The following is a 144,179-nucleotide window of genomic DNA, read 5'->3' as shown; positions in this document are numbered from 1 at the left end:
TCTGCAATTGCATGAGTAAGTCTTTTGGTGGTCTCTTCCTCAGACACTTCGCCAGACCCTTACAAAAGTTCCATGGAAGAAATTTACATGGGGTAATTGCTTAGAGGGATTCAGTGCAGAAGGTAGTCAGGGGAAGTGAAATTTGAAACTCTGTGACCAGGAGCCAGACCTGAAAATACTTGGGACACTTTTCCACATAGAGAACATCACAATGCAAAGACCTTTGTTTGAAAATGATCATGGGGAGATCTCAGGGGAGAGAGGCCCAGGGTAGTTACAGCTCAAGACCAAAAGAGAGCAAACAAAATTAAGGCCAAAAGGGAGAGAGGAGCTAGATGGTGCAGGTCCCACAAAGAGTTTGAAAGTTATTTGGTTCTAAGTGTAGTGAGAAGGTGAAAGCTTTTCATCAGAGGACTGGCATGATCTAATTCATGTTTTAAAAAGAATTACTTGGACAGAAGAGCTCTTTTGAGAATAATGAGGCTTAATAAAAAGATCTAATTCCAGGTTATGATATAGTTTTTCACAGCTCCTTCCTCATGGTTAACTTTTTCTTCCTCTTACACACCCCTTGCCTCCTGCTTAATTCAGGGCAGCTCCTGAAGAACTGGACTATTTCCTGCCCATCTGTCTCTCCAGGGCTTTGCACAGGGCCAGACATTTGCACAGTGATTGATCAATATGGCTTGAACTGAACTGGACAGAAGCGAGTACTTTTCTCCAAGATCCGTGAGCTGCTGCATCAACTCACCCTCCACTCACAGTTTTTGGCTAGGTCAGTGGCTCTCAGCTGGGTGAGTTTGCCTTCAAGGAATATTTGGTAATATCTGCAGGCATATTTGGCTGTCATAACTAGAAAGAGAGTGGGGGAATGCTACTGGCCTATAGTAGGTATTGGCCAGGGACACTGAAGAACATTCTACAATGTGAAGGACACTCCATGACACAGAATTCTGTGGCCTCAAGTGCTAATAGTGCTGAGGCTGAGAAAATGTGGCTGATTTACATGTCTGCTTTTTTATTTCTCCAGTATTTTCCTTTAAATATTTTACTTTTAAAGTGAAATTTTAAAAGATACCATAAATTATTCACCAAAAGCAGAAACTCATGTCATTTTCTATAAATAGATGATAATTGGAAGATACATACTCAGAAAACTAAAATATATGGCATTCTAGCTGGATATTGTGATGAGTTGAAGACTCCAAACCTGAAGCTTGATTTCTCTTTGTTAAAAACAGGCTGTGATCAAGGTCCTAAGGATAAAGAAAGACTGAGGAACTATTCCAGGTTAAATGAAAAAATATGTATAATCTGATTCCTAAATGGTTGTGCATCAGAAAAAGAAATAAAATTATTGAAAATGACTTCATTGGGACAACCAGAAAACTTTGACTATAGATTATATGTTGGATAATATCATGGTGTCCATATTACATTCCTGAATTTGGTAACCATATTGTGGTTATACAAAGGAATGTCCCTGGTCTTAGGAAATACTTCAAATATTTATAACTAAAGATCCTAACATTGGAATCTCAATGCTTTAAAAAAATTGTGTGTGTGTTATATGCATGTGCATAAACACATACCTATACACATATAAATATGTACAGAAAGAGAGCCATGTGCACACAAGATCTTACAAGGTAAATTGGGAAGAAATATAAGCTGTCAAATCTAGTGTATAAAAGACTATTATGCTGTTCTTGTAACTCTTTCATAGCCTTGAATATTTCCAAAATAAAAATTAAACAAACAGAAACTCTCTTGAATTTACTTCTCATGGCACAAATCTCAAAAATTTTTTAGAGAACTGGTAGAGCACTTGCTAAGCATGTGTGAGATACTGAGTTCAATCCTAAGCACCACATAAAAATTAAATTTTTAAAAAGGTATTGTGTCCATCTACAACTAAAAAATAAGTAAAGTTTTTTTTTAAGTTTTTTAGGAGCTCAGAGGGCCTTCAGATGTTGAATGGTTTTTAATGAATTGAACGATTCATGTTTTATTCTCAAAATTATTAACAAAATTAAAATGTCTCATAAATAGAAAAAAAGTATCTACCCTGTCATTAAGTTTATGTAGATAAGACAGCCAAGTTACCTAAGGGGTGGGGGGTGGAGCAGGGTGTGCTATGATTGTGACATCACATATCTGCAGAGCTGTCATTATGCACATTCATGGGAGAATATGTTTGGTTGTATTCTGAGATTGTGATGCTCCTAGCATGTGTTGACTGATAATAAAGAGACACTAACAGTAAGAGAGAGGTGTTGCAGAAGGACTATGCCCAAGAGACTTTATCATCAGAAAGACTGAAAGCAAACAGATAGGATGCTGATTTTCCTCACTGCAGTTTCACTGTGTTCAATTCACCCAGAGGCCTCTGATGGCTCAGCAGCTGGCTGTTTCTCTCCAGTCTCATCAAAGTACTGTTGTGAGACTCAGTTTCCCCACATGCAAAATGGAGATAATACAGAGTAAGCTGACTTGGAGTAGGGTCATCCTGCCCTCTGAAGTCTTTAGCTATTACTGACTTGAAACTCCACACCCACCAGCATTCCAAGTGCCTGGGGGAAATTCCAATGCCTGTGCAAAAATGTCATTGAATTCATAGGACCTTACATTCTTATGATATCTAGGCCTCAATTTCCTCCTGTCTTGGCTGATGTCTTGTTGGTCCTCTGAGTCCTGTGACTTTGTATGTAAATTCATTGTCACAAGAAATTAGTCCTTTGCTGGGATTTCCAATACACACACATACACACACAAAGAAGACATACAGGCTCAAAAATATACACACACAGATGCACTCTTATGGATGGACTCAAACACATAGAAATAAAGACACACAAATGTACACAACAGATATGGACTGCCTCACAGAACTAAAAAAACATAAAAATATAGACATACATACTTATAGACACTGACATAGTTAGACATGTGCACACACATACAAATTGATAGACACACAGAGACCCATGGACACAGACACCAAGCTTGTTTGTGCAGCGGACTTTACAAAGATCTGGGGATATGGAAGGAGTCTTTAATGCAAACAACTTATACATGAATGTTAGGAATCTTCCTTCAAAGCTCCCTGAACTTCTGTCCATTTCCACCTTTTATATTTCCTGCCCTTCCCCAATATTCTCCTCCACTTTTTCCTTTACCAGAACAATTTGTGTCTTTTCAACTCCCTAATTTCAAAGTCTGCTCTGGACTTCTCTTTGCACCTCTGTCTTCTGATGATCTAGGTATGCTGAGAAACACCCTCTGATTTGGTCTCCTGCACTGACACCAGGTTTTGCCAGGGAAAAAATGCAGGAGAGATTTATTTGCACACTGATGTGAAGTATGCCACATGCCCTCACAGACCTAACCTAAAATGCTGGCATGGAGCTCACCTCTCGATTCTATCATTATTAACCAAGGGTTTTGTATTGGTACTGTTTAAAGTTTTTTTCCCCCTCTACAAAATCACAGAATATTCCCGAAGTCCCTTCACCCGGTTTCCTCTAATATTGACTCTTAAAAAGATTAACTAGGCTGGGCACAAGGGTGCATGCCTGTAATCCCAGAAACTCAGGGGGCTGAGGCAGGTGGATTGCAATCTTGAGGCTAGCCTCAGCATGTAAGCAAGGACCTAAGCAACTTAGCAAGACCTTGTCTCAAAATAAAAAAATAAATGAAATTAAAAGGGATAGGGATGTCTCTTAGTGGCCATGCACCCCTGGCTTCAATCCCCAATATAAATACATAAATAAATAGCTATAGTATAATGATCAAAACAAAGACAAAAACCTGGGTACAAAACTATCAACTAATCTACAGACTTTATTTGAATTTCACCAATTTTCCTTTAAGGTCTTGTTTCTGTCTGTGTTCTTGTGTTGCATTTAGTCATAATGACTCCTTAGTCTCTTCAAGTCTGTGACAATGCCTCAGTCTATCCTAGTCTTTTATGACCATTATCCTTTTAAAAGATGCTGGTCAGATGTTTTGCACAAGGTCTCTCCTCTTGGGTTTGGTGTTTACTTATGACTTGGCCAGGTTATGGGTTTTGTAGGGAGATGCCACAGAGGTGAAAGGTCCTTATGGGATTATTTGGTGGGAAGGGGAATACATCAACATGACTGGTTAGGAGTTATATTAATTTCAATCATGTGATGCTTCTTGAATTTCTTATTATAAACTTACTATTTCTCCCTTTGTGATTAATAAATATCTTGGGAAAGTGTCCTGATCACAGGACACATCAACGTGGGCAGCAAACCTAGATAGGGAGGAATGAAGGGACAAGAGACACGAAAGGTGACAGCAAGACAGGAGTCTGATCAAGCTGCAAATTTTTATTGTTCACACAGGGGTATTTATATGCTGGGAATGGGGAAGCTCTCTAATCAGCAACTGCTGGATGTGGGTGGTAAAACTGCCAGCTGCAAGATGTCTGATGATCCTGATTACCTCCGGATGTTCCAGGGAGATAGGTAGCTGCAGGATGCCTCCCAGGCAGGATGTCTCCCAGGGGGCTGTCAGGCTAATCTTTGAAGGAGAATTTCCTTCTAGTCCCCGACAGGAAAGATACCTTGAAAATATCTTATTTCTCCCTCAATTTTTACTTACTTAGGGGATGTGGCTCAGTGGTAGAACATTGGCCTGTCATGCATGAGGCCCTAGATTAAATTCCCAGTACTAGAGGAAAAATATTGTTTTTGCTCACTTATATTTTTGGCATCCATTCACAGATCTTACCCCTAACAATTATTATTATGTTTTCCTAAATGTTATTTTATTTTTATTTCACTCATCCTTTCTTTATTTATAAACTGTAATTGTCTTTAAGGAAACAGCTCTCTCTTTCTCTATACTTTTTTTCTTCTTATTATTTTTTTCTATCCATATGAGTTTATGGTTATCTATTTAATTCTATGACTTATAGTCCAATACTATCATTATTTATTTGCTCAAACTGTTCCAACTTTGGCTTTTGGGAACTCTTTCAGATTGGTTCCTGTATGCTTTCAGTGAGTTCCTTCAAATTAACCAAGTTATGCTGCATGCATTACAAATATGTCACAAGGAGTCCTCCTGATATATGCAATTATAATGTACCATTTGAAAAAAATAGTCCCTATTCCTTATTAAGTATCTCTCTATTTTCTGCCACTACAAGGTTTCAGGATTATTTTGCATTTTCCCTGCTCCAGTTCTGGGAGCAACCATATCTTCAAGAGCCCTGGTCTCTATTATTGGAGAATAGTATTTAGAAGCCAGATGTGGGTGGAGATATGTCCTGCTCATTTCTATGGAATGAGAGTTCTAAGCCCTCTTAGTGCTCAGAATTTGGAACTATGTTATGTCTATAAATGCATGCATACACATACATCTCTTTTTTATTAATTTTTTTCCTTTCATTAAAAAGCTTTAGTTTATAATGATACTACTAATTTCAATTCATCACCACAGTGTTCATCCTAATACCATCTTTTTTTCTTTCTTTCTTTTTTTTTTTTTTTTTTTTTTTTTTTTGGTACTCGGGATTGAACCCAGAAATATTCTACCACTGGGATAGCTCTCCAGCCTTTTTTATATTATTTTGGGACAGGGTCTCACTATGTTGTAGAGATTGGTCTCAAACTTTTGATCCTGCTACCTCAGCTTCCTGAATATTTGGAATCACAGACCTGCACTACTGCATCCAGCTAATTTTCTCTTTCCTAATTCATTCTTCCTTTTCTTTTTTAAATTAAAGGCTGTTGCTTACATATTGCTAAATTATGAAAAATGTTCCTCGATCATGCCTCCCCATCTTTTTTCTCCCCTAGAAATGGCTGACAAAAAATACAAGATAGGTTGCTATATATTGCTGTCAGAAGCTACATAAATGAGAAGCCAGCTGATTTCATGGTCCTTCTTCATGCAAAAAGCACTAATCACACCCTTTATGCTTTATCAGTAGTGGGGTGTAGGAAGTTCAGCCAAGGCTGTGGGATGTAAGCTGATTTTTCCAGCCAAATGAGTCAGATGAGATGGGAATGAACATTTATTGAAGCAGTTGTGCATCAACATGGTTCTGAAAAAAAAAGGCTATTTCTCATTCTATCCCTCTGGGGAAAATTCCCATTCTGAGGCCCTCTCACTTTGGTCATTGGCCTCCTGGAAGCAACTTGCCTCTTGGCCCACCTCTTTATCTCTTAATTGATTTCTGGTCTCTTCTCATTCCAACAATGCCAACATACCTGCTGTTTACTTTTCTTCCTACAAACAGGCATCTATTTTATTTTCCACAGACCCTCTGGGTATTCATCTCAGTGTGGGGTCTCAGCAAACTCCCCTCAAAGCTTGGGTCTTCAGAATATTTTCAATCAGAAAAGCCAAGATTCCATTTTCTTAATTTTGTAGCTTGAGCTTTGGTTTTCCTCAAAGGTTGCCTATTCTGATGACATTTGGGGTGTGGGGAAATGATCTGTTCTCCTGTCCTTTTATAATAGCTCAGAATCATTCAATAGGCAATCTCAACTGGAAATGCTCACCAAAACCTCAATTTTGCCTACTGTGCTTCAGATATGTGAAAGATGAGGAAGGAAGGGGGACAATATTAGATCACTCTGAGGGCATTATTATTCCCAACTAAAATCCCCATTATTTGGGTTCCTTCTAGTAAGAAAGAAAATAAGTTTGTGCAGGTATTATTCCTTTTAGAGTTATCAATGATTCCAGAATCCCACAGGCAGGTTTGACTGCCATCCTGATCCTACCATAGGGAGAGATGGGGGCCACCTCCACAGTGGACTGGGCTAACCATAAATAAATTGGAAACACCCATAGTGAGAAGAATGTCAGTGAAAGTGGGAGGCAAAAGAGGACCTATGTTTTCTTAGCCATATCTAGAAACCCTGAATGGAACTGTCTGGCAGTCACAGACTTCCTTAGGATGCACTGGACAGATTCCTGGAGGTACCAGGGAGATAATTTATGATTGAGACACAGAATCATTACAAGACTGTGAAGAACTCATTTTGAGGATTCTGAGAATACTATGCATTCTAGGAAGGAATGGTTAGCACAGTCACTTAGACTTGGTGGGAAGTATGAGTGATAATATTAATGATGACATCTATGTGAGTATGCTGAATAGGGATAATAGCAGTGTTGTAAAAAGAAGATACTCATAACAACCAAGGTGGTTGGGATTTAGTTCATGTCTCCCTTATAAACCAGGCAAGGCACTTAAGTTTACATCTTAATAAATTCTCACAACCATAAGGCAGGTACTCCCATTAGTTCATTTTACTTCTGACAACTGAGATTCACAAAGGTGGAGAATTATACAGTGGTCACAAAATTACCAGTAAACAAAGGCCTTTCATAAATATTTCACTGTGTGGTCTTATTGGAGGGATCTGTCTTGTGGGTTGTAGGAATGTGATTTAGCAGAGTTAAGCATTCATGGGGTTATGGCTGGTGCTTTAGCACAGTGTCCCCAGTGGTAGTTACATGACTCAGAGAAAGGAAACTGAGACCCAATGCAATCTAATGATGGAGGTGCTCAGTCAGCCAGTAAAGGAATGTGCTGTTGGGGGCAGTCATAGTATCAGGGATGGGGCCACCCAACCAAGTATTTAATGACCTGGCTGGGGTTCAGAAACAAGGTGGTGAGGATTGAGAGAAGACATGACAGACAGACACAATAGCAGAAGCCAAAGCACTGCAACATACTGTGGGCCTGCAGTGACAGGCAGTTTAATGCAGTCAGAATACATGGTTCAAGGTAAAGGGAGAAACAAGAGAGAAATCTGGAAGAGAAGCAGGGGCCTTAAATGAATCAGCCAAGGCCTTGGGCTGTAGATAGATAAAAGCCTGGAGTCCAATTCAGCCATATGCTAACTATTTTGACCCTGGGCCACATCTTTAGAGGTTTTCTAAACTTTGTTTTACATAACTGAAAAGCATAGTGACAGATAATAGTTTCCATGTTAAACTGACAGCTTGGGTACCTGGTCTGTGGTCACAGAGTTGATGAATGGATTTGCCAGGGCTGGAGAAAAGAACTTGAGGCTAAGCTTCAAAGGAAAATGCCCCAAACCACATGCAGGCTTGGCTACATGAACTAACGCCACTTCTCCCTTGCTTCCCTGGAGAGCCAGGTGCCAGAAGCCTATCCTTGGTTCAACTCCTGCTACTGTCAGCCCAGTGCTGCTTATCCTAACTGAAACAGAATTATCAGAGTAAATTAGTTAGTGAGTGGACAGCACTTGGAGCTGTGCTAGGCACCTTGTAGCTGTCCTTTTGATGTGATTTGCCTCCTTACCCACTCCTTCAGCTGGTGGATTGGGTTGGGTTGATATGAAGAAGGGGACTCATATTCTCTGGCTCATATAGCAGAATTATTTCCTGGAGAGTGGACAATCTTGGAGGGTGAGTGGACCTGCATTTTCTAACAGACATAACTATCATGTAACCTACGGTAGCCCAGGAAAACTCCAACAACGGGGTAAACTGAACCTTAAAGGCTCATGATTTTTCAGAAGCTGACCCAGAAGTAGAAAATGCTGTCTTGTGGAACAGGATCAAACTTAGACTCAGGTTCAAATTCTGACTAACTATGAACACCTATGCTAGTTTCTTCATCTCCAGGACTGGAAGAATATATGCCTTCAACAAATGTTAGCTCCTCTTCTTTAGAAACAATTATTATGATATCCCCTGGGAAAGTGTCATGTGTCTTTTCCCTAACATCATGTATATTCTATGTCCTGTATGTCATTCCATTGTACATCGTTTCAGCAAAATGTCAACCAAGGAGACTACAGAATTCAATATATTCTGGTCCTGCCCAAGAAATGTCACAGGGAGGCCTTAGAAAATTCATGCAATGAAGCTGAAACATTTTATTGATAACAATTTTATGGAGACCAGGGGTATTGTAGCAGATGACCTCCTAGGTGTGTCTCTTTTTACCTTGGTGAACATTGGGGCCAGGGATGGGGTGGGGAGTGAAGACTGGGGATAAAAGGCAGTGCCCTTGGTGCAAGCAGGGACAGGGCCTGGAGGTTGTCATGGAGGGGACTGGTTTGGGAACCAGAGGAGCCTGGATTCCAATGTGGGCTCTTGTCACTTCCTAGCTGTGTGACTTGGAGCCCATTGCTTAATTTTGCCACACCAATTTTTCCTCTGTGAAATAGGGAGGATGGTAGTACCCTCTTAGGGCAGTTGTGAGGATCCAAGGGGTGTCATTAAAGTTCTCAGGGGCTATGATTACTATTTTTACCATCGGGGCTGAGGCTGGGAGGTCCAGGGCCTGGGCAGGCGCATATGCAAAAACACCAGGGGGGGCAAATGAGACCCAGGTGCTGCCTAGCACCTGGGTTGCCTAGCACCTGGGTTTTAATCCTTTGGGGTCAGGGGGTGGGCGGAGTGGATTCAGGGGCGGGGATATGGAGAGAAGTTTGCAAGAACAGCTAGTACTGACCTTCAGGCCAGGTAGGCGGTGTAAAGAGGAGGGACCAAGCTAGTTCCAGGCTGGGTTTGCTCAGTGCTGAGGGCGGAGTAGTGAGGGGAGGACCAAAGTCTCCGGAGATCTCACAGCGTGGCTATAGCGGCCGTGGAGGAGGCAGCGTGAAAGGTGAGCGTCGGGCTGTCGGTGGCGTTGGCGGCCATTGGGACCTGAAGAGGGTGAAAGCAGCAGACTGCAGAGACCCAGCCCCTGGCGAGGGGAGCGGGGAGGGGGGAAGGCCAGTTTTTCGGAGGCAGTCCAGCAGGGCTTGCGGCTGAAGCGGCGCCGCCTGGTCATCGCCATCCTGGACCCCTGCGGGGTGGGGCGGCTGGCCCTTGGGCCAGTTCCCCCTGGCCAGTCAAACCTCACGCTCGCTGGGACCCAAGACCCGCCTCAGTCTCCCAGGGTGGCTGGGTTGGCACTGCTGGTCATGGCTGGTTCACTTTGCTGTATGCCAGGCACTTAACTTGTGCGCTTCCATGCTAGGGCTGCACAGAGAGGTGCAGCACCCTGCCCAAAGTTGCACTGTTGGGATGTGGTGGGATGGGGCTTCCAATACCTGCACAGGCCTGTGCCCCTTCCTTGCCTCCAGTCCTTCTCCCAGCAGTGCTTGCAGCTGGTTCCCTGGGCTCCTGGTGGGGCTTCAGAGGGTGTGTCTGGGACCTACTCTGAAACTGGATGCTGCATGGGATGTGAGTTTGTTGGGACAGGATTTTCCCTGCCTTTTGTCTGATTCCCAGAAGGTCTTCCACCCCTAAACTATCGTTTTTCCCTGTGTGAGAGAGCAGAGGTGGGATTAGAGTGACCTCTGTGTGCTAGGGGTGGGGTCAGTAGCCCAGTGAAAGTAGAATACTGGAGCCCAAGGCTTGCCTCAGGCAAAGGAATCTTTGATTCCCTTTGAAGCAAGTGATTCTAGTCTGGTACGGGTTGTTGTCAACCACAAAATCAAGGCTCCTCTCCTTGAACGTTTAAGGAGCCTACTTTGCTACTGAGCAGTGAGGTTCATGAATAACAGAACCTGCCTACACACATAAGTGAAAGTGTGTATGATACTTTCAGTTACATGTAGAAGAGAAATAAAGGGAGAACAATGTATGATGTGCAGTGCTGTCTCACTTATAACCAGAACTTTCAGCTGTGGTGGAAGACAGCATGCATTCAAGTGCTTGCACCTGCTGCTAATGAAGAAGTTTGAGTTGGTTAAAAAAAAAGTATTAGGATCTAGTTCAAACAAGAAAATCAAAGAGGGAGATGAAGATGGAAACTAGGGAGAAAACACTTAGTGTTGAGATAGCCTTATTTAAACTAATAAAAAGGAAAGGCTAGATTGAAGTAGGGATGACATGTCAAGGTCAATTACAGGCTGCCTCAGTCTACCCAAAGGTCATACTATGGCTCTTCCTTGGATCTCTTTTTCCACTATATCGCAGCACATCCTTTGTGTCTTGTGCTTTGAGGTACTGCTACTTGAAGGAACAGTAATGAGTTCCTTCAGTTGCTAGTAATAACAGTAAAATATTAACAAGACTGAAACTTTTGGATTCATTAAGGTGAGATTTATCTGCTATCTCATACTGTTAGCATATATACTAGTCTATGTATACTCGTTACAATTTTAAATTTATGTTGAGTTAATGTGTAGTGTGAAGAAATGAGCACTAATTTTCAGTTTCCTTATTCTGCTGAAGCATTTCTTACTACTTTGTCTTACATAATTAGAGGCAAGCTGTGGGGTTTCCTATAACAGATTTAAATATTATGTCTTAAAGAAATTCTCATTTAAAATTGGCTTGATTAAACCATTTTAAGATCAAAATTCTTGTGACCAGGATGAATCTTGATGATACAGATCCATCCCACCCAAGCATTGTATGAAGCCTAGATCCTGGCCCCCAAACACTAAATTCCCCAGGGTGTCCCCCCAAACTCTTTGATAACTAAAAATTTTTCTTAAGGACATTTCTGACTCTTTGAGAATACTATTAAGAACATATCCATTATCTACTTAATTTTAACAAGAAAGAGGTGACAAACAACTTTTTTTTGGGAAAATTGTTTTTTTTTTTTTCTTTCTGAAATGTCTGACATATAACAAAGACATGGTCTTGGTTAGTGACACTTTTGTCAATTATTCTAGAATCTTGGGAGGCAAGGTTATTTCCTGTCATAAAATTTTGTCTGTGTTTGATGGGAATTCACATTAGAAATGTTGACAACTAAACACTAGAATCATTTTAGCAGTTTGAAGTGAGAAAAGAGTTGGAAAGTGACAACAGTTTGTGTGTACTATAGCAGGTCTGAGTTGAGTAGAATATACATTCATGTCATCACTTAGGGGCTGGGTTACTTACAGGGATTAGATTGAACCCATAGGTGCTCTACCACTGAGTTATAGCCATTTTTCCCTTCTTGAAACGGGATCTTCTGAAGCTGTTGAAGCAGTCTCAAACTTGGGATCCTCCTGTTTCAGCCTCCCAAATTGTTGGGAATACAAGCAAGCAGCTCGATACCCAGCTGTAATCACTTTTAAAATAACCCTTTCTATTCACTGGTGTTCATATTAGCAAATTTGGAAAATGGAGATAGATGTACATATACCAGGCTTCATGGTATGACTCATTACAAATTATCTTTTCATTTGAAACACTAGCTATGACATAGAAAAATTAAAATAAAGTTCAGCTTAAACTAGCTACAGTGTAACAAAAATTTCATCAACTTGTTTAACTCTAAAAAGGATATTTATTTTGATTTTTTAAAATTTTTGTAAGGTGTATGTTGCTTATTACCATTGAAAGGTGTTGTGAAAACAAACATGTAAGTAAACACTTCTCGGAAGAGGATATATTTTCACTTGTCTAGAGATATATTGAATCTCTTTGACCTGAGAAGTCAGCCAAGTTGAAAATAATTATTTTTTAATTTTTTGAGCAGGTAAAATGTTCCATAGTAAAAGAGGTCAGTACTGTTAAAAAAATTCTGTTAAAAATCATTACTTTTTTTTCATATTCACATGTTCCTAAGTAAACTAAATAAATAATGAATTACAAAGATATTGAAAAAGTTCCAGTTTCTAAGCATAGAGGATATGTTTTCAATGGACAAAACATGCATGACTTTATGTTGTTTTCCATTTGAGAGACATAAGAGTTAGCTAGAAGGAAAAAAAATACTTTACCATACAATTCTGTGTTTATAATTAAGACATTTCATTGATTTTTAAGATGCACATCTGAGATGGATGGAATCTTAAAATTGGCATGTCATAACCACATGGCATTTTTTCTTCTGAGTGGTACATAGAATAAAAATGTTCTAAGTGTCTTAAAGGTGATGGCATCTCAGAGGCAATGAAATAGAAAATATATAAAAAATGTTAGGACATTGGTTAATATCGAGCACCAAAAACTATTCAAGGGTGACTTGCAAAAAGAAGATACACAATTTTTTATCCTTTTTTTCGGGGGGTGGTGGGGCGTGAGTACCAGGGATTGAACTCAGGGGAACAGAGCCACATCCTCAGCCGCATTTTATATTTTATTTAGAGACAGGGTCTCACTGAGTTGCTTAGTGCCTCACTATTGCCGAGGCTGGCTTTGAATTTGAGATCCTCTTGTCTCAGCCTCCAGAGCTGCTGGGATTATAGTCATGTGCCACTACATTTAACTTCTAAATCCTTCTGTCTAAACTAGAATTCTTTATTCAGAAGATTCCTATAGAGATCTTTCTCCTCATGTAAAACAAATGCAAGGCCAGTGTTCATATAAATAAGTGCATTTTTTTTTTTTTTTGAAAAGGGTTTGAGGGAAACAAACTTCTTGGTTCTTTTTCATGGAGAGCATATGGTGGGCAGTTAATGCATTTGAGGTTAAGTTGTTCAGAAAACATGAACAGAATTTATGAAATATGGATTATTTTTGTTTCTCCTATTTCTGAAAGCTTGTAGGTCCACTCATACTTTTTTTCAAGACATCCTTAAGTTGAATTTTGATGATTTATTGTTGTTATTGTTTTATAAGAATGTATTTGAAAACATTTATTCTCTGTGAACGAAGCTTATGTTGGAAAGTAGGTCCATGATATATCTTGGCTAGGAAGCCTGTAAAAGGACTTTTTCTATTTGATACTGAGGACAGGTTTCATAGGAAACTCAACCATATGAAGGTTACATACCTTTTTCTCCCAGGAGGACTTCAGCTTTGCTTATCCAACTGTGGTCCTAGGTCCTAGAGCTTGTTTGAAATGCAGACTGGTGCTGTATGTGAATCTTTGGGAAGCACCAGACAACATAGGTGACTGTCAGACTTGAGGGTATTACCAGGATTGCTGGACTAGTACAAAGTTCCTGATTCAGCAGTCTGGGTCGGAGCCTGAGAATTTTAATTTTAACAAGTTATCACATGATGCTCTTGCTGCTGGTACAGGGGCCTTATATGGAGAACCATTATACTAGAGTGTCCTCATTGTACATTTCTCTCTTCTTTCCTAATTTCTTACTCCTTCAAATAGCTTTTTAAAAACAGATTATCATATCCTTTAAATTGATTGAAGGGGGAAAAAGCATATGTTTTTGCGATGACCACATGAAGATTGATTTTCAGCATCTAATTTCAGAGCAAAAAAATCTATTTTAAGCTTGTTTTTAAGTCTTATCTATAGGTGTCTCTTTCTCTTCTTTTTATAAGTATTCTTTTTAATGTTTAAAAAACTTTTTAATGTAGATAGCATGTTCTTATGGTTCAAAAGTTAAAATGACACAGGCATGCTTGGGAAAATCTGATTTCCAATGGCTTTGCCCCCCCCTTTACCCCTCTTTCTTAGATAACCTCCTTTAATTTATTTCCCATAGATGTCAATTGTTTCCTTTTATAGTTGGAGAAATGCCAGTGTACTATATTCTTTTTATATAAACTGTAGCATAATATATAACTAATTCTGTCCCATGGCTTTTTTCTTTATATGCTCTTGAGATCTTTTTCTATTAGTATTTATTTAGAAAGAATATAATCTTTGTTTATACAAAACACTTAAAAAAACAGCTGTGTTTAAACAGTGTCTATTAAGTGCTTTGTTTACTGTATGCCTGTTATTTTCACCTGTTGATTTCAGAACCCTTCTTTGAATATTCTTTGGTATTGTTAACTTTTGGATGTATTAGGGTGTCTCTGGGGTTTGTATTCTATTAGTCTTTTTCTTCATATACCAGCATCAAATTATTGATTTTGTAAAAGTTTTAACATATTTTAAAACTAGTTTCCCCTTGTTGCTTTTTATATTCCTGGGAATTCTTGCTTGCTTATTTTTCCATGAGTACTTTTGATGTCTTTTGTCTAGTGCCAGAAAAACAATAATCTAAACGAAATAAACATCAGATTAAAAGTATACATTTAAATTCTATTTAACTTCTCCAAACTTTTTTTTTTCTATTTTCAGGTTCTTAATAAAGGTGCTAAGAAAGAATGTAAGATAGGAAAATAATTAAATGTTTTCACTGTGATATTTTATGATTTTACATTTTAAAAATTCTTTAATTGTTATTATTTTTTATTCTGCTTCCTTAAGTTGTAAAAGGGATAATGTTTTAGTAGTGTTTGAGTTCATAGAACCTGTGGGTGGTAAGGTGGATGCCAATAATATGGGCTGTCTGAATAATGATGTTTCTCTTTCCCTACCTCTTTGACTCTAATATTTTAATTTCTATTATCTTGTCATTTTAAAGTGTGGTTCTGAGAAGGAGATCCTGTATGACATCTACTTGCAACATTCAATGAATTCTTTCCTCTTAAATAGGAAGTTGAAAAGACTTGAAGTAATTTTGGTGATATAGAGGCACTTGTTTATCTTAAAAGTTTGTTGTGATTTTTTTATTATAATAATTAGAAAAAAATTCTACCCATAAAAACAACATAATGACAAAAGTAAGCCTTCAATTTTTGCACAAAGAAATGGCCACAATTAACTCACTTTTGGAAACTTATTGATGGATATGAAAGTATATAGAAGACTTTAAATAAACAGCAGTTTCTCTCTATATGAAGCTATGTGGTCATTTTTTTAAGAGAGAGTGAGAAAGGAGAGAGAGAGAGAGAATTTTTAATATTTATTTTTTAGTTCTCGGCGGACACAACATCTTTGTTGGTATGTGGTGCTGAGGATCGAACCCGGGCCGCATGCATGCCAGGCGAGCGCGCTACCGCTTGAGCCACATCCCCAGCCCTATGTGGTAATTTTTAATGAGTTTTATATATCTCTATTTGTGAGTTGAAACTGATGTGCATAATCATGGGTGATCATTTTACTGGCTGCCTGGTTTTATTTTTTTAATTATTTTTTATTCATCAGTAGATCTTTATTTATATATGTGGTGCTGAGAATCAAACCCTATTCTTCACAGGTGCCAGGCAAGTGCTTTACCACTGAGCTACAACCCCAGCCCTCGATTCCTAGTTTTCCATCATTTAGAGGCATCATACTTTATCTGTCTACTCCTTTGATAACCATTTAGATTGTTACTTGTTTTTCTTTCTGTGAATAATGGTATGTTGATGATAGTATACTTATTCATTTATCTTCTTAGAGGTATAACTGCCAGGTCAAACATTATATATATATATATATATATATATATATATATATATATATATATATATATATATATATAATAAATATGACTAAGCTGTTATCTGTAAAAACTATCCCCTTCAATGCCCATGAGAATCTTATTTTCAAAACCCTTCCTCACACCAAGTTTTGTTAATCTTTTTAATCTTTGTTAATCCAATAGGTAAAAAAAATTACATTTTTGAGATAACATGTTTTTAATTGGTACTGGGGATTTAACCCAGGGGCACTTCACCAGTAAATTAGATCCCCAGGACCTTTTATTTTTATTTTATTTTTTTTTTATTTTGAGACAGGGCCTTGCAAAGTTTCTGAGGCTGTCCTTGAACTTGTGATCCTCCTGCCTCAGTCTCTTGAGTTTCTTGGATAACAGGTGTGTTCCACTGTACTCAACTATTGAAGGAAACGTTGTGTTATTCAAAGATTTCTTTCATTCAATATTCTTATTAACAGAGAATTCTCTCCTTAAGAACATACTTGTGATTCTTATGTGTCAGATATTCTTAGGCTTAAATGTGATGAAAATATTTAAATATATTGAGTTGTTTTTAGGTCTTTTGCCTTGATTTTAACTCATTATTAATATTTGAAAACTTGAGGGTTGGGGATGTGGCTCAAGTGGGAGTGTGCTAGCCTGGCATGTATGAGGCACTGGATTCAATCCTCAGCACAACATAAAAATAAAATAAAGATATTATGTCCACCTAAAAAGTAAATATTTAAAAAAAATTAAAAACTTGATCAACCAGCTATAATTGTTTTGAATACAGAATGTTTTCCTCTTCAAAGAGCAGTACTTTTGTGTTTCATTCACCTGAAGGGACGTTTAAAGTAACTTTCAAAAGAAATTTCTTAACAATTTTCAAACATGGATACCAATGGTTGAATAGCATACAGAATATTCTTTCCATAATTGGTTGATAATATAGTGTTTTTGAGTCATGTAAACTATGTGATTATGTGTTCATGTGTAAACCTATGTGTATTTCTTCTGTCCAAAAGATTTTATCACTTCCTGATGTAAATATGATTTTTAGTTTTATGTTTGCTTTAGATTTTATTTCAATCAAATAAGAGTTACATATAAGGATGGCCTCACATGAAGTAGATTCACAGCTTTGTCATTGACCTACTATTTATTCTTTGGCTTAATAAGACAACATTAAACTGTCTTCTATATATAAAGTACATCTAGATTGCCTTTCCTGAGGGGGCTTTTGTTTTCACTTCAATTAACATTGTCTACAGAATACCCCAAGGTTGGGACCATATGGTCCAACTGGTGATTTATTCCCCAGTTTTTATTCAGCACTGAATACCTACCTACCTGATGGGCATCCACAGACATCCAAATCATTATTTACTTATGTGTTTAATTTTTTGGTACTGGGGATTGAATCTAGGGGCAGTTTGCCACTGAAAAACATCTCCAGCCCTTTTATTTGTTTGTTTGTTTGTTTATTTATTTATTTATTTTGATAGGGTCTTGCTAAGTTGCTTAGGGTCTCACTAAGTTCCTAAGGCTGGCCGTGAACTTGGGATCCTCCTGCCCCAGCCTTAATCTCCCAATGGTTGATATGTATTCATTATTAGGTTAAAGATGTGAAAATAAATACCCATACATTTTAATTTAGAGAGGACTAACATAGTTTCATTTAATTTAGATGTGCATAATTGTATGGCACTTGCTACTATTTCATTTGATGGTACTTTTTTTTCAAAATTTGATTTGGACTATATTCTAGTTAATTTTTAGATTCACATAAGCCATGTATTTTGAATCTTTTTTTTTTCATTATGGGCAGAGTAAGTATTTAAACTAGGTATGTTGCTGGATATTGTTTAAGATCTGTTTATGTTTACCAGTATAGACATGGCAATATTTTTTACAATATGTTTTTTGAAAATAAGAATAAAGTAAATGCCCCCAAAATAAAGTAAATATAATTGTATGGTGTTCACATTCTTAAAAATAAAAGCAGAGATTTAAATTGCTAGACTATGTAGAATGAATAAGTTTTTGTCTGGCACCTGTCTGTGAATCTTTCCTGACTCCTAAACCAGTTTTTCACAGCGAAAATAAGCAGAGAGATGGAAAAATTAATGATATAATAGATTTAAGCAGTGTTTTAGTCTGTATTTTATATAGTTTATTTCTATTGGAATACAGGATTCTAAAGAATAAATGTAACTAGTTTTAATTAGTATTTTTGCAGAAGTCATTTGCATGTGAAAATTTTAAAATCAAATAATCCTATAGAAATTTTTATTTGCACTTTAATTTACCTAGGAATTTTTTCTTTTTTTAATATTCATTTTTTTTAATTGTAGTTGCACACAATACCTTTATTTATTGATTTATATGTGATGCTGTGTATTGAACCCACGCCCCTGCATGTGCTAGGCAAGCACTCTCCAGGTAGAGCCACAACCCTAGCCCCTAGCAATTGTATCTTAATACATAGTCCAAAATTAAATCAAGGCAGACTTGGAATTTTTGAGTCTTCATTATTGGGCCAAATTAATGAGGTTTCCCTGAACTTTTCCTTCTGGGATCTTATTGTGGCTAAGGATGTAATCTTATTTGTTTTCTAAAATATTGAAGTTCGATGTTTTTTAGTCTCTTTTCTGTGGCAGTACAGGAATTTGTTTATATCAGTGCCCTTTATTTTACTGATGAGTTCATTTCTTTAATTGTGTGCCCTAAAGTCTACTAAAAATATTCCTGGAAAGTGAGGGATTAAATAGAAGTTGTAATTAAAATGAAGGCTTTATCCTTTATTTCTCCTGTTAGGTGCATTTTAAAAAATTTTTTATACTATATTTAAATAGATATTAAGACTTTATTACAGGGTTGGTATTATGGCTCAGTGGTAGAGTGCCTGCATGGCATGTTGAGGCACTGGTTTGATCCTCAGCACAACAATCAATCAATCAACCAATCAATCAATTATGTCCATCTACAACTACCAAAAAAAGACTTTATTACATATTACATGGGTTGGATTTTTTGCATTTGAAACAGTTTCTTCCTATATTAGGCATAAAGCTTAGTTTAGACTGGCATAGTAAGTGGTCATTTGATTGGAAAGTTGGGTAGACAGAGAAGTTCAGTCTTCCTGTGCAGAATTTCAGACTTTGTACTTTTTGCGATGAAACAGCTTTGCAATCAGGGGGGTAGTACTGAGCTGCAGTGGGAGGAGAGATGCCAAGTTCTGGTGTACAGTGTAGATGAGAGCCGCTCAGGGTTTCTTTCTGTAGACTCTGCAACTGACCAGATCTCCCCAAGGGGCACTGTTAACTCAAATTCTTATGAGTGGAATTTTAGAAAGGGGAGGGAATAACAGTAGCTTTGGGGCACAAGGTCCATAATGAGCTCAGAGCTTAGTGAAACTCCCAAAGTTCTGAACATCCCATCCTCTTGAGAAATTTCCTCTCCTAACCCTGAAAGTTTCTTCCAGTGTGTGACATAATGCAAATTTGTGTGGAGCCAGACACAGCAAGTCTATTACTACAGAGTTGGGATGCTGTCTTTTAATAGACATCCAGCATGGGAATATGGCTGAAAACCACTATCCCCCTCCCCACACTTTATCTAAAGCAGTGCAATTGGAATTTCACACAAGGTTTTCCTTCTTTGGTTTGTTTAGAGAGGACACCTAGGTGCAGGTTGTGTTTGTGTATGTTAAACCCCCTGTGTTTTGTTTTAGATATATTTCAGTCTGTTCTAATATAACAAATGTTTTTAGTCTGAACATTCTAACAGCCATCACTCAAACATTAATTGCTGTCAATGAGAAAGGATATTTTTCCACATTTTTTTTCATGGTGATTAAACCATCCTACTTCTTTTTTCTTTTACCTTAATAACAGATTACTGACACTTGGAAATTATAATCATATTGGCTCCATCTTTATGGAAAGATTACCAATTATTGCCCAGCAAAATAGGCATTTCTGTCTAATAGAGTGTTTCTCTCCATGCCTTTCTCTCTCTCAGTTCAGTGCTTTTAAATACATTTTAGGTGAATGAATACATTGTGTCATGCTGTGATTTAATATTTTTAAAGACTTTATTGATAACTTTTTAAAACACCTATGTGGGAGGGGAATGAAGGAGGAAGATTATTCATTCAATGTGAAATCTTCATAGATCTTTAGATGTTTACAAGGTAAAAGGATGGCCAATGTTAATTACCCCTACTCTGGTACAAGTTCTGAAAAGAGTATTTGCTGTGAAGAGTTGTGAACAGCTAGGATTTTTGTGCTGGGCTGTGGATTGAGCATTGCACTGTGCTCTTTGGGTGCATTACTTCATTTTGTTCTCAAAACAACAAGGATTCAGTAAAATTGTGAAATTTTTCTTTGGGCATGTAGCTAGCAGGTTTAAGAAAAAATAAAAACAAACACTTGAATTCAGATCTCTCTATCCCTAAGTTCTAGTGATTTCTTATGCATACAGAGAAGAGTATTGGTTAGAATCTTAGAAAGTTGTATGTAACTTCAGAGGCTGCAACAGGACTATTGATAGTATAAGGCCAGCTTCAGGAACTTGGTGAGACCCTGTAGTAAAATAAAAAGGTGTGGGGATGTTACCCAGTGGTAGTACATCCATGTGTGGTTCAATCCTCAGTTCCACAAAAAAAAAAAAAAAGGAATAAGAGTGTTGTTAGACTGTTTCCATTGTTGTATTCTAGATAATGGAAATGTTGAAAAGACTGACAATAACTCTATTCTCTCACCACCCCTGCCCTCATTCATACTATCCTTTTTATTTTTAATGTTCCTCAGCATCAACTAATAAAGTCTAGGAACATGCCAGGGTGTCTGGCTCAATGTGTTCAATACAACATAGGCTAGTTTAATTTAGCAGCACTCCAAAATGAAAGGTTCATGCTGCCAAGTACAAAAAGACCTTCTGTGGGATGTTAATTTGATTATAGGAGAGAATGCTTGTCTTTACTTGCTATGTGCTAATAAAGAAGCTGGCAGATTTTCTTATGAGTATAAAGGATTTTGACTTGTTTATATCCGTGTAATTGATAAGAAGTGGGTAGTCCTAATAAACATTTTTCTTTTTGTAGTCTTTGGTAAGTTTCATTTTGTAACCTGCCAGCTAATTGTGAATTGCATGCTCTTTTGTTCTTTGCTATTTTTACTTTGGATCTGTTTTTATGATTGGTTGCAATAGGGATTTATTGGGAGGAACATTGATTATTTCCCCATTTGAACAGATTGTATGTTTTTATGACAGATTATTCTGTCACAGGCAGAGTGATTCAACCAGAGCCTTGTGCAGATGTGTTACTATATGACTTTGTGCAGCCATTTTAAAAATAACCGCTTTATTGATATATAATTCACATTATCATCAAGGTCACTCCTTAAAAGTGCAATTCACTGAGTTTTAGTATACTTACATAGTTGTGTGCCTATCCTGCTGTCTAATTCTGAAATGCTTTTGTCACCTCCAAAGAAGATCCATACCCTTTGGTCATCACTCTGCACTCACTCTTGCTCCATGTAGCAATGAATCTCCTTTCTCTCTGTGGATTTACTTGTACTGGACATGTTATATAAATTTAATCATTCAGCCCTTTGTGTCTGGCTTCTTAGCCTGTTTTTGAGGTAGCACATAACAGAACTTTATTCCTTTTTTATTGCTAAATAGTGTTCTATTATATGAATACACTGCCGTTTGTTTATCCATTTATCAGTTGATGTATATTTGGGTGACTTGCACTTTGTGGTTCTTATGATCATGCTACTGTGAATATTTTTGTTTTTGAGTTGACTTATGTTTTCTTTTGGGTAGATACTTAGGAGTGAAATTTATTGGCCATAAGTAAATCTGCCAGACTGTTTTATAAAGTGACTCTACCATTTTACATTCCCATCAGCAATGTTTGAAGATTCCATTTTTCTATATCCTTGCCAACACTTTGCCATGATATTTTTCCATAATAGTCATCCTAGTGGATATGAGGTGGCATCTCATTGTGGTTTTGATTTGGATTTCCCTGATAACTAATGATATTGAATTTTTTCATGTGCTTGTTAGCCATTGTTTATCTTTGTCAGACAAATGCCTATTCAGATCCTTTGCCCATTTTAAAATTGAGCTGTTCTTTTCTTGTTCAGTTGTAATAGTTCTTATGTATTCTGGATATACACAAATGTACTCTTATCAGATATGTGAAGTATAATTTTTTTCTTATTTTATATTCTTTTCACTTCTTATGAAGCATGTATATTTTTTGTTGGAGTCTAATTTACCAATTTTTTTGTCTCCTTATGCAGTTTCTCTGAAATTTTCTATAAGTTTTTAAAAAAACACAACAGACCATATTTCTCAATGTTCCATTAAAATTTTTTAAGAGAGAGAGAGAGAGAGAGAGAGAGAGAGAGAATTTTAATATTTATTTTTTAGTTTTTGGTGAAAACATCTTTGTTTGAATGTGGTGCTGAGGATCGAACCTGGGCTGCATGCATGCCAGACAAGCATCCTACCGCTTGAGCCACATCCCCAGCCCCCATCAAAATTTTTTTTTTCTACAGAAATAATGGTCATTTAATTAACTACACATGGATTAGAGATATTAAAAAATATTTTGTTTTCAAATATTTATCAAATTTAATGGGAGAAGCCTAAGTTTTCAAACCTGATATCTAGTGCCCTTTTTTAAAATCAGAAAATTCTTTGAGTGTTCTGCTTAGCCCAGAATGCACATATTATTCTGTAGACATTTATAGGTGTCTCATGTATTTTGAGGACTTGACTGGGTTTGGAGATCCAGGGATGCTGGGAACATGGTCCTGTCCTTGAGGAACAAGAGGTCATGTACCAGGCTACTGATTTCTACAGAGGGTAGTGGCAACAGTGGAGGAGGAAGGGCACTGTCTGGGTGAGAAAGCCTCACAGGGAGTCAGTGCTGGTGCTCTGTCTCAGAGATGCGTGGGTGATCAGAACCTTTTGTTATAATCTGTGATTCTTCCTTTCAGACACTTGCTGCTGTGTGTGTTGTGTACATTGGCACCAGTTATCTGTAACAGCAATATTTATGGATATTGATGTAATGAAATGTAGACATCATTGTGATGAGTTTGATACCTAGAAGTAAGCCTGAAGAAAGCCACTTTTCTTTGATTTCTTCAGGATTTCAAGAATGGGGACTTCCTATTTACTAATTAATTCAGTGTGGTGTGTTTGTGTATCTGAGTTCCTGCCCAAACCCAAGCAGTTCTGGGTAGCCAGAGCTACAATGTGAGTCAAGGAGGAAAAGCTGTTTGGCTGGAGGGAAGATTGTGAATAGAGGGTGGGGTGAGTCCTGTTAAGGAATTTAGATCTATCTTTAATAATGGAGAGCTATTGATGAGTTTTGATGTGTGGGGGGAACATGGTTTTTCCTGTTATTGTAGCACAGATGCTGGTTGTGAGGGCTAGAAATAAGAGAATCGTGGGGCTGTTGGACTAGTCCAGATGAGAGCTAATGAGGATCTGAGCTAGGATACTGATGGTAGAGATGGATACACAGACTGGAAAATTTTAGAAGGTGCAGGTCTGGATGCTTGGCTGCAGTCAACCATCATAAGTTAAAAGGAGGCTTACTAAAGAAGGAAAACTTCTGAAGAAGGTTGCAAAGGAATGAAATGCCACAGAAGTCAGCATGATTTTAGGACCTTGGGGTTAAAAGTGACAGAGCAAGGGCCATCCTCAGGCTCTTCCACAAGAGGGAGGAAAGAGGGTCTCCTCCCAGCTGTGCTTTTTAAAATTCCAAGAGCATTCTTTTTTTTTTTAAACTTATATTATTATTTTTTTTAGTTGTTGATGAACTTTGTTTATTTTTATGTGGTTCTGAGAATCAAACCTGGTGCTTCGCACATGCTAGACAAGTGTTCTACCACTGAGCCACAACCCCAGGCCCGAAGATTACTCTTAGTCTAGGGATTTTTGCCCCCTGCTCAGGCAGAAGTTTTGCTGGGAGCTCCCTGCCATCTTCAGTAGCATTCCCGGAATTGAGGAAGCATTGTGGAGCAGAGCCATCTGTTCCTCTTTGGTAATTCAAGCTGACTTGGGCAGTTGTTAAGATCTGAAGCAAAAGGTTGAGAATGCCTCAGAAGTTTGTTGCCTGGGTAGCCTGTGATGACAATGTTTCTGTCCAAGAACAAGATTCACAAGTGAGTAGACTAGAATGCAGGAAGTAAACAGAGTTCACTTTTAGACCAGCTTAGTTTGGGATGTGACTGTCCAGATGTTACATTCCTGTGACTATTCACTTGACTTCCTTCCCTAATAAAAGCCACTCTAGGGACAGGTTATTTTCTTTGCTATGAGTTTCCAGAGCCTAGCATTACTATACTTGGCACATCTGTGAATGAATGCATACAGGTGGCCATGCATAGCAGGCCGGGATGGATTATTTCATCAGGAAAGGTAGATTTAGGAGCCCCATGTAGAGCTAGGTGGTTGATAAGTCTTGAGATTTATTCTTATTGGCTAAAAGACTTTTATGAAAGTTCAGCTATTGTGTGGATGTGTTATTTTCATGTCTAAGTAACAAAATTGTGCCTGTTTTCTGTTTTCCTTTTTGCCCTGCCTAGAATTTAATGCCAGTAATTGTCTGTTGACAATCCTGCCAGTGATTTTGTGTGTGTGTGTGTGTGTGTGTGTGTGTGTGTGTATGTGAGTCAGATTAGAATCAGACTTGTGATAAATAGGGAAAATGTAAGTGATAAAGGCAGAGAAACTATTTCCTTTTAAGAATAACTGACTCATAGGGTAAAATCTTGGAAATGATTTCAGATCACTCCTGTAAACTCTCACAGAAAATGTTTATAAAACACTTGGAACAATACATATTATACTAAGAAAATGTGCTTTTATCAACTCTAGAAATACAAAGCAGGGAACTTAATAAATCAGGCCTTATTTATGAATGGAAAGGACTGAAAGTTCACCTTAAAAGTAAGAATTCAGTTGATATCAAGATTGTCTCTTCTGAGTAGCAGAAGTTAATGTAGTTACATTTCTTCTTTAAAAATAAACTGATTACAGATTTCAGATTTTGGCATCTTTAAATCTGACTCCTTATTCCTATCTCTTAATAGTTATTGGAGTATCAGTCTAGAATGGAATTCAACTTTGATATTTTTACTCTAATTTTGAGATGAATGTGCTTCTAATTTTATCTCCACTCTATATTCAGTAAAGCCAAAGTATTGTTAGCATGGGTATGCCATAATTTTTATTATTTCAATTTCAGAAAAATCATAATTGTGTTTATATAAATTAGTAATATTACTCTTCTACTTGGGAAAGGCTCTTTGTTGCTTTTGAAAATGTAAGGTAAAAATACAGTTGTATTAACTTAGAGGCTAAATATTTTTGTCCTACCACCATACCATATAACACAATATCATAGTGAGTTGCATATTGGTTTTTCCCTTGGTGTATGTGGGAAATTGGCTTCACAACCCTCTGTGGACACCAAAATCTGCAGATGTCAAATTCTCTTATATAAAATGATGTAATATTTGCATGTAACTTATACTCATTGTTCCCAGTACTCTCCATCATCTCTAGATTACTTACAGTATCTAATATAGTATAAATATAGTGTAAATAATTGTGATGTTGTATTAGAGAATAATGACCCTCCAAAAAGTCTGTACATGTTCAGAACAAAAGCGTGTTTTTTGCAAATATTTTATATCTGCAGTTGGTCAAATCCATGCATGTAGAACCCTGAAATATTCAAGACCAGTTTTAAAATATTTATTTATTTTTTAGTTGTAGTTGGACACAATACTTTATTTATTTTTATGCACTGCTGAGGATTGAACCCAGGGCCTCATATGTGTTAGGAGAGTGCTCTATTGCTGAGCCACAACCCCAGCCCACCAATGTGTTTTTAACATTTGTGTTTATTGTCTCAAATCTTCCTATTCCCTGCAGTAGCTTTTGCTTGAATTGTAGATTAATGCTTGTTCTTTCAGTTAGAGTTTGAAGGAATATAAAATAGAGACTTTGTGTGATCTAAAGTTTAACAAAGCTACTCAGTATGGAAAACAGTACATTTCAGATTTTAATGATGAGATCAAAATCATGAATCTGAATTTTGAGTGCAGTTAAATAACTACATGAAATTTTTTTGAACCAAGGTCCTAGAACCTCACATTTTATCACTTTTAAAATCTGTTACAGAGCTGAAATTAAAGAACATGGATTTTCAGAGGTACCCTTATCAGTCTCTAGAAAAAGTAATTAAAGTTCATTTTATACAGTGCAGCTTATTCTGTTTTTCTATTTTCTGACTTTTTTTTACACCAGGAATTGAGTCCAGGGTGCTCAAGCACTGAGCCACATCCCCAACCCTTTTTCCTTCTTTTTTTTTTTGAGACAGAGTTTTGTTAAGTTGCTTAGAGCCTCAATAAATTGCTGAGGCTGGGTTTGAACTTGCAATCCTCCTGTTTCAGGTTTACAAGCCACTGGAATGACAGGAATGTGCCACCCACCTGGCTGAACAATCTTCTTAATTGACAAAGAACAGTAGATGCTGTTTAACTGGGTCTTGCTCTTATGTTAGTGAAGTCTTAATTTAAATTTCTTTCTGCATTTCAAAGAGAACAAAATAGTGTATAGCAATTCTAAAAGGGTAGAAGTTATGTAGTTTCTCTAAATTTCTTTTTTGGATGTTATCTATTAAACATCACTGTGTGTAGCAGTTAAATAGGAATTTTGTCAGAGGACAGTGGAAGGCAGGGCTGTCACTACACTGTTACTCCTACAGCATTATTCAAAAAACCAGCATTGTGGTTTCTCACATGTGTGAGGCCTTGGGTTTGATACTCAGATCCACAAATAAATCTTTATTCTATGTTTTCTTTAAAGAAATACAAAGTCATGTTTGGAGGAATGAAGGATATTTACTCATTTATATATCTTATTTGTTATAACTTGACACAAATTATTTGCTTATGTGATAAACACTGCTAAACTTAAGAACAGAATTATTTTGAATATTTAAACTCACTTTAAACATGGTCAGAATTAATAATAGCACTGCTGGTAAGGCCATTCCATAGATATCATTTTAATAAAGAGATCTTGATCTTTCCTGAAATTGCAAGATATGGCAATAAAGGCTAGCTGAGAGCCAAAACTTGGAAGATAAATTGTTGCACACACCCAGCTCTGCCACTATGTTGTTTCTTCTCCATGCAAAGGCAGATGGTCAGATTAAGGTGAATTAGAAAAAAATAACTATACTGGGAGGTCCTAGTGATGGAATGAATCCATATTCTCTGGCAGGTATGGTCCCATTTTGGGCCCTCTTGATAAAATGTTCAAGATATACTCTGTGCTATTAGTAATGGGAAGTAGCTCAGTACCTTGGACAAGTTATTTAAAATCAGTGACACTCTACCTGTCTATAATATTCTCCAGCATAGCATTGTTGTGAAGATGAGCGGAGATGCTGCATATAATCTGGTAAGCACAGTGCCAAGCATATTACAAATTATATGTAGAAAAACAGTGTTTTTCTTCAAAGTGAAATTCAACAGGAGGGCAGTAATTGACAGTGGAGGTGTCAAGAGGAACCATAAATTGGCTCTTAGCTTCAATGGAAGTCAAGCTGTAGCAGGTTTTATTTCACAATATTAATTACAATCAGTATCAGAGGTGAGATGTAACATTTCATAATTTTAATTATAATTGGTTAAATGTCTTTGCTTTTTTTTCACCAATTTAACTAAAGAAAACCATTTTCATTTGTTAAACTCCAAAAATCAATAAATAGAAGATGAATAACTGAATATTATGGTTGTTTTCATCTTTTGTTTAGTGGATATTGCTTCTCAGTGAAGATGAGAATACTTGGATATTGTGCTTGCAGAACTCATGGTCTGGATTCCATGGTTACTGAACACTCAGGATTAATATTGTTTAATAAAGATATGAATTTGGGTATGATGTGTTTGAAACACATGAAGAGAAATCGTGTCATTCAAAATTTATTGTTTACCAAAATTGTACCTTTGAGAACACAAAACATGATGGTTTTGAAGAACTTGAACAAATTTATAAGAAGACTAAGTTTTTAAGGGAATCTGAAGCACATACCATCCACAATTACCACTAACAAGAGATTTTTATAGATTTTTGGGTACCTGGCATGAGTTCCTGGATTCTTTTTTTTTAATTATTCATTAGTTGCAATCAGTTATACATGACAGAAGAAAATGCTTCAATTCATTTTACACAAATGGAGCAGATGTTGTGTTCTTTTAGAGAAACAACCTTAAAGGTTAGTATCACTGCAAGGGAAAAAGATAGTGGAAGATTTTCAAATGGATGCCCTTGCTACACTGTAAAAGTTCTTGTATATTATGACACAGCTATGGGTGGTTTTATTTGTATGAATAATTAAGCTTGTATCTTCTATAAGATACAGTAATTTCCATTCTTGGTCCATTCTTGGTCCAGTTAGCTGAGTTCAGTAATGAAGTAATGAAGAATATGCTGTATTATGTTTGATGCCAGCTGTTAGAGAATTTACTTAAAATTTCCTATTTGTTATTGGTATTTAAAAAAAAAATCCTTTGGTGTCTGTCTTTTCACATCCTTTTATATTTCTAAGCCAGAACAACTACTTAGAGCTGGCAGACTCCATACTTGCTGTGTGTGGAAGTAATTTTTAATTTTTGTTCTGAGTTCACTTAAGATATGAGAGATACTTGTCATTTTGGAATTCTAAGCTGTTAGTATACAGTTCTTCAGTCATGTTGTCATTGAAATTTATTATTTTAACCTTTAATTAGAAGAATCACTGTTCTTGGCTGTCTATGGCCTCTTTCCATTGCTATTCTTTCATCATGTGATTTAAGTGTTGCTAAACCTTACAAATTATTCCAAAAGAGACATGGAATAAGTTTGTAATTTGGTACTGTCCATTCTGCCTAAAATCCAGCCCTTTCAACCATGACATACAGAGAGCACATGTGCAGTAAACATTTATTTGAATTAACTAATTGCTTTTGGGCAGCTTGCAAATGTAGTGTTTTCAGTATTCAGTGACTGAGCCTTTAGTACTGGTAGTGTTGCTAAACATTCAGACTTCATTTGAAGCCAGTAAACAGACAACTGTGCAATCCATGGAGAGAGAGAGAAGTTTTTAATATTTATTTTTTAGTTTTTGGTGGATACAACATCTTTATTTTATTTTATGTTGTGCTGAGGATCAAAGCTAGCACCCCATGCATGCCAGGTGAACATGTTACAACTTGAGCCACATCCATAGTCCAGTAATTTACTTTTAGAGTCCTATTTATATAGAGTAAATGTCAAAGGGAAAGGTGTATTTGAAGCAGTTACATGAGTAAGTTTGCAACAGTGAAAGTTTTTGGTATGCTAATGGAAAAGGGACAATTTAAAATTGATATTATATAATTGAGGTAGTTCTTTTTGAAGACAGTTTTATTTAGGTATAATTGACATCCAATAAACTTCATGTTTAAAGTATATGATTTAATCAGTTTTGACACATGTGCACACCCAAAAAACCATCATCATAATAAGGAGAATGAAAAGATCCATCACCACCCCAATTTTTTTTTTCTCATTGTCCTCTGTCCCTTTCTTCAGGTAACCACCAACCTACTGATCTGCTGTCACTCTAAGTTAGTTTGCTTATTTTAGGGTTTTATGTAAATGGAATTATATCACATGTACTCTTTTTTTTTTTTTTTTTGCTCGTTCACTCAGTGTAATTATTTTGAGATTTGTCTCTGTTTCTGATTGTATCAGTAGTTTATTCTTTTAAGTGCTCAAATTATTCCATTGAATAGATGTACCTGTTCATCATTGACAGCCATTTGGGTGTTTCCAGCAATTGCCTCTTAGAACTAAATCCATCTGAACAACTTTATTACAGATCTTTGTGTGGACTTAGGCTCTCTTTTCTCTTTGGTAAACCCCAGAAGTGAGATGAGTAGATCATGTGGTAGGGTATTTTTAATTTTTAAAACTGTCAATCTGTTTTCCAAGTTGTTGTTTCCCTTTATATTCCTACCAGCAGTGAAAGAGGAATCAGTTGCCCCAAGTATCTATCTTAAATACTTACTTTGGTAGTCTTTTTAAATTTTATTTCTCTAATAGATACATAGTATCACCTCATTGTGATTTTTAAAATTTTTTTTTAGTTGTAGATGTACACAATATCTTTATTTTATTTGTTTATTTTTATGAAGTCCTGAGGATTGAACTCAGTGCCTCATATGTGAAAAGTAAGTGCTGTGCCACTGAGTCACAACCCTAGACCCTCATTGTGATATTAATTTGCATTTTCCTATTGGCTGATGATGATGTTGAGCATATTTTCACGTGCTTATTTGCCATTCCTTGGTAAAGTATCAAACCTTGTATGCTATTATTTTGGGGGGTATTTTTTTATTTATTAAGTTTTAAGTGTTCTATATATATTCTGGATACATACTTAATATATTCTGAATAAATCTTTTTCAGATTTATAATATTTTGTCCCAGTCTGACATGTTTTACATTCCCCTAGCAGTGTCTTTCAAAGAACAGATGTTCTTAATTTTGATGAAATTCAATTTACGAATTGTTTTTTAATTCACTTTTGGTATCATATCTAAGAACTCTTTGCCTAATCCCGAGTCACAGAAGTTAGCTCCTGTTTCCTTGAGAAGGTTTATTGTTATGATCCATTTTGAGTTAATTTCTGTATGTGGTGCAAGGCAGGTGTCAAAATTCATAAGTTTTTGTATATGGGTATTTAGTTCCAGCACCATTTGTTAAAAATGAACATTGTCTCTTTGCTGAATTGCCTTTGTACCATTGCTAAAATCAGTTTTCTGTGTACATGGGTTTATTTTAGCCTCTATTTTGTAGCATGATCTGCTTGTTTATCTTTATATCAGTACCACATTGTCTGAATTACTTTACCTTTGTAATAGTGTTTCTCTTCCAGATTTTTTCTTTTGCAAAGTTCTTTGGACTGTTTTGGGTCCTTTGCATATGCATTGGAAGTTTATAGTCAGCTTATCTGTTTATACAAAACAGCCTGTTGGGATTCTGAGATATTGGATCTATGAATCAACTTGGAGAGAACTGACTTCTTAACATCATTGAGTCTTGCAACAAAAGAACATGTTATTTCTTTCCATTTGTTTAGATTTTCTTTAATTTCTCTCAGCAATCTTTTAAAGTAGAAGTCTTGCATATCCCTTTCAAATTTGTCTTAATATTTGACATTTTTGGTGTTATTATAGTATGTTTAAAAAATTCAGTATAAAATTTTTCATTACTAGCATAGAACAACAATTCAGTTTTGTATCTAGCTCTAGTATCATGCAGCTTTGCCAAACTCACCTTCTAAAAGTAGTTTTTTTGGGGGTATATTTCATTGGATTTTCTATATAGATAATCTAATCATTTAAAAATATAGTTTGAATTCTTTCTTTCTCACTTGAATGTCATTTTTTTTCTTGCATTATTAAACTAAGCAGAATCTCTGGTATATTGTTGGATAGAAATGATGGGAGTGGTCATCCTTGTCTTGTTCCTTATATTAAAAGAAAAACGTTCAATCTTATTTTTTATTATGTGTGCTGTTAACTGTAGGGTTTTTTTTTTTTAGATTCATTTTATCAGAATGAGACTGTTCTATTCCTAAGGTTTTTATTGTTGTTGTTTTTGAACTAAGAATGGGTATTGGATTGTTATTATTTGTTTGATAATATAATGATGTGCATTGTGTTTTGAATGGCAAACCAGCTTTGCAATATTAGCTTAAATCTCTTTTAGTCATGAGGTATTATTCATTTTATATAGTATTATAATTAATTCATTAAAATTTTGCTTGAGAACTGGATGTAGTGGCATAGACTTATAATCCCAGCTACTCTGAGGCAGGAGGGTCACAAGTTCAAGGCTAGGCTGGGTAACTCAGTGAGACCCTGTATCAAAATAAAAAGGACTGAGGATGTGGCATTAGCCTAGCCACATTAGAGCATTAGCTTAGCATGTGAAGCCCTGGATTCTATCCCTTTTTACCCACCCCCCCCTACAATATTTTATAGGGTTTTTCACCTGTGTTCATGAAGGGTATCACAGCCTCTTGTAATGTCATTTTCTGGCTTTGATAGCAGGTTAATGCTGGCCTCAGAATAAGAAGTATTCCCTCCTCTTTAGTTTTCTTATGGAATTGGTATAATTTTTTTCCCAACATGTTTGTTGAAATTTTCCGGTGAAGCTATCTGAATCTGAAAAAAAATGTAAGGGAAGATTTTCAAGCTTCAAATTCTCTTAAATATAAACCTGTGACTATTCAATTCAGGTTTTCATTGTAGGTGAGTTTGGTGGTATGTTTCTAGAAATTTGTTCTCTTCATTTAGGTTGATGGATTTATTGGCATATGTCCTTTTCATATCTCTACAAACTATGGTGATATCATCTTTTCTCTTTTCTTTCCTGATATTAGTAATATGTATATTCTCTTTTTTTTCCCCTCATTAGCCCAACTGGAGGTTTCCACTTTTTTCTGTCTTCTCAAAGAACCAGTGTTTCTTATGTTTTGTTTTTGTTTTTGTTTTTGTTCTTGGGATCAAGCCAGGGCCTTATACATGGTAAGCACACACTGTACTACTGAGTTATACCACAGCCCAAGAACCAGCATTTAATTAGTTTATTTTTCTCTATTTTCTCTATTTTTTCTGTTGTTTATTTATTGATCTTTCTGCTCTTATTTCATTACTTCTTTTTCTCATTTACTCTCTGCATGTAATTTAATTATTTCTTTTGCCATATTTTAAAATTTGTATACATAAAATATGGTTCTTTGAAGATTGTGATTTAAATTGTTTCCTCCCTGAGACATAATGATATTGAGGCCCAGAGAAGTGTGCTGTAGCTCAGTGGTAGAGTGCTTCCCTCACACATATGAGGCACTAGGTTCGATCCTTAGCACCATATAAAAATAAATAAATAAAGATTAAGAAAAAAAGAGGAACTAGAAGAAACTAATGTCTGAGGTACCTTACTTTGTTGAAATCTGTGGAAAAATTCCTGAGAGCAAATCCTAAGTGTTACTTTTTTTGTCACTTTCTTTTGCTTTTTTGCAGTGGCAGGGATTGAACTCAGGGATGTTCTGCCACTGAACTACATCCCCAGCCCTTTTTATTTTGGGGCAGGGTCTCAGTTCCTGAAGTTGGCCTTGAACTTATGATTCTACTGCCTCTGTCTCCCAAGCAGCTGGGATTATAGGCTTGCACCTGTGTGCCCAGTTTTCCGGTGTTAGTTTTTTTTAGATGGACACAATACCTTTAATTAATTTATTTATTTTTATGTGGTACTGAGGATCTACACGAGAAGAACATGACCCTCTGAGCACTGGAAGGTAAATAAAATTTGTGATTTCAAAGGGGTTTCCTGGAATTAGTGAAAATAGTAAATAAACCACATCTAATAAAAAGTTGGCATAGCATATTTGAAAAGAACCCTGTTCTATGATTTTTAGCTCCAGAATGTGATGTCAATTAGATACTGCCTTTGCATGATTGAGATATTTGCATGCCCTTGCAACCTTATTTCTGGCAAGGGTGACACTGATGTAGCTCAGTGGTAGACTGTTGAGAGCCACAACCAATCAAGATGGCGCCTGGCATTTTGCCACATGGAGTGGTTGAGAACCCATTAAGATGATAATTAAGTTGTGTATAATTATTAAGATAATGACTGCTGTAACTGGATGATGCTAAATTAAAACAAGCTGTGTATTCAGTTGTGTATATAAACCTCTGCTGTCTTGCAATAAGGCGGCTTCTGCTACCTTGGGTGCCTGCTACTTTTGAGTTCTCGTGGAGTTCCCGTTGAGTTCTTGTGGAGTTCTCGTTGATTTCCGGCAATAAAGTAGTTCCTCTTTGAACCTACAAGTGGCTTGTGACCTCTCGTTTTTTTTTTTGCCCAGCCAGACTGTGGCATTTGGTGTCCTGTACAGGGAACGCCTGAAGCATGGGGGGAGAACAGCAGCCGATTTGGATTCTAGAGAGACTAACTAAAGTTATTTCTACAGACCAAAAAGAAGATGACTTAGCTCAAATCCATAAGAGCTGATACCCAGAACTTCAGTTTAGCTATCCTTACATCTTTGATGGTTCTCCCACACCTGGAGTCTAATAAATAATGAACACCATTTGTTTTGTGTTATCTTGTTGGGTTGTGTTATCTTTATAGAAGAAACATGGAATTAAAAGTTAGTAAAAACCAAACTGAAAGGGTGGTTTGCTAGAGGAAGGAGGCATCTCAGTAAAATCAAGAACAGTTAGGGCATATGTTAAGACTATACAAACGTGTAGCCTATGGTTCATTAAAGAGGGGTTGTTAAATATATCACAATGGAACCACCGTGGTCAAGATTTAAAAAGAATAGAAAAGAAAGTCCAGGAACTCTGCCAGTTGGCACATTACCATTTTGGACGTTGGTACTATCTTGTTTGCTTAGTCTAGGATAAGACATCCTATATAAAGTAAAAGAGGAAGTTTCTCTAGTTAGTCAGACAAGGGAAAAAAGTTTAGAGGAGGAAGGCCTATCAGGGGAGAAGTTACAATGGGAGGTTGCTACAAACACATTTCTATCACTGGAGTGTGTGGGTGTCCATCCAACAGCTCCACCTATGTATGCGGAGACAATATATGCTGAGTGGCCCTCAACCCCCGTAGTTGATAGATGGGATCCTGAGACAGGACCTCAAAGATTAGCATGGCCTGTATTTGAGGAGGCAGGAGGGTAGCAAATTCACCATGATTTAGATTTCACAACAGTGAAGCAGCTGAAAGAGGCTGTACCCACCTATGTTCCTCAAGCACCCTTCACTGTAAGTATGGTCGAATCCATTACCAACTTGAACATGACACCAGCAGATTGGGCTAGTATGTGCAAAGCTGTGCTAAATGGAGGACAATATCTGTTATTGAAGGTTGCCAATGAGGAATTCTGCACAGAGACGGCTAGGTGAAATGCAGCAGCCGGTTATCCTCAGAAAAATCTAGATATGTTGTTAGGAGAGGCACCTTATGAGGGTCAGCTGCAACAAATCAGATATGATCCAGCCATATACTCACAAATCGCTTCAGCTGGGGTTAGGGCATGGAAAACTTTACAGGGGCTTGGAGATTTACAAGGTTAATTATCTAAGGTAATACAAGGAGCTAATGAACTTTATGCTGAATTTGTAGATACACTTATACAAACAACTACCAGAATCTTTGGGGATTTAGAACAAGTGATGCCATTAATAAAACAACTAGCCTATGAACAAGCAAATAGGTGGTGCAGGGAGGCCATTAGACCATGGAAACATGGAGATTTAAACACATAAATTAAATTATGCAGAGACATTAATGAACAAGGGCAAGTCTTGGCAGCTGCACTACAACAGGCTTTAGGTGCCAGACCAAAAACATGCTACAATTGTGGACAAACAGAACATTTTAGAAGGAGTTGCTCCATAGGAGGAGGGTTTAACAAAACTGGATATGATCAAAGGGGTAGAATACCAGGTATTTGCCCACAATGCCATAGAGAGAGACATTGGGCTAATGAATGCCATTCTCAAACTACTATAGAGGGTACTCCATTATCAAAAAATGGACAAGGACCAGTTGTTTACCCATGATATCATGGAGAAAAACATTGGACTCCATTGCCAAAAAACAGACGGGGGGCCCAATGCTCCGGGGCCCATGACCACAAATATACTACGGGGCATTGGAGGAACCTAGCAACACCATTAGGGTAGTGCCCAGGACACATTATCCACTAGATCCCTCATTAGACAAACCAGAGGGAGCCCAGGGTTGGACATCTGCACCTCCACCAGAGCAGTACTAACTCCAGAGATGGGAGTTCAAATCATTCCCCCAGGAGTAAAAGGACCTCTTCCCCAAGGAGCAGTAGGCTTATTATAAGGACGTAGTTCTTCTACTCTAAAAGGACTTATAAGTCCTGGGGTAATTGATCCCGATTATGAAGGTGAAATAAAAATTATAGCCAGTTCTCCAAGGGGTATATCAGTAATTTCACCAGGAGACAGAATCACACAATTATTAATAATACCTAGCCTACATGATAAAAAAAAAAATGGCCTCCCGGTTATTTGTGGCCAGCCAGACTGCGGCAGTCAACTTTCTCTGTTTTCAACATGTAGTAATATAAATAAATAGGTCCAACATGTTGACCCCATGCTTTATTTTACAAGAAAATTCTGGCTTAACTGCACAGGATATATTACATTCCTTAACAAACTGTTATCTACAGAAGAAATGCAGTTTCAAAATAATGTTTATAAGAGCAAATTAAGTTACCCTGAAGTGAAGACGTTTGTGACCCTGCTATAGACCAGATTCTGGAACTCAGAGAAATAAAGATAATTCTTACTAACCATGAAATCTGCGAGAGTTTATGTTTAAGAATTCAATTAGAAATGGTGAACATGAGCCTAATTAACCTAAAGTTGTGATGGCAGAGGATAGTTGAGAGTTTGATGTTATCCTGCTGTCAGTCCAAAGTCAAGAAGTGTACCTGGGCAGGACTCTTTGGGATCTTTTTTTAGATCTTCAAAAAAACTAGAGTTGAAGAGAGCCATGCTATTATCTTTTCAGAGAGAACACACTTTCTTCTGTCAGAGTGTCACCCTGATCCTCCTTCACATCACTTCTAATAAACTCATTTCCTGCCACTCTGATTGATAAGTTTGGAAACTTATGTCTTGATTGAAAATTAATATGCATTTGAAGGCAGTAGTCTTAATTCTACCTCAATTTTTCAGAGTGTCCCAGCCCTGTATCACTAAAAGATTCTTGCCAGATGAAGGGCTATCATAGATTCCCTGGAGTGCCTTCACTTCATAGTTTATACTGCTCTCTAGAGGGAAAAGACCTAGGGAATGATAATCACTAGACAATCCAAAAGAATTTAGACATGGTGGCTGTTCAAACCTTTTGTTAAGCAGTTATGAAACCCACAAGTAGGACAATATAGAAGGTTAGAAGGAGGACACATCACACCGGAAATTCTTAAAGGAGGAATTTCAAATCAGATATTGTGATAAGGTGGGATGGAAGAGCAGAGACAAATTGTTCTTATTTTTCAAACTGTCAAGTTACACTTGTCTGCTTTTCTTCCATGTGAAATGCTCACAAAGAGAAACCAAAATCTTTAATCTGACATCCAGTTCTTGGAGAAAAATTAGAAATACTGCATTCATTTGAAATGTATAGTAGAAAAAAGAAAACAGTTGACAAGGCAATGAGGGAATGCTGGCATTAAATATGTGAACAGAGCCAAGTGCAATGGTACACTTCTGTAATCCCAGTATTTTGGAAGGTTGAAGCAGGAGTATCATGAGTTCAATTTTAGCTTCAGCAAAGATGAGGTGCTAAGCAACTCAGTGAGACTCTTTCTCTAAATAAAATACAAAATAGAACTGGAGATTTGGCTCTGGGGTCCAGTGAGTGAATACATTTTAGAATGACTTGTTATCCAATGACAGATAACTAATCCACTCACTATTGAGTGGATGCCACGATTCAATCACAAGATACCAGCTAGTTTCTATATGGAAAATAGCTGGTATCTTATAGATAGTGTGGTGAAGGTGTTCCTGCACCTGCTGTCTGACAGGGTCACAGTGGGGGATCTGTGGCAGGGCTGCACCACCTGGAAACCAGAACCATGGGGAATGTTAAGTGTTTTCTTTATGATACTCATGAGATAGATGATAGGGCATAAAACAATCAATAATAAAAGTACATGTTACCTGAGATTGCAGGAAAATTCCCAGAATGAGACTAAGGATACAAATAAGATATGTCCTGAGATGTATTTTAGTATCTCTGACAATAAAAACAATAGTGTTATTTCTTTTTTTTAATATATATATATATATATATATATATATATATATATATATATTATTGATTGTTCATAACATTACAGAGCTCTTGATAAATCATCTTTCATACATTTGACTCCATTGGGTCAAATGAGAAAAAACTTTTTAGTTTAAGTAAGTCCCATTTGTTTATTCTTGTTGTTAACTCTTGGGCTATGGGTGTCCTATTAAGGAATTTGGAGCCCGACCCCACAATATGTAGATCGTAGCCAACTTTTTCTTCTATCAGACACAGTGTCTCTGATTTGATATCTAGCTCTTTGATCCATTTTGAGTTAACTTTTGTGGCTGGCGAGAGAAAGGGATTCAATTTCATTTTGTTGCATATGGATTTCCAATTTTCCCAGCACCATTTGTTGAAGATGCTATCCTTCCTCCATTGCATGTTTTTAGCCCCTTTATCAAATATAAGATAGTTGTAACTTTGTGGATTAGTCTCTGTGTCCTCTATTCTGTACCATTGGTCCACCCGCCTGTTTTGGTACCAGTACCATGCTGTTTTTGTTACTATTGCTTTGTAGTACAGTTTGAACTCTGGTATCGCTATACCTCCAGATTCACACTTCCTGCTTAGAATTGCTTTTGCTATTCTGGGTCTTTTGTTTTTCCATATGAATTTCATGATTGCTTTATCTATTTCTACAAGAAATGCCGTTGGGATTTTGATTGGCATCGCATTAAACCTGTAGAGAACTTTGGGTAATATCGCCATTTTGATGATGTTAGTTCTGCCTATCCATGAACAGGGTACATTTTTCCATCTTCTGAGATCTTCTTCTATCTCTCTCTTTAGGGTTCTGTAGTTTTCATTAAGAAATTCACAGGGAAAAGATTGCAAATCAAGGTTCCTAAGCTTTTCTCAACAATTTACACTTAGCCCCTCATTCTAAAGCCACAACTTGTTCAACATACATTCCCTTCACTAACAGAGCCTTCTTTGCCCTACACAGGAATTCATGATGAAAATAGGAAACACATAATTAATACTAATAGCAAATAATTTGAAGTGCAGAGCCTGCCCTTTAATTAAAGATTATAAAGACATAAGAATTCATAATTTGAGGAAGGATAAAAAAAAAACTCTTTAAAAATCAGTTAAATAGGTCATATGAAAAAAGAAAATTACTTTGGAAAAACAGAATAATGTAAAATTTTATATAGATATATTTTAGAGTCCGTTCAGAGTAGTAGGCTTTTAAGTAATAGGCTTTCACTGTTTTAAGTATGTATTGTTAGGACTTTAGTTTAGAAGCAAAAAAGTTTACCAATAATCATAGGTATGCTTTAAAGTTAAAAGTTAATAATAGGTCAAGATACAGGTAGTCAAGTTGCCTAATCTAGTACTTAGTGATTGACGTGAAAATATAAAAGTATAATCATGATTGGCAAAGGTTACAGAAACATATTTAAACAATGTGTTCAATATCTTATCAAGTTAATGTATGTGAGAAAAGATTGCAACTCTTGAAATTTATGTAAATGAAAGAAGTTTTGAACTTTGATGCTATTTTAACTACATGAATAAATACCTGTAAAAAAGGTATAAAAATAAAGTCCCCTCTATGGCATCAGATCCTTCTGAATATTGCTTGTAACTTACAACCTGTCATCCTGTCTCCTCTTGTTTTGCTGAGACCTCTTATCCTTCAGTACCCAATGCCACTCATACTTTAGGACCCCTGGATTCCTGCTAGGGCTGGACCCTAGCAATAATAATTAAAAGTTTCTTCATTTAAATTTGAAGTTGACTCTGTTGATGGGCTGTGTTAAATTATAGAAAATATATATATAGACATAAATGCCTGTGATTTGTACTAATATTATCATAGTACCCCATACCAAAGAAAAAAACAGACATCATAATTCTATTATTACACTCAAGGCAAAACTGCAAATAATTTATTTTTTAATTCCTTATACTCTAGGTTCTGGAATACTGAGAGATCTAGAGACCTGGCACCATTCACCTCTTGTTTATTTTATTAAACTAGAAACTTTAAAATTATATTTTTGCCCCAATTTTTGTAGGGGAGTAGAGACAATGCTGCCTCAGGGAATTACTTATGAGTTGAAGTCTCAAGCTCTTTTCTCATAAGGCCAGAGAACAGAAATATTAAATAAAATTTTGAAGTCATTCTGATATTTAATTTTTATATAAATGCACTTCTGTCTGGGCTAGATCTAAATATTGGGAGGAAACTCTGCCATGAAATAATTTTATCCTGAGGCACTTAATCCAATTCACAGCTAATAATAATAATAATAATAATAATAATAAAATTTCCAAGGCTGTGGAGAATTCCAGTAACATTGTAATATTAATTACTTGAAAAGCCATCATAGGAGAATTTGAGACCCTTCCCCAGGACTCTATCTATGTTTCTATCAATCTATCAATCCATTAGTCTGTGGTCATTGGGCTCTGTAGTGAATAATACCCATGGGTCTGATCTCCAGTGGTTTTTTTTTTTTTTTTCCTACTGACAATTGAACTCAGTGGCTCATGAACACTGAGACCACATTCACAGCCCTATTTCTATTTTATTTAAGTATATCATCTCAGTGAGGTTCTTAGTGCCTTGCCATTGATGAGGCTGGCTTTGAACTCACTGTCCTCCTGCCTCAGCCTCTACAGTTGCTGGGATTACAGGCATGCACCCCTGCATGTGGTAGATTCCCAGTGTTTGATCAACAAAAACAGAGCAGACAAAAACCTGTCTTTGTGTCCTTATTTTATTCTGATCAGGATACAATTTACTGTCACTCAAACAGTAGGCCTACTGAATTAGGCAGGCAGTCAGTGTAGATAGGTGAATCAAGTCAGGTTGAATCTAGGAAGCCAATTTTGAGTGAATCTAAATTGGAGACTGTCCCCTGAGGGATATTATCAAGAACCTGCCCCTGATCCAACCTGTTGCCATGGTAACCTGTCCCAGGAATTTCTCCTCCCTACAGGGAGCTATAAGATTGTAAATGTGCCCTTGCTTCTTGGGATACCCTGATACCAGCTATGTCCCCCTTCTTCCTTGTGGTAGAAGTCTATGTTACACTTTTCGAAATAAACCCTGCTTTGTATGCTTGCTTCAACATGCTTCTCTAATGTTCAAACTTCAACATGTGGAAAACTAAGACTTGTCACCAGTAACCAGTGGTATCTCTACCTGGCTCAATTTTGGAGGAAGTTCCTGAAGCCCTTTCAATCTGTCTCTTGGGTGAGAACTCTCCAATCAAGACACAGCCAGGGATGAGGGAGTGGACTTCCATAGTCTTGTATTCCTTTTGTTTTTGGAGCCTGCCATTCATTGAATCCATTTTTCTGCTTCCAGGTTTCTGTGCTACACTGGAGCTGAAAATTAAAAATATATATGGGGAACACTAAGTATCCTGAAAGCCAGAAAATGGTAAGTGTGTATTCTTATTTTGAGACTGGGTAGGGAGGCTGTTTGAAGACAGTGGGATTGCCATGGTGGCTGGAAACTCCTTACAATTGTCACCAGAGTCTGGTGGATAGAGTGTCTCTCCTTGGCAGCTCAGCCTTCAGTTTTCTTTGACTAGTCTAGTGGAGCTTAGATCAGTATTTGAGACCTCAAGTTTTTGTTCCATAATTGTATGGTGTTTTCAGGGCCTTCCTGAATTCCTATGTGGGCATCTGTGTGCCATTAGCTCAGTATATCCCCAGATTGTGTGGTGAAGTCTGGGATAATCATCAGAAGAGGACCCCAGCTTCATTAGTTATGTTCCTGTGTGAGAAAAGCTGTGGCGTTTTTAGGGACCCCTGTTCTTGTTTTTCCTAAGTGTTTATTGTTGTTGTTTATATGTTTGTTTATTTTAGATCAGGAATTATTCCCAGGGGTGTTTATGTACTGACCCACATTCTCAACCTCTTTTTATATTTTTATGTAGAGACAGGGTCTCACTGAGTTTCTTAGAACCTCACTAAGTTGCTCAAGCTGGTGTTGAACTCATCATCCTCATGCCTCCTGTGCTTTCTAAATGCAGACTAAGAAGTATCTCAAATCCAGAATGGCTATCTGATAGTTTAGCTATTTATAGGTCTGAGATTAAATCCAAAATTTCCAGCTCTCTTCACATTCTCAAAGTTATGGTTCCTTGCTCACCTTGATTGAGAATAAAATAAAATAAAATAGATTATTTAACCACACCTGGAGGCTAATGGATAGATATGTTAATGAGCACCATTAAGGAGGGCAGTTTTAAAAGATTTTGCTTTATCCTTGGGTGTCATTCACATAAGAAAAAAGCAGGGAAAAATTAGATGACATTAAAAATAATGATTTTTTTTTTCTAAATAAAATACTATAGTCAATGTGTCCCAGTCACCAGGGGCAAAATTGTGACATATTCAGTCAAAGAGAGAAATAAAATGTGTCCACATGCTTCTCCCCTTTCAATGCTTTATTCACTCTAATTGCTCAATACAATTATAATCTATAGGTTCTTACTCAAAAAACTAACAATCCTGAATGCTAGGCACTGCAATAGACTTAATACATTCACAGCAAATAAAATAGGTTGATTAATTTACTGCTAACAATCCTAGATTAATTCTAAACACTGAAAAACTCACTTAATCATGACAGGCTATTGACAGACATTCCCTCTGTGTGCTAAGTTTAAATGTCAGATCAAAAGTCTTAAGCCTTAGGCTTTTAATCCAGTGGATGCACACTCCCTCAGACCATGGTCACAAGGTCCAGAACCAAGGCAGGTGTCTCCTGGCTTGGAGTGACAACAGGTTGAGGAGAGGACCTATGGAGAAGTTGTGGCTTTCAACAAATTCCAGGTTGAAGTGATAGAGTTTGAGAGATAAGAAAATCATGCAGAGGATCAGAAGAACAATGACAAGAGATGGGATGTCAGGTCCTCATCAGGCTTTTCAGCTTGAGTGTATACTTGTTTCAGCTGGCTAAATCCCTGTTCATTAGCTCTATTATTTATACTAAATTTGGGGTTTTTTAACCTCTATTTCAATTTTTATTAGCAATTCTTATTAGCTATCATGGAATTTCTCCATGTCATCATTTAGCAGAACTAATGAACAGGAAAAAAAATTCTAACTATTTATAATTGCTGGTCCAGAAATGTAGCTCAAGAAAATAGACAAGTAAAGGTACAAACAAAAGTATAAAAACAATATAAATACACATTTTCTACTTTTTTAATGGATATTGAAAGCAACATATAAAACTGCATATTTAGAATATATGTCTCTAGTACCTCAAAAATTAAAAAAAAAACAAAAAACCTCATACTATGTGGCAAGCATTCTACCTATTCTTCTTTATATTATTTGACACATATTTTGGGGTTTTTAAAGAAAAACATGTAAAAAATAGAGAGTGTCTTCAGACTTTAGTGTTTAACATTTTTATTCACCACACACACACACATACATTTGGCTTTGTACAAAAATCCTGGTTTAATTCTACTAATTTACACTTTTTTTTTCAGAGTGCAACCAAAACCTTCAGGATGTGTATCTTCTAGTCTAGCATGTACTTAGTGCCACATTAGTTGTTCACCAGTTGAAATCAGCCCTCATATGGGCTGAGGAAAAAGTATCATTTGATTTCAGTTAATCCAGCTTTTCTCTTATTGAATATGTAGGAGCAATGCTCTGTTGTGAATTCTGTAAGCCCACCAACTTAACTAAGGCACTGATTGATTAATTAATTAATTGGTTAATTTTTAATTTTACTCTGGAACTGACTTAAGTAAATGTGTGGCTCTTTATTTTATTCTTATTATTTTTGTTCTTCTTTGTGCTGGGGATCAAATCTAACAGTGCTCTATAATTGAGCAAAATCATGTCTGCCTAGGTTGTCCAATTAGTTTTGTACTTTCATTAGTATCAGGAATTAAACCCAGAGAAACTTAATCACTGAGTCACTTCAAAAACTTTTATTTGTTGTTAAATTTCTGAGGTTGCCTTTAACCTTGAGAATTACCTGCTTTTGCCTTCAGAGCTATTGGTATTACAGAAATTCACCATCACAACAAGGAGTCTTATACTTATTGGTTGTCCTCACCATCACAACTTACTAAAATTGTAGATGTACACCATCATGCCTGGTGCTTGCTGAGCAAGTGTGAGGTACTGGGTTCAATTCTCAGCATCACTTATACATAAATAAATAAAAAATAAAAGTCCATCCACAGAGCCTGTATATATATATCCCCACATATCTGTAGCAAGATACATACTTCAAATTTGTTTTTTATTTTCTTACTAAATTAATATTTGTTAATAATACTTATTATTAAACCCATATCATCATAATAATTAGGGTTCATGAATCTGGATAATGAACTAAAAGTAATGTATATGTCCTGGTCTCAAGGGATTAAAATTCTTCAGTTATTTACAATATATATCATGTACCTTTGATTTGCAACTTTAAGTTATCTCTTTCAAGTAGAAATTAAAATTGAGGCTAAACAAAGTGTAGTCCAGATTTTTTTCACCTAAGAACTAAGTGCTGATTTGTAGTTTAAAGAACTAATAGATAATTAATTCATTTTTAGTAAATTTCAGGTATTAGTTATTTTAGGGGTTTTGGTGATTGACCCCATTGACATTTTACCAATGAGTCACAGCCTGAGTATTTTCAATGTTAACACATGGTCTCTCTATGTTGCATAGGACCTCACTAAGTTGCTGAAGTTGGACTTCAACTTTCAATCCTCCTGACTCCACCTTCAACATTTCTGTAATTACAGTAGTGTTCCACTGCCCAACTACACTTATTATATTTTAAGAGAGCATAATTGGAAATAGAATGACCCTGCTTAGCTGGCTTTATATTTGTAATCCTCTGGCCTCAGCTTCTAAAATTGCCACTTTTACACATGTATGAGAAATTGTGTATTACTCATATATGTGTAAATAACATCAGGGAAATTTATGCTCAGGATCTTATTTCTCAGGTTTCACTTTGTCTTTTAGTAAATGCCTTGTGACTCCTTTTTCATAAGTCTGACTGTCCCTGTGCATAGTTTCTTCTGTCTGAAAACATAGCCATGAGATATAGATGATTTTTGTTTGCTTTAACACAGACCTGTGCCTTGCTATGTTAGAATAAGACGCAGGACATAAATAAAAAGATTGCTGATACTGAACTAGGGCAAAATCAAGAGTGAGGAGGCTGAGGAACCCAGAGAACTGAAGAGTGTGTGAGACTGAGAACACTAATCCGCAGGGAAATAAGTTTATATTCTATATAAAATAAATAGGCAATACAAAAAAGCATATGTGTGAAGTATTAGAAGATAGTAATTAATCATGTAAAATATGTATTCACTCATAAAACAGCAACAACAATCTATAGATTATTAGCAGAATGTTAATTAGAACATAATAAATGTTCATTTTAGCAATAAGAAATATATATAATACAAAGTTAAAAATTGGCATTAGATATCCTTTCAAAAAGAGATAAATAGACAGATATGGCAAGACATGCCTGTAATCCTAGGACTGAGGGCTGAGGCAGAAGGATAATAAATTGGAGGCCAGCCTAATACACTTAGAAAAACTCTCTGCCACTGTAAAAAATAATCAAAAGGACTAGGGATGTAGTTCAGTGGTAAATGACCCCAAGGTGCCATCTGTATCTAAAAATGCAAAACAGAGAGAGTGAGAGAAAGACAGAAATTGAGGGGCAGAGAGTGAGAGACAAAGAGAGACAGAAAGAAAGGGAGAGAGAGAGAAGAAACGAGGGAGAGAGAGAGAGAGAGAGAGAGAGAGAGAGAGAGAGAGAGAACCAAGATTAAAAATGTACATTTGTACATGGGTTGTGGGGGGAGAGAGAGAGCGCCTCTCGTGTGAGTGAGTGAGCGAGCCAGCATGTGCGTGAGAGAGAGCCAAGATTAAAAACATACATTTGTACATGGGTTGTGGCAAAACAGCAAAACATCTGCCATGCTTGTGCAAGATCTTGGGTATAATCTCCATCAGTGCATGCACACACTCACAAAAAATGAATATTTATTAACATAAGAATATTAAAACCTAGACAGCTTTACAATAGTCGTTGATGTATAGACATAGTTTTCTTATATACTTAGTACAAATTATAACTAAAAATGAAAATTTAAAAAACACAGTATATTCACATATAGGTAAGTGGATCTCATAATGAAAACTCAGTGTTTTTTTGAACAGTAATCAGTTACATTTTTATTTTTTTATTTTACTGGCTGGAATTTTGACTGCTTCATGCATTCCATAAATTATTTATCTATTAATTCCTGCAAAGCACATGTGAACATAAAATTAAGTTTATAAATATTTTCAGGGTGTAATTCTTTATCATTTAGTATATTCACACATACCATTCCCCAAATTTAGCCTCAGGAACTATTTTAGATGAAAAGAAATTAGTGCTGACTAGCAGTTTTTTTTTTTTTCTTTTCACAAACTCTTGGCAATGTCTAATATGTGTTTTTGCTTCTTGAATTTACTTGCTCAGAAAATTACATATAATATTAATTGTTAAATACATTACAGTTTTTCTGCTTACTTTCAATTAGCTTAAGGTTTCCATGTACACATTCATTGTAACCTTTAGTGCTCTCATGAAACATACTTGCTCAATATGGCTGGGGTAATAGCTCAGAGGTAGAGTGCTTTCCTAGCCTGTGTGAGGCCCAGAGTTCAATTCCTAGTAACAGAAAGATAATGTTGCCGAGTAATATTCTACTGTAAGGATTTACATGTTTATATTTATGTATTTACCTTGCATTAACTTTACATTTTGGTTCTTATGAATAGTCCAGAAATAAATATTCCTATATGAATGACAGTCTCAACACATTTCTAATTACTTTTGGTATTTTTCAGAGGTAAATTCTTGTTCATCTAATAATTCTTTTTTTTTTTTTTAAAGAGAGAGTGAGAGAAGAGAGAGAGAGAGAGAGAGAGAGAGAGAGAGAGAGAGAATTTTTAATATTTATTTATTTATTTATTTATTTTTGTTCTCGGCGGACACAACATCTTTGTTGGTATGTGGTGCTGAGGATCGAACCCGGGCCGCACGCATGCCAGGCGAGCGCGCTACCGCTTGAGCCACATCCCCAGCCCCTAATAATTCTTTATTTTACCAAAAAATCACGAATGTAATTTTACTTTTTTATCAAAGAGGAATGAGATTTTCAATTTCCTGCATAATGACCTATTTTTCTTTTCCATATTGATCCATTTTTTTTGTAAATGTTAATTTTTTTTGTTTACATAATGTAAAATAGTTGCATTTGGATAGGCAAAAGGAACAAAGGAATACTGCCAAAAATAAACACATAGTGGTTTATTCAACAGTCTCACAAAAACAAATTAGAACTGTGACAGAAATTTGTACATGTCAAGTGCTATGAATTCATCTAGGTGTCAAGTGCTATGAAGTCATCTAGATTTTAGGACTTATCATTGACTTAACAGCTTGAAAAAATTGAGTGTCTCTGGGATGTATAACATCTTTCAATGGTTGAGTCTCTTATTGTGGGGTAAATATGAAGGGTGCATTTTGGCACTGGAGTGTGAGAACCTAAAAATTATATATATATAGGCTGTGGGCTCAATCAGCTTCTTAATGAGGAGGATTGACTGCCCTCTAGCCATGGTGAAAAACTGGAACAAATAGTTCTTTGAAAACAAAAAGGGAAGCTTCATAATTATGTCTTCTCTTTCTCGTTGAGTTTATTTTTTGTACAGAAGTTGTTTCAAGTGCAGTTTATTATTTCTTATTTTTCTTTGGAAGCATAACTAAGACTTCACAGTTAAATCTGATTTAGAAATATGTAATTGTTTTCTTCTTAAGTTTTATAGTTTTAACTCATATTCTAGTGTGAGATACATTTCATGTTAAATATTATACATAATCCCATCTAAAATCCAATAACATAACTTGAAACATAAATATGCATTTATATCAATCTTACTTAAGGCAGAGACTACTTATTCTCCATTTAATTTTTCTGACAAAATTGTCAAAATTAAATTGACTGGAAGTGTGGAGTTTACTTATAGACTTTCAGTTTTTTTTTTCATTGTTGTATTGTCCAATCTTGTTTATATATATACTACCTGAATGTTCAAATAATTATAATGCTCAAGGTGATAGGATATGTCAATGTCAATAAGACACACTATGTACCAATAGATAATTTTTACTTAATTTTAGGTGACATAAACAAGAACAACTAGTGAAAAAAATTGAAGCACAATATTTCAAAAAAAATAATAAAACCTTTTTTTTCTACCTGGGGTTGAAACCAAGGGCACTGCAAAACTGATCCACATCCATATACATTTTTATTTTTATTTACAGATAGAATTTATCAAGGTTTTTTAGAGCCTCACTAAGTTGCTGATACTATCTTTGAACTTATTGTTTTTCTATCTCAGCCTCTTGGGCCACTGGAATTTTAGGATTGTGCCATGATTCTTGGTTAGTTTAAGTATTTCACAAAGACGCAATATTGTTCACCTGTATTATTTGAAATCATTCTCACTTATTAACAGAAGTGTTAGTAATCAAAAACTTTAGTATAAATGTTGCCTCTTTAGTTGATAGCTGAAACTGAATTTTCTTCTCTATACCAGGGTCCATCCACTCTTGTGAAAGGGGTGGCTTTACTTACATCAGGTGTGTTGTAGAATTGATTTTTATTTAAATTATCAGTTTATTTCCATTAATTTGTATTAATTTTTTTATTAGTTACAAATGACAGTACAATGATCTTGACAATTCATACATTTTTTAACTAAAACTAATATTTGGATTTCTCTCCATTAGATATTTAGAATAGTTCTTGCAATTAAATTTAAATGGTATCCTATCAATGGATTGTACTTCCCATTTGTGTCATTTAAAAATCATTTTGTATTGACACAAGTTCCATGTAGCTTCATGTTCTTATATTGAAAGACCCAGATAATAATCTCTTCAGAGAGTTCTAGTGCATTCTTTGGTATCTTGTTTAAAAGTGCTGGGTTCTTCTACACTCTCTTTTATGGGTTTTCAAATTTTCATTTTTAGCACTTTTGGGACACAGATGAAGTATTCTCTTTCTAGAATTTTTAAAGAATATTTTATCACCACACCTTTTGAATGCATTGTAGTATTTTCATAAAAATGTATTGTTGAATATTGATTTTCTAAATTGAGACGTGAGCCATTACTCAAAATTATTTCAAGTCCTTTCTAGAAGATTCAGAAGAATACTCTTGAGTATATTATTTCCATCAGTGTTCAGAAGGACTCTCTTGAGTATATTATTTTCATCAGTGGTATACATAATATGGACACAGATCCTACCATTTTGGTATGTCTCTATCCAAAACCTTAAAGAGTAAGAGAATTTGCATGTAGTTTGTGGTCTAGTGGAAATCTTTGGGATTTGGAGTCATGCATAATTTATTCTGAATTCTACCTAGTCTGCTTAATAGCTGTGGATATTTGAACACATTTCTTTTCTTAAAATCATTATATAAGCTTCATATATAAAATAGGGTAGTATAATATAGTGTGCATGATATAATCAATTATTTCTTTTTTTCTTTGTATTTATAAACTAGGTATTTTGTTTTTTATCTTAACCTGTTAAAATGCAGAATCTGTTTCCAAGTCCTTAGATCTAATATTTCTTTCTTTCTTTCTTCTTTCTTTCTTTCTTTCTTTCTTTCTTTCTTTCTTTCTTTCTTTCGTGGAAGTTTGGAGTACTAGGGGTTGACCTAAGCATCACTTGGCTATCTAGCCACATCCCCAGCCCTATTTTGTATTTTATTATTGACAGGGTCTTACTGAGTTTCTTAGTTCCTTGACATTACTTAGGCTCAGTTTAAACTTTTTTTAACAACCCTCCTGCCTCAGTCTCCTAAACCACTTGGATTATGGTCATGCACCACTGTGTTTGGCATTTTTTTTTAAATTTATTATAGCTCATATGAACCAGTAAAGATGTAAATGAATAGTATGGTACCTACACTAAAAAAGTCTTTATTTCTTTTGATTTTGCTTTTCAAATCCTGTTGTGTCTAAAATAACAAACCCATATTAGAGGAGGAATTATCAAAGCAGAGAATTAAGGTGCTTCTGGTGAGGATGACAACTAACCCTCTGAAGTTAAGTGGTTATCAGCTGTTTCTATCAGAAAATTTTAAAAAATCAGATAATACCAGCATGAAGTAATAAAGCAGACCAATCATGGTCTAATAAGCTCTAGAGTGACTCAACCATCAGTTATAATTGGAATCCAGGATTCTGTCACATACTTTGAGAAAATCCTGTGGAAAACAGCAGTTGCCTTATTAGTACTGTTTTTCTTTTTCTCTAAATTAAGTCTGGACCATTATTGAGGTGCTATTAGCATATGCAGACATGAATACATCAGATTGATGCTAAAACTCTCACAGTACCTTATATCAAGTGAGGAAACAATATCACAGCCTAGGCATTAGGTCAAAGGCTCAGTTGCAAAATAAGATGTTTGTCTTTAACATATTTAAGTTTTAGAGTCAAGGTTGTGAAAAGATATACCAAAATGAGAATCCAACTCTTGGAACTCTCTCTTCTCTTTTATGCTGTCTGACATCTGAAATGTGAATAAGTCTGTGTTCAGCATCAGATAGAAATAAAATCATTATCTTTTGGACCCTGTCTGTTTGGCCTTCCTTCTCTTTCTGAGGGTAGTGCCACTTCTGCTGTTTGGTTTTGTGGGAAAGCATTGATTAAACAGTGTATTCTCTCACCTCTTGTATAGAATGTAGAGGTCCAGGCTCTTTAATTCACCAAGATCAGAGGAGCCATATTCTCAAAGTTGAATGTAACCACTATGAATTAAGATGTTCTAGAGCCTTAAAATAGAGGGAGTTGTGAGGATGTAGTTCTAAATACATATTAGTAATTATATATTTGTCACATGATAATAGTACTCTTGATATATTCAGTTTTGTGATTAAAATAAATTTCAAGTATGTCTTTTTTATTGTATATAGTAAAATAGTTAAAAACTACACCTTTGCCTAACATATTTTTTGTATTGGACATTAGGGGGTACTTTCCAGTTGAGAACTCTACCTTTTTAGAAAATAGATCAGAAAAGTTAAATACAAAAAAAAAGTATTGCCCATTATATGGTTTCCAATAATTAACAATATGTATGCATATAATTAATATATTGATATTATTTTATATAAAAGTGTTAATTTAAATATCATACTGTATGGCTAGACTCCATCGCTTTTGGAAAAACTTGCCTTTTAAAACAGCTGTTATCTGTACTCAACTCTAATCACCTTAAAAAAAAAAAAAAGTAAAGTAAAATGTACCCAAGAACCTGCCTATCTTGACTTGTTCTGGCCTCATTCATTCCTGGAGGTGCTGCCATCTACTGTCCTTTGGATAGCACTTTAATGGCTAAATTATAACCTAGGTTGATAGAGGCCTATACTGTTTAGAATTATGTAAGTACCCTGCATCATTAGCAAAATATCAGAATCAACTTATGGTGCATTTTTCATAATGTATCCACATCATTAAATGAGGTATCATTAGACATACCATACATTTAACATGTATATAATATATAAATAACATAAAAATTTTACATGTGAAATTTACCAGAGCTTTTTAAATTTTAGTTGTGTTCTCAATGCAAAATTTGGAAATACTGAAACTCTGTGTGCTATGTTCACTGTTAATATGCTTAAATAGTACTCCTTTGTTAGTGTTTTCCCTCTACTTTCTACCTATAAAAATTGCCTTTCTCAAAATATTGAACACAATATTTAACTAAAAATTTCTTACTTTTATTTTGAATTATTTAATAATGTAATTTCTATTTACCCTATTTTTTTAGTCTCTCCATTATACTCTTCTCCACCACCTTTATGAAATTAACTTGATCTTATTTAACAATGCACATACTTGATCAGCATCAAAACTCTATAGATCAATGAATTATTACAAGTGGAACGTACTATGTAACTACTATTTCTATTAAGAAATAGAACATTAATGATGCTACAGAGAACAGCTTCATGTCCTCTTGCTTTCACTATACACTTCAGTCACCCTAGTGGTAACTTCAACTATTTTTCTCCAACTAGTTCTTTTAAAGTATTATTCTAAAAAGAGTGGGATAATTTATTTATTTAATTATACAAAAAAAAAACGAGTGAAATATGTAGCTCATTGTGTAGGAAACAATCATACACCAATTATGCTTGATGTTTTTTTGGTGGAGCAAATCAGAGGGTGATCCAGGGGAAAAAAGAGGGGTTGCTCAAAATTTCAGGGGTGGAGTGTTAAGAGTTTAGTTATGAGGGTTTACCAGAGTATAAGGTCTGGTGTAATGGGTTGAAGAAAAAAAGATTAGGTGTGAGCTACTGGAGACAACCTGAGGGAGCTCAGATGGAACAGGTTTAGAAGTGGAGCAACAGCAGATTTAAGTTGGATGAGCAGTGCTGGAGAGAAAGAAATTAGAAGTCTTGAAAGAAAAAGAGTGTGACATCTCTGGTAGAGATCTAAGAGCAGAAAGACAGGTGTATGGCATCCTTGTTTGATTATACCATTAAGTTCTGGTTATTAGGAATTGCCAAATATGAGGCCACTGGGATAAGTATTATGCTTCCACAATATTTCCTATTTTCTCCCACTTGTGATCAACATTTTTCTCATCTAATACACTGTTAGCAGTTTCTTCCTTCTCAGATCCATTCTTTTACTTCTTCACCACTTTTTCTTCTACTTGTTCCACTTTGCCTTTTCTTCTGTTGTGTCCATGTTCAGATTCTTGATTCCCCACTATGCCAGATTTCTTATGCATTACTCTGACATTGTTGTGTGACTGGGCATAGCTCATTAGAATCTTGGTAACCTGGGTCCTGACTTAGGGAATCTGGACACTGGAAGGTGGTGGCAGATGAAGTCTATTTTCATGGTGAAAGCAGCAGTGGCAGCTACCTGTTGGAACATTCAGAATATTTTAGTGTCCAAGAGTACAACTGATGACTCATCAAGGTGTACCTATGTAGGCAATACCAAATCAATTTTTCACAAGGTTCTAAAAATTTTCATGCCAAAGTATAGAGTTTGATAGTTCCAATAAATTAACCTGTTTTTAATTTCAGGTTTTTTTTCCTTTTGAGTTAATGTTTTCCTTCCTGGTTCATATGCAATAATGAATTGGCTTTTTTGTTAACTTTCTCATTATTAGTGATTTATACTACTTTTTGTAAATTCAAGTGATTGTTAAATATTTTCTTTTATTAAGTGAATTTAGAAATATTTTGAGTATAACATACTTTTTGTATGCCTTCTTTTCCTCACAAATATAAACCACTTTCATTTTGTCATATCAACTTTTTGCTACATGTACACTTTGCAAGTATTTTCTCCCACTTCATATTTTAGCTTTGATCATTAAGTGTGTGTTCCTCATTCTAAAATATTAAAAATTGGTCTCCAGATACATAAATCCATGGGAATATACAGGAAATGATTTTAAAAATTGAGTAACAGAGATCACTGATGCAGTATCTCCTTTCCCAGTATTCAAATAAGTACCATCCACATTTATTTTTTTAAAGCTTTTTTTGAGAGAGAGAGAGGGAGGGAGGGAGGAAGGGAGGGAGGGAGGGAGAGAGAGAGAGAGAGAATGAGAGAATAAATTTTAATATTTTTTAGTTTGTAGTTTTCGGCAGACACAACATCTTTGTTTGCATGTGGTGCTGAGGATCAAACCTGGGCTGCACACATGCCAGGCGAGCGCACTACCACTTGAGCCACATCTCCAACTCCCATCCACATTTATTTTAAGAGGATGACCAAGGACAGGCAGAAAGTATGAATAGAGTATTTGTTGGAATAATCCAAATCTCTGTGGGATTGAGAGAGTTTCCAGGATTCCAAGAAAAAACAAATAAGACTTCCACTCTGGACATGACTCTGTCCTCTGATCTGCATCTGGAGACAGTGTATGATATCACATTTTTATCCATCACACTCACTTTTGTGCATAATTAACCTGTCTTGCTACATTCTCCTAGCTCTGTGTCCCCTCTCTTTCTTCATCCACTGTGTATGAAATTTCCTTTTGTGTGATTCTGTCAAATACTCTGCATAAATAAAAATAAGCTCAATGAAGTACCTACCTGCTATTTTGCTATAGTTCTCAGATTCTATGAGGCTTGAATGTTGTAAATTGTTATGACAGCACCTCTCTCTCTCCCTCTCTCATTCATATATATGATTGTCTCTCTTGCAGGTTGTATCACTACAAGGAAAAGGGAAACATTTATAAGCACAGAAAAAAATACCAATAGCCAGTAGAAGTTAGAATGATTCTCTTCTGGAAAGAGTGTGGCTTTGATAATACTTTGATATTAATTTTCTGTCATGATAATAATAACATGCTTAACTACAAAAGAATGAGTTTTTACTATTTTAAGCTGTTATATTTGTGATTATTTCCATTAGCAGCAATGGGAATCTGGGGATTTTTTGCAAGTTTAATTGATGATGTGACCAAACTGAATCATGCTAAAGTGATAGGTATCAAATATAAATACTGGTGTCCAGGTTGTGCATATATTTGCAATTTATAATTGAAAGTTGTCTACCATATTTTCAGAAACAGAAACAGCTTGGTAAGGCAAATTCTTCAAATTCCTCAGTATTTATTTATTTTTTTAAATGCTGCTTACTGCAGATGTGATGTTAGGAAGTATTCTATCTTTTATATAACTTCTTATTACTTATTTGTTATAAAATATTTTGTTATAAAATACTTTTGAATATATTTTTTTTTCAGTGTTCAAAAGTATAGGGCTGATTCTGGCATCTTCCTGAAAATATGTTTTTTAACATGGTGAGAGTAAGGTACATACAAAGTATCTTCCTTGTGTAGCTTGCTATTTTAATTTTGTTCTTTCCCCAAATGTGTAATAAGAGAGCTTAAATAGTAGATACTTTTAAGGTCACCAAAAATGAAGAGTGTAAAAGTAGAAAAAGTAGTTGAAATGAAGAACCCAACAAAGCATATCCACCTGGACTACTGATTAATGTGTATAATGTGGTGAATTTCTGACTGAATGTTATCTAAAGTGTGCTGTCATTGTGTAGATAAAAATTTGAGAGTGAAGACTTAAATTCAAAATGTTCACATAAAACTGTTTTCTCATCTTTAACGTCTCAGAGTTTTCATCAGGGTTATTAAAGAATCTCTATACTCCTTATTGTATAGTGTTCAGTGACTTTGAAACCATTTTTGAATTCACTTTTCTGAAACTTTAAAAAGCTGAGAGCAAAGAATCTTATAGAACATAAAATAATCAATATAAAGAATAATGTGTCCTGTTGTTTAAATGGTATCTCAGCCTATAAATTATGACATTGAAAATTTATATCTAGAAATATGTGGCACAAGGGAAATAAAATTTACCAAACCCTACATGAATACTAATATTGTAGCCAAAATGTGACTAATAACATTTCATAATTTATCTGTATTATCTATTAAAGTCTTTATTTGTTACATTATTTTCAAAGTTTTACCACACTGTCTAAGTTTTATGATATATTACAAATCTCTTTTTTTTTTTTTTTTGGTAACATTGATTGAACCTAGGTACACTTAAGCACTGCACCACATCCTGAGCTCCCATTTTCATTTTGTATTTTTATTAGAGACAGTGTTTTGCTAAGTGACATAGAGGCTTGCTAAGAGGCAATATTCGTACTTGCTATCCTGCTGCCTCATCGTCCCAAGTCACTGGAATTATTATAGATGTGTATCATCATAGGTAGCATATATTATCAATCTTATGATTGACACTTGTTTCTCTTTGTTTTATAATAATCTATGATTATTTTATACAAAAATTATACAGTGTATTTTGTACATAAATATTTATAGTAGTTGCACAAAGACTAAGAAAATAAATAGTCTGTGGTAAGATTTTCATTTTGTATTTAGAAAACTCATATAATATTGACTATAATTAAATTGAAATAATGGGATGGAAATTATAATTTTCATAGCAACCCCTAAAAACAATATATAGTGTCATTGAAATACTAGGAAAGAGTAAGCTGAGTTTAATAATTATTTAAAAATTACTGATGGCCTCACTAGTCCTAATGGTCCAAAATAAGAAATAACTCAAATGTTATTGAATATTGAAATTAACAATTTGTATTGAATCCATAAAGTATAAATGTAGTCATCAATAAAAAGAAAAACTTTGCTGATGCACACATACTTATTGACTCTCAAAGATATTCTATAGTTCAGCAGCTGTATTTGAATTATATTGCGTGATGTTAGGCAAAATAAAAATGTAGTTCTGTAATCCACTACACTAACATCTTTCTGGGAACAAAAAGTTGCATTTGAAAGAAAATGGGTTTTTTGGGGGATGATGTAAATATTCTGTCCTTAAAAGTAGTGAAGGTTTTTTCATTCTGTTGGTTAAAACTATATAATGTATTCCTATGACATTAAAGAGATGGACATATGACCTCACCAAAAAATAAATATACAAGGATAGGGGCTGCTCACTGGTTCCCAGTTGAAAATGCATTAGCTTTGTGTGGTTTCCTTGTTTGCTGTGTGGATTTGTTCACTTCAGCCTTTCATGTGGGGTTTATAGAAAACAGATTTGCTGTACTGAAAAAAAAAATAAAAGGATGATTATCTTATATCTTCAGTTGTTTAGTCAAACTGCTGGTAGAAAAGATATTTTTTTCAGTAGATCTATCTTGTTCTCTTGCTTTCATATCATTTCATATGTTCTCTTTCTTTTCATGAAAAGAATGTCTAGATTTAGCCTAGGTTAAAAATCATAAGTAGACTATGAACACCAAAGAAAAGGAACAAACTAAGTTGCAGGTATACTGTGCATTATGCACACTTTTTTTACTATTACTTCTTGATGAGAAATAAAAATGAATCATTTAGTTTTATTTTCAAAACATAGTCCAAATTAATTTACCCAAATTATTCCCTATTAAAAAAACAAAACAAAACAAAGAAAAAAAAAAGCTTGAGTGTTCTTGAAAGTGTTTGAATAGTAAAAAGTAGTAAAGGATATGAAGCTGAAAGGAATTATGCTTCTGGGCTGGGGATGTGGCTCAAGAGGTAGTGTGCTCGCCTGGCATGCGTGCGGCCCAGGTTCGATCCTCAGCACCACATACAAAAAAGATATTGTGTCTGCTGAAAACTAAAAAATAAAAAAATAAATATTAAAATTCTCTCTCTCTCTCTCTCTCTCTCTCTCTCTCTCTCTCTCTCAAAAAAGAGTAATTCTTCAGTTACTAAATTCCTAGACAAGTTTTATATATATATATATATATTTGGTGCTGGGGATTCCACCTAGGGTCTTCTGCATTCACGGCAAGCACTCTACCAATTTAACTATATCAAGAGCCCTAGAAAAGTTGCATGATTATCGTAGCCTAGGAAAATCTTTGAGTTTTTGAGGCAGGCAGTTGTGATTCTGAGTTCAAAACCTGACTAGCCTCTTAGTATCTGTGGTATGGTAAAATTTTATAAATTTAGATTAAACATACAAATATTCTCTGAAAGAAAAGTAAAAAAAGTATAAAATGCAAAAGTATCTCCAGTTCCATATCCTTCCCTGTATCCCAGCAAATTGGCAATACTCTTTTATAGTGATTTCTATCAAGAGACAGTATCTCATTGCTAATATGTAAATAAAAAAATGGCTATTATATTACAGCCTGTAAGAGAGAGAGAATATTGAAATGTACTGGTATTGTACTTAGACCTAAAGTGTCTTGAATTCTTCTCATTTTTATCTTTGTAAACCCCACCATCTTAAGAAGAAGAAGCTCATATTAAGCTTATGAAGGAGAAGAGTCCTTGAGGATGAGAATGCAAAAACTATAGTGGAAAGGCATCTCTATTCCAGGAACAGGGTAACCATGTCAAAATAGCAGAGCATATGCCTGTAAAAATTTCTGCTGAAATCAAAAAAGCCCAGATAAACCCAGTCTACATTTGGCTTACTCATAAACTATTCATTTGAATCATGAATTAGTAAGTTTTCTGGTAGTTTGTAATAATTGATAGCTTGGTAATACTTGATAACTTAAATACATTTAAGAAAAACAGGAAGCCAGAATTCAAAACAGTAATTTCAAGTTAAATGTATAGATGTAGGCATGGAAGAAGCACTGAATTCACTTTTCTTGATTTAATGTTGAAAGTCCTATAAAACGATTTTGAGTAATGCCAAAATGCATGTAGACATGAAAATGTTATTCATACTTCAACTCACAGCATACTCTACAACAAAAGATAAACCAGACAACCATCGCTGGATCACTAGGATGAAGGCCCAATAGGAAAAAAAAAAAAGTTTTAATATTTTTGTTCACAACTAACTTTTAATCTCAAGGTGTAGACAGAAATGAAGACATGAGGACACTTCCCTCTGGATTTGCATCATCCTTTGTTTGCTGTTTAATATATGAAGATGCTGCTGACCTTAACAATTATCAGTTTAGAAGAATGGCCTGCCTCAGGCAACTCTCACCTTATAGCACACTCCTGGGTCTAAAAATATTATTTCTTTCTCATTTGGAATAAAGGAGAAATATTGTTAAGAAAAACATGTTTTCTCACATCTAATAAGAAAGGAGGGTTTCAGTTATTGAATTTTCTACAGTCCAGGAAACCACAATACTCAGATATATACGTGTGATGTGGTAGCCATTTGCCACATGTGGCTAATGAGTTCTTGGAATGTGTCTGATCTACATTGAGAAGTATTAGAAGTGGAAAGAAGTATAAGATTTGAAAGTTTAATGAAAAATACATGTAGTTAGCTAACAATTTTTATTGTTTTTATATTAGAATAAGAAAATTGTGGATATACTGGGTTAAAAATATAAAATAGTTTTCTTGGAAACTATAATCATAATTTTATTATGTAATAAAAATTTTAAATTATTTTATAACTTACATTATTACAAAGTACCAATTATTTGTGATGACTTAATAATTATAATAATTTATAAATTTATTTATAAATTATTATAATTATTAATTTTACTTGTTTTACTTATGACCTCTAAATGTTCAGTTGCACATATATTTATCATTTTATTTGTTTCAACTATGATGCTATAGAAGATTGTCTACTTTTTCTAAAAATCTAGCTACATCAAAATTTCTGAACATAAGCTGGATGTGTTGTTGTGTACTTTTAATGCTGGTGACTCAGGAAACTAAAGAAAGTTAATCACAAGCTTAATGCCAGACTCAAAGACTGAGTGAGATTCTGGAAAAAAATAAATTTTGAAGACAACTGGAGATGTTCTTCAGTAATGCATCACTGGTGTCTATCCCTGGAACCAAACAAACAAACAAGCCTCATTTAGCCAGAGTATGAAGTTTATGGTACAAAAAAAATGAAAAGTAAATTCTCACTATATTATTTGCATTTGTGAATCTGTCATTGGCATTATTATTATGAATAGTTGATATAACATTATATTCATCATTAAATACTTATGTCCCATTGAATAGCCAGGTCCTCTTGCACATAGAAAGCTCTGTCTTAGAAGGAATATAATTAATATTTTGCTATTTTGAGGTACTATGGGCTGAATTGAAATTCGTTCACCTTATACTCAGAGGCAGAGGGGTCTGAGCTTGGTATTTTTTCTATTCAGATAAAAATTATTAAATCAGAATTGATTGGAGTGATAATTATTGAATCAGAGCAATAACCAAAGAATAGAGGGCATGCTTCAAAATCTGGGAGACAAATCACCCCTGTTTCAGGCATATTTCTTGATCCATCTCCAGGTTTTGTGATGCCTGGGTGGCTCTGTCACAGTCCTTTTTCCTCTGACTTTCAGGGTCTAGAGTATTTTAAAAAATGATAAGTCTGCAGGGCTGGCCATTATTAAAACAGAAGAAATGAGCTGAGTAAAAGTAGTCAGAAGTAATTGTGGTAATGTGGACTTTCCAGAGGTCACCTTTGTAATCTTTTAACACTACTCTAAATTTGATAGAGCTCAATATATTCCCACCTCTGGCCCTCAGAATGGGGTTGACAGTCAGGATTCTAGTTTTTGTCCTATTCCAGATTGGTGACCTCTGCCTGGCCTGAAACCAACTCGTAATTTCTTGCCTACACCGCTTCAGAGTGAATGTTAAAGACAAGATAAGGACATGAGAATTTTGACTAATGTACATAATTTATATTTGGGAGGAGCTGTGGTCAAGGAGTTTTCAGTTTCTCTTTCCTTACCAGGTGGCACCCATTTTTAAGTATGTTTTCCCAATGTGTGGTAAGCATGATTTTCCTAAATGTCATCTTTTCTCAGCTAATTCACTATATTATGAAGTATGGTTCCATGGAACATTTCAAATAGCACATAGTTTTAATTCATCTTTTCCTCTTACTTTTGGATATAATTTAAAAGAGAGAGAGAGTGTGTGTATGTGTGTGTGTGTATGCGCACGCACACGCGCATGTGCATGTGTGTGATTATACTTTTACATGAGAGGAACATGTGGATATAAAATAAAACTCTTTAAAAAGTATTTGTACCTAATGTGAGGTGAGAAAATGCATGTTCATAATCTCAGCATTTTAGCAGGCTGAAGCAAGAGGATCAATATATTGAGAATAAAAAATAACAAGGGGAGAGGGATATTGCTCAGTATGTTGACACTACTGAGTTTAATCCTTAGTATTAAAATTAAAAATATCTTTGAACCTTCTATTTATTTGTCATTCATAAGCATAGATAGCAAGTTTAAGGTCCCCTTAAGAAACTTTAGAGTTTGATGTCTCTTAAGTATCTGCCATGTTTTTGAGTGGCCATGGTGTAAAAATTACACAAAGCTGACCCAGGGTGCCCACAGGTCCCATGTTTGTTGAATTACCTAGAAAATACCAACCTGTGTGCAATCCTCTCTTCCTTCAGAGCAGCTTGCATCAGGGAATGGAGCACCTTGTTGGACTAGCTGAATACTCTAGATACTCTAGAGATTACACAAATATCCTTTATAGGCTATCAAGGATTTCTTTTTAGAAGAAATAGCAAATAAATTAGGTGAAAGGAAAATGGACCAAAGGAGGTTAGAACATTCGTATCTTCCTGGGCATATTAGGACATGCCAGTAATCCCAACAACCTGGAGGTTGAGAAAGAAAGATCAAAGTTGAAGCTTAGTGTAGCAACTTAGTGAGAGACTGTCTTAAAAAAAAATTAAAAAGCCTAGAATATACCTTAGTTGTAGAATGCACCTGAACCAAAAAAAAAATTTCAAAATTCCTAATGAAGGATCCTTTACCCTAAAGCCAATGAATACTTAGGCGTTTTAAGAAATTTGTGTGTATGTTATTTTGGGCTGACATGAGATGGTTCAATATTCTAAGGATTTCACATAAAGGAAATTACCTAGAGAATACCAACCTGTTTTTTTTTAAGCAAATATTTTGTTCTTATCCCTGAATGTAAAAGTGTTCAATTATATATATATATATATAAATTTTTTTTCTGGAAAACAATGAGAATATTCAGAATGAGTATCTGAAACAGCATATTTAAAATAGTGAGGATCTTCTAAATCATATTGGAAAGGGGGCTCTTTTGTAGCAGAACAGAAAAATTGGAGGTCATATCTTCAACCAGTTATTTCCTAAAATGGCCTATATATGTCCCATTTTCCTCTGACATTTTTTTATGTTCTATGCAAGGTTTCAATTCTCAACTTCCAGATTTATATAATTTTTAAGAAGCTGGTATACATTAGTGTGTTCTTTTTTTTATCAGAATAAGTAACTTGAATGAGTAGATGTAGAGACCCCTAATTTATAGGAAATGAATCATAAATATAAATATTGTTCTATTCTGGGGCTTGAAACTGGCACCCCAGTTAGTAAAATTTGATAGTAGTGAACACCAAACTTGTGGGATCTATACTAGATGATATCAGAATTATTAAATTACTAGTTGTTGAAATATTGGTTGTTCTGCAAGTTTGCACATTTAGTATCAAAAGTGGTTGCAGAGTCAGGAGTGGTGGCACAAACCTGTAATCATATTGATGTGGAAAAATGAGGGAGGAAAAAAGTAAATTTGAGTCCAGAATCAGTAATTTAGAGACCTTAAGCAACTTTGTAAGCCCATTTATCACAATTTAAAAAAAATCAAAACTTCTTGAAATGCATTTCAAAGGTAGAGTGCCCCTGGATTAAATCTCCAATTAAAAAAAATAATTCTCTTTCAAAAGAAAGACATCACAGATCAGAATTTTAAACTAACTTCATGTATGTATTGGTTCACTAGTGATAATTGAGACCCTGGAAAAAAGAGTATTTCCATGCTGTCAGAGAGGTGTTTAGGGTGCCAAAACCTTTCAGAATTTTTTCTTAACTGCTTAGTATTCTCACACTTTCTACTTTGAAATGAGCCAAGTAAGGATACAGTTTCACAGTGAGAGTGGTTTTACAAATCTGGAAATGTTAAATGTGATGTGTCAGTTTCCTTATGAACTAAGAGATTAACAATCTATTCACTTAATTCGTTTTTTATTTTTATTTTTTGTTATAACTTTGTGCCATGTAATTCAATTTGACCCAAGTACCTAAGTGTTTTTTAATGGTATGATAATTAAAAATTTTATTCTTTGGTTTTAGAAGTGAGTTGTGATGTTGTGGTCTGCAGAAGTAAAAGTAATTTTTATTTTTTAGTTATCGGCGGACACAACATCTTTGTTTGTATGTGGTGCTGAGAATCGAACCCTGGCCGCACGCATGCCAGGCGAGCGCACTATCGCTTGAGCCACATCCCCAGCCCATAAAAGTAATTTTTAAAATACAGAATAGATTTATGTATATTTAAATAATGAGAAGATAGACAACTTTGGAGATAACCATTCAAATAAATATGTGGACTGTTGAAAGTTTGGGTTTGTCTTTAGTGATCTCTTATGTCTTCTACACACTGTGATGACCACTGTTGTATGAGTATAGTTATTACTTATAATTTTGCTATGCATGTCTCAAGTATCATTGCTTTGTTTGGTTGTGCTTCTTTTGGATATTCAATAACTAATTGCAACTATTATTTATCCTTTGGAATTATGTTGGATATTTTCACACTTTATTGCTTCAGTGTCTTGTTTCACATGTGCTGCTCCCTGGGTTTCTTTATACCAAAGTGATCCACCAATTTTACTGCTTATAATGAATTCTTGATGCTGGGGATATAGCTCAGTTGGTAGAGTGCTTGCCTTCCATGCACAAGGCCTTGGGTTCAATCCCCAGCACCACAAAAATGTATCTTATTGAATGGTTGACCTCACTACCTTATGTGAAAGCCAGCTCTTTTAACTCTCATTAAAATTTGTATGAAATTAAATACTATGTCATTAATCATATGATTTATGTGATATGTGATTTATGTGATATTCTCATTTTTATTTCAGGAGCCATTGACATTAAGGGATGTGGTCATTGATTTTTCGGAAGAGGAATGGAAATGCCTGGACCCTTCTCAGCAGACTTTATATGAAGATGTGATGTTAGAGATCTGTAGAAACCTACTCTTTATTGGTGAGCCTAAATTTCATTCAGAACTTCTAATTAAAAACCAATATTTAAATTTTTAACTGTATAGAATATCTTATGCCAGCTTCTATTTTGCTTGAAAAAGTTTTATTTTCTTGTTCTTTAGGACAAAGATTGGGCATTTGTTTATGTAGAAAAGAAAATGTTAAAGATTTTTCTTCATGTTTGACTTATCATTTCTAAGTAGTGCTCACAATGTAGAGAATAAAAATGGTTTGAAAGTATTTTAGAGTTTTTCTCTGAAAAAAAAATTGGGAAAATAATTGTGTAGAATCTTATAGAGTGTTTTATCTTTATTGTTTTTACTGAGAACAACATTAAAAAGACTTCTGTAGTTACCAAGAAAATAACAAAATGTGACATATTCCATTTTTTCCTCAAAAACGTCTTGCTCTCTGTAAGTTATCCTTGGTCACCTTTCTGTCCCAAAAAAATAACTTTGGTATTTGAAGAGAAAACTGACAGTAGACATATAATCAAGATGGGTGGAAATCAATGATGCAAAGAATACAGATAAGGGGTTCAAATGTTAAAGAGGAATTCACATTTTAAAATGTAAATTGATAAGCTAAAATCTGACACAATTATTTTTTTTCGACCTAGGTTTGTTTCTGTTGCAACAATTAAAGAGCATTCCATGCTCCACGTTTACCATGAATAACAATTATTTAAGCTCCTTCTTGTTCTCCAGTGATCTTGCTATATTCAAATTAACAAAACATCATAAAAAAAAAGACAGAGAGAAGAGGCAGGAAATTTGGCATAATGGCAAGGAGGCAAAGCTGCCAAGCTTTGTTCATATCAATAGGTTAATTTAGGTCATTAGTATCACTACTACATATTGTTCATTTTATTATTGGCAGGTTAGTAACTTAGCAACATTATGAATCTTATTCCTCAGTTATATACTAAGTTGCAACGTGCAATGTTAGGGTTTTGTGTAGCTCTTAAGAAAGTCCATTGTATAAACTTACTGTTATGTGGACAGGTTTAGATTCAGTGAAACATTGTGGTTATCGATAAAGAGAGTTCCTTTATTCCCAGGAGCTGTGTGCCAGAGATCATATTTGAGGCTGATAACACTCTAGTTCAGAGCCTTTTCAAGCAGGGAATTGCCATAGCAGCTTGACATTGCCCATGTATTTTATTATTTTACTAGTTCCTGGAGAAATTGCAGGGCATTCTAAGGGTGGGAAACAGTGTGCCTATTACACCTGGGAGTTTGCTCACCAGAGGAATTCTTTTCTGTATATTTCCACAATCAGAATCCCTACAGAGTATTCCACAATGCCCATGAGGATGTTTACAGCCTGATATTTACTGGTATTTGGGGGATCCCTAGAAAATTTGCTCATTTCCAAATATTTCTAGGTAAACCATTGTAATATATTAATATTATAGGAGAGTTTCTTTAAAATAATTTAAATATTTATTCATTCAAAATTTTCTCATCAGAGCTTTATATGAATGCTTATAGTGGATATTCTGTGAAATTTGTCTGCCACGTAATGAATAGCAGTATTTCACAATACCTGCTTCTAGTTCTTATGTAAGTATAGCTGATCAATGTGGTTTAAAGAAGAATTTTTAGAGCTGGGGCTGTAGTTTATTGGCAGAGGGCTTTCCTCACATATTATGAGGTACTGTGTTTGATCCTTAGCACTACATAAAAAGAAACAGATATAATGAATGCATTCTGTCCACCTATCACTACAAAAAAAGTTAAAAGAGATATTTCTATTATAGTACAATTATCCACAATTTTGTATGTTACATTTGTTGAATTCTTGTGGGTTTTGTTTTTTGTTGTTTTTTTTTTTTGAGTTTCACTCTATAGAGAGCTTCAGTGTTGTTCATTAGGTTTTCTCACATCAGTGATATTGTTTTTATTTTTATATCTATATGTTATGATTGAATAGAAATTATCATGATTTGTCACTTTAGGAAAACATTAGTTGAAGTTAAACTGCACATGAACCATGTGCCAATTTTCAATCAAGTTTTCTATGATTTTACATACGTGTATAAATATTACTGCTTTTATATATGATTTTTATTTAGTACCTTGATTGTTTATACTCAGTTTTTTTGCTTAACCATAAAATGTATCTAAGTTTTGAGATATATATATATATATATACACACACTGCATATTGAACTCAGAGGTTCTTATAATATTCAGCTACATCATCACCCCTTTTGACTTTTAGTTTACAATAGATTCTGGCTAAGTGGCTGAAGCTGAAATTCTATTTCCATGCCTCAGCCTTTTGTTTCAAGTGGCTAGAATTAATGGAGTATTCATTATCTCTCTAAATGTTAATCTGTTCTTTTGTCTAGGAGTAAGACTTTACCATTTTAAAGGTGCCATAAAGATGTTTCCAATTCTGTTTTGCCTTTTATGTATTTGTCAAATTTTAAATTGTGATCAAAACTGTAACTGTGTAACTTTCCTGAACTTACTGTCTTATATATTTTGAATTTACTAGTCAGTAATGTTTATTTAAATTGTTTTGTAAGATTTTGTTTCTAGAAAGTATGTATCACATATAAACTAAGATCATTTTTCCTACAAACAAGTACTCATTGTCTCACCTTTTCATCCCTGATGCCATTATTTTTGGTCTCTATATTTGGCTACAGTAGATATCTTTCATACATAGAATTACCTAGCATTTTTTTTTTGTGAATTACTATTTCACTTATTATACTATCTTAAAAGTTGATCATTGTGGATATTATATAATTTCTTATCCTTGTAAAATTTTAAAAATTTTCATAGTTCATTCAAAATTGCCCTCATGTAGTCAGGTGAAATATAATTTGATTGGCCTGCCACATTGTTTTCTATTGAATGTTGTTTTATTGAGAATAGATCTGTAAATATATTTTGATTTGACCATCAAGTTGAGGGCTAATTGTTGTGCTTTCATGTTTATTACTCATGTCTTCCTTATTTAACCTCAAGTTAACATAAATCTATTGAATATTGTAACTTTTATTATATTTATGTAAGGAAGCATTTTTAAAAAAATTTTAATATGTGAAGTTATGTATGCATCCAGGATATTCCACAGAATTGTTCAAATAGTTTATTTTGTACATGCAAAAATAATATTGATTTTTTTTATTGATATTACATGGACTTCATAGATTACTTTGGGTGCTATAGGCTTTTGGGAAGGGTAATGGGGATTGACCTTATATCCCAAGCCCCATTTTGTATTTTATTTAGAAAAATGGTCTCCATCAGTTCCTTAGCACCTTGCTTTTGATGAGGCTGGATTTGAACTCACAATCCTGTTGTCTCAGACTCCCAAGCTGCTTGAATTACAAGTGTGTGTTATCACACCTGGCTGGCAGCTGTTTTTATATTTCATTTTGTTATAATGTCTAGACAAGTTGCTTAGGGCCTTGCTTAATTGCTGAATTTGGCTATAAACTCATTTTTATAAATTTTAAATATCACTTTTGCTTTTGATTTCCAAATTATTATGTTATGTTAGAATGCAACTTCAATATTGTAATATCTGTTAATGTTTGTTTTGTGCTTTTAACCTGATCTCTTTGGAAGAATATTCCATAGACTATAGAGAATATTGGCTCTTTAAATCAAAAGGGCTTTTAATTTTTTTTTGAAGGTTTTTTTATTCCTTGGGTAATAATGCAATGCTATTTTTTATTCTTTGCATTAATTGGGGTTCAATCTCTCCTATTATTATTTGTTGCTATCTATGATGTTGAATTTTGTCTGTGTTTTCCTTCTGTATATGAAAAACATTATTTGTAAATAAATTCACTATGATTGTTTTCTAGGGATTTGTCATATTTATTTTTATACAATATTATACTTTGTCTTTTATTTATATAAATATTATCAACAATTTCAAATGTATTATTCATTTTATCCTTTTGTTTTTAGGCTTTTTGTGACCCTATATCCAAAGAGAATATTTTGTAGATTTACATCTAACATAGTTAACATTTTTTGGTTTTATCTTGTTAGTCATATTGTGTTTTGATTAGTTTTTTTTTTTTTCAAAATAGTTTATTGATACTTAATTTACTGGTGAGGAAAACTTACTTCTGTAGTTTTCAAGTTGTGTTGATTTCTTTTAATTTTTTTCTACTATTAAAATATGCCTTAATTTGTAGTTCATACATTTTTATGGTCGTATTTTATTTTTTTTCTATTTTTTATCTTTGATATTTATTTTGTCATTACTTTGGAATCATTTAAGTGCTTAAAAACAGTAGAAATAAATTGGAAACAACATTCTTATATTCTTAAATGAATATACAACCAGTGTAACTCCACATACTTTACCACCAAAAGAATAGGTTGTTACAATTTATGAATGTATGATATGTGAAGATACATTCTACTGTCATGTATAACTAAAGAAAAAAATAATGAAAAAATAAAGTACTTAGTTTGCACTACATTTTAATTAATATTGGTTTCCTTAAACAATCATTGTCTTTACATGTGTTGCCATGATTTGTTATTGATGTCACACATGCTTTCCTAATTTATACTAATTAAGAAACATTTATGATAATTTGTATACTTTAGTTGTCCACATTCTATAGAATGAAATGTTTTTGTACAACAATGAAAATATAATAAAATATATATTTGTATATATTTTTCTTTTCCACAAAAGCTCTCAAATTTTATATGATTTTTGTTGTACCGATTTATTTTAATTGGAAATATTCCACTGATTTTTTTCTCTTACAGCAGGTCAAGAAGTAAAGCAATTTTTGAATATTTTCATATCTTGAAAGTCATGTATTTTTCTTAAAGTTCAAAAAAATGGTATTGGTAGATAAGGTATTCTAGGTTCATATTTTCTTTTTCTTTCAACATACATACCTATATATCCCAGTTCCTTTCTGGAAGTCTTCTGCAAATAAATCAACTGTTAATCATAAAAGAATATCTTTGTAAATAAAATTTATTTTTTATATCTTTTTATATTAATTTTTCTTGAAGAGTTTTAAAAGTTTGATTATAAATTTCTTAACTATTTTTGTTTGTTTATTTATTTATTTATTTATTTAGAATTTAACTCAGAGACACTCAACCATTGAGTCACATCATCAGCAGTATTGTGTATTTCATTTAGAGACAGGATCTCACAGAGGTGCTTAGTGCCTCACTATTGCTTAGTTTGTCTTTGAACTCTTGATCCTCCTGTCTCAGCCTCCTGAAATGCTGGGATTAAAGACATGCAACACTGTGTCCAGCATTACCTGTGTGTTTTAATTAATTCTAGCCTTTAATATATTTTCTTCCTCAAATTTTTAATTAATGAGACTGTGTGTGTGTGTGTGTGGGGGGGGTGCTGGGGATTAAGCCCAGCCTTTTGCATGTGAGGCAAGCAGCCTACCATGTAAAATGTATCCCTAGCCTGAGACATTTTTAAAAGAATATTTCTAGTATATAATTTCTACTTTTTTCTGAAATTTTTTCAATTATCCACATTTTTATTTAGTTTAATAAACATTTTTCAAGTGGTTATTGGGCATTGCTTAGATAATTAACAACATCAAATTTCCAACTGTCAAGTGTTTACTTGAGGTGATTATACCCTTTATTATGTGAGCTATTATTTTCATTGGGATTTTTCTATTTAAAATCAGTTAAACTAGATCATTATAGTCATTTTGGAAAATATTTGGAAGTTACAATGTAAACAAAAACAGGTCATGTGCAATGACATATAAATGTAATTGGGAATCTAAGGAAATGGAATGCCAGTTTGAAATAAATTGTAGCATTGTTGTAATAAACTGTCTCAAAAAAAAAGTATAAACATAGAAAGGTCTATGGATGCAGTTTAGTGATAGAATACCACTGTGTTTCATCCTAAGAAATACTCCCCAAAAAGATTTTAAAAATAACTTAATAAGAAATTTATTTCCTGCAACATTTGAGTCACAGGTGGAGTTCAAATATGTAGAAGTGAAGGGCTGTAATTGTGATAATATCAGTCAGTTTGAATGCTGTCCTCATCTTTGATGCTACAAATTTTTAAGATAATTTTGAAAGTTCTTACTGTTTTTGTCAGCATATTCTACTAAATTCTACATATTTCTTGAGTATTAATGGCCTTGAATCATACTGTTCAGTGGCTTTCCCCCCTACATTGGTAAGGTTTTATATATTTGCATAGTGTATTCACTATAGTGTCATACGTGGAATAACTTGCTGTTTTAATTTTTTTTCAGGTATTACTTCTAACCAAGAATTTTCAGGAGAGCAAGAAATAAAAAATTTTTTGCAAAACTTGATAACGAGCAGGTATGGATACCAAGACAGTTAATACTTAATTAAAAAAAAATTAAAAGAGAGGGAAGTTCAGAAAAGTTTTAATGAAAAGAAAAAAATCATGAAAATTTTTTATATAGAAAATTACAAATTCATCAGGTTATATTATTACCAACATCTTCAACTTGTGCCAGGTGTGGCTAATAAAGAACAATGAAGGACTAAACTTCACATTCTAAAACTTTTAAGACAATTAAGACAGCACATTGGTGAGGTAAGACCACCTTTGAATGGGGCATGGCTTACCATGAAATTTCCTTTAGGAAACAAAGATCTATAATGTCTTTGTCATTCCATGATTCTGTCTACTGTTTCAGAATAGCATTTTTGTACACCCTCCTCCCTGAAACTTGATGGTTTGAGTCAAGGGTGCTTGTAAATGTTCATTTATAATTTTAATTTAACTTGAAGCAGTCTTTGTGTAGTTACCTATGTATTTATGGCTTATAAGTTAGAGTAATCATTCCATGTCATGGAACCTCAAGCATCCCACCTGAGTCATTTCCTTCTTGGAAAGTGATGAGCCACCTGAAAAGAAAAGGAATATCTGAAATAAATAGGAAAGGAATATGAGACAGGGCCATAACTTATGTTAAAAGAGGTAAAGCACTTTGTAGATTCTCTAGACCACATAGGATCTAAACAACAATGACTAGATAATTTTTCTGTTCTTTATTTAAGGGAGTATACATCAAAGTTAGGAATGAGTTTTCAACAGGAAGAGTCTTTCTTTAGACAGGTTGGTTGGCATTTTGGCAAGTCTCACCCATCTCTGTGATGATAAGTGGCTATGTGGCTCCAATGGATGATACCATCTCCAGTGCCATGCTGAGTTTAGTCAAAACTAGGTAGTATATAACATGTACTGGATAGTGTCCAACCAGCTGGATTTCAACTATGAGTTCCCAGATACCAGAGTTTTTTCCCTAATGGCTTCCATGCTTTTTTTTTTTAAATTTCATGCACAATTTATAGATATATTTCTGCAGCTCCATCTGACATTCACTGCTTCATCTTTCATAGCAATAGGGATTTTGACCAGAATCCCAAGTGAATATCCCAAAAGATCTATGCATTCTGTGGTTTTGGGTTGAATGGGAAAATCTTTCCAAGTGTGAGACCCAGAGACATCCTGGATCCAATACATGTCTCCAGTGAACTAAATCCTGTTGCCATTAGTTTTTTCTGAGGCTCTAGCACTACTCACCTGTGCATCTCCAGAAATATATTTTCAACAAATCAAAAGTATACTCTAACTGATTTCAGTGAGCTTGTTACATAGAAAGAATTTTAAAAACACCTTCAGTGATAGATATTTTTGCTGGAAAGTTGAGCAGCTCAGTGAAGATGCAGTTTACTCTTTGGCTTAATGAAGAATGCTCTGGCACATCAGCACCATGCTTATGGCCCAATGCTTGCAGGATTCCCCTAAAGTTAAAACTAGAAAATAGTGTGTTGGAGGCAAGGTGGAACTGTAGGGATATGGGGCATTGGCTAAGCTGGATAGAGACAACAACACATATGGCAATCACATTTGAGGGCCCATATGTGCTTTTCAAAATATTTACACAGCATTTTGTAATTATACCATTGCTCTAAAAAGTGAAAAATTTTCTATGTAGTCTATTTCATGCTTCAGAGAGTGACTGGAATAATTTGAAATGCACCATTCTGTAAATATCCACAAATATTTCTTAGAAAAAATAGAAGGAGGAGGAGGAGGAGGAGGAGGAGGAGGAGGAGGAGGAGGAGGAAGGAATTTCTTAGTTTTAATAGTCTGATGTTAGTTTACAAAAAATAATGCAATGAACAGTTTCTCCTTGTGGCAATGCATGGAATTATAATGAATGTGGGGTATTTGTACTTACCTACTATTGCTTAATTTAAAGGTAGATGTAGATAGTCAGAAGGATCTCTATATTTATGATAAGTCCTTTAGGACCTGCAGACAATCTCTACGCTAGGTAATTAGCAGTATATTAGATTTGGTGTAAAAGAATGTAAATTCTGTGAAAGTCATTAAAATTTACTTTTTTTTAAATCCTAGAAAACACCCATGTGATCATTTAAAAGAGCTTTACAATGATAAAAGTGAAAAAAAATTTAATTCATGCCCAAAATGTATTTATCCAAGCTTTCATAATCAAGAGACAAACTACAGATATAAGGTATGTGAAAGCACTTTTAATAAAACTACATGAATTTCTGAACTCCAGAGAATTAATATGAGTGGGAAGCCGTACAAGTTAAAAAAAATATGTAAAAGCATTTGAAGATTCCTCAATTGTTTATCAGAGCAGTAAAAAATGTGAAAAATAGTGTACTCAAATTCCATGTGTTACTAAAAAACCATAGGCTTTCCAATGGAGATATACCTTATAAATTTAATAAATGTGAAAATATCTTCAAGTGTTGTTCAAACCTCTTTAAACACTATATTAACCATACTGGATAGAAAATCTGGAAATGTAAAGAAACTGTCAAAGCTTTTAATAAAAAATCATACCTTACTGAATACCAGAAAACCTATACTGGAGAAAAGCCATACAAATGTAAAAAAGGTGGCAAAGCTTTTAATCAAAAATCACCCCTTACTCAACACCAGAGTATTCATACAGGAGAAAAGCCATAAAAATGTAAAGAATGTGGCAAAGCTTTTAATTGAAAATCACACGTTACTCAACACTGGAGTATACATGCTGGAATAAAGCAATACAAGTGTAAAGAATGTGGCAAAGTTTTTAATCAAAAATCACTTCTTACTCAACAGCAGAGACTTCATACAGGAGAAGCCATACAAATGTAAAGAGTGTAGCCAAGCTTTTAATCAAAGATCACACCTTATTGAACACTAGGGAATTCATACAGGAGAAAATCCATACAAATGTACAGAATGTGGCAAAGCTTTTAATCGAAAATTGTTGTGGTCCAGCTCTGGCAGGGGTCTCAGGAGAAGAACAGATGGTGAAGATTCGGTGAAAGAGGGTGGAGAAATAACACAGACAAAAGTGAAGGTCCTGAATCCCAATCTTTACTTGTGAAGTTAATCATATATACTTTTCATTTTGGCAGGCTCACAGTATTTTGTGGTTACAAAACAGGAATTATTATTCAAAGAAACAAAATATTATATAGCTACAATTAGATAAGAAGAATGTATCTTGGCTTATACATTAGCAAGCATTTTTACTTTTAGTTTGCATTTTGCTTTGAGCTGTTTCTGATTGGTTAGCTTTTAATAATAGAAATGTCCCAGATTATTGGCCTATACCTTGACTATTATTTCTTCACTTACTGACTAGAACCAGTGCCACGGTTATGGCAAGTGGTTAACTTGAAAAGAGAGGCTACTAATTTTAATCAAACAAGAGTAAGAGCACAAAGTATTGTGCACAGGAACAAGAAGAAGTTGCCCAGTACCAAGCACCAATCTGTCTTCTTAATGTTAAATTTTCTTCTCTAGATTTTATTTTAATTTCTCAAAAACTTCCTTGACTGTTTTTCCTACAGGAGGTTTCTCATTAAACATTAACAATTTATGTTCTACAAGTGAATCATTGCATTCATAGAAAAGAGATTTATTCTTTAGAAGTAGTTGCATTAATTGGAAAAGTCATGCATTTTCCTTCATACTTAAGGGTCATATGAGAAGTTGCAACTATACTTGTTAAAGGAATACAAAAAAACCCAGCCCATTCCCAGAAACATAGTGTGCTCCTCCAGAGGATGGATGCCTTGCGCCATCCACTTCAGTAGGGCCTTGCCACTGCCTGAGTCAGGGGAGGGGTGCAGCAGAAAATCACAACTTTCTTAACATCAGAGACTTCATACAAGAGAAATGCCATACAAATGTAAAGAATGTGGCAAAGCTATCAATAAAAAATCATGCCTTAGTCAACACCAGAGAATTCATACTGGAGAAAAGCCATACAAATGTAAAGAAAGTGGCAAAGCTTTTAATAAAATGTTATGCCTTCCTCAACAATAGAGAATTCATACTGGGGCAAAACCATATAAATATCAATAATGTGGAAAAGCTTCTAATTGAAGGTCACGCCTTAGTCAACATGAGAAATGTCATATGGGAAAAAAGCCATACAAATGCAAAGAACGTGGCAAAGCATTTAATCAAAGATCATATCTTATCTGACACCAGAGAATTAATACTGGGGAAAAGCCATACAAGTGTAAAGAATATGGCAATGCTCTTTATCAAAGATCACACATTTCTCAACACCAGAGAATTCACCCTGGGGAGAAACCATACAAATACAAAGAATGTGGCAAAGCTCTTCTATTAGGAAAATCATTGTTGTTCACCAAATATTCATCCTGGATAAGAGCCATGTAAATATTAAGAATGTGGCAAGGTTTTAAGTATGCTTCAAGTGATTTTACTTGAAACAGATCATTCACACTTGAGACTATTCTCACAGTTCTATGGACTTTAAAAGTCATTTATTGTAAGATCACACCTCATTGGTCACCAAAAACTTCATACTGGAAAAAAAAATTAAAATTGCTCAGAGATAGCTCTGCAGTGCTGACTCCATGAAATCCCAACACTTGACAACTGGCTGCGAGTCAAGGGCCCATGGAAGTGGGCAGGAAACATGGTTGGATCCTTGGCCCTCTTTACTTCTGTGGACCTCTCCAGGTTCACTTGTCCTTTCCTCAGTTTCTCTGTATTGATTGATTTCAAATCATCTTCTTTTTTTTTTTTTCCAAAGCTATCTCTGGATTTAAAGGCCTCTTTTGTACCAAACCAACACATTAATAATACTATCTTATGCCTGAAGTCTATGATCACATCAATGTTTTCCCAATAACCTCAGATGGACAGTATGTTCTTTGTCAATGTCTTAATTATTTTATTTTATTTTGGAGTATACTGAGGATTGAATTCAGGGCACTCAACCACTAAGGCACATCCCAGCACTATTTTGTATTTAGAGACACAATTTTACTGAGTTGCTTAGGGCCTCACTTTTACTACTAAGGCTGGATTTGAACTTGTGATTCTCCTGCTTCAGACTCCTGCACTGCTTGGATGACAGGCATGCATCACTGCACCCAGAAATCAATGTCTTTTGCTCCGTAGTTAGTTAAAAAATTTTACTCAGGATTTCATATCCATAAAAACCTTTCAAAAAATGGTTTAATCACACTTCAGGTATTAGATTCTTGCTTTTAAAATGTCCTGCATGATACATCTTAGCTTTCTACATCAAATGCAGAATTCACAAGTTTGAAACCAGGTGGCTGAGAAACAAGGATATTGAACAGCAAAATGCAACACATGTTGTGGCTAAATCCACACATGTAGTGGGTGTGAATACTCACACTGAATAGGCAGCAGGAGGCCTGTCTTGACCCATAGGGCCCTTAGCCTCCTTCCATGACTTTGAGCCCCTGAGCCTCCAGAGAGTCTCCACAAATGAGAAATAAGCATACTACTTTTTCCCACAACTAAACATACTATAGCATTTACTACAAAGACCAGGGGAAGCACTGTGTGTCTTTGTACCAATGTGTGGCTTTGCTTACATACAAATAAATAAATATATATATATATATATATATATATATATATATATATATATATCCCTGCACACTTGTTAAATCAATAGTTTTGTTACATTTGGAAAAAAAAAAGAATGTTTAAAAAATGGTGTCAATGAAAATCATTTGAACTGATGAGTCCATCCTGCCAGTAACACTTATAAGAATACAGTTGTGTCTCCCAGGAAAAGGCAGGTCTTTCCCAAGCCACACTGTGAAAGCTCAAAAAGTTATATCTTTTCATGGACCCATCTTTGCCTCTTCAAGGTGCTTCTTCCCAGGGAATGATGTTTTAACAATTAATTAAATATGAGAAAATCTCTTCCACTGCAATTCTTCAGGTTCTCCCAAGATTCTGGAATACTCAGCCTTCAGCTGGGCATAGTATTACATACTTTTTCCCAAGCAACAAGAGAGGCTGAGGAAGATCACAGTTCCAAAACCAGCCTCAGCTTTTCACAATAATCTAAGCATCTTAGAAAGATCCTAAGTCTAAATATAAAGATTTGTGGATGTGCCTCACTGGTAGAGAGCAGTTTGGTTTGCTCCCAAGTACAAAATAAAAAGAAAGACAAAGAGACTCAGGTTTTATGGTTGTCAGACTCAGTTTTGCTGCGCATAATTCTGAACAATTGATTCATTTAAAAAGCTTTTTAACAACAAAAAAAATAATAATAGCTATAATTACTTAGTGAACACCATAGTGCTATAAAGCACAGATACCTCCACTGACTTTTACTGTCATAGAAATACCTCCATGATAATCCCCAAATATTAAGATGGTGCCTCTGTTGATGGGGTATTCATTTCATAACCTCTGATCAATTACTCTCAAAACAGATGTGCACAAAACCCCTGAAAGTTCCAGTAATTCAGACTCAAAAATCATGCCTTATTCAACACCAGAGAATTCATACTGGAGAAAACCTATACAAATGTAAAAAAGGTAGCAAAACTTTTAATAAAAGATTATGCCTTACTCAACACCAGAGGATTCATACTGGGGAGAAACCATACAAATATAAATAATGTGGCAAAGCTTAAGAACTTAGGAAGATCATAATGCTAAATAAAACTGACCACAAAAAGCACAGAGACATCCATGCAAACACCACTGTAGGTGTGGACTTAGCTTCATGCCTCACTGCTCAGTAGTCTCAGCCATGGCAGTGGTTACACACAGTGGACATTGGGCCTTCTAAAGGCATTTTTTATGTTCAAGGTTGGGAATAGGATTACTAAACATCATCATGATGGGTAAGCCCCTTAGGAAAAACAAGTCTTTGGTCTCTAAGTTTAACCATACTCAGGCTCAGGAACCGTGGGATAGACCATATATGCTGAAAAAAAAAAAAAACCTGATATTTTTCTAATTCATTATTTTCTCCCCAGTGCTTTAAGCAAAATGATTGTCTTCCAGTAGTGAGGAAGTCAAGAACGAAACAAAAGAAGGAGCAGAAGAAGACACATAGCATATTATTAGAAGAAAACTAAAGCCTGCAGGCAGGAGAATTTTTAATTTGGGCCTGATTATGATGCTACTAACTCTCTGTCAAAGAGTTCTACCATCCTTCCCAAACCTTACCAGTCGCAGGTCAGTTGTCAATATCAAGCCAGATGACTCTACTTGAACAACAATGCAAGATCCTTCCTTAGCCATAACCCCATTGAAGAAGTAGTCTTTTCACATCTTCTATTCCAAGAATAAATAGGGAGTCACTGAGGACTTCACCTGCATTCATGTGAGCATGTGCGCACACACACGCACACACACACACACACACACAAATTAATATTCAGGCCATCAGAATCTGCAGCCCCATGCTGGAGCTGGTAACCTGGGAAATTATCTTGCCATCTATAAGAAAAACATTTTACTTCTGATCCCGCACATTCCAGAATTTTCTGTGCAGTGTTTCACTTTCCTCTTCCAAGGTGCCATCAGAGAGAAAAAAAGCTCCAGTAAGATTCAAAGCCAGGCAGGCCACTACCCTCTTTTCTGTACCTGAATAGTCTATCTTTTTCCCAAAGATCCTGAGCTTGTTCCAGGCAGGTATCACGTGGTGACAAATTGAGAATCAAAGGACAGAGGAGAGACTGTTGACAGGCATCAGAATTCTCTCCTCTGCTGGCCAAGCTTTATGCCTCACTAAAACAAGGAGTCCTCCTTCTCTGCAGTCAGGCAAAAGGCTGCATAGGGTCCATGAAGCAAAAAATTTTAAAAAAGGATCACAAACACAAGCCCTTGCCTGATGGAGCAGAGAACAAGCCTCTAGAAGCACCTACAGAGTCATTTTCTTTTCTTTTTTTTTTTCTGGAAATATAAAGTACTTGTGTTACCAAGGCATTTTAGAGTTGAGACTCTCTTTCTTTGAAAATAGGGCTATTCTGACCATGAAGGGGATAAATTCTTCACTGTGTGTGTGTGTTTGTTGGTGGGGGTATGTATGTTGGGGAGAGAGGAAGGTACTGGGGATTTAACTCAGGAGCATTCTGTAGCTGTTCAATTATACCTGAAGAAGATCCCTAGATGTGTTTTTTAAATTTTACTGTGAGCCAGTGTCTCACTAAATTGCTCAGGGTGGCCTTTAACTTACAATCCACTAGCTTCAGTCCCCTGAATCACTTGATTTATAGGCATGGACCACCTCACCCAGGCATGAACCACTTCACCCAGTCATGACCTTCTGGAGCGAGCTAATTTTTAGAGATAGTCAGCCAGCTTCAAAGTTGTTCATGTGTCAATTAACTAATATAATTTCCATACCACCAATATCCTTCTTATTGTGCTCCCACACCCAAGGTCAGTTTTTGTCTGATCTAATCATAGCATATCCAGGTACCAGAATACCAGAGATGGCTCATGCCCCCTAAAGCTCACTGAAATTATAATAACATACTAAACATAAATCCACTTATGCTGTCTCATCTTTTCTTCCTGTACAAATAGAAGGAAGTCTCTTTTCCAAGTTCTCCATCACCTCCCACACCCTCATCTCCTGACCAACCCTCAGTCTTCCCAAATGGCTCTTCACTACTGCTTATAGAATAATGTAACTCTGGCTGGGGATGTGGCTCAAGTGGTAATGCACTTGCCTGGCATGCACGGGGTTCGAACCTCAGCCCCACATAAAAATAAAATAAAGATGTTTTGTCCACCCAAAACTATATATATATATATATATATTTTTTTTTCTCTTAAAAATATTTAAAAAAGAAAGCTTTAGCTCTCTGTGACAGTGCCTGTGTTTATGTGCATCTCCTTTATATTATTAAAACAAACCCAAGACACTGTTACAAGAATGGCAATCTCCTCAAAAGGCCCAGAACAACTACATCTGTAACCCGTACGACTTGGTCTTGGTCATGGGGAGGCACTGAATGCCCTGGTTTCTGTTAGACCTTCCCCATATTAGTGCTGGGGAACACAAAGGGATTCCAGAGGTGATAGGAAAGGGTGGGCACTGCACCTGGAATGTGGGAATTGTGCAGGCATCTTTACTGTTGCATACACTCCTTCAGCCACTGTTCCAAACATGGGTTGCAGAAGAGGTACATTAGCAGATCACACCCACAACAGTCTGGAGTAGAGCTAGGCTTGGACCCAAGATTCAAATTTGAGCTACCTTTCCACCTTCTCAGTTACATTCTGAATCAGCACTTTAAAGCATCAAAAAAGGCAGGCCATATATTCTGGATGTTCATACAACCAGAGTATACTTTTCAGAAGAAGAAAATATTGTCTCCACTTTTCCTCTCCAGATTGGTATTATTAGGGCCTGTGACCATATCTCTGCCAACACCAGGGCTTCAGGCGGTGGGGAAATTGTCAGCCTGTCCTGTATGGGGAGGAGGATCATGATTTCAAAGCCAGTCTCAGACTTAATGTGGCACTTAGCAACTCAGGAAGATTACTTTTCTAAATAAAGTACAAAAAAGTGCTGGGGATGTGACTCAATGTTTAAGTGTAGACCTCATAATGAAATAAATAAGTGGAGAACTCCAGACAAAACCCCTTCTTGCTATTTAGGCAGTGGTACCTCATAGATGTTATAGTGTATGGAAGAAAAAAAAATTGTCTTCATTTAAAAGAAAAATGTTAGCATATTGAGACATCTGTGTGATAATATAATGCTATTGTACCCTTCACTCATACCACATAACAGCTTATTTTCACACACTAAATATTGAATATAAGAACTAATAACAAATATTATTAAACAGAAAAGAAAACAAAGAATTCATAAGTTAACATTAATAAGAGGGACATATAATGTATAATTTTTGCACACCTGAGATAGCCTGTACTTTAAAAGCAATGGCAAGAGCACCACAATTCTAAAGTTGAGCAAAACCCCATCTGAAAACAAAATTTTAGAAATAGCTGAGAATATAGCTCATTAATAGAACACCATGGACTTAGGCCCAAAAATCACAAAAAAATAATAAAAAATAAAATCACATAATGTACACAAATATCATTGACTAACACAGAATAAATGCATTCTCAAAAAAAGAACATAGAGTTTAAACTCTTAGTATCCATTTTAGAAGCTTTTTTTCATTATTAAACATACATGATACACTCCTACCACAAACAGAAACTAAAATTATAAAACTTGTACATAAGAGAATACAGCTATATTCCTTCAGATTTGAAACCCAGTGCATGGTTAAAATGAATGTACATTGAGGAAGAAATGGATATGATATTGTGGGAAATAATGACTATAGAAACCATATACTTTTTATTGTATTACATCTAGTTTAACAAAAAAAATATAAAAAAACAGATAAATTTTTGTGTAGATTTCACATGAGGGTTGCATTTTATATGTAAGCATATTATGAAAGGAAATTGTGCAGAGTTTGAGAAAAATGAAAGTACAAAAAGCACACAAAAGACTCAATTGTACACCCTATTTATAGATGATGAAACTGTCAATGAAGACCATTTTCTATAATACCCCATCGAAATTTTACAATACTTTAAGAAAGAATCAGAACAAAATTTAAAATTCTCTTAAAAGGTTTAATGTATATAAAATTTGCCAAGGACTTTGTGATATATAAGAGCAAAAGTACCAGCTATCTTTACCTGACACTAATATATGTTATAAAATTAGAAACCACCATAGATAAACTCATATGTATGTAAATCACATTTTTATTTTTAAGTGCAACAATTTTTTAGTGCACCAGCCAAGTGTAAGAGCTTCTACAGCTGAAGCACAGCCATTAGAAGGCTACTATATAAAAGTTAAACAATTACATGAATGTGGAAGAAAGTAACACTTTCACAATATACTATAATATTAATTTAGTGGAGACATTTTTTAGCAGTGGAATTTGAAATTTTCTTTTAGCTACTTTTCTGAGAAACTATACCTGTTAAATTTAGACTGATATTTAACAAAAAAAAAGATCCTGCTTGGGATTTTAGAAGTCCCTTTAAGTGCTTGCAAATCAATGGTAAACCAATAGTTTGTGATCTCGAGGAGATTTGCATATGATCAGTAAGTCATTCCCAGAATTTGAGCATTTTGAAGGTCTTTTTATTTGGGGTCCTCTGCCTAACACTCCTACCTTTCTTTTTCAGAGTGTTTTCTTATATGTGAGGTGACTAGTTTTTTCCATTGAATGGAAGATGTTAGGAGATTACATTAGTCAGTGAAGAAAAATGTTCGTGCTGCGAAAAATTGGCTGTCATGGGATTTTTAGAGGAGCAAGCTAGAGACTGGAGCTTTTTGTGTGCTGAACACCCATAAATGCATAAAACAAGTTATTTGTGATTTAACTTCTCTGTCCGGATCCCAGGGTTCTAAGCCTATGGATGCTCTTGCATGAACATAGATAACTATCATTTCTTTTTGTATTCTTAGTACTATTAATGTGAAGGTTCTTCCTCAGCACAAGCAAAATTAAGATCTAAAGCATAGAAAATTATTTAGCGATAGGAGATATATATATATATATATATATATAATCTTCCTCTTTTCAGGGCTTCAGTAGCTGTTGGTAATTCTGTTCCAATTACATAGCACATTGCCTAAGGCTGGACTGACACCCAAGTCTACCCTAGCTTTTAAAAATCATCAAGTGTTAGATATTTTCCCAGTTGTACAGTTTATATAAATCTCTCAACTAATTTTTTTACTTTGCCTAAGAGGAACTTGAAACATAATATTTCCATTTAATGTATTCATGGATGGAGGGTGAGGCACGAGCTACTATTTCTTTATATTCCCTACATTGCCCTCACTTAATGTATGCCTTTCATCATTGGGCTATGGTATGATTTTTATTTTGATTTTAGTAAACTTATATAACATTGACTCTAATTAAATTGAAATGTTAAAATGGAAATTATCAATAAAAATAATATACAGTGTCATTGAAATAATAGAAAAGAATAAGCTTAGTTTAATAATTATTTTTTTAAAATTATTGAGAGCCCCACTTGTCCTAATGGTCCCAAATAAGAAATAACTCAAATGTTCCTGAATGTTGAAATGAACAATTTCAATGTTGAAATGAACACTTTACTGATTTACACATGCTTACTGACTATTACAGCAGCTGTATTTAAATTATATGGCATTATGCCAGGCAAAATAGAATTATAGTTTTTATAATCCATTACAGTAACATCCTTCTGGGGAAAAAAAGTTACATGTAAAAGAAAATGTTTTTGGGGGATGATTATGTAAATATTCTGTGCTTAAAAGCAGTGAAGGTTTTTATCATTCTCTTTGTTAAAGCTATATAATGTATTTCTATGACATTCAAGACATGTACATATGACCTCCCGAAAAATAAATACAAAGGGAGGATGGCTGACCTATGTTGTGAAATGGGTAGGAGCAAAAAAAAATAAAAATGGCACATGATAAGCAGGTATTAAATCTGGGTAACTGGTAAAATATTTACTTTATTTAGATACATTTTATTTTTATGTAATAAAACATTCCCATTCTAGTTACCAAGAACCTTTTTGCTCTTTGGGATAGTAGGTCAAAAAACTTATTTAGATTTTGCTGAGCAGGGCTGATTCAAAATGTGTTTACTTTTGAATAACTTTTGAATCTTTACATAAATGTTTCATGTGCTTTTATATGTGCATCATACTTTAATGAAAATTTTAAGTTATGTTTGTGAAATAATTAGGTTTCTCAGCATACAAGCAACAATTTATGATTTATTACCAATATCAAGTTTGTTCCCTTTCTATTTTAATATTTTATCATTCTATCCATGGCATATCTTTATTTATTTATATAATTCAGCAACAATTTGGTAAACATTATTATTTTATTCATTTTTTCCCTCAGTTCAGAGGATGTAAGTAAGTATCACCAAATATATATACATGCACACACCTACTCCCCGCCCATCCATATACACCAGTGGAGATATATACATATATACATATATATATATATATATATATATTTCCCCCCACTGGTAAAATATTCACTTTGATAATATTTTTTTTTCTTTGAAATGACACCATACTATGTTACAAATTCTGTCATTGAACTTTCATTCCAAAATCATCAGGCACCCTCATTGCTAGGATTATTGGCATGCAGCATAACACATGGCTTAACACACTTTTTAAAAAATAATTCTCTCCAATTAAAATGATGTGGTTCATAATCAAGGCACTTATACCTATGTCCTGTGTCTGATGTATTCCCAGGATTATTTTATCTGAGTTGAATTGGCAAAATGACTATCAATGATCATTGTATGTAGAGGATATTAATAACACAATACAGGTGCTCTGGCTTAGATAACTTCCCCATAATAGTCCCCGTATTTAAGGTTTATTCCCAAGGGTGTTTTATTTAGTGGAAACTTTACAAAAATAAATCATATTTAGAATTGTTTAGTTCATTGTAGAGTATATACTTCAAAGGAATTGTTGACACCTGGTGCTTCTGTATGCCATGGGCTTCTGCCATAATGTGCTCACTCACTCCAAACATAATGGTATAACACTAAGCACTTATCAACAATAATCTCCAGAACTTTGATTCAAAAGTAAGATTTTCAAATTGTTAGTTGGTTATCACAAGTATATTTCATAGCTAAAAGAAAACACACAAACAAAAAGTACTGAGAAATTGTGTGGCCAAACTCATGAGCACATATCTTATATGTCTTTGAAACTCATTCATCAAAAGATGTTAATTTGAAGTAGTAGTTTTTAGTTTTACTACACATAGTAATTTATTTCGTATCTTTCAAAGACACGAATGCCTGGATTTCTCTCCAAGGATATGGATTACATTGTTTTAATGCAATATTTATTTATTTTTATTTTTGGAAATTAAGGAGCCCTTCAGGTGACTGTATACTTTAGCCAGAACTACGAATTATTGGTTCATAGTTGAAAACACATTAGCTCTGTGTGTTTTCCTTGTGTGTTGTGTGGAGTTGTCTACTTCAGCCTTTCATGTGGGGTATATAGAGAATAGATTTGCCAAGTTGAAAAAAAAATAAAAGAATATATATATTTTTTTATATCCTCAGGTGTTTAGTCAAACTCTTTGTGGAGGAAATATGTTTTTCAGTAGACCTATCTTGTTCTCTTGCTTTCATATTAAGAAACTCTTTCATAAAAATAATGTCTAGGGTTAGTCTAGATTAAAAATCATGAGTAGACTATGAACACCAAGAAAAAAAGGTAAACTAAGTTGAAGATACACTGTGTGTTATGCACATTTTCACTATTATCTCATGATGGAAAATAAAAATGAATAATTAGGTTTATTTTCAAAACATAGTCCAAATTGATTTACACAAATTATTCCCTATTAAACACACAAACACACACACACACACACACACACACAAACTTGAATATTCTTAAAAGTGTTTGAATAGGAAAAAAAATATTAAAGGATATGAAGCCTAAAAAAATTATGCTTCTATAGCAGAGGTGTAATTCTTCAATTTCTTAATTACTAGAAAATATTTTATGATTTTTTTTTGGTGCTGGGAATTCAACCCAGGGCCTTTTGAATTCAACTGAACTATATCAAGAGCCCTAGAAAAGTTTCATGATTATTGTGAACTGGGGAAAATCTGAATTCTTGAGGCAGTCAGTTGTGATTCTGAGTTTAAACCCTGAATAGCCTTTTAGTACCTGTGTCATTGTAATGTTTTATTAGTTTAGAATAAACATAAAAAAATGTTCTCTGAAAGAAAAGAAAAAAAGCATAAAATGCAAAAAATATCTCCAGTTCCATATCCTTCCCTGTATCCGAGCAATTGGCAATACCCTTTTATAGCTGTCCTTAACAAGAGGTAGTGTCTCTTTGCCAATATGTGAATTTGAAAATGGCTATTATATTGCACCAAGTAGAAGAGAGAGAATATGCAAATGTACTGGTATTGTGCTTTGATAATACAGTGTCTTGAATTCTTCCTTTTTTTGTCTTTGTAAATCCCATCATCTGGGATTATGGATATATTATGGATATATTGGGTTAAAAATATAAAAATTTACTTAGAAATTATAATCATAATTTTATTATATACTGTAATGTCTAATAATATTTTAACTTAAATTATTATAAAGTACCAATTATTTGTGATAACTTAAAAGTTTTAAGAATTTATAGAAATTTATACACTTATAATTATTTATTTTGTTTGTTTTCCTTCCAAACACTAAAAGTTCAATTACACATATATTTATCATTTTATTTCTTCCAACTATGATGCTGTAGAAGATTGTTTACTATTTCTAAAATCTAATTGCTTCAAAATTTCTAAACATGAGCTGGGTGTCTTGTTGCATACCTGTAATGCTGGTGTCAGGATACTAAAGAAAGTTAATCACAAGCTTAGGGAAAGGCTCAAAGATTTAGTGAGATTCTGGCAAAAAAAAAAAAAAAATTGAAAACAACTGGAGATGTTCCTCAGTAATGCATCCCTAAGGTCTATCTCTGGAACAAAACAAACAAACAAAAAGCCTTATTTAGCCAGAGTATGAAGGTTATGAAATCCAAAAATGTAAAGTAATTCTCACTCTATTATTTGCATTTGTGAATGTGTCATTGGCATTATTGTCACTGATAATTGATATAAAATTAGATTCAACATTAAATACTTATGTCCCCTTTTATGGCCAGGTATTCTTGCACTTAGAAAGCTCTGAGAAAGAATGTATTTAACATTTTGTTATTTTGGGGTCTTACAGCCTGAATTGAAATTATTCACCTACACTCAGAAGTACAGGGGTCTAAGCATGGAATTTTTTCTATTCAGGTAAAAAGTATAAAATAAAAAAATGATTGAGATGATAATTATTGAATCAGAAAAAAACCCTAAGAATAGAGGTTAGGCTTCAAAATCTGGGAGACAATTCATCTCTGTCTCAGGCAAATCTCTTTAACCATCTCTGGGTTTTTGGATGCCTGTGTGGCTCTGTCACAGGCCCTTTCCCTCTGACTTTCAAGGTCTAGATTATTTGAAAAATAAGAAGTCTGCAGGGCTGGACATTATACAATTAAAAAGAATGGGCTGAGTAAAAGTAGTTATAACTAATTGTGAGAACCTGCACTTTCCTGAGGTCACATTTGTAATCTTTTCAGCCTAGTCTAAATTTGATAGAGCTCAATATCCTGCCATGTCTGGCCCTAAGAATGGGGTTTACAGTCAGAATTCTACTTTTTGTCCTGTGCCAGATTGGTGACCTCTGTCTGGCCTGAAACCAGCTCTGTACTTTCTTATGACACCCCTTCAGAGTAGTTGTTATATACGGGATCAGGACATGAGATTTTTGACTCATATAAATAATTCATATTTGAGAGTAGCTGTGGTCCAAGGGGTTTTCAGTTTCTCTTTCCATATCAGGTGGCACCCACTTTTTAAAGTGCATCTTCCAATGTAGGTAAGCATGATTTTCCTAAATGCCATATTTTCTCTGCTAATTCAGTATATAATGAAGTATTGTTCCCAGAACATTTCAAATTATATGGAGTTTTAATCATCTTTTTCTCTTAGTTTTGTATAGAAATTTAAAAAGTGTGTGTGTGTGTGTGTGTGTGTGTGTGTGCATGTGTTTGGTTGTACTTTTACATGAGAGGAACATGTGGTTTTAACATGAAACTCTTTAAAAATTATTTATACCTAATGCCAGGTGTGAAGATGCATGTTCATAATCTCAGCTTTTTAATAGGCTGAAGACAAGGGGATCAATATATTGAGAATAAAAAATATAAAGGGGAGGTGAATGTTGCTCAGTGTGTAGGCACTGATGAGTTTTACCCTTGCTATTAAGAAATCTTTGAACTTTTGTTTATCTTTCATAAGCATATACAAGTTGAGGGCCCCATTAAGAAACCTTGGAGTGTGATGTCTCTTCAGTATCTGCCATGTCTTTGAGTGGCTATGAGGTAACAATTACATGAAGTTGACCCAAGGTGCCCACACTTTCTATGTTTGTTGAATTACTTAGAGAATGCCAACCTGTGTGTGATCCTCTCTTCCTACACAGCAGCTTGTGGCCAGGGAATGGAGCACCTTGTTGGACTAGGTGGATACTCTAGATACTCTAGAGATTACAAGAATATCCTTTATACATTTCATTTTAATAGATCAGATATTGGAATATCAATATTATATTCCCCAAATGTTAGGTTAAGCTCCCCAGGAACGCATTACTGCTCAGATCTATTGATTTGGTAACTGAAGAGAAAGGCAAATATGATTTTGTCCTACTCATGTAAGGAAGATTGATTATAAGGGCACAGAATTTGATTATAAGGGCACAGAATATTTACAACAGGAGAATATGCTGTAGCAAGGATTAGGAAAAATATCCTAGTGTGTTTGTGCAGACGTCTTTAAGGAAAAACTCACTATATGCTAATTGAAAGACATAATGTAATGCCTCAAGTTTGGGTGGTAACTAAATATTTAAGTAAATAGGATGGTGGATTGAGCATGCCTCACTTAGTCTAACATTTTTATTACCTATAAAATGCAATTTATCACTAATATTTGAAAGATTTCAAAAAGTTTCCAAAGAGAAAAGATAGAGGCCAATATCAAATAAAATTGTATTCAAACTAATGTAATTTTCTGAGTCTGTAAAAGAACATCATTGAAGGTTAACTAAGATCTTTATTTTATCTGTGGCTATAACTTTTTTCTTGCTGTGTAGCTAGTTCTAGAATTTCAGATTAGAAAAATTCAGAGATAGGTTTATTAGCAGCTTTTGTTTTTCTAAATCTAAATTGCAATACTTCAAATTCATCAAACATAAGATATGGATGCATCAAAAATCTTAGGCTGTCAAGGGTTTCTTTTTAGAAGAAATGGCAAATAAATAAGGTGAAAAGAAAATGGACCAAAGGAAGTTGGAACATTCATATCTTTTGGGGCATATTAGGACATGCCAGTAATCACAACAACCTGGAGGTTGAGGAAGAAAGATCAAAGTTGAAACTTAGTGTAGCAACTTAGTGAGAGACAGTCTCAAAAAAAAAATTTAAAGGCCTAGAATATATCTTAGTTTTAGTATACCCCTGTAACAAAAAAAAATAATAATCAAAATTCCAAATGAAGGATCCTTTACCCTGAAGCCAGTGAATACTTAGGAATTTTTTTTTTATTGTTGGTCGTTCAAAACATTACATCTTACTTGATATATCATGTTTCACAATTTGATTCAGAAGGGTTATGAACTTCCATTTTTACCCCGTATACAGATTGCTGAAGAAGGGAAATTGCAGGGAAAGGGAAGGTGATCCTCAGGGTTATATAAAATTACATACAAGAGGAAGTGAGGGGTAAGGGAAGAAGAATACTTAGGAATTTTAAGAAAATTGTGTGTATGTTGGTTTGGGCTGACATGAGATGGCTCAATATTCTAAGGGTTTCACATAAAGGAAATTACCTAGAGAATACTAACCTGTTTTTTTAACAAATATTTTGTTCTTACCCCTTAATGTAAATGTGTTCAATTAAATATTTTTTATAAAAAACAATGAGAATATTCAAAATGAGTATCTGAATCAGCATATTTACAACAGTGAGGATCTTCTAAACCATATTGGGAAGGGGGCTCTTCTGTAGCAGAACATAAAAATTAGAGGTAATTCAACCAGTTATTTCCTAATATGTGCTATATAAGTGTCCCATTTTCCTCTGATGTTTTTTATGTTCTATGCAAGGTTTCATTTCTCAAGTTTCATATTTATATAATTTATAATATGCTGGTATACATAAGTGTGTTCTTTTATATCAGAATAAGTAACTTGAGTGAGTAGATGTAGAGACCCCTAATTTATAGGAAGTGAATCATAAATATAAATATTTTTCTATTCTGGGGCTTGAAACTGGCATTTCAGTTACTAAAATTTGATAGTAGTGAACACCAAACATGTGAGATCTGTACTAGATGGTATAAGAATTATTGACTACTAGTTGTTGAAATATTGGTTGTTGTGCAAGTGTGCACAGTTGGTATCAAAAGTGGTTGCAGAGTCAGGAGTGGTGGTACAAACCTGTAATCATAGTGATGTAGAAAAAATGAGGTAACAAGAAAGTAAATTTGAGTCCAGACTCATTAATTTAGAAATCCTAAGCAAATTTGTAAACCCATGTATCACAATTTTAAAAACTCAAAACTTCTTGAAATGCATTTCAGGTGTAGAGTGCCCCTGGATTAAAACTCTAATTTAAAAAAAAATGCTGTTTCAGAATAAATACATCAGAGATCAGAATGTTAAACACACTTCATGTATGTATTGGTTCACTAGTGATAATTGAGACCTTGGAAAAAGGAGTATTTTCATGCTGTCAGAGAGGGTTTAGGGTGCCAGAACCTTTCAGAATTTTTTTCTTAACTGCTTAGTATTCTCCCACTTTCTACTTTGAAATGAGCCAATTGAGGGTACAGTTTCACAGTGAGAGTGGTTTTACAAATTTGGGAATGTTAAATCTGAAGTGTCAGTTTCCTTATGAACTGAGAGATTAACAGTCTATTCACTTAATTTGCTTTTTTATTTTTAATTTTGTTATAACTTTGTGCCATGTAATTCATTTTGAACCAAGTACCTAAGAGTTTTGTAATAGTTTGATAGTGAAAAATTGTATTCTTTTGTTTCAGAAGTGAATTGTGATGTTGTGGTCTGCAGAAGTAAGAGTAATTTTTTAAATACACTATAGATTTATGGTATATTTAAATAATGAGAAGATAGACAACTTTGGAGATAACCATTCAAATAAATATGTGGACTGTTGAAAGTTTGGTGTGTCTTTAGTGATCTCTTATGTCTTCTACACACTGTGATGGCCACTGTTGTATGAGTATAGTTATTACTTATAATTTTGCTATGCATGTCTCAAGTATCATTGCTTTGTTTGGTTGTGCTTCTTTTGGATATTCAATAACTAATTGCAACTATTATTTATCCTTTGGAATTATGTTGGATATTTTCACACTTTATTGCTTCAGTGTTTTGTTTCACATGTGCTGCTCCCTGGGTTTCATTATACCAAAATGATGCACCAATTTTACTGCTTATAATGAATTATTAATGCTGGGGATGTAGCTCAGTTGGTAGAGTGCTTGCCTTCCATGCACAAGGCCTTGGGTTCAATCCCCAGTACCACAAAAATGTATCTTATTGAATGGTTGACCTCACTACCTTATGTGAAAGCCACCTCTTTTAACTCTCATTAAAATTTGTATGAAATTAAATACTATGTCATTAATCATATGATTTATGTGATATGTATTTACTCATTTTTATTTCAGGAGCCATTGACATTAAGGGATGTAGTCATTGATTTTTCGGAAGAGGAATGGAAATGCCTGGACCCTTCTCAGCAGACTTTATATGAAGATGTGATGTTAGAGATCTGTAGAAACCTACTCTTTATTGGTGAGCCTAAATTTCATTCAAAACTTCTAATTAAAAAACAATATTTAATTTTTTAATTTATACAGTACCTTCTGCCAGAGACAAGAGGCAGGAAAGGTGTCATAATGACAAGGACACAAACCTGCCAAGCTTTATTCATATCAATAGGATAACTTAGGTCATTGGCATCACTTCTATATATTGTTCACTTTATTTCTAGGCAGGTTAGAAACTTAGCAACATTATGCAGCTTATTCCTCAGTTATATACTAACTCCTAATGTTAGGAGTCTTGTGTACCTCTCAAGAAAGTCCATTGTATAAACTTACTGTTATGTGGACAGGTTGAAGCTCAGTGAAACCTTGTGCTTATCTATAAAGAGAGTTCCTTTATTCCCAGGAGCTGTGTGCCAGAGATCATGTTTTAGGCTGATAATACTCCATTACAGAGCCTTTTCAAGCAGGGAATTGCCATAGCAGCTTGACATTTGCACATGTATTTTATTATTTTAGTAGTTCCTGGGGAAATTGCAGGGCATTCTAAGGGTGGGAAACAGAGTGCCTCTTACCCCTGGGAGTTTGCTCGCCAGAGGAATGCTTCTCTCAATATTTCCACAATCAGAATCCCTACAGAGTATTCCACAATGCCTGTGAGGATACTTACAACCTGACATTTATTGGTATTTGGGGGATCCCTAGAAATTTCTCTCATTTCCAAGTATTTCTATGTAAAACCGTTGTAGTATATTACTATTATAGGAGAGATTATTTAATATAATTTAAATATTTGTTTATTCAAAATTTTCTCATCAGAGTTTTACATGAATACTTATATTGGATATTCTGTGAAATTTTTCCTCCATGTAATGAATAGCAATATTTCACAATACCTCATTCTAGTGATTATGTAAGTATTGCTGATCAATGTGGTTTAAAGAAGAATTTTCAGAGCTGGGGCTGTAGTTTATTGGCAGAGGGCTTTTCTCACATATGTGAAGTACTGTGTTTGATCCTTAGCACTACATAAAAATAAACAGATATAATGAATGCATTCTCTCCACCTATCACTACAAAAAAAGTTAAAAGAAATATTTCTATTGTAATACAAGTTTCCAGAATTTTGTGGGTTAAATTTTTCTAATTATTGTGGGTTTCTTTTAATTTTTTTTTATTTCACTCTATAAGAGCTTCAGTGTTGTTCATTAGGTTTTCTCACATCAGTGATATTGTTTTTATTTCTATATCTGTATGTTATAATTGAGTAGAGATTATGATTTGTCACTTTAGGAAAACATTAGTTGAAGTTAAACTGCACATGAACCATGGGCCAATTTTCAATCAAGTTTTCTTTGCTTTTACTTATATGTATAAAGATTACTCCTTTTTATATATGATTTTTATATAGTACCTTGATTGTTTATACTCAGTTCTTGTGCTTAATCATATAATGTGTCTACCTGCATGCCTGCGCGCGTGCGCGCGCGCACACACACACACACACACACACACACTCATACTGCAGATTGAACTCAGAGGTTCTTGTAATATTGAGCTACATCATCACCCCTTTTAGAATTTTAGTTTACAATAGACTCTTGTTAAGTGGCTGATGATGAAATTTTATTTCCATGCCTCAGCCTTTCTTCCAAGTAGCTAGACTTAATGGCATATTCATTATCTCTCTATATATGAATCTGTTCTTTAGTCTAGGAGTAAGAATTTATCATTTTAAAGGTACTATAGAGATGTTTCCAATTCTGTTTATCTTTTATGTATTTGTCAGATTTTTAATTGTGATCAAAACTGTAACTGTGTAACTTTCCTGAACTTACAGTCTTATATATTTTGAATTTACTGGTCAGTAGTGCTCATTTAAATTGTTTTTTAAGATTTTGTTTCTAGAAATTATGTATCACATATAAACTAAGTTCATTTTTCCTCCAAACAAGTGATCCTTTTTCTCACCTTTTCATCCATGATGCCCTTATTTTTGGTCTCTATATTTGGCTACAGTAGATATCTTTCATACATAGATTACCTGGAATTTTTTTGTGTATGTGAATTACTATTTCACTTAATATACTATCTTAAAAGTTGATCATTGTAGATATTATATAATTTCATATCTTTGTAAAGTTTTAAAATTTCATATTTCATTCCAAATTGCCTTCATGTAGTCATGTGAATTGTAATTTGATTGGCTTGTCACATTGATCTCTATTGAATGTTGTTTTAATGAGAATAGATCTGTAAATATATTTTGATTTGACAATCAAGTTGATGGCTAATTGACATGCTTTCAGTTTTATTACTCATGTCTTCCTCATTTAACCTCAAGTTAACATAAATGTATAAAATATTGTAACTTTTATTATATATATATAAGAAAGCATTTTTTAAAAAATTAATATGTGTAGTTATGCATGCACCCAGTATATTCCATAGAATTGTTCAAATAACTTATTTTCTACATGCAAAAATAATATTGATTTTTTTTGATTGGTGTTACATGGACTTCAAAGATTACTCTGGGTGCTATAGGCTTTTTTTTTTTCTGTAGCAGATGTGTTTAACCTCTGAGCCACATCTACACCCCTTTTTTGGGAAGGGTACTGGGGATTGACCTTAGGGGCACTTGCCCACTGAGCTATATCCCAAGCCCTATTTGGTATTTAATTTAGAAACATGGTCTCCTTCAGTTGCTTAGCACCTTGCTTTTGATGAGGCTGGATTTGAACTCACAATCCTACTGTCTCAGTCTCCCAAGCTTCTTGAATTACAAGTGTGTGTTATCACACCTGGCTGGCAGCTGTTTTTATATTTCTTTTTGTTACAATGCCTAGATAAGTTACTTATGGGCCTTGCTTATTTGCTGAATTTGGCTTTAAACTCATATTCATAAATTTTAAATATCACTTTTGCTTTTGATTTCCAACTTATTATGTTATGTTAGAATGCAACATCATTATTGTAATATCTGTTAACATTTGTTTTGTGCTTATAACCTGATATGTTTGAATAATATTCCATAGACTATAGAGAATATTTCCTTTAATGTTTTTTTGAAAGTTTTTTTTTCCCTAGGTTAACAATGCAATACTATTTTTTATTCTTTGCATTAATTGTGGATTGATGTCTCGTATTATTACATTGTTGCTTTCTATGATGTTAAATTTTGTCTGTGTTTTCTTTCTGTATATGAAAAACATTATTTGAGTTACAAATATATTCACTATGATTTATTCTAGGGATTTGCCATATTTATCTTTATATAATATTCTACTTTATCTCTTATTTATATAAATATTTTCAATAATTTTGAATGTAATATTTGTTTTATCCTTTTGTTTTTAGTCTTTTTGTGACGTTATATCTTTTGTAGATTTACATCTAACATAGTTATCATATTTTTAGGTTTAATCTTCTTAGTCATATTGTGTTTTGATTAGTTTTTTATTTTCAAAATAGTTTATTGATACTTAAATTACCTATGAGAAAAAACATACTTCTACAATTTTCAGGAATTGTTAATTTCTTATATTTTTTTTACTATTAAAATATGCCTTAATTTGTATTTCATACATTTTTACGGTGATATATTTTTTCTACTTTTTTATCTTTGATATTGATTTTTTCATTACATTGGAATTATTTAAGTGCTTACAAACAGTAGAATAAATTGGAAATAACGTTCTTATATTCTTAAATGAATATACAATTAATTTAACTCCACAAAATTTACCAAAAGAATACGTTGTTATATTTTACAAATATATGATATGTGATGATACATTCTAATGTCATGTATAACTAAAGAAAAAATAATGAAAAAAATAAAGTACTTAGTTTGCACTACATTTTAATCTAAATTAATTTTAGTTTCCTAAAACAATCAGTGTTTACATGTGTTTCCATGATTTGTTATTGACGTAACACCTGCTTTTCTAATTTATAGTAATTAACAAAGATTTATGATAATTTGTATGCTTTAGTTTTCCACATTCAATAGTAGAATGAAATATTTTATGTACAACAATGAAAGTATAATAAAATATATATATTTGTATATATTTTTCTTTTCCATAAAAGCTTTCAAAGTTTATGTGATTTCTGTTGTGTAGATTTATTTTATTGGAAATATTCCACTGATTATTTCTTTTACAGCAGGTCAAGATGTAAAGCAATTTTTGAATATTTTCATATCTTGAAAGATGGATTTTATTTTCAAAATTCAAAATAATGGTATTGGTAGATAAAGTACTCTAGGTTGATATTTTCTTTTTCTTTCAACATTCCTACCTATGTATCCCAATTCCTTTCTGGAAGTCTTCTTCAAAGAAATCAACTGTTAATCATAAAAAAAATCTTTGTAAATAAAATTTCTCTTTTTATATCTTTTTATATCAATTTTTGTTGAAGAGTTTTAAAAATTTGAGTATAAATTGATTAACTTTTGTCTTTTATTTACTTATTTATAGGGAACTGAACTCAGGACACTCAACCATTGAGTCACATCATCAGCACTATTTTGTATTTTATTTAGAGACAGAGTCTCACTGAGGTGCTTAGTGCCTCACCATTGCTGAGTCTGTCTTTGAACTTGTGATCCTCCTATCTTAGCCTCCCGAGATGCTCCAGTTAAAGTCATGCACCACTGTGTCCAGCACTACCTATTTCTTTTGATTAATTTTATACATTGATATATTTTCTTCCTCAAATTTTTAATTTATGAGACTTTGTGTGTGGGCGGGGAGGAGGGGGTGTGATGAAAATCAAGGCCAGCCTTTTGCATGTGAGGCAAGCAATCTACCACATAAAATGTATCCTGATTCTGAGACTTTTTTTAAAGAACATTTCTAGTATATAATTTCTAATTTTTCTGTTGATTTCTTTTCTGAATTTTTTTTAATTATCTTCATTTTATTTAGTTTAATAAATATCTTTCATGTGGTTATTGGGCATTGATTAGATAATTAACAACATCAATTTTCCAACTCTCAATTGTTTGTTTGTTTGAGTTGATTATATTCTTTGTGTGAGCTATTATTTTCATTGGGATTTTTCTATTTAAAATCTGTTAAACTAGATCATTATAGTCATTTTGTAAAATATTTCAAAGTTAGAATGTAAACAAAAACACATCATGTGCAATGATATATAAATGTAATTTTATATAATTGAGAATGTAAGGCAGTGGAAAGCCGGTTTGAAATAAATTTCAGCATTGTTGAAATAAACTGTCTCAAAAAAAGTATAAACATAGAAAGGTCTATGGATGTAGTTTAGGGATAGAATACCACTGTGTTTAATCCTAAGAAGTACTCCCCCAAAAGATAAAAACATAACTAAATAAGAAATTTATTCTCTGCAACATTTGAGTCACAGATGAAGTTTAAATATGTTGGAGTGAAGGGCTGTGGTTGTAATAACATCACTCAGTTTGAATGTTGTCTTCATCTGTGGTGCTATAAATTGGTAAGATGATTTTCAAGGTTCTCACTGCTTTTGTCAGCATATTGTAGTAAATTCTATATATTTCTTGACTATTAATGGCCTTGAATCCTACTGTTTTTTGGGTATTCCCCCCCACCTTGATAAGGTTTTGTGTATTAGAAGAGTATATTCACCATAGTGTTGTAAGTAGAATAACTTACTATTTCAATTTTTTTTCAGGTATGACTTCTAATCCAAACCAAGAATTTTCAGAAGAACAAGAAATAAAACATTTTTTGCAAAACTTGAAAAAGAGCAGGTATGCATACCAAGACAGTTAATACTTAATTTTAAACAAGAAATAGAAATTAAAAGAGAGGGAAGTTCAGAAAAATTTTAATAAAGACAAAAGTATCATGAAAAGTTATTTACACAGAAAATTACAAATTCATCAGGTTATATTATTACCAACATCTCAGAAGACTGACTCCTCAACTTGTGCCAGTCACTTTTTGTTTGGATAAAACTTTTAAGTACATTAATTGTAAAATATTTTCTACTCAGTATTTTGTGTAAACTACTTACAATGCACAGTATGTTCTAATGCAGAAACATATATCAAACTACATGTATATTCAATGTTTACAGGCCATTATAAAGCTGAATCTTTAAAATACATTTAGGAAAATAGTGATTCAACCAGTTTACTCAGCTTTACAAATAAAATTAGAATAGAAATGTGTATTTTAGTGAAAAAAAAATATAAACATTTTAAAAATGCTTATTAATCAGTTTTGTTTTAACTTTTAATAATCTCTATGTGATTGCAAATTAGATAAGAGTCTACAGATCACTAATACAAAATTGCAATATTCTAACCTGTCTTTTTTATGAAGTAATAAAGAGGTGATTTTCCAGACAGTATAGACAAATTGTCTCATTATTTAAACAGATGTATAGAGTTTCTACTTAGAGACAAGAAAAATACTTAGATTAAGGAGAAATGGAAATGCTACAATAAGCCTCACTAGAACTTTCTGTTGAAAAGAACTATTGAGTAATTAAATATGTTTAAGGTGAAGGTTTGGTAGGCATTGCTTTTTAAATGCAATAAGAATTAATAAAAGAAAAGAGTAGCAGTTAGGTCCTTCTAAAACACATCAAATAAGCATACAGCTCATCTGTCATGTACAGCAGGTGAAACAAAGGAAAGCCTCAGGAATTTCTAGCACAGTATTTCAGAAATCCAAAAGCCCAAATGGCTTGCAGGAATGCATCACACCCCAAAAGGAGATATGAGGGTCTTATGAGAACAGTGTAAGTGTTCTGACACTCTTCTGGGCTCATGCTGAGGGGCAGAAAATATGCCAGGGACATAAGCAATAGGAAAAGTGTGGGGCTACTGAAGAACAATGAAGGACTAAAGCTTCTAATTGTAAAACTTTTAAGACAATTAAGACAGCCACATTGCTGAGGTAAGACCACCTTTGAATGGGGCATGGCTTACCTTAAAATTTCCTTTATGAAACAAAGATCTATAATGTCTTTGTCATTCCATGATTCTGTCTACTGTTTCAGAATAGCATTTTTGTACACCCTCCTCCCTGAAACTTGATGGTTTGAGTCAAGGGTGCTTGTAAATGTTCATTTATAATTTTAGTTTAACTTGAAGCAGTCTTTGTGTAGTTACCTATCTATTTATGGCTCATAAGTTAGAGTAATCATTCCATGTCATGGGACTTGAAGCATCCCACCTGAATCATTTCCTTCTTGGAAAGTGATGAGCCACCTGAAAAAAAAGGAATATCTGAAATAAATTGTAAAGGAATATGAGACAGGGCCATAACTTATGTTAAAAGAGGTAAATCACATTGTAGATTCTCTAGACCACATGGGATCTAAAAAACAGTGACTAGATAATTTTTCTGTTCTTTATTTAAGGGAGTGTACATCAAAGTTAGGAATGAGATTTCAACAGGAAGAGTCTTTCTTTACACAGGTTGCTTGGCATTTTGGCAAGTCTCACCCATCTCTGTGATGATAAGTGGCTATGTGGCTCCAATGGATGATTCCATCTCCAGTGCCATGCTGAATTTAGTCAAAACTAGGTAGTATATAACATGTACTGGAGAGTGTCCAACCAGCTGGATTTCAACTATGAGTTCCCAGATACCAGAGTTTTTTCCCTAATGGCTTCCATGCTTTTTTTTAAATTTCATGCACAATTTATAGATATATTTCAGCAGCTCCATCTGACATTCACTGCTTCATCTTTCATAGCAATAGGGATTTTGACCAGAATCCCAAGTGAATATTCCAAAAGATCTATGCATTCTGTGGTTTCGGGTTGAATGGGAAAAACTTTCCAAGTGTGAGATCCAGAGACATCCTGGATCCAATACATGTCCCCAGTGAACTAAATCCTGTTGCCATTAGATTTTTCTGAGGCTCTAGCACTACTCACCTGTGCATCTCCAGAAATATATTTTCAACAAATCAGAAGTATACTCCAACTGATTTCAGTAAGCTTGTTACATAGAAAGAATTTTAAAAACACCTTCAGTGATAGATATTTTTGCTGGAAAGTTGAGTAGCCCAGCGCAGATGCAGATTACTCTTTGGCTTAATGAAGAATGCTCTGGCACGTCAGCACCATGATTATGGCCTAGTGCCTTCAGGATTCCCCGAAAATTAAAACTAGAAAATAGTGTGTTGGAGGAAAGGTAGAACTGTAGGGATATGGGGCATTGGCTAAGCTGGAGAGAGACAACAACATATATGGCAATCACATTTGAGGACCCATGTGTTCTTTTAAATTATACCCTTCCTCTAAAAAGTGAAAAGTTTTCTATGTAGTCTATTTCATGCTTCAGAGAGTGACTGGAATAATTTGAAATGCACCATTCTGTAAATATCCACAAATATTTCTTAGAAAAGATAGAAGGAGGAGGAGGAGGAGGAGGAGGAGGAGGAATTTCTTAATTTTAGTTGTCTGATGTTAGTTTACAAAAAATAATGCAATGAAAAGTTTCTCCTTGTGGCAATCCATGGAATTATAATGAATGTGGGGGTTTTGTATATACCTACTATTGCTTAATTTAAAAGTATATGTAGATACTCAGAGAGATCTCTATATTTATGATAAGTCTTTCAGGACCTGTAGACAATCTCTACACTAGGTAATTAGCAATATATTAGATTTGGTGTAAAAGAATGTAAATTCTGTGAAATTCATTAAAATTTACTTTTTTAAAATCCTAGAAAACACCCATGTGATCATTTAAAAGAGCTTTACAATGATAAAAGTGAAGAAAATTTTTATTCGTGCGCAAAATGTATTTATCCAAGCTTTCATAATCAAGAGACAAACTACAGATATAAGGTATGTGAAAGCACTTTTAATAAACTACAAGAATTTCTGAACTACAGAGAATTAATATTTGTGGGAAGCCTACAAATTTAAAAAATATGTAAAAGCATTTAAAGAGTCCTCAATTGTTTATCACAGCAGTAAAAAAATGTGAAAAATAGTGTACTCAAATTCCATCTGTTACTAAAAAACCATAGGCTTTCCAATGGAGATATACCTTATAAATTTAAGAAATGTGAAAATATCTTCAAGTGTTGTTCAAACCTCTTTAAACACTATATTGATCATACTGGATAGAAAATCTGGAAATGTAAAGAAACTGTCAAAGCTTTTAATAAAACATCATACCTTACTGAATACCAGAAAACCTATAATGGAGAAAAGCCATACAAATGTAAAGAATGTGGCAAAGCTTTTAATTAAAAATCACAACTTACTGGAAACCAGAGACTTCATACTAGAGAAATACCATACAAATGTAAAGAATGTGGCAAAGCTTTTAATTGAAAATCATACCTTACTCAACACCAGAGCATACATTGCTAGAATAAAGCAATACAAGTATAAAGAATGTGGCAAAGCTTTTAATCAAAAATCACTCCTTACTCAACAGCAGAGACATCATACAGGAGAAAAGCCATACAAATGTGAAGAGTGTAGCCAAGCTTTTAATCAAAGATCACACCTTACTCAACACCAGAGTATTCATACAGGAGAAAAGCCATACAAATGTAATGAATGTGTCAAAGCTTATAATGGAATATCTCTCTTTTGTCAACACCAGAGACTTCATACAGTAGAAAAGCCATACAAATGTAAAGAGTGTAGCAAAGCTTTTAATCAAACATCACACCTTATTGAACACTAGGGAATTCATACAGGAGAAAATCCATACAAATGTACAGAATGTGGCAAAACTTTTAATCAAAAATCGTTGTGGTCCAGCTCTGGCAGGGGTCTCAGGAGAAGAACAGATGGTGAGGATTCAGTGAAAGAGCTGGAGAAATAACACAGACAAAAGTGAAGGTCCTGAATCCCAATCTTTACTTGTGAAGTTAATCATATATACATTTCATTGGGCAGGCTCACAGTATTTTGTGGTTACAAAACAGGAATTATTATTCAAAGAAAAAATATTACGTAGTTACAATTAGATAAGAAGAATGTATCTTGGCTTATACATTAGCAAGCATTTTTACTTTCAGTGCATTTTGCTTTGAGCTGTTTCTGATTGGTTAGCTTTTAATAATAGAAATGTCCCAGATTATTGGCCTATACCTTGACTATTATTTCTTCACTTACTGACTAGAACCAGTGCCACGGTTATGGCAAGTGGTTAACTTGAAAAGAGAGGCTACTAATTTTAATCAAACAAGAGTAAGAGCACAAAGTATTGTGCACAGGAACAAGAAGAAGTTGCCCAGTACCAAGCACCAATCTGTCTTCTTAATGTTAAATTTTCTTCTCTAGATTTTATTTTAATTTCTCAAAAACTTCCTTGACTGTTTTTCCTACAGGAGGTTTCTCATTAAACATTAACAATTTATGTTCTACAAGTGAATCATTGCATTCATAGAAAAGAGATTTATTCTTTAGAAGTAGTTGCATTAATTGGAAAAGTCATGCATTTTCCTTCATACTTAAGGGTCATATGAGAAGTTGCAACTATACTTGTTAAAGGAATACAAAAAAACCCAGCCCATTCCCAGAAACATAGTGTGCTCCTCCAGAGGATGGATGCCTTGCGCCATCCACTTCAGTAGGGCCTTGCCACTGCCTGAGTCAGGGGAGGGGTGCAGCAGAAAATCACAACTTTCTTAACATCAGAGACTTCATACAAGAGAAATGCCATACAAATGTAAAGAATGTGGCAAAGCTATCAATAAAAAATCATGCCTTAGTCAACACCAGAGAATTCATACTGGAGAAAAGCCATACAAATGTAAAGAAAGTGGCAAAGCTTTTAATAAAATGTTATGCCTTCCTCAACAATAGAGAATTCATACTGGGGCAAAACCATATAAATATCAATAATGTGGAAAAGCTTCTAATTGAAGGTCACGCCTTAGTCAACATGAGAAATGTCATATGGGAAAAAAGCCATACAAATGCAAAGAACGTGGCAAAGCATTTAATCAAAGATCATATCTTATCTGACACCAGAGAATTAATACTGGGGAAAAGCCATACAAGTGTAAAGAATATGGCAATGCTCTTTATCAAAGATCACACATTTCTCAACACCAGAGAATTCACCCTGGGGAGAAACCATACAAATACAAAGAATGTGGCAAAGCTCTTCTATTAGGAAAATCATTGTTGTTCACCAAATATTCATCCTGGATAAGAGCCATGTAAATATTAAGAATGTGGCAAGGTTTTAAGTATGCTTCAAGTGATTTTACTTGAAACAGATCATTCACACTTGAGACTATTCTCAGAGTTCTATGGACTTTAAAAGTCATTTATTGTAAGATCACACCTCATTGGTCACCAAAAACTTCATACTGGAAAAAAAATTAAAATTGCTCAGAGATAGCTCTGCAGTGCTGACTCCATGAAATCCCAACACTTGACAACTGGCTGCGAGTCAAGGGCCCATGGAAGTGGGCAGGAAACATGGTTGGATCCTTGGCCCTCTTTACTTCTGTGGACCTCTCCAGGTTCACTTGTCCTTTCCTCAGTTTCTCTGTATTGATTGATTTCAAATCATCTTCTTTTTTTTTTTTTCCAAAGCTATCTCTGGATTTAAAGGCCTCTTTTGTACCAAACCAACACATTAATAATACTATCTTATGCCTGAAGTCTATGATCACATCAATGTTTTCCCAATAACCTCAGATGGACAGTATGTTCTTTGTCAATGTCTTAATTATTTTATTTTATTTTGGAGTATACTGAGGATTGAATTCAGGGCACTCAACCACTAAGGCACATCCCAGCACTATTTTGTATTTAGAGACACAATTTTACTGAGTTGCTTAGGGCCTCACTTTTACTACTAAGGCTGGATTTGAACTTGTGATTCTCCTGCTTCAGACTCCTGCACTGCTTGGATGACAGGCATGCATCACTGCACCCAGAAATCAATGTCTTTTGCTCCGTAGTTAGTTAAAAAATTTTACTCAGGATTTCATATCCATAAAAACCTTTCAAAAAATGGTTTAATCACACTTCAGGTATTAGATTCTTGCTTTTAAAATGTCCTGCATGATACATCTTAGCTTTCTACATCAAATGCAGAATTCACAAGTTTGAAACCAGGTGGCTGAGAAACAAGGATATTGAACAGCAAAATGCAACACATGTTGTGGCTAAATCCACACATGTAGTGGGTGTGAATACTCACACTGAATAGGCAGCAGGAGGCCTGTCTTGACCCGTAGGGCCCTTAGCCTCCTTCCGTGACTTTGAGCCCCTGAGCCTCCAGAGAGTCTGCACAAATGACAAAGAAGCATACTACTGTTTCCCACACCTAAACATACTATAGCATTTACTACAAAGACCACGGGAAACACCGTGTGTCTTTGTACCAATGTGTAGCTTTGCTTACATATATGTGTGTGTATATATATATATATATATGTATATATATATGTAAATATATTTATAAATATGTAAATATGTAATATATATATATATATATATCCCTGCACACTTGTTAAATCGATAGTTTTGTTACATTTGGAAAAAAAAATGTTTAAAAAATGGTGTCAATGAAAAGCATTTGAACTGACGAGTCCATCCTTCCAGTAACACTTACAAGAATACAGTTGTGTCACCCAGGAAAAGGCAGGTCTTTCCCAAGCCACACTGTGAAAGCTCAAAAAGTTATATCTTTTCCTAAACCCATCTTTGGCTCTTCAAGGTGCTTCTTCCCAGGGAATGATGTTTTAACAATTAATTAAATATGAGAAAATCTCTTCCACTGCAATTCTTCAGGTTCTCTCGGGATTCTGACTCAGTCTTCAGCTGGGCATAGTATTACATAGTTTTTACCCAAGCAGCAAGAGAGGCTGAGGAAGGAGGATCACACTTTCAAAACCAGCCTCAGCTTTTCCTAAGAATCTAAGCATCTTAGAAAGACCGTAAGTCTAAATATAAAGATTTGTGGATGTGCCTAAGTGGTAGAGAGCAGTGTGGTTTGCTCCCAAGTACAAAAAAAAAAAAAGTGACTCAGGTTTTGTGGTTGTCAGACTCAGTTTTGCTGTGCATAATTCTGAACAACTGACTCATTTAAAAAGCTTTTTAAACAAAAAAACAATAATAATTGCTATAGTTACTTAGTGATCACCATAGTGCTATAAAGCACAGATACCTCCACTGACTTATACTATCATAGAAATAACTCCATGATAATCCCCAAATATTAACATGTGCCTCTATTGATGGGGGATTCATTTCATAGCCTCTGATCAATTACTCTCACAATAGGTGTGCACAAAACCCCTGAAAGTTCCAGTAATTCAGACTCAAAAATCATGCCTTATTCAACACCAGAGAATTCATACTGGAGAAAACCTATACAAATGTAAAAAAGGTAGCAAAACTTTTAATAAAAGATTATGCCTTACTCAACACCAGAGGATTCATACTGGGGAGAAACCATACAAATATAAATAATGTGGCAAAGCTTAAGAACTTAGGAAGATCATAACGCTAAATAAAACTGACCACAAAAAGCACAGAGACATCCATGCAAACTCCACTGCAGTTGTGGACTTAGCTTCATGCCTCACTGCTCAGTAGTCTCAGCCATGGCAGTGGTTACATGCAGTGGACATTGGGACTTCCAAAGTCATTTTTTATTTTCAAGGTTGGGAATAGGATTACTAAACATCATCATGATGGGCAAGCCAATTAGGAAAAACAAGTCTTTGGTCTCTAAGTTTAACCATACTCAGGCTCAGGAACCGTGGGATAGACCATATATGCTGGGGGGGAAAAAAAAACCTGATATTTTTCTAATTCATTATTTTCTCCCCAGTGCTTTAAGCAAAATGATTGTCTTCTAGTAGTGAGGAAGTCAAGAACGAAACAAAAGAAGGAGCAGAAGAAGACACATAGCATATTATTAGAAGAAAACTAAAGCCTGCAGGCAGGAGAATTTTTAATTTGGGCCTGATTATGATGCTACTAACTCTCTGTCAAAGAGTTCTACCATCCTTCCCAAACCTTACCAGTCGCAGATCAGTTGTCAATATCAAGCCAGATGACTCTACTTGAATAACAGGCAAGATCCTTCCTTAGTCGTAACCCCATTGAGGAAGTAGTCTTTTCACATCTTCTATTCCAAGAATAAATAGGGAGTCACTGAGGACTTCACCTGTATTCATGTGCGCGCGCACGCGCGCACACACACACATACACACACACAAATTAATATTCAAGTCATCAGAATCTGCAGCCCCATGCTGGAGCTGGTAACCTGGGAAATTATCTTGCCATCTATAAGAAAAACATTTTAATTCTGATCCTGCACATTCCAGAACTTTCTGTGCAGTGTTTCACTTTCCTCTTCCAAGGTGCCATCAGAGAGAAAAAAAGCTCCAGTAAGATTCAAAGCCAGGCAGGCCACTACCCTCTTTTCTGTACCTGAGTAGTCTATCTTTTTCCCAAACATTCTGAGCTTGTCCCAGGCAAGTATCATGTGGTGACAAATTGAGAATCAAAGGACAGAGGAGAGACTGTTGACAGGCATCAGAATTCTCTCCTCTGCTGGCCAAGCTTTATGCCTCACTAAAACAAGGAGTCCTCCTTCTCTGCAGTCAGGCAAAAGGCTGCATAGGGTCCATGAAGCAAAAAATTTTAAAAAAGGATCACAAACACAAGCCCTTGCCTGATGGAGCAGAGAACAAGCCTCTAGAAGCACCTACAGAGTCATTTTCTTTTCTTTTTTTTTTTTTTCTGGAAATATAAAGTACTTGTGTTACCAAGGCATTTTAGAGTTGAGACTCTCTTTCTTTGAAAATAGGGCTATTCTGACCATGAAGGGGATAAATTCTTCACTGTGTGTGTGTGTTTGTTGGTGGGTGTATGTATGTTGGGGAGAGAGGAAGGTACTGGGGATTTAACTCAGGAGCATTCTGTAGCTGTTCAATTATACCTGAAGAAGATCCCTAGATGTGTTTTTTAAATTTTACTGTGAGCCAGTGTCTCACTAAATTGCTCAGGGTGGCCTTTAACTTACAATCCACTAGCTTCAGTCCCCTGAATCACTTGATTTATAGGCATGGACCACCTCACCCAGGCATGAACCACTTCACCCAGTCATGACCTTCTGGAGCGAGCTAATTTTTAGAGATAGTCAGCCAGCTTCAAAGTTGTTCATGTGTCAATTAACTAATATAATTTCCATACCACCAATATCCTTCTTATTGTGCTCCCACACCCAAGGTCAGTTTTTGTCTGATCTAATCATAGCATATCCAGGTACCAGAATACCAGAGATGGCTCATGCCCCCTAAAGCTCACTGAAATTATGATAACATACTAAACATAAATCCACTTATGCTGTCTCATCTTTTCTTCCTGTACAAATAGAAGGAAGTCTCTTTTCCAAGTTCTCCATCACCTCCCACACCCTCATCTCCTGACCAACCCTCAACCTTCCCAAATGGCTCTTCACTACTGCTTATAGAATACTGTAGCTCTGGCTGGGGATGTGGCTCAAGTGGTAATGCACTTGACTGGCATGCACGGGGTTCGAACCTCAGCCCCATATAAAAATAAAATAAAGATGTTGTGTCCGCCAAAAACTATATATATAGATAGATGTATATTGTCTCTCTTAAAAAATAATAAAAGAAAGCTTTAGCTCTCTGTGAAAGTGCCTGTGTTTATGTGCATTTCCTTTATATGATTAAAACAAACCCAAGGCACTCTTACAAGAATAGCAATCTCCTCAAAAGGGTCAGAGCAACTACATCTGTAACCTGTACGACTTGGTCTTGGTCATGGGGAGGCACTGAATGCCCTGGTTTCTGTTAGACCTTCCCCATATTAGTGCTGGGGAACACAAAGGGATTCCAGAGGTGATAGGAAAGGGTGGGCACTGCACCTGGAATGTGGGAATTGTGCAGGCATCTTTCCTGTTGCATACACTCCTTCAGCCACTGTTCCAAACATGGGTTGCAGAAGAGGTACATTAGGAGATCACACCCACAACAGTCTGGAGTAGAGCTAGGCTTGGACCCAAGATTCAAATTTGAGCTATCTTTCCACCTTCTCAGTTACATTCTGAATCAGCACTTTAAAGCATCAAAAAAGGCAGGCCATATATTCTGAATGTTCATACAACCAGAGTATACTTTTCAGAAGAAGAAAATATTGTCTCCACTTTTCCTCTCCAGATTGGTATTATTAGGGCCTGTGACCATATCTCTGCCAACACCAGGGCTTCAGGCGGTGGGGAAATTATCAGCCTGTCCTGTATGGGGTGGAGGATCATGATTTCAAAGCCAGTCTCAGAAACTTAATGTGGCAATTAGAAATTCAGGAAGATTACTTTTCTAAATAAAGTACAAAAAAGTGCTGGGGATGTGACTTAATGTTTAAGTGTAGACCTCATAATGAAATAAATAAGTGGAGAACTCCAGACAAAACCCTTTCTTGCTATTTAGGCAGTGGTACCTCATAGATGTTATACTGTATGCAAGAAAAAAAAAATTGCCTTCATTTAAAAGAAAAAATGTTAGCATATTGAGACATCTGTGTGATAATATAATGCTATTGTACCCTTCACTCATACCACATAACAGCTTATTTTTACACACTAAATATTGAATATAAGAACTAATAATAAATATTCTTTTTTTTTTTAGAGAATTTATTTATTTATTTATTTTAGTTCTCGGCGGACCCAACATCTTTGTTGGTATGTGGTGCTGAGGATCGAACCCGGGCCGCACGCATGCCAGGCAAGCGTGCTACCGCTTGAGCCACATCCCCAGCCCCTAAATATTCTTAAATAGAAAAGAAAACAAAGAATTCATAAGTTAACATAAATAAGAGGGACATATAATGTATATTTTTGCACACCTGAAATAGCCTGTACTTTAAAAGCAATGGCAAGAGCACCACAATTCTAAAGTTGAGCAACACCCCATCTCAACAAAATTTAAAAAATAGCTGAGAATATAGCTCATTAATAGGACACCATGTATTTAATCCCCCAAATCACAGAAAAATAATAAAAAATAAAATCACATAATATACTCAAATATTATTGACTAACACAGAATAAATGCATTCTCAAAAAAAGAACATAGAGTTTAAACTCTTAGTATCCATTTTTAGAAGCTTTTTTTCATTATTAAACATACATGATACACTCTTACCACAAACAGAAACTAAAATTGTAAAACTTGTACATAAGAGAATACAGCTATAATTCTTCAGATTTGAAACCCAGTGCATGGTTAAAATGAATGTACTTTGAGGAAGAAATAAGTATGATATTGTGGGAAATAATGACTATAGAAACCATATACTTTCTTATTGTATTACATCTAGTTTAACAAAAAAAATATAAAACACCAGATACATTTTTTGTAGATTTTCATGAGGGTTGCATTTTATATGTAAGCATATTATGAAAGGAAATGTGCAGAGATTGATAAAAATCAAAATACAAAAAGCACACAAAAGACTCAATTGTACACCCTATTTATAGATGATGAAACTGTCATTATAAAGGAGACCATTTTCCATAATACCCCATCAAAATTTTACAATACTTTACTTTAAGAAAGAATCAGAACAAAATTGAAAATTTTCTTAAAAGGTTTAATGTATATATAATTTGCCAAGGACTTTGTGATATATAAGAGCAAAAGTACCAGCTATCTTTACCTGACACTAATATGTGTTATTAAATTAGAAACCACCATAGATAAACCTATATGTATGTAAATCACATTTTTATTTTTAATTGCAACAAATTTTTAGTGCAACAGCCAAGTATAAGAGCTTCTGCAGCTGAAGCACAGCTGTTAGAAGGCTACTATGTAAAAGTTAAAGAATTACATGAATGTGGAAGAAAGTAACACTTTCACAATATACTACAATATTAATTTAGTGGAGACATTTTTTAGCAGTGGAATTTGAAATTTTCTTTCAGCTACTTTTCTGAGAAACTATACCTATTCAATTTAGACTGATATTTAACAAAAAAAAAAAAGATCCTGCTTGGGATTTTAGAAGTCCTTTTGAAAGCTTGCAAATCAATGGTAAACCAATAGTTTGTGATCTCGAGGAGATTTGCATATGATCAGTAAGGTTCATTCCCAGAACTTGAGAATTTTGAAGGTGTTTTTATTTGAGGTCCTCTGCCTAACCCTCCTAACTTTCTTTTTCAGAGTGTTTTCTTATATGTGAGGTAACTAGTTTCTTCCATTGAATGGAAGATGTTAAGAGATTACATCAGTCAGTGAAGAAAAATGTTCCTGCTGCGAAAAATTGGCTGTCATGGGATTTTTAGAGGAGCAAGCTAGAGACTGGAGCTTTTTGTGTGCTGAACACCCATAAATGCATAAAACAAGTTATTTGTGATTTAACTTCTCTGACCGGATCCCAGGGTTTTAAGCCCATGGATGCTCTTGCATGAACATAGATAACTATCATTTCTTTTTGTATTCTTAGCACTATTAATGTGAAGGTTCTTCCTCAGCACAAGCAAAATTAAGATCTAAAGCGTAGAAAAGTATTTAGCGATAGGTTTTATATATATATGGTCCCAAACTTCCTCTTTTCAGGGTTTCACTAGCTGTTGGTTATTCTGTTCCAATTACATAGCACATTGCCTAAGGCTAGACTGACGCCAAAGCCTACCCTAGCTTTTAAAAAACATCAAGTGTTAGATATTTTCCCAGTTGTACAGTTTATATAAATCTCTGAACTCATTTTTTTACTTTGCCTAAGAGGAACTTGAAACTTAATATTTCCGTTTAATGTATTCATTGATGGAGGGTGAGGCACGAGCTACTATTTCTTTATATTCCCTACATTGCCCTCACTTAATGTATGCCTTTCATCTTTGGGCTATGGTATGATTTTATTTTGATTTTAGTAAACTTATATAATATTGACTCTAATTAAATTGAAATGGTAAAATGGAAATTATAATTTTCATACCAACCAGTAAAAATAATATACAGTGTCATTGAAATAATAGAAAAGAATAAGCTTAGTTTAATAATTATTTTTTTAAAATTATTGAGAGCCCCACTTGTCCTAATGGTCCCAAATAAGAAATAACTCAAATGTTCTTGAATGTTGAAATGAACAATTTCAATGTTGAAATGAACACTTTACTGATGTACACATGCTTACTGACTATTACAGCAGCTGTATTTAAATTATATGGCATTATGCCAGGCAAAATAGAATTATAGTTTTTATAATCCATTACAGTAACATCTTTCTGGGGAAAAAAAGTTGCATGTAAAAGAAAATGTTTTTTGGGGGTGATTATGTAAATATTCTGTGCTTAAAAGCAGTGAAGGTTTTTATCATTCTATTTGTTAAAACTATATAATGTATTTCTATGACATTCAAGACATGTACATATGACCTCACGAAAAATAAATATAAAGGGAGGATGGCTGGCCTATGTTGTGAAATGGGTAGGAGCATAGAAAATTTTAAAAATGGCACATGATAAGCAGGTATTAAATCTGGGTAATAAATTACTTTATTTAGATACATTTTATTTTTATGTAATAAAACATTCCCATTCTAGTTACCAAGAACCTTTTTGCTCTTTGGGATAGTAGGTGAAAAAACTGATTTAGATTTTGCTGAGCAGGGCTGATTCAAAATGTGTTTACATTTGAATAACTTTTGAATCTTTACATAAATGTTTTATGTGCTTTTATATGTGCATCATACTTTAATGAAAATTTTAAGTTATGTTTGTGAAATAATTAGGTTTCTCAGCATACAAGTAACAATTTATGATTTATTACAAATATCCCTTTCTATTTTAGTATTTTATCATTCTATCCATGGCATATCTTTATTTATTTATATAATTCAGCAACAATTTGGTAAACATTATTATTTTATTCATTTTTTTCCTCAGTACAGAGGATGTAAGTAAGTATCACCAAATATATATACACGCACACACACACCCCCATACACCAGTGAGGATATATATATATATATATATATATATTTTGTTTTTCCCCCCACTGGTAAAATATTCACTTTGATAATATTTTTTTCTTTGAAATGACACCATACTATGTTACAAATTCTGTCATTGAATTTCATTCCAAAATCATCAGGCACCCTCATTGCTAGGATTATTGGCATGCAGCACAACACATGGCTTAAAACATTTTTTAAAAAATAATTCTCTTGAAGATGGCCGCTGCGTTCGGGGGTTGCTGAAGTGCTCAGTGTGGGGCTCTGAGCAGCGGCTTTAATCGAGATTTCACGCAGCTTGTTAGAGCTCCTATCACCATTAATCTGTAGCCGACCACCTTGCCAAGCAGCAGAAAAAACAAAGAGATTGAAAGAAAGACGCTTTTCTGCTCGGAGCCGCGGGCGCTTTGCTCCCATCTGCTGCCTCTTTCACTTCGCTCCCAGCAGAGAAGCTGAACACGTAATCAGCAGCGGATTGTAAATACCTGAGACAAAGAAAGCTCAGTACACCCCCTCTTTTTTTTTTTTTTTTTTGAATATTTTCTATACAGGGAGAGTTAGTGGATTGGGATTGTTGGCTGGGCTGTGGTTTCAGGGCCGAAAATCCACTCCGCGGGAGCCGCCATTTGCTTTCTACATGCTGTTCTTAATGGCTCTGTCTACATGGTCCAGCTGCCGCACCTAGAGACTGGAACTGGGCCAAGTCCTATCCTCCGAAGGCGGGCCCACGACCTCGAGCGCCATGGTCGCTTGTTCCCTGCTACACCTTTGGGCAGAGCCTGTTCTGGGGTCGTTCGGCATTCCCCTGCGAGGGGACCTGCGCTCCGGAGGTGGGGGCTGGAGAGCCGCGGCGGCAGCCGCTTGGACCCTGGGAGCCAGGCACCTAGCTGAGGAGCGACAGAGGTCCCGGCGGCGCTGCTGAGGCCGCAGACAAGCACGGCGCCCCAGCGCGGCCCAGAGGTGGAGGTGACGGCAGCAGGGTTTCAGGTCTAGAAAACTGGACTGGAAACAGAAGCAGCATTTTGTATAATCCCAAGATCTTGCTTATGCCAGGAAACTGTAAGGGTAACATGAATATCATTGAGATGGTCTAACATGGTGGCAGGCGTGGAAAGATCAAGTCTCTGACCTCTTCAATTGCGCTGACATAAGGAGCTGTAAATTATCTAAAGCCTGCTTGCTCAGGATCACTAGGCAAAGCTGAGCTGACGTGGAGCTAGGGCGTACAGCCTGGGCCCCTCAGAAAACACACACTGAGCACGAATCAGCTGCATTCAAGCTCTGGGTCGCCTGCTTCTCATGTCTCAGCACTAACGATCCCACTGAAATAACTAGTCGGCCCACCTGAACTCACAGAGGTAAAAGCCAACTGAGCACCATAGCCGGACCCAGGGAATCAGGAGGGACGTGGGACCTGCAGAGCAGAACTCCCGGCTATTGCTTCCACCAGTGCTGACAACACAGGTCCCTTGCACCAGCTACCAGGGGAGTTGCTACCTGAGAGCAAACAAGTTCGCTGGGGGCCCTCAGCCCCAAGCCATACAAACTTAGGGTCTGAGGGAGGCAAACAAAAAGGGTGTGGCCAGGCATCCATGAAAACAGAGCTCCCAGGAGCAGCAGACCCAGCGTGTAGCCAGTATTGTGGTAAGTGTCACAGGTGAGCGGGGCCTGGATTGAGGAACCACAAGAGAAGGCCCTAGGCACTCAGGATTGGAGACCCGCACAGTCTGGGAAGAAAAGCTGAGACACAGTGATTGGTTCCCACCTATCAAGAAGAGAAGCCTGGCCCAGTGGGCATAGCTCCACCTACTGGAAGAGAAGTTAATTGAGCTCTATGACTGCATTTATTATTATTATTTTTTTTAATGATTATTATTAGTACTTTTTTAAAATTTTATTTTTACTTTTTGTTGTTGATGTAGTTGTTGTTCTTTAACTTTCTTATTAAGGGTTTCGATTTTTTTAATTCTTTTTATTCTATTATGGTTACTATTATTTTTTAAACTTTAATTTCCATTTTTTATTATCACTATAATTTTTTTTTGGTTGTTGTTTTTTGTTTTAAATTTTTATTTTTTCATTTTTTCTTTCTTTTCACTTTTTTCTTCTGTCTTTTCATTTCTTTTCAATTTTCTTACTTCCCCTTTCCTGAATTCTACCTGCTTACACTTATCCTCTTTAGTGACTTCTTCCCTTCCCTTCTAATATCTCTCCTCCCAAGCATCAAATAAATCTATAAGAGTAAACAGTAACTCAACAGTCAAACAGAACAAGAAGTAACATGAGCATACAAAAGCAAGGAAGAAAAGGAGTACAAACAATATAAAGGAGTAGAGATAATACCATGCATCTTATCTGATCATAATGCAATGAAAATGGAAATCAATGATAAAAGAAGGAAGGAAAAATCCTACATCACATGGAAAATGAACAATATGTTACTGAATGATCAATGGGTTACAGAAGACATAAAGGAGGAAATCAAAAAGTTATTAGAGATAAATGAAAATACAGACACAACATATCGGAATCTATGGGACACAATGAAAGCAGTTTTAAGAGGGAAATTCATCACCTGGAGGTCATACCTGAAAAAAAAGGAAAAACCAACAAATAAATGAGCTCACACTCCATCTCAAAGACTAGAACAGGAAGAGCAAAACAACAGCAAATGTAGCAGAAGGCAAGAAATAATGAAAATCAGAGCGGAAATCAACGAAATTGAAACAAAAGAAACTATTGAAAAAATTAACAAAACTAAAAGTTGGTTCTTTGAAAAAATAAATAAGATCGACAGACCCCTAGCCATGCTAATGAAGAGAAGAATAGAGAGAACTCAAATTACTAACATACGGGTTGAAAAAGGCAATATTACAACAGACACTACAGAAATACAGAAGACAATTAGAAATTATTTTGAAAACCTATATTCCAATAAAATAGAGGGTAGTGAAGACATCGATAAATTCCTTAAGTCATATGATTTGCCCAGACTGAGTCAGGAGGATACCCACAACTTAAACAGACCAATATCAATAGATGAAATAGAAGAAGCAATCAAAAGACTTCCAACCAAGAAAAGCCCAGGACCGGATGGGTATACAGCAGAGTTTTACAAAACCTTTAAAGAAGAATTAATACCAATACTTTTCAAGTTATTTCAGGAAATAGAAAAAGAGGGAGCTCTGCCAAATTCATTCTATGAGGCTAACATCACCCTGATTCCAAAACCAGACAAAGACACCTCAAAGAAAGAAAACTACAGACCAATATCTCTGATGAACCTACATGCAAAAATCCTCAATAAAATTCTGGCGAATCGGATACAAAGGCACATCAAAAAAATTGTACACCATGATCAAGTAGGATTCATCCCTGGGATGCAAGGATGGCTCAATATACGGAAATCAATAAATGTTATTCACCACATCAATAGACTTAAAGATAAGAACCATATGATCATCTCAATAGATACAGAAAAAGCATTTGACAAAGTACAGCATCCCTTTATGTTCAAAACAAAACTAGAAAAACTAGGGATAACAGGAACTTACCTTGACATTGTAAAAGCTATTTATGCCAAGCCTCAGGCTAGCATCACTCTCAATGGACAAAAATTGAAGGCATTCCCCCTAAAATCTGGAACAAGACAGGGATGCCCTCTATCACCACTTCTATTCAATATAGTTCTCGAAACACTGGCCAGAGCAATTAGACAGATGAAAGAAATTAAAGGCATAAAAATAGGAAAAGAAGAACTTAAATTATCACTATTTGTGGATGACATGATTCTATACCTAGAAGAACCAAAAGGGTCTACAAAAAAACTATTAGAACTAATAAATGAATTCAGCAAAGTGGCAGGATATAAAATTAACACGCATAAATCAAAGGCATTTCTGTATATCACTGACAAAACTTCTGAAATGGAAATGAGGAAAAACACTCCATTCACAATATCCTCAAAAAAAATAAAATACTTGGGAATCAACCTAACAAAAGAGGTGAAAGATCTATACAATGAAAACTATAAAACCCTAAAGAGAGAAGTAGAAGAAGATCTTAGAAGATGGAAAAATATACCCTATTCATGGATAGGCAGAACTAACATCATCAAAATGGTGATATTACCAAAAGTTCTCTATAGGTTTAATGCAATCCCTATCAAAATCCCAATGGCATTTCTTCTAGAAATAGATAAAGCTATCATGAAATTCATATGGAAAAATAAAAGACCCAGAATAGCAAAAGCAATTCTAAGCAGGACGCGTGAATCAGGCGGTATAGCGATACCAGATTTCAAACTATATTTCAGAGCAATAGTAACAAAGACAGCATGGTACTGGTACCAAAACAGGCGGGTGGACCAATGGTACAGAATAGAGGACACAGAGACTAATCCACAAAGTTACAACTATCATTTGATAAAGGGGCTAAAAGCATGCAATGGAGGAAGGATAGCATCTTCAACAAATGGTGCTGGGAAAACTGGAAATCCATTTGCAACAAAATGAATCTGAATCCCCTCCTCTCGCCATGCACAAAAGTTAACTCAAAGTGGATCAAGGAGCTAGATATCAAATCAGAGACTCTGCGTCTGATAGAAGAAAAAGTTGGCTCCGATCTACATATTGTGGGGTCAGGTTCCAAATTCCTTAACAGGACACCCATAGCACAAGAGTTAGTAACAAGAATCAATAAATGGGACTTACTTAAACTGAAAAGTTTTTTCTCAGCAAGAGAAACGATAAGAGAGGTAAATAGGGAGCCTACATCATGGGAACAAATTTTTACTCCTCACACTTCAGATAGAGCCCTAATATCCAGAGTATACAAAGAACTCAAAAAATTAAACAATAAGAAAACAAATATCCCGATCAACAAATGGGCCAAAGACCTGAAGAGACACTTCTCAGAGGAGGATATACAATCAATCAACAAGTACATGAAAAAATGCTCACCATCTCTAGCAGTCAGAGAAATGCAAATCGAAACCACCCTAAGATACCATCTCACTCCAGTAAGATTGGCAGCCATTATGAAGTCAAACAACAACAAGTCCTGGCGAGGATGTGGGGAAAAGGTTACTCTTGTACATTGCTGGTGGGACTGCGAACTAGTGCAGCCAATTTGGAAAGCAGTATGGAGATTCCTGGGAAAGCTGGGAATGGAACCACCATTTGACCCAGCTATTGCCCTTCTTGGACTATTCCCTGAAGACCTTAAAAGAGCTTACTACAGGGATACTGCCACATCGATGTTCATAGCGGCACAATTCACAATTGCTAGACTGTGGAACCAACCCAGATGCCCTTCAATAGATGAATGGATAAAAAGAATGTGGCATTTATACACAATGGAATATTACACAGCACTAAAAAATGACAAAATCATGGATTTTGCAGGGAAATGGATGGCACTAGAGCAGATTATGCTTAGTGAAGCTAGCCAATCCCTAAAAAACAAATACCAAATGTCTTCTTTGATATAATGAGAACAAGGAAGAACAGAGCAGGGAGGAAGAGCAGGAAGAAAAGATCAACATTAAACAGATACACTAGGTGGGAGGGAAAGGGAGAGAAAAGGGAAATTGCATGGTAATGGAGGGAGACCCTCATTGTTATACAAAATCACACATAAGAGGTTGCGAGGGGAACGGGTAAATAAACAAGGAGAGAAATGAAATACAGTAGATGGGGTAGAGAGAGAAGATGGGAGGGGAGGGGAGGGGGATAGTAGAGGATAGGAAAGGTAGCAGGATACAACAGTTACTAATAGGGCATTATGTAAAAATGTGGGTGTGTTACAGATGTGATTCTGCAATCTGTATTTGGGGTAAAATTGGGAGTTCATAACCAACTTGAATCTAATGTATGAAACATGATATGTCAAGAGCTTTGTAATGTTTTGAACAACCAATAAAAAATAATAATAATTCTCTTCAATTAAATTATTTGATAAAATGATGTGGTTCATAATCAAGCACTTCGAACTATGTCCTGTGCCTGATGTATTCCCAGTATTTTTTAACTGAGTTGAATTGGCAAAATGACTATTAATGATCATTGTATGTAGAGGATATCAATAACACAATACAGGTGCTCTGGCTTAGATAACTTCCCCATAATAGTCCCCGTATTTAAGGTTTATTCCCAAGGGTGTTTTATTTAGTGGAAACTTTACAAAAATAAATCATATTTAGAATTGTTTAGTTCATTGTAGAGTATATACTTCAAAGGAATTGTTGACACCTGGTGCTTCTGTATGCCATGGGCTTCTGCCATAATGTGCTCACTCACTCCAAACATAATGGTATAACACTAAGCACTTATCAACAATAATCTCCAGAACTTTGATTCAAAAGTAAGATTTTCAAATTGTTAGTTGGTTATCACAAGTATATTTCATAGCTAAAAGAAAACACACAAACAAAAAGTACTGAGAAATTGTGTGGCCAAACTCATGAGCACATATCTTATATGTCTTTGAAACTCATTCATCAAAAGATGTTAATTTGAAGTAGTAGTTTTTAGTTTTACTACACATAGTAATTTATTTCGTATCTTTCAAAGACACGAATGCCTGGATTTCTCTCCAAGGATATGGATTACATTGTTTTAATGCAATATTTATTTATTTTTATTTTTGGAAATTAAGGAGCCCTTCAGGTGACTGTATACTTTAGCCAGAACTACGAATTATTGGTTCATAGTTGAAAACACATTAGCTCTGTGTGTTTTCCTTGTGTGTTGTGTGGAGTTGTCTACTTCAGCCTTTCATGTGGGGTATATAGAGAATAGATTTGCCAAGTTGAAAAAAAATAAAAGAATATATATATTTTTTTATATCCTCAGGTGTTTAGTCAAACTCTTTGTGGAGGAAATATGTTTTTCAGTAGACCTATCTTGTTCTCTTGCTTTCATATTAAGAAACTCTTTCATAAAAATAATGTCTAGGGTTAGTCTAGATTAAAAATCATGAGTAGACTATGAACACCAAGAAAAAAAGGTAAACTAAGTTGAAGATACACTGTGTGTTATGCACATTTTCACTATTATCTCATGATGGAAAATAAAAATGAATAATTAGGTTTATTTTCAAAACATAGTCCAAATTGATTTACACAAATTATTCCCTATTAAACACACAAACACACACACACACACACACACACAAACTTGAATATTCTTAAAAGTGTTTGAATAGGAAAAAAAATATTAAAGGATATGAAGCCTAAAAAAATTATGCTTCTATAGCAGAGGTGTAATTCTTCAATTTCTTAATTACTAGAAAATATTTTATGATTTTTTTTTTTGGTGCTGGGAATTCAACCCAGGGCCTTTTGAATTCAACTGAACTATATCAAGAGCCCTAGAAAAGTTTCATGATTATTGTGAACTGGGGCAAATCTGAATTCTTGAGGCAGTCAGTTGTGATTCTGAGTTTAAACCCTGAATAGCCTTTTAGTACCTGTGTCATTGTAATGTTTTATTAGTTTAGAATAAACATAAAAAAAATGTTCTCTGAAAGAAAAGAAAAAAAGCATAAAATGCAAAAAATATCTCCAGTTCCATATCCTTCCCTGTATCCGAGCAATTGGCAATACCCTTTTATAGCTGTCCTTAACAAGAGGTAGTGTCTCTTTGCCAATATGTGAATTTGAAAATGGCTATTATATTGCACCAAGTAGAAGAGAGAGAATATGCAAATGTACTGGTATTGTGCTTTGATAATACAGTGTCTTGAATTCTTCCTTTTTTTGTCTTTGTAAATCCCATCATCTGGGATTATGGATATATTATGGATATATTGGGTTAAAAATATAAAAATTTACTTAGAAATTATAATCATAATTTTATTATATACTGTAATGTCTAATAATATTTTAACTTAAATTATTATAAAGTACCAATTATTTGTGATAACTTAAAAGTTTTAAGAATTTATAGAAATTTATACACTTATAATTATTTATTTTGTTTGTTTTCCTTCCAAACACTAAAAGTTCAATTACACATATATTTATCATTTTATTTCTTCCAACTATGATGCTGTAGAAGATTGTTTACTATTTCTAAAATCTAATTGCTTCAAAATTTCTAAACATGAGCTGGGTGTCTTGTTGCATACCTGTAATGCTGGTGTCAGGATACTAAAGAAAGTTAATCACAAGCTTAGGGAAAGGCTCAAAGATTTAGTGAGATTCTGGCAAAAAAAAAAAAAAATTGAAAACAACTGGAGATGTTCCTCAGTAATGCATCCCTAAGGTCTATCTCTGGAACAAAACAAACAAACAAAAAGCCTTATTTAGCCAGAGTATGAAGGTTATGAAATCCAAAAATGTAAAGTAATTCTCACTCTATTATTTGCATTTGTGAATGTGTCATTGGCATTATTGTCACTGATAATTGATATAAAATTAGATTCAACATTAAATACTTATGTCCCCTTTTATGGCCAGGTATTCTTGCACTTAGAAAGCTCTGAGAAAGAATGTATTTAACATTTTGTTATTTTGGGGTCTTACAGCCTGAATTGAAATTATTCACCTACACTCAGAAGTACAGGGGTCTAAGCATGGAATTTTTTCTATTCAGGTAAAAAGTATAAAATAAAAAAATGATTGAGATGATAATTATTGAATCAGAAAAAAACCCTAAGAATAGAGGTTAGGCTTCAAAATCTGGGAGACAATTCATCTCTGTCTCAGGCAAATCTCTTTAACCATCTCTGGGTTTTTGGATGCCTGTGTGGCTCTGTCACAGGCCCTTTCCCTCTGACTTTCAAGGTCTAGATTATTTGAAAAATAAGAAGTCTGCAGGGCTGGACATTATACAATTAAAAAGAATGGGCTGAGTAAAAGTAGTTATAACTAATTGTGAGAACCTGCACTTTCCTGAGGTCACATTTGTAATCTTTTCAGCCTAGTCTAAATTTGATAGAGCTCAATATCCTGCCATGTCTGGCCCTAAGAATGGGGTTTACAGTCAGAATTCTACTTTTTGTCCTGTGCCAGATTGGTGACCTCTGTCTGGCCTGAAACCAGCTCTGTACTTTCTTATGACACCCCTTCAGAGTAGTTGTTATATACGGGATCAGGACATGAGATTTTTGACTCATATAAATAATTCATATTTGAGAGTAGCTGTGGTCCAAGGGGTTTTCAGTTTCTCTTTCCATATCAGGTGGCACCCACTTTTTAAAGTGCATCTTCCAATGTAGGTAAGCATGATTTTCCTAAATGCCATATTTTCTCTGCTAATTCAGTATATAATGAAGTATTGTTCCCAGAACATTTCAAATTATATGGAATTTTAAGTCATCTTTTTCTCTTAGTTTTGTATAGAATTTTAAAAAGTGTGTGTGTGTGTGTGTGTGTGTGTGTGTGTGTGTATGTGTTTGGTTGTACTTTTACATGAGAGGAACATGTGGTTTTAACATGAAACTCTTTAAAAATTATTTATACCTAATGCCAGGTGTGAAGATGCATGTTCATAATCTCAGCTTTTTAATAGGCTGAAGACAAGGGGATCAATATATTGAGAATAAAAAATATAAAGGGGAGGTGAATGTTGCTCAGTGTGTAGGCACTGATGAGTTTTACCCTTGCTATTAAGAAATCTTTGAACTTTTGTTTATCTTTCATAAGCATATACAAGTTGAGGGCCCCATTAAGAAACCTTGGAGTGTGATGTCTCTTCAGTATCTGCCATGTCTTTGAGTGGCTATGAGGTAACAATTACATGAAGCTGACCCAAGGTGCCCACACTTTCTATGTTTGTTGAATTACTTAGAGAATGCCAACCTGTGTGTGATCCTCTCTTCCTACACAGCAGCTTGTGGCCAGGGAATGGAGCACCTTGTTGGACTAGCTGGATACTCTAGATACACTAGAGATTACAAGAATATCCTTTATACATTTCATCTTAATAGATCAGATATTGGAATATCAATATTATATTCCCCAAATGTTAGGTTAAGCTCCCCAGGAACGCATTACTGCTCAGATCTGTTCATTTGGTAACTGAAGAGAAAGGCAAATATGATTTTGTCCTACTCATGTAAGGAAGATTGATTATAAGGGCACAGAATTTGAAAGGAGAATATGCTGTAGCAAGGATTTAGAAAAAAATATCCTAGTGTGTTTGTGCAGACGTCTTTAAGGAAAAACTCACTATATGCTTATTGAAAGACATAATGTAATGCCTCAAGTTTGGGGTTGTAACTAAATATTTAAGTAAATAGGATGGTGGATTGAGCATGTCTCACTTAGTCTAACATTTTTATTACCTATAAAATGCAATTTATCACTAATATTTGAAAGATTTCAAAAAGTTTCCAAAGAGAAAAGATAGAGGCCAATATCAAATAAAATTGTATTCAAACTAATGTAATTTTCTGAGTCTGTAAAAGAACATCATTGAAGGTTAACTAAGATCTTTATTGTATCTGTGGCTATAACTTTTTTCTTGCTGTGTAGCTAGTTCTAGAATTTCAGATTAGAAAAATTCAGAGATAGGTTTATTAGCAGCTTTTGTTTTTCTAAATCTAAATTGCAATACTTCAAATTCATCAAACATAAAATATGGATGCACACAAAATCTTAGGCTGTCAAGGGTTTCTTTTTTAGAAAAAATAGCAAATAAATAAGGTGAAAAGAAAATGGACCAAAGGAAGTTGGAACATTCATATCTTTTGGGGCATATTAGGACATGCCAGTAATCACAACAACCTGGAGGTTGAGGAAGAAAGATCAAAGTTGAAACTTAGTGTAGCAACTTAGTGAGAGACAGTCTCAAAAAAAAAAAAATAAAGGCCTAGAATATATCTTAGTTTTAGTATACCCCTGTAACAAAAAAATAATAATAATAATCAAAATTCCAAATGAAGGATCCTTTACCCTGAAGCCAGTGAATACTTAGGAATTTTTTTTTTATTGTTGGTCGTTCAAAACATTACATCTTACTTGATATATCATGTTTCACAATTTGATTCAGAAGGGTTATGAACTTCCATTTTTACCCCGTATACAGATTGCTGAAGAAGGGAAATTGCAGGGAAAGGGAAGGTGATCCTCAGGGTTATATAAAATTACATACAAGAGGAAGTGAGGGGTAAGGGAAGAAGAATACTTAGGAATTTTAAGAAAATTGTGTGTATGTTGGTTTGGGCTGACATGAGATGGCTCAATATTCTAAGGGTTTCACATAAAGGAAATTACCTAGAGAATACTAACCTGTTTTTTTAACAAATATTTTGTTCTTACCCCTTAATGTAAATGTGTTCAATTAAATATTTTTTATAAAAAACAATGAGAATATTCAAAATGAGTATCTGAATCAGCAAATTTACAACAGTGAAGATCTTCTAAACCATATTGGGAAGGGGGCTCTTCTGTAGCAGAACATAAAAATTAGAGGTAATTCAACCAGTTATTTCCTAATATGTGCTATATAAGTGTCCCATTTTCCTCTGATGTTTTTTATGTTCTATGCAAGGTTTCATTTCTCAAGTTTCATATTTATATAATTTATAATATGCTGGTATACATAAGTGTGTTCTTTTATATCAGAATAAGTAACTTGAGTGAGTAGATGTAGAGACCCCTAATTTATAGGAAGTGAATCATAAATATAAATATTTTTCTATTCTGGGGCTTGAAACTGGCACTTCAGTTACTAAAATTTGATAGTAGTGAACACCAAACATGTGAGATCTGTACTAGATGGTATAAGAATTATTGACTACTAGTTGTTGAAATATTGGTTGTTGTGCAAGTTTGCACAGTTGGTATCAAAAGTGGTTGCAGAGTCAGAAGTGGTGGTACAAACCTGTAATCATAGTGATGTAGAAAAAATGAGGTAGCAAGAAAGTAAATTTAAGTCCAGAGTCATTAATTTAGAAATCCTAAGCAAATTTGTAAACCCATGTATCACAATTTTAAAAACTCAAAACTTCTTGAAATGCATTTCAGGGGTAGAGTGCCCCTGGATTAAAACTCTATTTTTTAAAAAAATGCTGTTTCAGAATAAAGACATCAGAGATCAGAATGTTAAACAAACTTCATATATGTATTGGTTCACTAGTGATAATTGAGACCTTGGAAAAAGGAGTATTTCCATGCTGTCAGAGAGGGTTTAGGGTGCCAGAACCTTTCAGAATTTTTTTCTTAACTGCTTAGTATTCTCCCACTTTCTTCTTTGAAATGAGCCAATTGAGGATACAGTTTCACAGTGAGAATGGTTTTACAAATTTGGGAATGTTAAATCTGAAGTGTCAGTTTCCTTATGAACTGAGAGATTAACAGTCTATTCACTTAATTTGCTTTTTTATTTTTAATTTTGTTATAACTTTGTGCCATGTAATTCATTTTGAACCAAGTACCTAAGAGTTTTGTAATAGTTTGATAGTGAAAAATTTTATTCTTTTGTTTTAGAAGTGAATTGTGATGTTGTGGTCTGCAGAAGGAAAAGTAATTTTTTAAATAGAGTATAAATTTATGGTATATTTAAATAATGAGAAGATAGACAACTTTGGAGATAACCATTCAAATAAATATGTGGACTGTTGAAAGTTTGGTGTGTCTTTAGTGATCTCTTATGTCTTCTACACACTGTGATGACCACTGTTGTATGAGTATAGTTATTACTTATAATTTTGCTATGCATGTCTCAAGTATCATTGCTTTGTTTGGTTGTGCTTCTTTTGGATATTCAATAACTAATTGCAACTATTATTTATTCTTTGGAATTATGTTGGATATTTTCGCACTTTATTGCTTCAGTGTTTTGTTTCACATGTGCGTCTCCCTGGGTTTCATTATACCAAAACAATCCACCAATTTTACTGCTTATAATGAATTCTTCATGTTGGGGATATAGCTCAGTTGGTAGAGTGCTTGCCTTTCATGCACAAGGCCTTGGGTTCAATCCCCAGCACTACAAAAATGTATCTTATTGAATGGTTGACCTCACTACCATATGTGAAAGCCACCTCTTTTAATTCTCATTAAAATTTGTATGAAATTAAATACTATGTCATTAATCATATGATTTATGTGATATGTATTTACTCATTTTTATTTCAGGAGCCATTGACATTAAGGAATGTAGTCATTGATTTTTCGGAAGAGGAATGGAAATGCCTGGACCCTTCTCAGCAGACTTTATATGAAGATGTGATGTTAGAGATCTGTAGAAACCTACTCTTTATTGGTGAGCCTAAATTTCATTCAAAACTTCTAATTAAAAAACAATATTTAATTTTTTAATTTATACAGTACCTTCTGCCAGAGACAAGAGGCAGGAAAGGTGTCATAATGACAAGGAGGCAAAGCTGCCAATCTTTATTGATGTCAATAGGTTAATTTAGGTCATTGGCATCACTTCTATATATTGTTCACTTTATTTCTAGGCAGGTTAGAAACTTAGCAACATTATGCAGCTTATTCCTCAGTTATATACTAACTCCTAATGTTAGGAGTCTTGTGTACCTCTCAAGAAAGTCCATTGTATAAACTTACTGTTATGTGGACAGGTTGAAGCTCAGTGAAACCTTGTGCTTATCTATAAAGAGAGTTCCTTTATTCCCAGGAGCTGTGTGCCAGAGATCATGTTTTAGGCTGATAATACTCCATTACAGAGCCTTTTCAAGCAGGGAATTGCCATAGCAGCTTGACATTTGCACATGTATTTTATTATTTTAGTAGTTCCTGGGGAAATTGCAGGGCATTCTAAGGGTGGGAAACAGAGTGCCTCTTACCCCTGGGAGTTTGCTCGCCAGAGGAATGCTTCTCTCAATATTTCCACAATCAGAATCCCTACAGAGTATTCCACAATGCCTGTGAGGATACTTACAACCTGACATTTATTGGTATTTGGGGGATCCCTAGAAATTTCTCTCATTTCCAAGTATTTCTATATAAAACCATTGTAATATATTACTATTATAGGAGAGATCCTTTAATGCAAATTAAATATTTATTCATTCAAAATTTTCTCACAGAGCTTTATATGAATGCTTATATTGGATATTTTGTGAAATTTTTCCTCCATGTAATGAATAGAAATATTTCATAATACCTGATCCTAGTGATTATGTAAGTATTGCTGATCAATATGGTTTAAAGAAGAATTTTCAGAGCTGGGGCTGTAGTTTATTGGCAGAGGGCTTTCCTCACATATGTGAACTACTGTGTTTGATCCTTAACACTACATAAAAGTAAACAGATATAATAAATACATTCTGTCCACCTATCACTACAAAAAAATTAAAAGAAATATTTCTATTGTAATACATGTGTCCAGAATTTTGTGGGTTACATTTTTCTAATGATTGTGGTTTTTTTTTTTTTTTTTTTTTTTTAGTTTCACTCTGTAGAGAGCTTCAGTGTTGTTCATTAGGATTTCTCATATCAGTGATATTGTTTTTATTTCTATATCTGTATGTTATAATTGAATAGAAATTATCATGATTTGTCACTTTAGGAAAACATTAGTTGAAGTTAAACTACACATGAACCATGGGCCAATTTTCAATCAAGTTTTCTATGCTTTTACTTACATGTATATATATATATATTACTCCTTTTTATATATAATTTTTATATAGTACCTTGATTGTTTGTACTCAGTTCTTGTGCTTAATCATATAATGTATCTACGTGCATGCGCACGTGCGCACGAGTGCACACACACACACACACACACACAAACACCATCATACTGCTGATTGAACTCAAAGGTTCTTATAATATTGAGCTACATCATCACCCCTTTTAGACTTTTAGTTTACAATAGACTCTTGTTAAGTGGCTGATGATGAATGGCATATTCATTATCTCTCTATATATGAATCTGTTCTTTAGTCTAGGAGTAAGAATCTATCATTTTAAAGGTACTATAGAGATGTTTCCAATTCTGTTTATCTTTTATGTATTTGTCAGATTTTTAATTGTGATCAAAACTGTAACTGTGTAACTTTCCTGAACTTACAGTCTTATATATTTTGAATTTACTGGTCAGTAGTGCTCATTTAAATTGTTTTTTAAGATTTTGTTTCTAGAAATTATGTATCACATATAAACTAAGTTCATTTTTCCTCCAAACAAGTGATCCTTTTTCTCACCTTTTCATCCATGATGCCCTTATTTTTGGTCTCTATATTTGGCTACAGTAGATATCTTTCATACATAGATTACCTGGTATCTTTTTGTGTATGTGAATTACTATTTCACTTAATATACTATCTTAAAAGTTGATCATTGTAGATATTATATAATTTCATATCTTTGTAAAGTTTTAAAATTTCATATTTCATTCCAAATTGCCTTCATGTAGTCATGTGAATTGTAATTTAATTGGCTTGTCACATTGATCTCTATTGAATGTTGTTTTAATGAGAATAGATCTGTAAATATATTTTGATTTGACAATCAAGTTGATGGCTAATTGACATGCTTTCAGTTTTATTACTCATGTCTTCCTCATTTAACCTCAAGTTAACATAAATGTATAAAATATTGTAACTTTTAGTATATTTATATAAGAAAGCATTTTTTAAAAAATTAATATGTGTAGTTATGTATGCACCCAGTATATTCCATAGAATTGTTCAAATAACTTATTTTCAACATGCAAAAATAATATTGATTTTTTTGATTGGTGTTACATGGACTTCAAAGATTTCTTTGGGTGCTATAGGCTTTTTTTTTCCTGTAGCAGATGTGTTTAACATCTGAACCACATCTACACTCCTTTCTTGGGAAGTGGACTGGGGATTGACCTTAGGGGCACTTGCCCACTGAGCTACATCCCAAGCCCCATTTGGTATTTAATTTAGAAACATGGTCTCCTTCAGTTGCTTAGCACCTTGCTTTTGATGAGGCTGGATTTGAACTCACAATCCCACTGTCTCAGACTCCCAAACTTCTTGAATTACAAGTGTGTGTTATCACACCTGGCTGGCAGCTGTTTTTATATTTCTTTTTGTTACAATGCCTAGATAAGTTACTTATGAGCCTTGCTTATTTGCTGATTTTGGCTTTAAACTCATATTCATAAATTTTAAATATCACTTTTGCTTTTGATTTCCAACTTATTATGTTATGTTAGAATGCAACATCATTATTGTAATATCTGTTAACATTTGTTTTGTGCTTATAACCTGATATCTTTGGAATAATATTCCATAGACTATAGAGAATATTTCTTTTAATGTTTTTTTGAAAGTTTTTTTTTTATTCGTAGGGTAACAATGTAATGCTATTTTTATTCTTTGCATTAATTGTGGATTGATGTCTCGTATTATTACTTTGTTGCTTTCTATGATGTTGAATTTTGTCTGTGTTTTCTTTCTGTATATGAAAAACATTATTTGAGTTACAAATATATTCACTATGATTGATTCTAGGGATTTGCATATTTATCTTTATATAAAATTCTACTTTGTCTCTTATTTATATAAATATTTTCAATAATTTTGAATGTAATATTTGTTTTATCCTTTTGTTTTTAGTCTTTTTGTGACCTTATACCTTTTGTCAATTTACATCTGACATAGTTAACACAGTTTTAGGTTTAATCTTGTTAGTCATATTGGGTTTTGATTAGTTTTTTTTCAAAATAGCTTATTGATACTTAAATTACTGATGAGAAAAAACATACTTCTACAATTTTCAAGTATTGTTAATTTCTTATATTTTTTTTTACTATTAAAATATGCCTTAATTTGTAGTTCATACATTTTTACGGTGGTATATTTTTTCTACTTTTTTATCTTTGATGTTGATTTTTTCATTACACTGGAATTATTTAAGTGCTTAAAAACAGTAGAATAATTTGGAAATATCATTCTTATATTCTTAAATGAATATACAACTAATTTAATTTCACATACTTTACCAAAAGAATAGTTTGTTATATTTTATAAATATATGATATGTGATGATACATTCTACCCTCATGTATAACTAAAGAAAAAATAATGAAAAAAATAAAGTACTTAGTTTGCACTACATTTTAATCTGAATTAATTTTGGCTACCTAAAACAATCAGTGTTTACATGTGTTTCCATGATTTGTTATTGACGTCACACCTGCTTTTCTAATTTATACTAATTAACAAAGATTTATGATAATTTGTATGCTTTAGTTTTCCACATTCGATAGAATGGAATGTTTTATGTACAACAATGAAGGTATAATATATATATATATATATTTGCATATACTTTTCTTTTCCATAAAAGCTTTCAAAGTTTATATGATTTCTGTTGTGTAGATTTATTTTATTGGAAATATTCTACTGATTACTTCTTTTACAGCAGGTCAAGAAGTAAAGCAATTTTTGAATATTTTCATATCTTGAAAGATGGATTTTATTTTCACAATTCAAAATAATGGTATTGGTAGATAAAGTATTCTAGGTTCATATTTTCTTTTTCTTTTAACATTCCTACCTATGTATCCCAATTCCTTTCTGGAAGTCTTCTACAAAGAAATCAACTGTTAATCATAAAAAAAAATCTTTGTAAATAAAATTTCTCTTTTTATATCTTTTGATATCTTTTTATATCAATTTTTCTTGACGAGTTTTAAAAGTTTGATTATAAATTGATTAACTTTTGTCTTTTATTTACTTATTTAGAGGGAACTGAACTCAGGGGCACTCAACCATTGAATCACATCACCAGCCCTATTTTGTATTTTATTTAGAGACAGAGTCTAACTGAGGTGCTTAGTGCCTCACCATTGCTGAGTCTGTCTTTGAACTTGTGATCCTCCTATCTTAGCCTCCTGAGATGCTCCAGTTAAAGTCATGCACCACTGTGTCCAGCACTACCTATTTCTTTTGATTAATTTTATACATTGATATATTTTCTTCCTCAAATTTTTAATTTATGAGACTTTGTGTGTGGGCAGGGAGGAGGGGGTGTGATGAAAATCAAGGCCAGCCTTTTGCATGTGAGGCAAGCAATCTACCACATAAAATGTATCCTGATTCTGAGACTTTTTTTAAAGAACATTTCTAGTATATAATTTCTAATTTTTCTGTTGATTTCTTTTCTGAATTTTTTTTAATTATCTTCATTTTATTTAGTTTAATAAATATCTTTCATGTGGTTATTGGGCATTGATTAGATAATTAACAACATCAATTTTCCAACTCTCAATTGTTTGTTTGTTTGAGTTGATTATATTCTTTGTGTGAGCTATTATTTTCATTGGGATTTTTCTATTTAAAAATCTGTTAAACTAGATCATTATAGTCATTTTGTAAAATATTTCAAAGTTAGAATGTAAACAAAAACACATCATGTGCAATGATATATAAATGTAATTTTATATAATTGAGAATGTAAGGCAGTGGAAAGCCGGTTTGAAATAAATTTCAGCATTGTTGAAATAAACTGTCTCAAAAAAAGTATAAACATAGAAAGGTCTATGGATGTAGTTTAGGGATAGAATACCACTGTGTTTAATCCTAAGAAGTACTCCCCCAAAAGATAAAAACATAACTAAATAAGAAATTTATTCTCTGCAACATTTGAGTCACAGATGAAGTTTAAATATGTTGGAGTGAAGGGCTGTGGTTGTAATAACATCACTCAGTTTGAATGTTGTCTTCATCTGTGGTGCTATAAATTGGTAAGATGATTTTCAAGGTTCTCACTGCTTTTGTCAGCATATTGTAGTAAATTCTATATATTTCTTGACTATTAATGGCCTTGAATCCTACTGTTTTTTGGGTATTCCCCCCCACCTTGATAAGGTTTTGTGTATTAGAAGAGTATATTCACCATAGTGTTGTAAGTAGAATAACTTACTATTTAAATTTTTTTTCAGGTATGACTTCTAATCCAAACCAAGAATTTTCAGAAGAACAAGAAATAAAACATTTTTTGCAAAACTTGAAAAAGAGCAGGTATGCATACCAAGACAGTTAATACTTAATTTTAAACAAGAAATAGAAATTAAAAGAGAGGGAAGTTCAGAAAAATTTTAATAAAGACAAAAGTATCATGAAAAGTTATTTACACAGAAAATTACAAATTCATCAGGTTATATTATTACCAACATCTCAGAAGACTGACTCCTCAACTTGTGCCAGTCACTTTTTGTTTGGATAAAACTTTTAAGTACATTAATTGTAAAATATTTTCTACTCAGTATTTTGTGTAAAACTACTTACAATGCACAGTATTTTCAAATGCAGAAACATATATCAAACTACATGTATATTCAATGTTTACAGGCCATTATAAAGCTGAATCTTTAAAATACATTTAGGAAAATAGTGATTCAACCAGTTTACTCAGCTTTACAAATAAAATTAGAATAGAAATGTGTATTTTAGTGAAAAAAAATATAAACATTTTTAAAATGCTTATTAATCAGTTTTGTTTTAACTTTTAATAATCTCTATGTGATTGCAAATTAGATAAGAGTCTACAGATCACTAATACAAAATTGCAATATTCTAACCTGTCTTTTTTATGAAGTAATAAAGAGGTGATTTTCCAGACAGTATAGACAAATTGTCTCATTATTTAAACAGATGTATAGAGTTTCTACTTAGAGACAAGAAAAATACTTAGATTAAGGAGAAATGGAAATGCTACAATAAGCCTCACTAGAACTTTCTGTTGAAAAGAACTATTGAGTAATTAAATATGTTTAAGGTGAAGGTTTGGTAGGCATTGCTTTTTAAATGCAATAAGAATTAATAAAAGAAAAGAGTAGCAGTTAGGTCCTTCTAAAACACATCAAATAAGCATACAGCTCATCTGTCATGTACAGCAGGTGAAACAAAGGAAAGCCTCAGGAATTTCTAGCACAGTATTTCAGAAATCCAAAAGCCCAAATGGCTTGCAGGAATGCATCACACCCCAAAAGGAGATATGAGGGTCTTATGAGAACAGTGTAGGTGTTCTGTCACTCTTCTGGGCTCATGCTGAGGGGCAGAAAATATGCCAGGGACATAAGCAATAGGAAAAGTGTGGGGCTACTGAAGAACAATGAAGGACTAAATCTTCTAATTGTAAAACTTTTAAGACAATTAAGACAGCCACATTGCTGAGGTAAGACCACCTTTGAATCGGGCATGGCTTACCATAAAATTTCCTTTATGAAACAAAGATCTATAATGTCTTTGTCATTCCATGATTCTGTCTACTGTTTCAGAATAGCATTTTTGTAGACCCTTCTCCCTGAAACTTGATGGTTTGAGTCAAGGGTGCTTGTAAATGTTCATTTATAATTTTAGTTTAACTTGAAGCAGTCTTTGTGTAGTTACCTATCTATTTATGGCTCATAAGTTAGAGTAATCATTCCATGTCATGGGACCTCAAGCATCCCACCTGAGTCATTTCCTTCTTGGAAAGTGATGAGCCACCTGAAAAAAAGGAATATCTGAAATAAATAGTAAATGAATATGAGACAGGGCCATAACTTATGTTAAAAGAGGTAAATCACATTGTAGATTCTCTAGACCACATAGGATCTAAAAAACAATGACTAGATAATTTTTCCATTTTTCATTTAAGGGAGTGTACATAGAGGTAGGAATGAGATTCTAACAGGAAGAGTCTTTCTTCATAAAGGTTGATTGGCATTCTGGCAAGTCCCTCCTATATCTGTGATGCTATGTTGCTATGTGGCTCCAATGGATGATACCATCTCCAGTGCCATGATAAATTTAGACAAAACTAGGAAGTATACAACATGTACTGGATAGTCTTAAACCATCTGTATTTTAACTGGGAGTCCTCAGATACCATACTTTTTTTCCCTAATGGCTTTCATGCTTTTTTAAAAAATTTCATGCACAGTTCATAGATATCTTTCAGCAGCTGCATCTGTCATGCACTGCTTCATCTTTCATAGCAACAGGGATTTTGGCCAAACTTCAAGTGAATATCTCAAAAGATCTATGCATTCTGTGGTTGTGTGTGAAATGGGAAAAACTTTTCAAGTGTGAGATCCAGTGACTTCCTCGATCCTATACATGTCCACAGTGAACTAAATCCTTTTGCCATTAGAGTTTTCTAATGCCCTAGCACTATTCATCTGTGCATCTCAAGGACTATTTTTCAACAATTCAAAAGTATTCTCTAACTGATTTTAGTGAGCTAGTTACATAGAAAGAATTTTAACAACACCCTTACTGATAGATATTTTTGCTGGAAAGTTGAGCATCCCAGCTCAGATGTAGTTTGCTCTTTGCCTTAATGAAAATGCTCCTGCACATCAGGGCCATGATTATGTCCCAGTGCCTGCAGGATTCCCCACAACTTAAAAACCATACAATAGTGTGTTGGGGGCAAAGTGGAACTGTAGGAATATGGGGCATTGACTAAGCTGGAGAGAGACAATAACACATATAGCAGTCATATTTGAGGACTTGTGTGTGCTTTTAAATATATTTGCATAGCATTTTGTAATTTTACCCTTCCTCTAAAAATTGAAAAATTTTCTGTGTAGTCTATTTCATGCTTCAGTCACTGGAATAATTTGAAATGCACCATTTTGTAAATATCCATAAATATTTCTGTAAGTAAGATAAAAGGAGGAGGAGGAAAAGAAGAAGAAATCTCTGAGTTTTAGTAGGCTGATTGTTACTTTACAAAAATGATGAAATGAATAATTTCTCCTTTTGCCAATTTATGGAATTATAATGAATGTGGGAGTATTTGTACTTACCTAGTGTTGCTTAATTTAAAAGTAGATATAGATACTTGGAGAGACATCTATATTTATGATAAGTCTTTCAGGACCTATAGACAATCTCTACCCTAGGTAATTAGCAGTCTATTAGATTTGGTGTAAAACAAATGTACATTTTGTGAAAGTCATTAAAATTTCCTTCTTTTTTAAATCCTAGAAAACACCCATGTGATCATTTAAAAGAGCTTTACAATGATAAATGTGAAAAAGGTTTTAATCCATGCCTAAAACTTATTTATCCAAGCTTTCATAATCAAGAGACAAATTACAGATATAAAGTATGTGAAAGCACTTTTAATAAAACTACAAGAATTTCTGAACTCCAGAGAATTAATGTTTGTGGGAAGCCCTACAAGTTAAAAAAATATGTAAAAACATTTAAAGAGTCCTCAATTGTTTATCAGAGCAGTGATAAATCCTCCATAAGTAAAGATTCTATAAAATATTTTACTCAAATTCCATCCATTACTAAAAACCATAGGCTTTACAATGGAGATATACCTTACAAATTGAAGAAACGTGAAAATGTCTTTAAGTGTTGCTCAAACCTTTTAAAACACTACAGTAATCATACTGGAGAGAAAATCTGGAAATGTAAAAGGCGTGACAAAGCTTTTAATCAAAAATCACACCTTACTGAACACCAGAAAATTTATACTAGAGAAAAGCCATACAAATGTAAAGAATGTGGAAAAGCTTTTAATCGGAAATCACACCTTACTCAACATCAGAGAATTCATACTGGAGAAAAGCCGTACAAATGCAAAGAATGTGGCAAAGCTTTCTCTCAAAACTCATGCCTTACTCAACACCAGAGAAATCATACTGGAGAAAAGCCATACAAATGTAAAGAATGTGGCAAAGCTTTTAATAAAAAGTCAACCCTTACTCAACACCAGAGAATTCATACAGGAGAAAAGCCATACAAATGTAAAGAATGTGGCAAAGCTTTTAATAAAAAATCAAGCCTTACTCAACACCAGAGACTTCATACTGGAGAAAAGCCATACAAATGTAAAGAATGTGGCAAAGCTTTTAATCAAAAACCACACCTTACTCAACATGAGAGACTTCATACAGGAGAAAAGCCATACAAATGCAAAGAATGTGGCAAAGCTTTTAATCGAAAATCACAACTTACTAAACACCAGAGAATTCATACTGGAGAAAAGCCATACAAATGTAAATAATGTGGCAAAGATTTAATAAAAAATCAACCCTTACTCAACACCAGAGACATCATACAGGAGAAAAGCCCTACAAATGTAAAGAATGTGGCAAAGCTTTTAGTAAAAAATCAACCCTTACTCAATACAAGAGTATTCATACTGAAGAAAAGCCATACAAATGTAAAGAATGTGTCAATGCTTTTAATGCAATATCTCTTCTTAGTCAACCCCAGAGAATTCATACTGGAGAAAAGCTATACAAATGTAAAGAATGTGGCAAAACTTTTAATACAAAATCTCACTATACTCAACACCAGATACTTTATACAGGAGAAAAGCCTTACAAATGCAAAGAATGTGGCAAAGCTTTTAATCAAAGATAATGCCTTACTTGACACCAGAGAATTAACACTGGGGAAATTCCATACAAGTGTAAAGAATACAGCAGAACTTTTTATCAAATATCACACATTTCTCAACACAAGAGAATTCATACTAGGGAGGAACCATACTACTGCAAAGAATGTGGGAAAGCTATGTTATTAGGAAAAGAATTGTTGTTCACCAAATGTACATACTGGATAAGAGCCATGTAAATCTTAAGAATTTGGCAAAGTTTTAAGTATGCTTCAAGTGTTAACAAGAAACAGATCATTCATACTTGAGACAATTCTCACAAATCTATATACTGTAAATGTCATTTGTTGTAAGATCACACCTCATTGGTCACGAGAAACTTCATACTGGAAAGAAAAATTACAATTGCCCAGAGAGAGCTCCACAGCGCTGACTCCATGAAACCCCAACCCTTGCCCAAACTGGCCATTACTCAGGAGCCCATGGAAATGAGCAGGAAGCATGTTTGGATCCTTGGCCCTCTTTCCTTCTATGGACCTCTCCAGGTTCACTCAATTTTTTCTCAGTTTCTCTGTATTAATTGAATTTAATTCATCTTTTTTTCCCCAAAGCTATCCCTGGACTTAAAGGCCTCTTTTGTACTGAACCAACTTATTAATAAAAATGTCTTATGCCTGAAGTCTAAGATCACATCAATGTTTTCCCCCATAATCTCAGATGGACAGCATGTTCCGTTGTAAATGTCTTATTTATCTTATTTTATTTTGGGGGTATACTGAGGATTGAATTTAGGGGCACTTAACCACTAAACCACATACCAGTCCCTTTTTTGTATTCATTTAGAGACACAATTTCACTGAGTTGCTTAGGGCCTCAATTTTACTACTAAGGCTGGATTTGAACTTGTTATTCTCCTGTGTCAGCCTCCTGCACTACTTGGATGGCAGGCATGCATCACTGCATCTAGAAGTCAATGTCTTTTGCTCTGTAGTTAGTCAACAAATTTTACTCAGGTTTTCATATCCATAAAAAGCATTCAAATATATTTTTGTCACACTTTAAACATCAGATTCTGTCTTTTAAAATGTTCTACATGATACATCTTAGCTTTCTACATCAAATGCAGAGTTTACAAGTTTGAAACCAGGTGGCTGAAAAACAAAGATATTGAACAGCAAAACTCAATGCATGTTGTGGTTAAATCCATACATGTAGTTGGTGTGAATGCTTGCACCAAATAGCAGGAGGCCTGTCCATGACCCCTGAGGGCCCTGATCCTCCATTTATGACTTTGAGCTCCTGAGCCTCCAGAAGGTCTGCACAAATGAGAAACAAGCATACTACATTTTTCCCACCCCTAAACATACTATAGCATTTACTAGACAGACCAGGGGAAGCACTGTGTGTCTTTGTACCAATGTGAGAGTCTGCTGGCATATACATGACATCTGTTTTAGAGAACACGCATAGAGTACCTGATGAAACATAGTTGCACTTTTATCTCTTAAAAGAAAACCACAGCCATGCACAATTTTTAAGTCAATAATTTTGTTACATTTGAAAAAAAAAGAATGGTTAAAAAATGGTGTAAATGAAAAGCATTTGCACTGATGAGTCTATTTTTTCAGTAACATTTATAAGGATACAGTTGTGTCACCCAGGAAAAGGCAGGTCTCTCCCAAGCCACACTGTGAAAGCTCAGAAAGTTACATCTTTTCCTGGACCCATCCTTGACTCCTCAATGTGCTTCTTCCCATGGAATGATGTTTTTAACAGTCAATAAAGTATGAGAAAATCTCTTCCACTGCAGTACTTCAGGTTCTCTCAGGATTCTGGAAGACTCAGACTTCATCTGGGCACAGAGGTACACACTTTTCATCCAAGCAGCAGGGGAGGCTGAGGAAGGAGGATCACACTTTCAAAACCACCCTCAGCAATTTCACAAGAATATAAGCAACTTAGGAAGATCGTAACCATAAGTAAAAAAAGATTTAGGGATGTGGCTCAGTGGTAGAGAGCACTTTGGTTTGATCCCAAGTATCAAAAAAAAAAAGAAAAGAAAAAGACAAAGAGACTTGGGTTTTATGGTTATCAGACTCAGTTTTTACTGTGCATAACTCTGAACAACTGTATCATTTAAAAAGCTTTTTAAAAAAATGATAATAGTTATAAAGCACAGATAGCACCACTGACTTTTACTGTCATCGAAATATCTCCATGATAATCCCAGAATATTAAGATGGTGCCTCTGTTGATGGGGGATTCATTTCATAGCCTCTGTTCAATTATTGTCTCACAACAGGTGTGCACTAAACCCCTGAAAGTACTAGTAATTCAGACTAAAAAATTATGCCTTACTCAACACCAGAGAATTCATACTGGAGAAAACCCATAAAAATGTAAAGAAGGTGGTAAAGCTTAAATAAAATATTATGCCTTACTCAACACCAGAGAATTCACACTGGGGAAAACCATACAAATATCAATAATGTGCAAAGCTTAGAAAATTAGAAGGATCATAACTCTAAATAAAACAGACCCTAAGAAGTCACAGAGACATCCATGCAAACTCCACTGCAGGTGTGAACTTAGCTTTTCACCTCACTGCTCAGTGAGGCACTGCTCAGCCATGGCAGTGGTTACACCCAGTGAACATTGGGCCTTCTAGAGGCATTTTTTATTTTCAAGGTAGGGAATAGGATTACTAAACATCATCATGATGGGCAAGCCCCTTACCAAAAACAAGCCTTTGGTCTCTATGTTTAACCATGCTGAGAATCAGGAACCCTGGGTTAGATCATACATGCTGAAAAAAAAAAACCACTGGTATTTTTCTAATTTATTATTTTCTCCCCAGTGCGTTAAGCACAATATTTGTCTCCCAGTAGTGAGGAAGGGAGGAAATAAACAAAAGAAGGAGCAGAAGGAGTCACACAGAATATTATCAGAAGTTACCTAACGCCTGCAGGCAGGAGAATTATTAATTTGGGCCTGATTATTGTGCTACTAACTCTGTCAAAGAGTTCTACCATCCTTCCCAAACCTTACCAGTCCTAGGTCAGTTGTCAATATCAAGCCAGATGACCTACTTGAACAACAGGCAAGATTCTTCCTTAGCACAAACCCCATTGAGGAAGTAGTCTTACATTCCAGGAATTAATAGTGAGTAATTGAGCATTTAACCTGCATTCACATTCACCTGCATTTAACCTGCGCGCGCTTGCGCGCGCACACACACACAAATGAATATTCAGACAATCAGAATCTGCAGCCCCATGCCGGAGCTGGTGAAAACATTATCTTGTCATCTACAAGAAAAACCTTTGACTTCTGATCCTGCACATTCCAGAATTTTCTGTGCAGTGTTTAATTTTCCCTTTCTAAGGTGTCATCTGAGAGACATAAATCTCCAGTGAGATTCAAAGCCAGGCCACTTGCCTCTTCTCTGTACCTGAGTAGTCTGTCTTTGTCCAAAACATCCTGAGCTTGCCCCAGGCAGGTATCACCTGGTGACAAATTGAGAATCAAAGGACAGAGGAGAAACTGTTGACAGGCATCAGAGTTCTCTGCTCTGCTGGCCAAGATCTAGGCCTCACTGGAAGACTCTCTATTAAAAGAAAGAGTCCTGCTGCTCTGCAGTCACCCACAAGGCTGCATAGGGTCCATGAAGCAAACAAAAAATGATCACAAACACAGTTCCTTGCCTGAGGGAGGAGAGAGCCAGCCTCTAGAAGCACCTACAGAGTCCTTTCCTTTTTTCCCCTAGAAATACAAAGTACTTGTGTTACCGAGGCCTTTTACAGTTGAGACTCTCTTTCTTTGACAATGGGGCTTTGCTGACCATGAAGGGGATAAATTTTGTAGACTGTGTGTGTGGGGGGGTGTTTGTATGTTGGGGAGAGAGGAAGGTATTGGGGATTTAACTCAGGAGCATTTCAGAGTTGTTCTACTATACCTGAAGAAGATCTCTAGATGTGTTTTTTAAAATTTTACTCACTAAATTGTTCAGGCTGACCTTGAACTTACAATCCACCAGTTTCAGTCTTCTGAATCACTTGATTTATAGGCATGGGTCAACTCACCCAGACATAGACCACTTCACCCAGTCATGACCTTCTGTAGAGAAGTAATTCTTAGAGACAGTCAGCCATCTTCACAAGTTGTTCATGTGCAAATTAACTAATATAATTTCCATACTACCAATATCCTTCCTATTGTGCTCCCACATCCAAGGTCAGTCTTTCTCTGATCTAATCATAACATGTCCAGGTACCAGAATACCAGAGATGGCTCATGCCTCATAAATCTCACTGAAATTATAATAATATACTAACCTTAAATCCACTTATGCTGTCTCATCTTTTCTTCCTGCACAAATAGAAAAAAGTCTTTTTTCCAAGTAATCCATCACCTCCCACACCCTCATCTCCTGACCACCCCTGGAGCTTCCAAAATGTCTCTTCACTACTGCTTATAGCAAACCCTAGCTCGGGATGGGGATGTAGTTCAAGTGGTGATGCACTTGCCTGGCATACAGGGGGCGCTGAGTTCAATCCTCAGCATCACATAAAAATAAAATGAAGATATTGTGTCCACTGAAAACTAAAAATAAATAAATAAATATTTTAAAAATCTCTCTCTCTTTTAAAAAAAATTAAAAAAAGAAAACTAGCTCTCTGTGACAGTGCATAAGTGCATGTATTTATGTGCATCTCTTATATATAATTAAAACAACCCCAAGGCATTCTGTGTCAATGGAGTATCTATAAATCTCCTCAAAAGGGCCAGAGCAACTACATCTGTAACCTGTACCACTTGGTCTTGGCCATGAGGAGGCACTGAAGGCCCTGCTTTCTGTTAGGCCTTCCCCATATTAGTACTGGGGAACACAAAGGGATTCCAGAGGTGAGAGGAAATGAGGGGCACTGACCTAGAATGTGGGAAATGTGCAGGCACTTTTCCTGTTGCACACAGTTTCTTCAGCTATTGTTCCAAATGTGGATTGCAGAAGAGGTACATTAGCAGATAAAGTCCACAGTAGTCTGGAGTAGAGCTAGGCTTGGACCCAAGATTAAAATTCAAGCTATCTTTCCACCTTCTCAGTTACCTTCTGAATCAGCACTTCAAAGCATCTAAAAAGGCAGGCCATATGTTCTTGGTATTCCTAAAACCAGAGTATACTTTTCAGGAGAAGAAAATATTGTCTACACTTTTCTCCTCCAGATTGGTATTATTAGGGCCTGTGACCATATCTCTGTCACCGCCAGGGCTTTAGGCTCTGGGGAAATTGTCAGCCTGTCCTGTATGGGGAGGAGGATCATGATTTTAAAGCCAGTCTCAGAAACTTAGTGAGGCACTTAGAAACTCAGCAAGATCCCTTCTGTAAATAAAATACAAAAAAAGTGCTAGGGATGAGACTCAATGTTTAAGTGTAGACCTCATAATGAAACAAATAAGTGGAGAACTCCAGACAAAACCCTTTCTTGCTATTTAGGCAATGGTAACTCATAGATGTTATTGTGTACAGAGGAATTAAAAAGACATTCATTCAAAAGTAAAATGTTAGGGTATTGAGACATCTGTGTGATAATAAAATGCTAATGTACCCTTCACTCATAAAATATAACAGCTTATTTTCACACACTAAACATTGAATATAAGAGTTAATAATAAATAATTCTTAAATAGAAAATAAAGCATAAAGAATTCATAAGTTAACATAAGTAAGAGGGACATACAATGAATATTTTTTGTACACCTGAAATATCCTCTACTCTGAAACCAATGGCAAGAGCACCACAATTCTAAAGTAAAACCACACAAGTGAGAAAAACCCCAGCTCAAAACAAAATTTTAAAAATAGCTGAAAATATAGCTCATTAATAGGACACCATGGATTTAATCCCCAATATCACAAAAATAATAAAAAATAAAATCACATCATATACACAAATATTATTGACTAACATATGGAATAAATGCATTCTCAAAAAAAGAATGTAGAGTTTAAACTGTTAGTAAACTTTTTTTGTTAATAAACATACATGATACACTTCTACCACAAACAGAAACTAAAATTATAAAACTTGTACATATGCGGATACAGCTTTATTTCTTCAGATTTGAAACCCAGGGCATGGTTAAATTGAATGTACATTTAGGAAGAAATAAGTATTATATTGTGGGAAATAATGACTGTAGAAGCCAGATACTTCCTTATTGTATTACATCTAGTTTAAAAATATATATAAAACACCAGGTATACTTTTGGTAGATGTCACATGAATGTTGCATTTTACATGTAAGCATATTTTAAAAGGAAATGTGCAGAGTTTGAGAAAGTAAAAATATAAAATGCACATAAAAGACTCAATTTCACACCCTATTTATATATGATAAAACTGTCATTATAAACAAGACCACTTTCCCCAGGTTAACCTATAATAATACCCCATCAAAATTTTACCATACTTTACTTTTTGTTAAAGAAAGAATCAAAGTGAAAATTTATAAAATTCTCTTAAAGGTTAAATGTATATAAAATTTGCCAAGGACTTTGTGATATATAAGAGCAAAAGTACCAGCTATCTTTATGTGACATTAATATATGTTATAAAATTACAAACCACCATATATAAACTCATATGTATGTAAATCACATTTTTTATTTTTAAATGCAACAAATTTTTAGTGCACCAGACAAGTATGAGATCTTCTGCAGCTGAAGCACAGCTGTTAGAATGGCTACTATAAAAAAATTTAAACAATTATATGAATGTGGAAGAAGGTAACATTTTCAAAATATACTAGAATATTAATTTAATGGAGTAATTTTTTAAATCAGTCGAATTTGAAATTTTCTTTCACCTACTTTTCTGAGAAAATATACCTATATTTAGACTGATCTTTAACAAGAAAAGATTTAAATATTGACATGAACAAGACTCTCAATAGACATACAATATTCCAGCTGTAGGATCCTCATCTCAAAAAGTTCTGAAACACAGTACCAGAAAAATACCAGAGTGGGGAATGAGAACACTGACATAGATTCCACAAGAGGGACTCTTGGCACAAAGACACTTTGACAATGTGTCTGCTTCTGAAGAGACAAAGAAAAAAAAAGAGACACATTATTTCCAAGGCCAAGTGATTCTTTTCTACATTTATATCATGTAAAATGTTCATAAACAAACAAAAAGTCAAACATTTGATATTTAGTTTTTCTATGATACTGGGAATTTGAAAGAGGAGCATGTTAAATCTGAGGTACATACCCAGTTCTTGTTTTAAAATTTTGAGGAAAGTTTTACTAACTTTCCCATGTTGACTTTGAAAGTGTAATCTGTGTGATTACATGCATTTGTCAGAGCACCCAGTGAGGAAACCAATCCTTTAAAACATTCTATGCAGATTTTAGTAAAACAATTAAAAATTCTGTGCTCATTTTGTATTTAATATGGAAAAATAATTGATAATACTTGGAAAATGGAAAGTTGTCATTGGGAAGGTGGAAAGGGAGCTGGAAATAAATAAATAAATAAATATATATATATATATATATATATATATTACACAATATAATTTGTTTTTCTTTGTCTCCAAAAGATTATACACACACACACACACACACACACACACACACACACATACATACATACACACACACAAGCTTTAGGCTAGAAGACAGTGTTCTAGATTTGGAATTTTGCTTCCCATGAATTTAGAACATTCAAGAGTATGCAGATAGTGTGACCCACACCTCTATTACCAGCAATTCAGGAGACTGGGGCACAAATTCAATATCACACTCATCAATTGTCTCAAGATAAAAAAAATTAGAATGTACCAAGAGTGTAGCTAAGTGGTAAAGGTAATCTGGGTTCAATACACAATACCATGATCTTCCAAAAAGAATAAAAAGGAAACTCAGGAAGAGGTAAAAAATGGGACACCTACAGACCACAGACCCCCTCCTCAAGCAGGAAAAAATGCCAAAGTCTGGCTGGGCAAAATAACTGGGAGGTGACAAGCAACTTGTGAAGGTTGCAGGTTGAGCCGATTTATTGCAGAACAGCAGAGGTATATATACCTAACTGATTACACACAGCTTGACTCAATTAGTATCATCTAGATACAGCAGTCAGCCAATAAGGAATCCCCATCATCTTAATGGCTCGGTGGTATTGCCTAACAAACCACTCCTCCTGGCAAACTTCCAGGCACCGTCTTGACTTGGTCGTGTACTCCAACAACAACAACAAAAAAATCATATATTTGTGATTTTGAATATTTTTAAAAATAATATACAAGATACTTTTGGAAAATATGGACAGGAATCAAAAGAAGTTGAAAGAAAATGTAGTAAACTTCCCAAGGCATACACGGAGCACTAGAGTAGAATGATGCCAGAGTACCATGCAAATGTGATTTTTAACAGTGAGCAAGATGGAATTTAGAGGAGAAGCAAAAATGAGTACTTCTGATTTTACAGGCTATCTTATTTATCTGTAATGTGCTTTAATTCATTTCACTGTAAATTGTATTTTGGATATATACATTATATGTGTATTCTGTATCTCTTGAGGAAAGATGTTTTGTAGATTTCTAACAGAAAGAAGACATTTTATGCCCCCTTCAAATACCTCAGTTTCCATTATTTTTACAGCTAATTTGATCTGAGTAATGATTTTCTTAAAATAATCATGTGATATTAGAAATAGTGGGCATCAATAAGACTATAAGGAGAAAAGAAAAATGTAATATATAAATATAAGATACTTTTGAATTGTTAGGTTAAATTTTTCAACTTTTATACTTTGAATTAAGTCTATTATTCTTTAAATTGTCAGATCATCTGAGTATTAACATGAGAATGATTCATGACTGAGAGTACATTTCAATACTAGATACCTAGCCTAGCCTGTGCCAGGCCCTGGGTTCCACTCACAATAAAAAGGAGGAGGAGGAGACGAGAGGGAGAGGGAGGATGGGGAGAAAGGGGACGGCAGGGGATGAGGAAAGAAAGGAGGAGAGAAAGAACTCAATTATTATTATTTCAGATTTAATGTAATTGATACTGATGACAGAAGTTTAAAGTCTAGCATCTTTTTTCTTCACATTTAAAATTGCTGTTTGAATTTTTGACTCAGAACTAAATAAAATAAATAAATAATAATTATTTGAATTCTACTTTTTTAAATATATTCTTTTTATTTTCTTTAGACACAAGCAGCAGCTGTGGAAATTTCAGAGCAGTTAAAAAAGACTAATTTTTCTTCATTAAGAAGTCAGATGGAACTCAGAATTAGCAATCTGGAATCTGAACTGAAAATTTTAATAAATACAACTGAAAGAATATAGGCCCTTTTATATAGAAGAATACAAATTCTATAAGTATCTCAAAACCTAGAATAAAAGAAAGCAACCAAATCTCCTTAATTTGTCTCTAGTGAATAACTTTGATACAGGTTCCTGAGATCAGTAGCATGCAAAAGCTAACTAGACCATATAATTTGTGGAAGCAATGTTAGAAAATGAGTTTATTTTTGAAATATTTGTCTAGGAAGTTTATCTTTCACCCAACTTTGCATTTTACATCTCTAAGAAAACTATCAACATTATTTTTAGATTTTTCCTGTGTGAAATCTGGTCTATGAAACTTTCAGGTAGGTATTTTTGAAGTTTTCTAATTCAGATGGTTATAATTTGACCAAATTTTTTTCTAAGTATTCCATTACATGGAAACATGAACAAGTTTAATGATTTTTAAAAGATTATAACTTAAACCCTAAGTTTCCAGTGTGGCTATAACTACACTTTGTGTGAATTCTGACACCTGATAGATTAACTGCCTTTTATTTTAATCTTTGATATTATTCTTAGATGATACCTAGAGACAAAATATTCTATATAGTTTTTTCTCTCTCTACATTGTCATACTGGTAATAAAGGGAAAGATGATCACAAGATGAAGGGAAGTACAACTTTCAAAGTGGTTAAAAATATTCTCATGTTCAGTTTTGGGGCCTGTAAATTACTGAATAAATGGGCAGGAGTCTCTTAAAGCTCTGGTAACAAATGCATGAGCCAACTGTTTTGGCAGCAGCTTTAATCTGTCTTGATCACCAACCCAACTAACTTGTTCTGCACCAGCGATTGTTCCTCTGAATTGGCTCAGTGCCAAATGCTTGATTTATCTAGGTAATGGGTAGAATGTACATATGGCAGTAGTATATGCTTAAAAACATCATTAACTGGTTCTCTAAATATGAATTTTTCTAGCTTTATTAAAATTATCTAGTTGCTTAGGTTTAAGGAAACCATGATGATTTAATATACTTCAACATTGTAAAATAGCTTTGATATTCAAATAAACTAAGGTATAGAACATCTGCTATGTTTAGTTAAAATACCAATATTTCTAATGGCATCCTCAAGAATCTTCCA

At 34.5% G+C, this 144,179-nt stretch overlaps 1 protein-coding gene and 2 pseudogenes across 1 annotated transcript; all 3 read left to right on the top strand.

Annotated features, from left to right (window-relative positions):
- The first annotated feature begins 24,235 nt into the window (after window positions 1–24,235).
- LOC144256940 (uncharacterized) lies at window positions 24,236–76,667 on the top strand (annotated as a pseudogene).
- Window positions 76,668–87,028: 10,361 nt separating this feature from the next.
- LOC144256932 (uncharacterized) lies at window positions 87,029–110,960 on the top strand (annotated as a pseudogene).
- Window positions 110,961–111,142: 182 nt separating this feature from the next.
- Window positions 111,143–133,394, top strand: LOC144256910 (uncharacterized). Its single transcript, XM_077802719.1, has 4 exons — window positions 111,143–111,358; window positions 123,567–123,693; window positions 129,325–129,403; window positions 132,362–133,394. Exons 1-4 carry the CDS (start codon window positions 111,143–111,145, stop codon window positions 133,392–133,394), a joined length of 1,455 nt encoding a protein of 484 aa, XP_077658845.1.
- The last annotated feature ends 10,785 nt before the right edge of the window (window positions 133,395–144,179 follow it).

This window comes from Urocitellus parryii, chromosome 1, assembly GCF_045843805.1.
Source record: "Urocitellus parryii isolate mUroPar1 chromosome 1, mUroPar1.hap1, whole genome shotgun sequence".
NCBI lineage: Eukaryota > Metazoa > Chordata > Mammalia > Rodentia > Sciuridae > Urocitellus > Urocitellus parryii.
The sequence above is the reverse complement of the archived record's forward strand: the minus strand, read 5'-3'. Positions and strand labels throughout refer to the sequence as shown.

What these genes read in the sequence shown, in the direction of transcription:
- LOC144256910 (XM_077802719.1), top strand. Translation starts at nt 111,143, where the DNA reads ATGGTCCAGCTGCCGCACCTAGAGACTGGAACTGGGCCAAGTCCTATC. An exon ending in GCTTGGACCCTGGGAGCCAG is followed by an intron (nt 111,359 to 123,566) that starts GCACCTAGCTGA and finishes TTTTTATTTCAG; the next exon opens with GAGCCATTGACATTAAGGAA. An exon ending in CAAAACTTGAAAAAGAGCAG is followed by an intron (nt 129,404 to 132,361) that starts GTATGCATACCA and finishes TTTAAATCCTAG; the next exon opens with AAAACACCCATGTGATCATT.